This window comes from Trichogramma pretiosum, unplaced genomic scaffold (genome assembly GCF_000599845.2).
Source record: "Trichogramma pretiosum strain Unisexual culture from Peru unplaced genomic scaffold, Tpre_2.0 scaffold29, whole genome shotgun sequence".
Classification (NCBI taxonomy): Eukaryota; Metazoa; Arthropoda; class Insecta; order Hymenoptera; family Trichogrammatidae; genus Trichogramma; species Trichogramma pretiosum.
In genome coordinates this window covers 1516738-1656453 of record NW_019641669.1, presented here as the reverse complement: position 1 = coordinate 1656453, position 139716 = coordinate 1516738, and the positions used below count along the sequence as shown (strand labels likewise).

The following is a 139716-nucleotide window of genomic DNA, read 5'->3' as shown; positions in this document are numbered from 1 at the left end:
CGGGCTCTCAATTCCTAGAGCGTCGCCGTTTTGCTACACAGCAGCTCTGGCAAAAAAAACGAACAAAAGGATGAAAAAAAAACACAAGCAAAGACGACTGTTTGTCGCTCTATGCTCGCGAAAGTTTTTAATTTTAAAAGATCGCGCAAAAGGAAAATGCACCTGCGCATATGTATACTTTCCATATATGCATTTACGTTATAAAAAAGTACATATACGTATTAAGTGTACCCTATAACGCGAGTATAAATATATACGGTTGGCTACGGCTAACAAGCAGATGTCGAAACTTTTTTGCTCTCCGCAGTTGCACACGACAAAGAGAAAGATATATATATTTTTTATGTGCGCTGCTGCTGCACTATATTCGGGTTGAGAAAAAAGTACACGCTTGCAGCGGCTATTTTTCCCTACTGCACATATAGCACGTATGCATGTATATATAGGCAGTTCATTTTCGTCCTGTATGTGTGCGCGATTATTTTGCCCGAGAAAGAGCGCGGGGCAAAAAAAAAGAAGTAGCCGAGGAACAATTTTCCCAAGTCATGATTTATGATTGTTCGGCTTGAGTTATTCTCTTTCTCTCTCTCTCTCTCCCGCTTCTTTTTTTCATATGAGTATCGTGTAGGATATATCTATGCGCATTATAGCTATTTGTACATACGCAACTGCATTAGATACGCGTATTTTGTAAAAGATGCGAATATAACGAGGACTCATCGTGGAGGATTATGATAGCCTTGACATTCCGTTTATTACGAGCGCATCTCCGTTTCGCAAGGATATTCTCTCTCTCACTCTGCCAAGACTAAGTGCGGCACGAGCGTCAATTTTCGAGCGCTGTATACCATACACAACAGCTAGCTGCAACGAGATCGCAAGCGGCTTGCTACGTAGGACCGACGTGAAATATACGTACGTAGCGCCAAAAATGTCGTCACTTTGCGTATATTAAACATAATGTAACTGCAAGGGGACAACAACAACGAGCGAAGCTACAACACGAGTACTGCAGAGAGGCGCGCACGAGCGAGCCAAGTCGTAATAAAGAAAATCGACGTGCACAGGCGTCGCTGCAGCAGCAGCAGCAGCAGCAGCAGCAACAACACAACCGTTTAGACTAAACACCGTCATCCTCTTCGAAGTCCTCTTCGTATCTACACCGGTGCAGCGTGGAGTATAATATACTCGTCGTTGCTGATGTTTATTCATTGGGACGCTCTCTCTTTTATGTAAAAGGCAATTTTAAACTGGCAATCTTTCGTTCGCGCGCGCGCGATATACATATAGCAGCTCTCCATGTCTCGGGGAGAGTCGAGAGAGATCCCCGCGTGTGCGGCAGCTTATGCAGCAGAGCTATACGACTTTATATATAATATTATATACGTGTGTTGCAGTACAACCGACACGCCTGTATAAAGGGATTGGATAGAAGAACGGAGAAGAAGAAGAAGGCAAGTTTATAAGTGCAATAGAGCGGAGTGTGTGCTGCTGAATTCTTATGAGCGATTTGCGACAGCAGCAACACTGCACGTGTAGCGCGTGTGCGAGCTAGCTTTTTTCCTCTCTCTCTCTCTCTCTCTCTCTCTCTCTCTCTCTCTCTCTCTCGCACTCACTTACTTTCGAGTAGGTGTGCAAAGGTGGCTGTGCACAGGGCGCGTGTCTTATCGCGAAAGCTACTGCCTCGCACGAGTCGGGCGCGCGCGCGCTCAACGTTACACTTTGTATTACTAAAAGTTGTAGCAAGAGCCGCGCGAAGTGAAAAAAGAAGAGAGCGAATATTTATTATCCCTTCGTAGATTCGACTAATTCGACTTCGTGGCCTTTTTTTAGCCTTCTTTGACTCGTTTGTGCATTGAGTTTGCACTTGTGCGATAATACTATTGTATGTACGTGTTCATTGGGCCCGAACAAATCATTTCAATCAACGAGTATTTGTGGCGTAATCAACGAAGCGATTGACCAATATCAATATATATCGCACATATCAAAGAAATGGAATAGACAAAATAACTTACAAGGAGACCACATGAGATGCGGGTCACCAAATGTCGTTGAAAATTTTTTTCTGGTCTCCTGGTACCTGATAATGAAGCCCGCTATGCTTAGGTTAATCCAAGGAGCCTTAGGACCCACTATAAAAATCATTTTCTAATTTATTGAAAAATCTTTGTGGTTTTCTAACCCGCAATAGGACATCTTAAACAAAAATTGTAAAATGTACAAGTCTTAAAATTAGTCAAAGAAACCATTTGAATTTTTTCAGAATTTTTGAAACATGCTATCACTTATTTTTGAAGGTCTCTGAAATTCTTAAGAAAAAAGTAAAAATGCGTTAAATTTGGGCCTTTGAAAATAGGTGATGGCAGGTCTCGAAAATTCTGAAAAAATTCAAATGTATTCTTTGACTTATTCTAAGACTTGTACATTGTGCAATTTTCCGTTTAATATGTCCTATTACGAGTTGGAAAATCACAAAGATGTTTCAATAAACTAGAAAATGATTTTTAAAATGGGCCCTAAGGCCCATTGGATCAAACTAAGCATAGGGAGCTTTATTATAAGATACCAGGAGACCAGAAAAAATTTTTCAGTACATTTGGTGACCCGCATCTCATGTGGTCTCCTTGTTAGTTTAGCACTACACCGTAGTCAGCGGGAGGGGGGGAATTGTGACATCCTGGTGCCAGAAGTCACAAGAACGGACCTAACAAGTATCCAGACTAAATAAAGTGACTTATCATTATAGTCATATAAAAAGCTTCCCTACTATTAAGTCACATTATGTAAGAGCAGATAGACGAAGATATTATTTACCGAATCGGTTATGTTATGCTGCAATAAACAGAATGTTTAATGAAGAGTTGAACAACGACGAAATTCAAGAACTTGAAATTTCTCATCAGTTTTATCAAAAAGTGTTCAATAAAAATTTCAATTATGACTTTTATAAAACCCAAAAAAACAAGTAGGAAAATAGCGTACAATTATACAAATATTTATTATTTATTCAGAATTAATATTTTTTATATTATTAAAAAATTATAATATTTTAAATTTAGATGGGCGCTATGTGTTTAGTGTAAAAATTGGTTACCAGAACAGAAGGAGGCTAGGAAAAACGAGAGAGTTGAGCATTCAAAAAACAAGAAAGCTTGGAGAAATTTCTTTAAGGGGACCGACCCATGTTAAAAGCTTAAATTCAAAAAATAGCTATATAAATCGAAATAGTGGAAATTTCTTTTTTGGGATAGTAAAATATGTTCATTAGACACCAGATTGACCAAAAAAAACTTCTACCCAAGCTCTGAAATGCCAATTACGCCTATTTTTTCATAATATTAAATATTATAATACTCATCGTCGTAAGTGCTCATCCAGTAAAATAGTAGAAGAATTGAATCTACCACTTCTATATGACCTTTATCCTCTACTTCGATATGAGGTAAATCGTTTATAACTCGTCCTTCTGTAATGGCCAACTACCTTTCTTCTTCAGCAGTTTTTTTCATTAAATCTTTTGATGATTGATCCACATAAGGCAGAAACTTCTTTCTGAGTTCTCTGCATGATTTGTCTGACATACAAGGAATATTCAACCCGTTCAAAAATTGATTGGTTCCTTCACACCCGATTCCAACTGCAACTTTTAGAGTCACCATCCCCGATGTTCTTTGCGTATTTCACTTTGGTAATTTTTCTGAACGTTTAGACATTTTAATGAAACTCAATACTAAACTAAGAGGTACCACATCTTCGAGTATTAGTACTATTTTGAGAAACTTCAGATTCGATATTTTACGACTTATGATTGAAATATTGGCCGTGATAGCTCCATTATACCATAAAATTTTACAATTCCGTGCAGCCCTACGACTAGTATTTGCATTGCTAGTACAATGCAATGCGACTATTAATTTCATAACCTTTATTAATTAAAGGACAACTTGATATTTCTGTTTTATCATAATTGGTACAAGTCACAACCAATTTAAATTCCAAGCTTCTCTTGCTACACTTCAGATTTATAACTTTTTCACACTCGATAACGTAACCAAAAAACAATATTAGCGGAAACCTGTCAAAAATGGAAATTGACTTCGTAACAAAATTACTTTAATTGAATAAAAAAAGAGGTGTGCATCGGCCGGGAATCGAACCCGGATCGCCCGCGTGGCAGGCGAGCATTCTACCATTGAACCACCGATGCTTATATTGAAAAGGTCGAAACTAAAATATTTGCAATATATAACATATTTACCAGGTATACGATTGTACAGAGCGATCATTCCAATCATACATCAAATTCTAGCGCTTATCTGCTCTACTTGACCAAGTTTGAATTACAATTTAATTTGGGCTATCCAGCGGTAACACGTCTAACTATTTCACGTAAATCAATATATATGAACAAAATATTTTTATTTTTTTAGTAGTGGCCCAGTACTTATCCGAAACTATTCCAATATAATTGGCATGGTATTGACGCGGCATTAATTTATTTGAAATACTGGCGCAGTACTGGGTCACGACACTGGGTTAAACGATGCCGCCGCCACGCCCCTTGTCAATTTGGGTACTAGAGGAAAGGGAGGAATTTTGAAAAATAACATGTGTTTTCATTCAAATATGAAAAATAAATATTGTGCACCAGTTTAGTATGTCTAGCACTTTTAAGTGAAAGTTCATACCTTCATATGATTTCGACAATTTATAACGTATTGAAGAGTCATCTGACCTCTGAGAAAAAAGAAATAGAAATCCCGAGGACGTCCCCTTTCGCATTGCGCTGTCCTACGTGTATGGAAAGTTTCTGCTGTGGTGCTATATGCAATAATATTATTGTTAAAATATAATTGAGGTGATAGAAGCTGGACTAAAAACGAAAAAATACTGTATCGTTAGTGGATGTGATACTGTAAAAAAAGTCGTAATGGCAATATTAGTTTTCATAAGCACAGAAACAATGATTACGTATTAATCTGTTTTATTTAATATTAATCTGTTTTATTTATAAGTACGTGATAAATTCAAATAAATGAAAGCAGTAGAAAAATTGGGCCAGTTACGTATTATACAATACTAGACCGACTTTCAGCGCGCACTCTTTTCTTATCCCATTTTGCCATTTTTCAATATATAAAATGGAAAAATGAGATAAACGAAAATTATGTTATAAACTGTGAACATCAAAATTAATCTTAAGCCGTCAATATGTTAATACTCCACTTTCTCAACTTACTACAACACTCGTATTTGCGCGCCAGTAAACAATTGCAAGCTATTGAACAACCAATCACAGCGCTTATAAACTGCTCATGCTAAAAACCTCACCACTCGAATAGGATAGGATAGGATAGGATACATGAAATAATTATTAAAACAGTTGAAATGTCAGATTTTTTATACATTTTAAGAGTCACAGCTATCAATGATATTAACACCATGAATTTAAGGAAATTCCTTTGCATAAATTGATTTCAGGAAGTAATACTGTCGAAAAAAATTTTTTTGGCGAAAAACGTTTTTCATAATCTAATGTAATTCTCGTATATCCACCATAGTTAGAGGGTCGGCAGCGAGCAGGGGAGGACGAAGATTCGTAGCATTACATGCATTATGTGTGGACCACACATACACGGACTCTCGCACAGTATTCAGTGGCACGCGTTTTGTCGCTCAATTTCACGCGTGCTTGCTCGCCACCCATGCTGCAATGATAAAATATGGATCTCTGCCATACGTACGCATCGCACTGGCTTTTCTTGGACACGCGCTCATTTCATTTTAATTCGCGGTGTGCCTAGCTGCGTGCACAGGTGGAACAGCTGAATCGTGCGTTGCTAACCGATCTTCTGGCGAAGCATCAATTATTCACTCGGTCGCGTGCTCGCATTCGATCCTAATTGACGATTCGCGTTATATATAACGCTATATGTGTTATGAATATTACAGGCCTCGGCGGCACGTCGAGTGGGAAATTTTTCACGCAAGCTCGACTTTTCCTTTTTGCAAGCTCCGCTGGCGTATAATATAATATAGGGTTTAGCTACTGCCTCGCTCGCAGAGTCGCTGCAGCGCAGCACCAGCCAGGCAGAGCAGCGCTTGCGAGGCAACTAATTAACGGAGTCGAGCTCGTTAGACATCGCTTTAGCGCTCGCGCACACGCCGTAACTTTGCCTTCTTGTCGTCGTAGTTCTGCTATAGGGTGCATCTCTCTCTCTCGCTCTTGAAGCCCGGCGAATCGAATTATATGACCTGTGCGCGCTTGCGAAATTGCTTTCGTGAAACTATATACCCTCGCCCGCGCCCGCCCGCCCGTCCACCCGTGCGTTGCTCTCTCTCGAGCTTTAGTTTCGATCGATCTCTATTTCTCCGTGCACACCAAGAGGCTTGGTTACTACTAGCTGTGCTGCCCCTATTGCTTTGCGGGGTCATTTTTTTCGAAGGACATAATACACCAGTCGACAGACGCGACGTATTGGCAATAATCGTCGAGGCTTATATGCGGGAAAACACCAAGCCTCGATATCGAGTGCATCTAATATACGCGGTATATTTCGCGATGACGAGACCCCATACACTCGGACATACACCCCCGCGGCCAAGTTCGTAATTAGGTCGATGATATTGCTCGATGCAGACGCACTCGAGAGCGCCGTGTACGATTCGAGAAGTCAAAAAGTCGCGACGAAAGTAGACACGGCATAAAGACAGATCTCGATTATTAACTCTTTTGTTCTCGAGTTGACACTCGCGCGTGACAGCTCCAAGAGTTTGGACATTTTTCATATGCTAGCTCGAGGATAAAACGAACTGCGCGCCGCGTGCCGTAGCCAATTAGCCGAGGATATATCTACGCACTCGAGCGCGATATCGTCCATGGCATCTGCGTTATAATAGACGAGCGCAAAATGCTGCCGCCGTCTACCCCTCCGCCTCCTTCTATTACTACTACTACTACTACTCTCTACAACTATTCGCGCGCGCACATCGACTGACTACCACTCGCTCGCTCGCTCTTTTTTTCCTTGTGTTTCATTTATTCAAGCGAAGCTTTTGCCCGGGTTCCGCGCGCACTAGCACTGCCTCTGCTTGCTTGCTTGCGCTTGTGCTTCCTAGTGCACTGCATAGCACATACAGCAACTGCGCGCAGAAAGAGAGAGAGAGAGAGAGAGAGAAAGAGAGAGAAGCTCTTTCGCTTTATTTCGCTCGAGAGAAATAAACCACGTCTCTGCTGCTGCTAGCTGGATGGCTGGCTGGTTGCTGCTGCTGGCTGCGTAGAAAGCCACTAAAGTAGACTAGTTTTCCCGGTCGAGTGGAGTCAAAGTAGCCGCGGAAAAGAAGGTAAAAGTTTTTCTTTTTTTTTTTTACTTTTTTTTTTATTCGCCGAATAGCCTTTGGCTCTCTGCGCTCGTTCGTGCGGCGGTCTTTTGCGCGCGATATGCGCGCAACGCCAGACGCCTAACTACCTTGCCTCCATCTACTGCCGCTACAGCTGCTGTTGCTGCCACTGATGTTGCTGCTGCTTACTTTTTACTCTTGTCCGTTACAACCGGCGAGTTTTCACTGCGTTTTCAGCGTGCAGCTGCCTGGGGTGAGTCTACAAAAGTGCCGGGGATGTGGATGGAGGGAAAAAAAACTTGTTGCTGAATACGAGAATTAACTGTACAAAATATATAAATACTTTATTTTACAGCCACCACATTCTTATGTAAAAATATAAATTGCGATTTATAAATCGTACAAACGTAACATCGATATAAGGTAAAGACACAAGTCATATGTCATTCCCCAAACAAGAAGTAATTGTATAAACATTTAAAAAGTGAAAAAAAGTAAGCAAATGACATCCGCACTTAAATTGTTAAGGCTAATAAGAACAAGAAAAAAAATAGATGAGAAGTACAGCCTATGATGTATCAAATAAACAAAAAAGAACCAGCGTTGCTTCTTCGTTTTCGTTTAGAGATTGGCCGAGATGGCGGAAGCCGAGAGGTTCACGCCGTTGGCGCGCAGACCGTCGGCCAGACGACGGCCGAGCTCGACGTCGACGTTGGAGAAGTTGCGCACCGCCCGCTCGGCGATGAAGGTCGAGGCGTTCTTGATGTGGCCCACGAGGTTGCTGACGAGTCGGGCCTGCTGGTCGGCGGTGAGGACGTTGCGCCAGAACAGAGTGGCCTGACCGTAGTCATCCTCGTTGACGGGCTCGTGGCGGTCGACGTCGCCGCTCGCGTGATAAGTCGGCGACTTGACCTGGGGACACTCCACGGGGCCGCTGAAGCTGTTGGGGAAGTAGTTGGGCGCTCCGCCCTGATTGTTTATGCTCATGAAGCCGTCGCGCTGGTAGTTCACAGCCGGCATCATCTGCAAAGTTCGATCATCGACGTTGTTGGTCGTTAAATACACGCTCAGTCACACGTCACAAGCAGAGAGGAGAGGCGAATATAAGAGGTAAAAGCACTAAAGAGAGAGAGAGAGAAAGCCCCCTTTGATGCGATGCGAAAATGGGTCAAGCGACTTTTCTCTGGCGCGCGGGCGCGCTTAAAAGGGAGGCTGCTGCTGCCTGCCTGCCACCGTTACAGACCAGCAACGCCTCTGCGCCGCTACCGTTATAACGAAAGAAAAGATTCGAGCTAGGCCAAACGTCCCATTCTTATACGGGGGAGGGCTGCAATTTAACTTTCCGAGCGTGTAGCTGCTGCTGCCGCTGCTACTGCTTCTCTACGGCCACGTTAGTATCTCTCTAATTAGGTTACAAGTTCGACGCGCGGCTCCATTATCGTTGCAGCTATAACAATAATTACTTCGAAGGACTTTTCTGGCAGCGCAGGCAGCAGCAGCAGCAGGAGGAGAGAGAGAGAACTTTTCTTTTCCGGACTTTGCAAGCCTAGAGTCTGTGCCGCGCTCCTGCTGCTGCTGCCAGTCGATTAATCGCGAACGAGGGTATTACGAGCTACTACCACCACTACTACGAATGGGGCGCAGGGGTGATGTATTTAGCTATAAAATATAGTTTCGCGAATATATGTATACGCACGCAGGAGCAGCAACGGCAACATCAGCATGCATAACTGCTCTCGGTGGCGCGGCGCGCGCGTGCGAGCGAGCTGTCTGACTTTGGCGAGTGAATTAGCGAGCTTGAGTTTCATTGTGCAGCTGCTGCTGCCGCCGCCGTTGCTGTCGAGCATTTACATATTACACGTTACATATATATACGCGAGCATTCAAAAGGCCGTGGCAAAGCGCGCGCCCGTATATTATATTTGCCCACCTCAACCTGCTACTACTACTACTGCTACTATTACTACTACCATCGTTGACGTAACCGAAGCTTTACACAGAAAAGCGAATATTGCACTGCTGTAGGCCAATTTTTTTTTGATGTCGACTACCGAAAAATAAAAAAAAAGGGCGAAAAAAAAGTGACGCGCAAAAGAGAGAGAGAGAGAGAGCTTTTTGCCAGCTATCGATCCGTGACGAAAGAAGCCCGCGTGGCACAGCGCGTTCGCCAAAGGGATATTAATATTTCGCCCGGCTCGGACGGCCTCGTTTGTACGATTGCTACTATGCTGCTGCTGCTGCTGGCTGTGCAAAATATGTGCAGGGTCCTCTCGGCGAGCGCGGCAGGTACTCGTATCGAGGGAGAGAGAAAAGCACTCGATGGCAAAATGATATAGCGGCGGGGTGCAGTTTCGGAACCGCCCTCCCTACTCGCTGTACAGGCCTCTCTCTTCGATAAATGCGGCATTTGCCGAGCGATTAGGTGATGCTGCTGGTGCAACACTTACCTTGTAGGGGCAATTGACGGGTAACTGCAGATGGTTCGGTCCGAGGCGGTGCCTGTGCGTGTCACCGTACGAGAACAGTCGGCCCTGCAGCATCTTGTCGGGGCTGGGCTCGATGCCGGGTACCATGTGAGCCGGGTCGAAGGCCGCTTGCTCCACGTCGGTAAAATAATTTTCGGGATTCTTGTCGAGCACTATCTTGCCGACCGGTATCAGTGGGAACTCCTTGTGCGGCCACACCTGTATGACACAAAAACAAAGGACAAAAAAGTTAGAACAAAGTCTGCAAATTGTGTGTCTTTGTGCAGTGTGCAATTCAATGCGCGCTAACGAGCTATTGTTGTGTGCGTGCGCGTGCCATTGAGCGTTCGAAATTGCTCGCACCTTTGTCAGATCGAAGGGATTCCACTTGAATTCCTCGGCCTGCTTCTGAGTCATTACTTGGATGGAGAACGTGTAGGACGGATAGTTGCCGGACGAAATCGCGTTGTACAGGTCGCGAATGCTGTAGTCCGGATCGTTCGCCGAGATTTCGTTGGCCTTCTCCTGGAAGATGTTCTTGATTCCTTGGTCCGTCTGCGCAAAGTGAAAAATGTAAAAATTATGTAAGAGACAGACGCTCGTTAGTGGAAATTTAATCACAAAGGGTAATAAAACGATGACGAAGAAAAGAAAAGGAGGATAAACGTGGGAATATTATATACCTTGTAATGGAATTTACACCAGACCCACTCGTTCTGGTCGTTGACGAGCTTGAAGGTGTGCGAGCCGTAGCCGTTCATGTGGCGATAGCCGTCGGGTATGCCCCGGTCGCTGAACAAAATCATGACCTGGTGCGTGCTCTCGGGCCGCAGAGTGATAAAGTCCCAAAACATGTCGGCGTCCTTGAGATGGGTGGCGGGGTTGCGCTTCTGCGTGTGAATGAAGCTCGGGAACAGCATCGGGTCCTTGACGAAGAAGATGGGGGTGTTGTTGCCCACCAGGTCCCAGATGCCCTCCTCGGTGTAGAACTTGACGGCGAAGCCTCGGGGATCGCGCACCGTGTCGGCCGAGCCGCTCTCGCCACCCACCGTGGAGAAGCGCACCACGAGCGGCGTCTTCTTGCCGATCTTGCTGAAGATCTTGGCCTTGCAGTACTTGCTGATGTCGTGGGTCACCTCGAAGTAGCCGAAGGCACCCGCGCCCTTGGCGTGCACCACTCGCTCGGGGATGCGCTCCCGATCGAAGTGCGATATCTCATCGAGATAGACAAAGTCCTGCAGGAGGAGAGGGCCGCGCGGGCCCACCGTCTGCGCGGCCTTCTTGTTGGCGATCGGCGCGCCGTTTCCGGTCAGCAGAGTCGGCGCTCCATCCTGCGCAAGATATAACAAGGGTAAAGTTGTAATATAGCTGCATCAGGCAGTATATTTTCACGTAATACGCGTAAGTCAAACAAAGCTTGCGCGCGCGCGACGGCGTTACTAATTTTTACATAATCATCGAGAGGCGGCTTGGCGCGCGAGCGCGTGTATCTGTATAAACAGCGTAATAAAAACGTTCGGCCGACGTCGTTGTTGGTGGTAATTACACGCTCGGTAAGACACGTAAACGCGTGCATTTTTTTTCTCTTTTTTCTTTTATCATCGTTGCATATGATGTATGTACTAACGGTAGCAGCGCGCACGACAAAGCGGCTGCTCCGCATCAACAACAACAATAATTCGAATAAACAAAGTGCACGTTTTAAATATTTACATGAGTGTTTGCCTCTTCGCTGTACACACACATAAATATAAATTTATATGTGTATAGACTCCGCGTGACTGCGCCAATTTCTCACTCCGTTAATGAAGGCGGCGAAAAAAGTGCGTGTGTACGCAGCGCAAATATTCACACGGCGCATCATTGTTGTGTTACATTCTATCATATTGTTGTTGCTTTCAAGCCGCTCGCACGCGCGCGCTGTCCATCTCGATTTGAAGTTTATATTTTATTATCGATTTATCAAGATTCGAGTGTCAAGGTTGGCTGTTTTTTTTTCTTTGTATGCTCGATTATTAATAGCGATTGTTAAAAAGCTTTTTTAATTTACACGAGCAAACTCTTTTTCAAACATTTTGTGAAATTTCGGGTTGTAAATTTCGTTCTATTGAAAAATATCGTGCTGTCCGATAAAAATGATGTGTTTTTGATTTACGATCAACAAAAAAACTGAAAAAGACAAGCACTGCTTTGTCCGATATAAAAATGCCGTGTCGTTGATTTACAATTAACAAAAAAGAACCAACAAGTCACAACTAAATCGAATTACAATGGCATTTGAATTTCCATCCTCTAGTTAGCATAGTATAATTCAACAACGTTAAAACCAAAAAAGAAAAAGCGCACACGTAGATAAATCAAACGAGCAGCAACTTTCATAAAAAAAGAAAAAAAATTAACCCGCATGCTCTAGTACTAGCGAAGATTCGCTGCGAGCACTCTATATGCACAACACTGGCAAGAGATTATTCCACGCTGAGCGATAAATAATATCTCCGTGCGCACCTTGGTCGTGTCGTGCGCGGCGGTGGTATCACGGAAAAATAATGAAAAATATGCTAAATAACTCGCTCCCGCGCATATAATGCCACGATACGTGTCCATAAGACTCGTGGGCGTCGTTCTAGATTTTCAACTACTAAGTTACGGCGGCGGCGCGCAATCGTGTGCTGTTTGCTTATATTACGCTCCTCTGCTCGGCGCGGGATTTTCCTCGAGACTCAATTAAGCCTCTGCCGTGAAATACCTCGTTTGGCGCGCTCTTAAAGGTGGTACAACGCGCGTGATTATTTATTTACGCATTTTAATTCCCCGAGAGTGGATGAGCCCTGAAAAAAAAATCAGCAGCAACGCCGAAATGCGCGCTCCGTTTTATTTGACTTTTTACATGGATGTTTCTCGTTCAACGTATTGGACTTGAATACAAAAAACAGTTTCAAATACATTGTTTGCATTGACGAAAATGTCGAAGAAAACCGAATCTATCGATTTTAAATTGTTTCTTTTTGTAATATTGCGAATAATAGTCTTATCATAAAATAATTATTGTAAATATGATAATATTAATATAAATCGATCTTAGAATGATAGAAAATGGTGTAACATCTGTCTCTGATTCGATCTTAACGGCGAAGCAATAAAACCAAAAGATCTCCCCAAAAATATCGATCGATCGATTATTATCGGCGATACTCTAATTCGAGTACTTGCAAAATGTGATAATGTCGTCGCTGATCGTTATGCAACGCTATTAAATAATTGTTTGCTCGGGATCGCGCAACGATACACGCATAATATTGCTTGAACATAATATTGCTTATTGCTCAAAAAGTTACAATCTTACGAGATGTAATTATGCTCCTGATTCAGCGCGATGACTAGCAACAGTTAATTAAGATTTTTTTTCCACCGATTTTCGTGTGTACTCGTGCGCGCAGACACGTATGCACCAACGAAAATGATCGAAAACGATCGAAATCGAGGCAGAAATCCAATATCTCTTGTAATCCACGGAGGATATCTCCGTCGATGTCTATCTTTTGTCGATTAAGTGCAAAATGCAGTAAACAAATCTCTTTAAACGCTCTCGCGTGCCTTATCATCCGCTCTCTCTTTATTTATGCACGTATGCAAAGTCGTCGTTTTGTTAAAAAAGAAGAATCACGGGTATAATCGGTCATCTTTGTTCACACACACGCGCGCGTTTGCAATAAACGCAAAGAGAGAGGGAGAAAAAAAACAACGTCAACAAGCAACATTGTGCAGCTTCGAGAGATGATAGATACTACTATATTAGTGGCGTATTAGAACGCACACACACACACAAACACCGGCTCCGAACCATTATAAACAACGAGTTATTTAAGCTTTCGCGAACATTTTGATAAGATAATCTGCGAGCTGCATCAATGTAGCTGCTTGTTGACGATTAAAATAGAGCCGTAACTAACGGAGCGGCTCGCCATTTACGACTTCGAGCTGTCTCTCTCTCTCCTTTTTTTCATTCATTCCTTTTGCTGTTTTTTTGCACCGAACGAGAGGGAAAAAAAAGAGGATCTCGCTCTGCGGCTATATGTAAGTATGCGAGAGCTCGGGAGCGTGATAAATTAGCCGAGATAGCGAGAAAAGTGTGCGTTAAAGACGTATTTATGACGCGAAGATGCAACTTTAGCCTATTAGACAAGACGCGAAACGCGTGACGAGAGGCAGAGAGAAAAACTCTCACGATTGTTCGTGCTCGTGTTGCAGAGCGAGACCGCGATGCAGCGAAGACACACTTTTATAAGTATGCACAACTAGCCATGGCTCATTAATAGGCAGAAGAAGCGAAACTAACCTTGACTGATTTCTTGTAATCGTTGAGTTGATTCGATGCTGGATCTCGGGACATTTTGCAGGAATTGCAGTTGTTGGCTACTTGTTGCGTGTTACTATCACGGCAAACCGTAGACGACTTGCTATAGTACCTTCGCTGCGACGCGACTAATGACTGGATAGACGATGATGCGCTGCTGCAGCCGATGACAGAGCAACTGTTGTTGTTTTGGTGGTTGTAGTGCCGCTGGGGCTCGCTGCTGCTGCTCGCGATTATTACGATATCCCGATGGCCCGTATCGAGCCACTTGTGTCGATTGACGAACTGCTGATAGGATGGCGACGACCTTTTATTGGCGAGCCATTGCCGACTAATGGCGTAGTGGGGATCATTAGTTGTCGTAGCGCTGCCACCGCCGCTGCCGCTGCTTATGCTTATGCTACTCCTCGAGCCGCTAATGCCGTCGTTGTAGCGCGGGTCGAATTTGCAAAGATGATTTTGTCGTTTTTGCGATTGCACTGAAACCGTGGTAAATCCATGCCTCGCGCCGAAATTGATCCTTCTCGCGAGGATAGTCAACATTTTTTTTCAAAGCTTTTTACGCGGTCTCACGCTTTTCATCTTGCGCTTTTTTACGAAATCAAATGACATATGCTAATGATAATGTACAGAATTAGCTAGAATAACCTGGAATGACAATTATTTTGACATATATACGGAAAAAACAAAATGACAAAAATGAGGGGGAGGGGAGATTTAAATCTCTTTATAATGCACACTACAATACGATCATTTTAATTGAAAAGACAATGACTTGAAATATTTCAATGATTAAATTTCGCTTTTTTATATTTAAAATTACTAGATAGTTTTTTAATCGAATTAAATAATGAAAATCTTCGTTTGGTATATAATAACTGTATTTATGTTTGTTTCGTTAATTAGATTTCTATATTACAAATAATTTTTCTTTTCTGCAACTGGTATCTTTGGTAAGATTCATCCATCATACAGTCCCAATTTTAGAATACAAAGCAAGAAAGGCTTAAGCTATCGCTTGCTTTCTTTCTTTATATGAAAACAGCTTATAAAACAACAATTGAATTTGACGAGTATCAACACTTTTTATTTACAAAAACCAAAGCATTAGTTTTGAAAAAATTTCATACTCTTATGAAAGCTCATTGATTGATAATTAATGTTCAAACAAAGATTAAGTAATAAAAACAATAATTAAAAAGGAGTAAGACATTTCCAAATTAATCTTATCTAATCTTATATAAATAATTCTAAAACAATCAGTTGACTTAATGTGCATATTGAATGTTCTTTAATAGGACTTACACATACACACATTTTCTTAGTTGTAAATTAACGAATTACAGAAAATATTTTAGCAATTGCTCGAGTCTAGTCAACAATGAACAATGCATTAATTTACAATAGTAGTCATGTTAGTGTAAAATAAAGCGGTCCGAAAAATTAAGTTCTATTACTAGTACCATTTAAAAAACTTCAGTACTATTCAAAACTTCTATTTTTTTTAAACACGATTGATCATTTGATATAAATGGGCATATTTTAAAGAAGACGGTACAAAACGGCATTAATCACGATCGCAATTATGAATCAATTGCATCATGTCATTACATTTTCTAGAATAATTTATTTATCAAATTGGTAGGCAAAATAATGTGCCACCTCTTTATACTAGTAGTATTAAAAATCCTTCGCAGTGCACTAAGCCTTTTGTAATTTGGCAATTTGGTTGAATCAATGAATAAGAACTTTGAATACTTCGCGAGCGATTCATTGATAAAAAAAGACAAAGCTAGGCCAGGCACCTTAAGAAGGAACTCCTTGAATCATCAAACAAGACTAGGCATTTGTCACTGGCATTGGACATTGCACTTGCCACACAATCAAGTGACTTTGCTCACTTTGTTCATCGGTGCCAGCAGCTGCGGCGCCTGAATTTCTATCTATGCCGACGTCCACCTCTTCACCGTCACCTGGAAAACAATCAACGTTACTATTAATACATATGTTTAGTCAAATTTATTTCCATTGCGATAAATCTGTTTTGAAATTTGCAACAATTAGTACTAAAATTAACATTCAGTATGTATTGCTAAATACAAGAAAAATTTGTCTCGCAAACTTTGCAGATGCAACGTATTATCGTCTAAATACAATAGCTTTTTTGTTCCACTATCCAACCCCCAGAGAGCACAGAAAATGAAAATTTTTTAAAACAAAAATTTTCATTTTCTGACAAGTATTTCTGTACGGTTAAATGACGGAATCATGAGTGTTAAATATCAAATGTATAAGCACGTTTACACAGCAGATTGTTAATCACATTGACATGTGTGTCCCACTCCTTTGTACAGTGTTATATATTGTAAAAAAGGCAAATCAAGCTCAGTCAACACTTTTGTTGACTATCAAAATTTTTGTTAGTAGGCCTTTTAAGCAATTAAAAATTGTTGTTAATAAATGGATGCTTTTGTGAAATATAATTAAAGAGTGGATATATCCGGTACTCTCTGGGGGCATACCTGACTAATTGCCATACAATTAGATGCGTCGCCACGTCACTCTCATCCTCAGCTTCATCCGCTGAAAATTATAAGCATTCGGTCGAATTTTAAAATAAAGTCCGTCAAACGTTCGAGTATAAGTTAATCGTCATCTCACACGTAACATTATTGACATAATGCCCAGGGATCATTTCTTTAGAACGGCACACTTTTAACGAACAGAAATACCTTGCGCACAACTTACCGACTCGAAAATCGATGTAACCCTCTCCACCTGATAAAACGAGCATAGCTGGTTGGGAATTGTCTGAGGCGGCGCTCTGACCACCATGCCCTAAAATGATTGGTAAAAAAAGATTGAATATTAATTTCAATGATAATCGATGTAATGAGCTCAAAGAAAATCTTACCTGGCACAGCGACGAACATTTTCACAGCATCCCTGTGACCGTGAAAACTGAGTTGAGCGTGAGCCATGCTGCAGTAGGGAACAAAACTGCCTGGACTGACACTATGATCGGAGGCGAAAACTCGTACACCGACCCCAGGCGCGTCGTTTTTACTGCCCGTAGTGCCAGGCTGAACGCGGGTCACGGCCATTGAACCACCTGCACCTGTGCAATCATAATTTGCATGCATAAATAAAAGTGTGATAAATGTCACGTGCTGGCGCATATGATTGTACAGTAAACGATCTCTTACTCTCTGACAAAGGCACCGATATTATTACGCCGTTGCCCGTGCCGATCCATAATCGGTTCGACGATATCAGCAGCGCCGTTATGCGAACGAAGGAGAAACCGAGCTTGCCGGTGCCGAGCATTTTGCTCACGTAGGGCTCGATGTCGACGTCCTGAAGATGCTGATAAGTGTGGGCGTGATACAGCCTCAAGGTCGAATCCAGTCGGATACTGACCCAGACGCCCTCGCCGAGCCACGCCAACTGTCGAACTTGCGACTCGCGGCGTGGATGAGCGTCAACGGTGCACTGCAACAAACAGTCTAATTTGTTTCTAGGATTCTCTTAAGATTTTTAAGCGATTACAAGAAGACAATAATACACGTGCGATTGTCCTACATAATGTCAGGGCAGCAGCGGATCTTTACCTCGAGTTTCATTTTGATTGGATCGATGACGTGAATCTTGTTGCGGTATCCACACCAGACGGTTTTGCCGAGTACTACGGTCATACACCTTATCGAGTGCTGAGGACTGCCCAGAGTGATGATGTGGTACTGCGACAAATCCCATTGACCATCGACGCCCCTTCTGAAAATCGCCACCGTGCCGTCCGCCAGAGCTACCAAAACTCGTCCCTGAATGTGTCTGTAAAAAAAAATGTTCGAGTAGTAACGGGGTGACGGAGGAATTACCGATAGAAATTTTGGGAGAGTGAACTCACACAATGGCAAGGGCAGCATCGGGCAGTTTAACACTGTGCAGGCACACGGACCACTTGGCCACAGCCGAGTGTACAAATACAGTTCCGTCTTGAGCTCCCAACCACATGGTGGGCTGAACAGAGGACATTCTCTCGATCGGAGTCGCGACGACTTCCTCCTCCTCGTCATCCTCGGTTTCGTCGTCGTCGACCACGACGTCGTGCTCGTCTTCGCCGATCTTTTCGCTTTCTTTATTGGTGGTATCGGCCTCGGGTGAGTCTGGGATGGCCTCGCACTTTATAAAACGAACCGCACCGAGATTCGCCGTTTCCGCGTCTACCTCTACCGGCGTATCGGAAGTACTACTTGGCTGTTCCTCGGACTCAGGCTTGTCATCCTCTTTGGTCGAATCATCTTTGTCGGCAAGAGCCAATTCGGCCTGGACATCGACTTCTCCCACGTAATCGCTCTCCTTGGCTCCGGGCACGCTTGCGATACACAGCAGGTGACTCGGGCACACGTTGAAGACCTCCAGAATATCCGCCGGATTATTAGCATCGATCACCGTGACTTTGGACATTTTCTGAGTTGACGTGCAGATCCAGACGAGCGAGCTGAGTTGCTGCTCGAGGCACTCGGCCTCGAGTCGGCGCTGCTCGCTCTCTTGCAGCTCCTTGTCCAGATGCTCTACGGCGTCCTCGGGTTCGCCGGCGGCCGGTTGTAGCTTGCTCAGCTCTCCGGCCGGGGTCTCCTGAGCCTCGGCTGCGTAGAAGACACTGCCCCCGACCATGGAGCCGCCGTCGCGGGTCCGGCCGCCGCTCAGGTTTACCCCGGCACCGCACCAGATCTGCGATTTGTTAGCTTTCGTTAGGCTCGCCAGGTCGTCCCATTGGGTCTGATCGGCTTGTCTACTCGCCTTCATTCCCGGCTCGGTCTCTTGCAGGGGCCTGCAGTACACGGGCACGGGCACGGGCTGGCGCGTCGGCGCAGACGGCTTGCCCGGCAGACTCCAGCCGTAGGCTTGCAGCCGGCCGTCTTCTTTTCGCACGTGGGCGCGCACTTGCCGGTACTGCTCTCTTCGCTCGTTCGCTCTGCGAGCCATTTGTTTCTCGGACGCCCTGTAAGACAGATACATAAAGTCAATTGATTATTTTTGCCAACGATTTATTTGGTTCTACTGAGTTGTTATTTACACAAGTGGAAAGTAAATGAATTACAAAGCTGGTGGATTACGTAATGAAAAGCAATTAAATGAAACGTCGTTACCTGTTACTCAAATGACAATTTTAAGCTGAAAAACCAAAATGATCCAGAATAAGGTGTGCATGTGTGCATCGCAGGTAAAGAACAGAACGTGCGCAGAGTCATAGAAAAGAAAAGCAAGAACGTACCGAGACATACGGTAATAAACTTAAAACACGTTTATACAATTTTTCTACATTTTATTGTGCAGATAATAAAATTTTCATTCGATTTGAGACAATCATTATGTACATAATAACATTGTGATACTTTTTACTATTACGATATTTACAAGCATCATATTTAAAATGTAAATAAATATTTCAAACTCAAACAATAAAGATACTACGAAAAACAAGCGGAAGTTAAAATTTAAGTCTTTATCAAAGCTACGCATGAATAAAGTTGTACAAAATAAAAATAAACAATAGTTTGGTCTCGACTAGATAAAAATTTATACAAAAAAAAAAGTTATTAAAGACTAAATATTATTGTCGCTCACATAGTATCTCCTTGATCGAGAAAATCGTGTCGATTTTTCATTTGTCGTCGTCGCATTATGTCCATGTGCATTGCCGGTACAACTTGATTCGATGGTGCACTATAACGAACATGACCACCGCGTACGAGGGCCCCTCGGTCGGCCGGGCCAGTAAAAAGATTACTAAAACTATGAGAAAAAAAATTTAATGTATAACGTGAATCTAGGAAAGTACTAAAAGTTAAAATGATAATAATTACAATTTCCAAAATGTTTGTTTTCCTCCAGATATGCTCGCTGGGTCAGTTTTACTAGCCCTAATCATTTCAGTCCATCTAACAGCCTCTTGCAACTCCATGAATCTTTCTTTATACTGATTTCTCTCCATTAATACCCTTGCCATTTCTGCTCTAGTAAACCTCTTCCTTTGAGCTAGAGGCACCTCCTCTTCGTCATCGCTCTTGGTGACCTTTGCAGCTGTTTCAGCTTCTTCTTTAACTTTCTTTAACTCTTCTTCCAATACTACCACTCGTTGGCGAAGTCTTTCCTTAACAAGCGTTAAGTTTCGAACTTCTTCCCTCAGTACTTCTTGTTCTCTGTTATAACAAATTAAATAATATAAATTAGTACATTTAAATGCATTAAATGGCATGTTCTAGAAAACTTACCCAGTTAATTCGTCAACTTTGACAATTAAATCATCTTTAACGATGTTTAGGGCATTTCTGAAAATGATTAAAATTGAATGAGTTTTATACTTGAACTTGAATTTCAAAAAATAATTTTTTTTCCATTTTACTTACTTAGTAGCCAAGAGTTCGTTATTTTCTAGGATTAAATTTTCAACTTCTTTGCCCATGCCTATAAGAAAAAATGTGCACTCAGTAAATATATTAATTATCAATTTAAGAAATACGAAGACAAAAAGTATATGTGTTATTTAGAATAGTTAAAAGATTATAATAATTCAGAATGAAAATTCATAGCTTCTTACCATAAAAGTTGTCGTTAACTGCAAATTTGTTGCATGCATCATTAATGTAGGTAGGACGGTCACAGAAAACAGCAAAGAAAAATTACAATCCAATATTAATCATATGAACGTTATTGTGTACATTTATAAATGTTATTTAAATTCAAAAAGATATGTAGGGATAATCAATTATTTTGAAAATTAAAAATTAAAATTATAATTGTCATGGAAACACTTTCAAATAAGGGATGGCAAAATTTTCCAGTTGAAAATGTTTTGTTGCACGAACCTGATGAAGCATATTCTCCTGGATGAACCCAACTGCCTGTAATATAATAAAAATTAGTATCATTCCATCAAATTATTGTAATCAAAACCAAAAATACTGTACCTGTTATATCAGCTCCTTCATCCATTTCTCCCAAAGCATCTGCATCTTGAAAACTAATTTCTTGATAAAGAGTATTAGCACTTCTTCTTTCTTCTCTTTCTGTTCTACTTCTACCACCGGGTGTTGTGGCTTGCTTCTGAGGAGATGTTGGTGTAGTAACTACGGGTGCTTGTTCCGTCTCTGGACTGATATCTGATAATAAATGTATACAATTTTATTTAACGCTTTAAAAACGTTCAACTCGAAATAATAATTACTGTATAAAAGAACAAATATATAATTTAAGTAGAACTTACGCCTGATGATTTCTGTTTTATTTTCTGTTGGTGGCTGTTCAGTTACTGGACTTTTTTCGGGTATTTCTGGCAGAGCATCGCAACTGCTGTCCAACATTTCATTCTGTAAGCTATCTGCACTTGGTGGACTTTCTTCAGGAATATCTTCGTTCATACTCGCCTCAAGACTCTGAAATCCATAGCTTAAAGGACCAGAACTACGTGACATGTGAGACATTCCAAGAGATGGTAATCGATTAGAGACTCGACTCGCAACCGTTGGATTTTCTAATCTCTCCGTACTACCAACGAGCATTTTCGTCCTTTCCATGTAGTCTACGTGAGTCTTGAATAATTCGGTGTACCGATCGTGTAATCTTGAATACTCTCTTTTTAATTCCGATTCTTTCTCCTCGAGCCTCACCACTGTAAAATAAAAAAATCATTTTTTAATCTGCAATTTATAACATTGATTTGTGAGAATCCATGAGGAGCCAATTTCCAATATAAAAAAAAGCTTTTATCCTTCACCGATGGTGACAGCAAACAAGCAAATGTTGAAAAAATGAAGATTGAAATCAAAATTATCATGAGCTAGTAAAAAAAAGTGAAAAAAGTAAAAAATAAAATATGATTTTTAAAGTTCAAAATAAAGCTCAAAAGTAGTTTTGAAAATAAAATAAACTGAAAATAAACAACTCTACTGGAAGGGATTGGTCTCAGACTGGACATGACAGTTTCTATAGTACCATGGTCATGTGAGTTTTTGACTTTGAGTTCCATCATTCTCAATAAGGATTCCAGGGTCTCAATTTTTGAATTTTGTTCTTTTCTTTCATCTTCAGCAGCATCTTCTAATTCCAGTAATTTCTAAAAATAATAATAACAAATTATCATCACACACAATTCGATTAGTTTTAATTGATAAAAATTAAAATTGTACCTGATCAGATGTTTTTCGAAGTTGTTTCTCCCTTTCATACTGAGTGACAAGTTGTTCGTTATCTTCTCTCAGTAACTCCAATTCCACCTCATGCTCTTGATTTTCAGTATAAGCCATGTCTAAACATTCTAATACATTGACTAGTAGAGGCATTAATTCTTTAACTACATCCTCATCATACCGAGCTATCATTCTTTCGAATTCTTGATAAATCCCTCCAGCCAGTGTTTGAACTTTTTCAGACATGACAACATGACTGTCTTCATGTGTCCCATATACTGTTTCCTGACCCATCTTGATTTCTGCCATTTTGTGTTATCTGCAGAAAATAAAATTATCTTTGTTATAACAAGAACAATAAGTTAACAAAAATTTTTTCTTAGTACAGAGTAATCAAATAAAATAAACATTGTCACTCGAACTGGCATAGCGCCAGATTTGGAACACGACACTATTCTCAGATGGACTCATTCAAGTAGATAAAGTAACAAAAATGCAAATTCCAATCAGTTTCCCCAGAAATTCTTTGAATGTTTTGTTATTTATACATTTACCAATTTAGACTGATAATAATCGAATAACAAAAATGCATGAAGAGTCTCATTACAATTACATTTTGATATAAAATAGCAGAAATTATTCCTCGACTTTGAGATAAGTTTTGACCGCGTAAAAACCGCAAAATTGTTTTATAACATATCTCCTACGCATCGCATTAGCATAAAAAGATATCGTCGCGTAAGCAATGAGTAAATCGAGCGAGGTGAGCGAGAGCGTATGAGGCAAACGCTGTGGCGTGTTTCATCAAAGCGTAGTACGAGAGAATGTGTCATTGGGATTTCTCTACGCGTGTATACAACTCTCGAGCTAAACATTTGCAAGCATATATAACTGTAAATTCGAAAATATTAGCCACACTTACTCTTTTTTGAGTTTAGTCAGTTGTCGTCGAGCAACCAAGTCGCCCTTCCTCGTTCGTCGCAGCCAGGATTCCGCATATATGATTAAAAAAAGGCTGATGCATCTAGGACGAGCACTGACTTCTCCTATAGTCCTGCTTCATCTTCTTCGTAAACATTGCGCGTACATAATCACAAGTGGAGGCGTAGACGCAAGACAGCAGTTTTTCGAAGCAGCTGTGTCAGACTTGCTATTCGCGCACTATTATTACCAGACAGCAGAAGAGCAACAAACAATGACGGCCTCCCCCGCCGTCAAGACAATCAGTCTCGATCGTTTAGTTCAACAAATTCGTACACGGAAGTGCGCATGCATACACGATGCGACAGTTGTGGCAGCAACAGCAACAACTCGACGAGTCCTTATTCTGACGTTACCGTATCGTCCGATAAACACTGCAGCAGTGGCTCCTCGCATGTTTGCCTGCACAGCAGGCCAGCGGAGCAGCTTTCGAGAACTGGCAAGCAGCCTAGCAGCCGAATCTTGAGGCGATATCTCTTTTGCTCGTCGAGTTTTCTTCTTCTTTTTTTACTCCTCCAGCAGCAGCAGCAGCAGTAGTAGTAGCAGCAGCAGCAGTGCAGCAGACCCTATATTATATGTAGGTGCCAGTGCAGCAAAAGCGTCGCGATCTGTGCGCGAGATCGGGGAGTACACGGTACTCGAAAACGGCAGCTCGTAACGCGCTAGCACGATAACGCTTTTGCAACTGCTCCTTTCTACTAAACTACAGCACTGGTCTCTTTGTCACACCCACTGAGGCAAAACGTCGTCGTCATCAAGTCGAATGTATACACCACAACTACACACTTTTGAGTGCGTACGCAATAATACGCGGGCGATTTCTCGCTCCTTGTCTGATAATGGCACGCACTAAGCGCTCGATTTTACTCGTCAATTTAGATGCGAGAGTCGAGACTCTCCGCTGCTCGATAACAGCACGAAAACAATAAACTGCATGATATAAATTATCACTCGGCTGACAGTAATCGACCGACGCCACACACTCCGCGAGCGGTTTCATATCGGCACGTTCTATTTAGCCGACGAAGATATTCAAATGCACGTACCAACCTTAGATAAAGTGCCACTTGCTTCATTCGATATTGCGCGCGCGGCGCGGCTAACAGTTTTTTGTTTGAATTATGATTTTTTATTTCAAGTTATTGAACTGTACAATAACAAATGAATGTCAACTTGAGAACGGTGCAAGGCGATAAAATGCAGCACTTTAGGTTTTTATTATTTTATCGGTTGACGTTTGGATCTAATTTTATTCGTTGATGAATGAATTTAATAAACGTGATTCATATAGATAAAACGAGCAAATTTAATTGTATAATTCAACCTGTTAAGCAAAATCAAATTGATTTCACGAAGTGGTGGACATATGAAACATATGTTCTGACACTGAACGAGATAAGTAAGTCATGTATACAAGCTGATACACTATTCAATAATCCAATATCCAAGTATTCTATTTAAAAGCCCGAAGGCCGGTCGAAGACCTCTCTTCCTTTCTTTTATTCTCTTTCTCTCCGCGCATATTGTATTTGATCGCGCATCGATTCCAAAACAAGTCACATCTCACCACACACTCTAAAACCCCGTTTTCAAAACAAAACAAAGCCACTAATACGGCACGAGGCTCGTAAACGGTCAAGCATGTGTCGCACGAATCAATCGGCTTTGGCCATTTAAGCGAGAAAGACAAAGTTGAAAATCGAATTCGTTAATTACACTTTTAGAAAGGCTTGTGCGCTAATAATTAATGGGAAATTTGTCATTTTTATTCAAACGACCGGCGGAATTCATTGGTGATTTAGAGAGTGATTGCAAAAAAGTTATCGACAAAATGATGACAGCAGCCAACAAAAGGACGATGGATCAGTTCAACTATGATTGGTACGACAGGCATACGCACAATATGGCCATGCAGCACTTCAATTTCTATGTTCCCACGAGCTACGATCAAAAGCAGCATCTGCCGTTACATCGAACGCTCCACGAGGACCAGCACTTCTGCCCGTGCATCGAATGCACTGGTCCCTACACGTACATCAACGACTTGACTATTTACGATGACATACAGGTGGGTGTGCATGAGTCAAAAAAAAAAAAGATACATGAAAAATGTAGCGTATGACGTACTTCTCGCTCCGCCTATCTAGCTCCGCTATACCTCGAAATCCTCGTGCATATGGTTATGCGTTAAAACCTCACGTAAATCCGATACGAGCACGTACATACCTACTCGCTGCACTTACACAGATGCAGGCACATGGTCAGAGCATATATATTTTTTCTGACGCGCGTGTTAAAGAGAGAGAGAGACACAGGAGACGGGGGAACAGCGCGCAGGGGGAGGGAGAAAAGAGATGTGTGTATACATGCGCGCTGCTGTTTCTGAGTGTTCTCTCGCATCTCTCTCTCTCTCTGCCTCCTGCGTCTACCGCTTCCGCGTAAATGCAGTGTGTATAAGCCTGTAATATGCATCGGAGTGTAGCGAGGCAGTATAAACTCGGGCGATAGATAGTCAATAACGCTGTTGCTCTTTTGGCCATTGAACGATAAGAGAGGCAGCCTCGCTGGTCGCACAACCAGCCACCACGCAGACCAGACCGCACAGTGACGAATTTAATACACAATATACAAATATCATAAAGCTCCGAGATTAGGAAAAAGAACCAAATTACATATCCTAATCGCGTGTTTGTGTAACCATCATTATTTTAAGTGAGGAATATGTGTACAAGAAAGAATTTACGGAGTGATGCCGCGAGTGTGCTTCGAGTGTTGTTGGGCGCAGCGTGAGGCTATTATATCGCTCGCAGCACTGTTATCTTTTCGTAATTAATTTCTTTATAATAATACCGAGTCAGGTATCTAAGTGCCATTAGCTGTGTGTGCTTCTCATTGGGTAATATTTTAAACGATTATAATATATTGCCTTCTGCCTTAGTCGTTGTGTATAGGGAAAAAAGTGGCTTTTGACGAGTCGATCGTCGCATTCGATAGAGCCTTGTTGCATTTTACCTTGATTCATCGAATGACGCCTCCTGCTACCACCAGCAGAGAGTAAAGGTTGGCGTTTCCTTCCTTGCTCCTGCGAAGCGAAATATTTGGTTTGCAATGCCGTTGGCGACATTAACAGTTCCTTGGAATCAGGAAAAGGTAATGTGTATTGATTAAAAAAAATGTACGAACCCACGATGCATGCCTTGTAAACAGATTGATTTCCCCTGTAAATTTAATTAAAGGTAATTTTTTTTTAATTTTGTCTTTTTGATCATTTTTAAATCTGTTTGAGAGATTTTTCTTGTAATTAAAAAAACTCATAAAAAATTTTTTTCCAGTCCTCAGAGATTCTCCCTGCAGAGAATCAGGAAGAAAACATGAACGTACAAATTCCAATGGTGGAACCCAATTTCAACGGTTGTCCAGCGGAACCAATGGAAACTCAAGATGTAGTGTCCCATGAAATTGAAGTTCGAGATGTTACACGAGCAGGGCATGAGAAAGCCGAACCAAGACACTTTGAGCTACTTAAAGTTCTAGGCCAAGGCTCTTTTGGCAAGGTGTGGAATATTGATTTTTAATGGCTCCAATGACTCATGTACATGTAATGCTTATCAATACTCTATTATTCAACAGGTCTTTCTTGTCAGAAAAACTATTGGTAGAGACAAGGGTACTCTTTATGCCATGAAGGTTCTTAAAAAGGCTACCCTGAAAGGTATAATTTTATTATCAAACAGAAATTTCAACTAAATTTTTTATACTTATTAACCATTTTTGTTCAGTACGAGATAGAATGAGAACTAAGATGGAACGTAATATTCTAGTCGATATAGAGCATCCTTTCATTGTACGCTTGCATTATGCATTTCAAACGGAAGGAAAGCTTTACTTGATATTGGATTTTCTTAGAGGAGGTGATCTTTTTTCCAGGTTATCTCAACAGGTTTGTGAATAATTTTCTAATAACAACTAATACTAATTTAATTTATGATTATTGATGTTAAAAAAATATTGTCTTATTTTCAGTTAATGTTTACAGAAGAAGATGTAAAATTTTACTTGGCAGAATTAGCGTTAGCTTTAGATCATGTACACAAACTTGGTATTATTTACCGAGACTTAAAGCCTGAAAAGTATGTATAAAAATGCTTCTATTTTACACTTTAAAAAGAAAAGTATTGATTTTAATTTGAACTTTTAGCATACTTCTTGATACTGAAGGTCATGTTGTTCTTACTGATTTTGGATTGAGCAAACAACCTTTGGATGATTCACAAACATATTCCTTTTGTGGAACAGTTGAATATATGGCTCCTGAAATAGTTAACAGGAAAGGACATTCTTTTGCTGCTGATTGGTGGAGTTTTGGAGTTGTTCTGGTTTGTATTGATTCTTTCATTTTCTTTTACATTTTTTTATCTAAATAGTTTGCTACATTATTAAGATTAATATAATTGATTACAGTTTGAAATGTTGACGGGTGTTTTACCATTCCATGGAGCCAATCGCAAAGAAACCATGACTCAAATTTTAAAAGCCAAGTTGGGAATGCCTCAAAAAATATCTCCAGAAGCACAAGCTTTGTTGAGAGTTTTATTCAAAAGGAATCCTGTCAACAGATTAGGATCAAGTAGGTTCAAACTTTACAAAAATATGAACTCAATTAAATATAATCAATTTTATCAACATTTTATTTCAGAGGGAATTGAAGAAGTAAAAAATCATGTATTTTTTGCAACCATCGATTGGCAAAAATTATACAACAAAGAAATTAAACCCCCATTTAAACCTGCAGTAAGCGAAGACGATGATGCTTACTATTTTGATAAAGAGTTTACATGTAAAACGCCGAAAGGTAAATTGTAAATTTCATTTACTTTAACATTTGAATACAGTGGAGGTTTTATATCTCATTTCTATGATTTCTGTAGATTCACCGGGAGTGCCACCTAGCGCAACAGCTCATGAACTCTTCCGAGGTTTTAGCTTCGTTGCACCGTGCTTGCTCGAAGATTCCAATGGCGGCGAACACAAGCCAAGCGAAAACGTAGCCACGAGTTTTCCTACTCATATAAACTCTACCTGCATCACGGATGAATATGACTTTAATCAAGAAATCGGAAAAGGCAGTTACAGTACTGTTTATTTGGCTGTACATAAGCTGACAAAAGTAGAATATGCCATCAAAGTAAGTTGATCGATCGAAATGAAAAAAACTCGTTTGAAATGCTAAATATTTAATTTTCTCCATCGCTCCAAAGGTAATCGATCGAAAAAAGCGAGACCCGACCGAAGAAATTGAGATACTTTTACGTTATGGTCGACACCCTCACATCGTCACCTTAAAAGCCCTTCACGAGGATGAAAGACATGTTTACCTTGTATTGGAGCTTTTGAAGGGTGGCGAACTACTCGATCGCATGTTACAACGTCGTAACTTTACTGAGGCAGAAGCAGCAGAGGTCATGTTCACTATATCTAGTGTCGTACACTATCTCCACGAAAATGGGGTAATTACTTAAATAAAATATTATTATAACTTATAAAATTTTTCTTAATTGCATCTATGTTATCAGGTTGTTCATCGCGATATAAAACCATCAAATATTTTGTACGCAAAAACTGGATACAATCCGTCTACTTTGTGCATTTGTGACCTTGGATTCGCCAAACAACTCAGAGCTGAAAATGGATTACTTATGACACCTTGTTACACAGCTAATTTTGTTGCACCCGAAGTGTTGAAACGACAGGGTTACGATGCTGCTTGTGACATTTGGTCTTTAGGCATATTATTGTACATCATGTTGTCTGGGTAATTTTCTAAACTTGGCCTACATTTGTCGCCCAGATTTTTTTCTATTCTAATGTAATGTTTTTTCTCAGTCGAATACCATTTCCAAATACACCCGGTGACACAGCCAACGACATCTTAGATAGAATAGGCCGTGGCTACGTCGATGTCGAGAGTGGCGTATGGAGCATGATCACTCCCGAGGCTAAAGATTTGGTTAAACGTATGTTGCATATTGATCCAACTCGCAGACCCAATGCAGCCAGCATATTAAAACATCCGTGGATCGTCAACAGGCATCGATTGCCCCACAATCCATTGCCTGATATCGTCAAAGACCCACTGGTCGTAAAAGTATGAATCAGACAAAACATTTTTAATTATACACATAAAATGAGGAAGAATTTTATCGAGTATTATCACATTATTTTCAGAATGCCGTAGCAGCTACTTATCAAGCTATGTCAAATAGTCCAAGGGCACCGCATATAGGACCTGTCGTAATGTCTGAATTGGCGCGGCGCAGAAATCGAGCTAAGTTATCGGCTAATATTCACGTTTGAGAACAGCAAAACGTTATTCGAAAAAAAAAGTCTTTAAAATCACAACAATGATTTGTACTTTTGTTGCCGCTTTTTTTCGAGCCCATTTGAGATTCAACGGATAATCCTTGAATTTCTTTTTTAAAGATTTTTTATTTAATTGAATTATAGATTTTTACAAATAAGTTTAGGCCATGATTTATTAATTATGTGATATCGATTAATTTTATAACTGCGCTTTTTAATGCATATATAAATGCAGTGATATCTGAAACAATCTAAGATTTAAAAAAAATCTATTGGGTTTTCGAACGCATCCAGTCTTCTTCCATAAGCAGCATTTCTTGGATTATCGAAATCTAGAAATGGCTGTTGATCGGGTGTAGTTTTAATTAAATGCTAATCGTGCATTAAAAAAATATACAAAATTGCCTTTGCTATTTCACTCTCTTTAAAACAAATGTGCCCGAAACTGCGCAAAACTACCAGTATTTGATGATACAAGTATAAAAAATGATTGAAGCCTTATGACTGATTTAGTTAGCATCGTTTAAAAGTAAAAGACAATTGCCGAAAATCGTTGATTGAATGCCAACTGTATTTTTAATATCTAATTAACTTGTAATTAAGAGCTATTTTAAATATTTTTAAACTATTATTATCATGATCTACCATGAATGAAAATCAAATTATCTATATACTAACTCATCGTTTTAATTGTTATACCGATTATCCTTAAAAATAGTATTGTGCAATGACGTTTTTTTTATCGAGATTTTATGCTTTCTCGCAAAAGCAAATATTACACTTGTTACTAGGTAAATTATCCAAACACATTTTCAGAGTATAAAACACGTTATTTCTCAATGTTGAATATATTCTCATGCTTTAATAGAAAAAATAAAATTAGGTTACAAAATTGAACTGATTAAATTTCTGGTCTGAGAAACTGAGAAAAGTACTAACTTTTAAATGATAAATAGGAGTAACTATTATGAATTAAAGACTTGATTAAAAAGTCAATAACAGTGATATATATTATTGGCTGATATTTAAGTATAGCAATTATATTTAAGAAAGTCAACAATTCATAATCGATCTCTATTGTACAGATATAGCAAAAAACAAATTAATGTTTGCAGACAGATACTAAAATTGCCATATTTGTCTTTGACAGCACAAAGTCACAACAAAGACGATGTATATTTTTATACAGCGTGCCGAGAGGGATTTGCGAACGACAAATAAAGATTAAAACAAAATTCAAACAGTGAAGCGAAGCTAGGGAAATGGTGAATGAAAAAATATATTTCTTTTATAACAAAGCGAAATAATTTTATCTCCTTACTTGTAATACAAATAATATTATAGAGATAATATAAAAATTATTAAACAAAGAGAGATATTAAATTTGTCTGCGTATATAAATGCGATATATTTTAACGCTATGAATTATATAAACCGCAAAAAAATGTTATTATCAAAGACATAAGTAGAAAAAGTATATATGAATATATTTATTCAAAAAAATAAATAAATAAAATGTTTCTGTGTCGTTACTACTTGTTCGAGTACGCGTACGAGCAAATGAATTGTGTACATACAAAATGAATGAAAATATATTTCAATTTTGCATGCACACAATCCATTGCTACAATAACTGTAAATTCAAGAAAATAACGAGTAAAGTTGACAATGTTGTACGGTTTCACTGTAAAGATGCAGAGGGAAAAGTTATGATTATGTAACTTGTTACAAGCACACAAAATTGTGGACCTGTGTCGAAGGAAACTGAATGTGCAGTGTAATAAAGACGTGTATGAGAACACTATGTGCATGGAAGCTCTTTAAATCATTTCGACTCAAACACCTGTCCCCCGCGCGCAAAGTTTAAATATCCACTGTGCCGCTGTCAGTGGTGGAGCATCGTTGCGTAGCAGAAAACGTAAAGTCGGGTCTGAGCGCCATCTGGTACAATGCGCGCAGTTATTTCGCAATATATCGGCTAAACCAGAGAGACCAACTCTCATAGAGTCTCGGCAAGCTACATTATAATTCGCGAACTGCTAACTCGAAAATTCCGCGTACAAAGAGCGACGAGCCAAGCAGCAGCAGCAGCTCACCGGCCGACGCCGCGCGCAGCTCTCGCTCGCCTACTGAAGAGCTGTGAGAGCTCCGAATTAGTATACAACAACGAGAACGGAATCACAATGATCAGATCGTAATCGAAAGGTCGCGGCAGAGCAGCTGCACACACGGCACAAAGTCGCGTCTTTTACACACACACATACACACTCGGCTCAGTGGACTGAAAGAATCCGCGAGAGATTAGAGAGAGAGCACGTGTCGCGCGTTAAATTCGATTATAGGTTTGACACTATAGTTAAGACGTGGCGCACTGTCGGGCGCTGCTACTGGAACTTCCTCGTCCAGCAGTTGTGTCCGCAAAGTAGCAGCGGCAGGACGACAACTGGTAGCAGCAGGAACGCAGCCACAGCAGCTACGGACACCGAGAGCGACTTGTACTTGACTTGGCGTACCCAATTAGGTGAGTCTGTGGCTCGCATGTGCTTTTACATATCATAATCGAAACTGCGCGCTATCATTTATCGTCTTCGTCGTATTCGCCGTCGTCGTGCAATCTCGACCGACCGACTCCGAAATATACATGGCTCTGCCCTCTCTTTGTTTTTATTCGCCTCTTTCGCATGCTCTCCATTCATTCGGTGACTTATGTAGGCGCAGTGTACGCACTGTGTCTCTCGACTGCGAATATATATATAGATTATAATGTGTCACTTATCACCTAAGTGCGACAATGTATACAACGTAATACAGAGAAAGAGAGAGAGCGTGGACAGCAGCATGCAGTTATCGCGTATAGTTGTGCAACTGTGTGTGAGTCTGGCATGCATGCATGCGTACGGTGATGATGAAGTTGCATTGCACCCACTCGTGCACGCACACACGCACGAGAATTGAACATGCACAGAGTCGGACGCGTGATGATAACGAGCATAGTCAAGACGGAAACGCGATATATAGAGTGCATGCGCGAATTATCATGTATACGAAGGAGTTGTACGATTAGAATGATGTACTGCATCGGCGGAGCTTTTTAAGTACGTCATTATTGTGTATACTATACAACGATATATACGTGTGCTCGTTCACGAGATATATCGTGATATAAAATAGGCGAGAGAATCGATACACACGGTTCTACGTATCGGATGAACGTCTTCGACACGCGCGACGAGTCCTTGATTCGACTCGCACTGGTTACGTGCGTTGCTGCTGCTGCTTCGTTCGCCTTCTCTCCTCCTACATAGATTACGTTACACTAGTATACTCGAGAGGTACAATTCAATACACGGTTCAATTGACTTGAGAGCTTTTTTTTCCATACGGGCATATCCAATTGAATCCATTTAGCAAATGCTCCCGGTTATATCAGCTCTCTTTTGCGGCGCATAATACGACGACGACGATGATATATTATACTTGCTGTGTGCAGCCGCGTCGGACGAGTTGACTCGCGTGCGCAGCTTTTATATATCTATTCGGCGCGCCTTTCGGCCCTTGTTTTTCAAATATCTGCTTGTTTGTTTACTGCGAAAGTTTTCGGTCGTCGTTGTTGTTGTTAATGCAGAGCCTCAACCGGTCTAAATTTATAAATCGTGTGGATGTGCAAGCGCGCATATATATCATCGCGTGTTTACCGCGTTGACGAGCGACGACGAAGCTTTTTGCACAAGTCATTTCATGAAGCTCGTGTTCAATTATGTGCTTAGAAAAGGTGGAAGATTATTAACGTCTCGCAACTTTTGTCAACATATTTTTCATGCCTTTTTTGTTGTTTACTCTCTATTCATGACCGTTGCGAAAATTCACATCAAATTAGAATTGAACATTTTTTGATTTGTTCGTTAATAAATTCATTTTGCCTTGTCTAGGATTTTCAATCATGTTGCAAAAAGGCCCTCGTCCAATTGTCTTTTGTGGACCATCAGGCAGTGGTAAGAGCACATTGATCAAGTTGCTCTTTGATGAATATCCAGACAAATTTGGATTCTCTGTATCACATACCACTAGAAATCCAAGACCAGGTGAAGAAAATGGAAAACATTATTACTTCACTACCAAAGATGATATGCAGAAACAAATTGATTCTGGAGAGTTCATAGAAACTGCAGTATTTGGCAATAACATGTATGGCACAAGGTTGGTTCATTTTTCAACAAGATGAAAATGATCATTTTTCACAAATTTAATTTCAATTTGAAATTCTCTCATTTTAAAGCAAACAAGCAATTGAAGACGTTCAATGTACTGGAAAAATTTGTGTTCTGGATATAGAGATTGAAGGAGTAAAACAAATTAAAGCTAGCCCACTTCAACCTCTCTTCATTTTTATCAAACCACCATCAATTGAAGAGTTAGAGAACCGTTTGAAAAAAAGAGGTACAGAATCTCAAGAATCTCTTCAACGAAGGTTAGCAAGTGCTAAAACTGAAATTGAATTTGGTACGTCATAATATTTCATTTTTTTATTATCTTCCTGTTATTAAATAATTTACATAACTTATTTAAATTGCATTTTTAGGTGAAACTCCAGGCAATTTTGACTTGATAGTAGAAAACGATAATGTAGAGAAAGCTTATGAAAAACTTAGAAACTTTATAATGTCACAGACAAATCAGCAAAACCAGAACGGTATATCATAAATATTAAAAATTTGGTTCAATTCATATTTCCTGTGTCCATTGGCAAGGATCAATGGAGAAACTTGCCAAGTGCCAAAAGCTTCTATTAGAAATCGATCTCAGGAAAAATGTTTGCTTAAACAATCTTCATCAGTGTATTTGTAAGAAAAAAATTAACAAGTATTATATAATAATGTGAGAAAATGTGATGAGAGACTAATGTATTTATGCAATGCATCAAGCAAAGTTGATAGCAAAAAGGAACTAACTGTTGTTGTTAAACTGCATTTATTTGGTGTTATATTACAGTAAGCATTGATTTTTATTTTTTTTACAATTAATCTGATATTTTTTAAATATCATTCATTTATTACAATGTGTTTGATAAACTTATAGGGGCATTTGCTGCATTGCGAAATATATTGAAATGAAATTTTAATATTAAATAGTAGAAACATTTTATAGAGTAAAATTTACACTTACCTAGCAGCATTATTAAATAAATTTTTTTATGATTTTAAAATTTGATAAAAAGAAACTAATGTAGTATGATCTGACTTGAAAAAATTTTTGCTAATCTGGCTTGACGAATTTACAACTTCATTTTCAGATAAGATAAAATTTGTTATGTTTATTGTAAAATGTTAAAATATGGGCATAGTAAGATATGTAATATAAAATAGTTCAGTGAAAGCTAAATAGTTATCCATTTATTTGACTTGATTGTTATTTCAATTTAAACTGCAGTTAGATCGACTTCCATTGCGTTACAAAGATCAAAGTTTTGTAAGATCAATAGCTTGTCAAGACAGAATTAGTTTTCTTGACAAATGTTTTTATGTAAGCATGACTTTTTATTCGTTGTCAAGTTAACACTTTTTCGTCATTGCTTTATTACTTTTTACGCAATGAAAATTTAAATTTAGCAAATTAATACCAGTGATGCTCTAACATTTAAAATTTTTTGTTATCGTAGGATTAGAATACTCTAGAAACATCAGTTACGTAATAAAAAGTAGTATGTAATGAGAAAAAAAAACTGAGAGTACCCACCACTACGGCAATTGTGTTTCGTTAGTTTAAGAAGTGTCATATTGTTATAATTAATATCATGTTGATAAAAAAAATGAAACTGTTACTTGAATTGTAAATTAAAAATAGGTTTGGTAGATCACTTTTTGATCATATTACACTCGAGTTTTGTCGACATTATAAAGTCATGTTAAAAAAAAATGCTGATGATAATGCACAAGATGTGAAAAAAATAAAAAAATGAAAAAGCATGAAACTCTGCTGTGTGCTCTTGTGGAGTAGCGTTATTCACGATAATCATTTATGTAATGCACATACTTATAGAAGCTCGCTTGAACACGTCGTTGAAATTTATCATGTTAACGCGGTTTGTGTTTTTTTGGTTTTTTTTTATGACGAATAATCTATCGAAGTATTATAAAACTTAAAATCATGTAAAAGCATGCGCTACTCTTGAGTACAAAATGACCGAGGGCATCGCTCGCTGCGAACAGATTTTTTTATAGAATTTAGCTGCAATATAGAACAACATTGAAAATTTTCACGTACGCTCAAGTACGTGAATTAATAATATCAATTGTTTATGAAAAATAAAAACAAAAGTGAACTGCACATGAAGGAAAACATTCATTTACATGAACCCATATCAATTGGTCAGAAGAGAAGAAGAAAAAACTGCAAAAACTTTCAGATAAGATACGGCGGCTTTTTATAACGAAAGTGTAATGCCATTCGGAAATGAATCAAAGGGATATTTGATTCATTGAATACCAATTTAAAAAAACATTTTAATCTGAGAATGATTTGATATATTAATGTTCTTATCGTGATTTTTATAATTCCAGTAATTTTTCCACAGGAAATTTTACTTTCATCTTCATGACTATTTTTTTTTCTAATACAAGTCAATCTTAGTATTTCGGTACATTTAGAACAACCATAACATATTCTTTTTATTATTTTCAATTTTTCATATTTTTTTATAGCCCATTATATAATACTTATAATATTTTTTTTGTTTTGAATGAGTATTTTTAATATTAAACGTTTAAAAAAATTTTAAATTATTTATTGAAAAAAATATGATGTAAAACTTATAATTTGAAACTGGCTCTGTCGTCAGTGACCATTTGAAAACTCATGACAAAAGCGCCACCTGCCACGCACAAAATCCGCCGTAGCCAGGCTGCACGCACACGTGGGTACTTCGGATCTTTTGGCTATGAAACTGCCGTGTCGAACGTAGCGAAATCATGGTGTGTAATTCATTTTAATAATATAAGATCGAACATTAATTTGTTTAAACTTTATTTAACTTTTCTTTGAAGTCTCTAAGTTGATAACTTCTATGCGTGATAAAGCAAATTCGTTTGCTGCACTTTGTATACTTTACAATGAAGTTTTTTGTCGAGTGTGAACAGTGAGGTTAAGGCAAATTTAGCCACACGTGCAAAATTCAGTTTTACAATTTTAGAAGTTGTTTGTTTAAAAGATGTCGATCCATCTCAAAAAATATTAGCTACGATTTCGCGAAAAATAAGTCACTAATGTTCGAAATTAAAATTTAACCTGATGAAAAGTCAAGTTCTCTATTAGGTGATCAATATGACTAATAATACTAATCATGTCCTTCATTTTTTCAGTCTCTCATAGTGCCTCCTAAATACAACCACATCCTTCGTGTTGTCGGTACCAACATCGATGGTAACCGGAACATCATGTTCGCCATGACGGCGATCAAGGGTGTTGGTCGTCGTTATGCCAACATTGTTTTGAAGAAGGCTGATGTCGATCTCAAGAAAAGGGCCGGTGAATTGACCGATGATGAGGTAAAATATCTGAATATTTTTAATAAGATAAAGAGCAGCTGCATATGAGTTTGCTCAATTTTTCATTTACTCATAAATTCATTTTCTTTCAGGTTGAAAAAGTCATCACTATCATGGCAAACCCCCGCCAGTACAAGATCAAAGACTGGTTCTTGAACAGACAAAAAGACATTGTTGACGGAAAATACAGTCAAGTAAGCATCTTTGACACAATATGTCGATATTGCATTTGTTTACATAAACAAACAGTTAGCACAATAACACGGTTGGCTATTAAACTTAATTTATAGTCGACTGGTAGCTTGTGCCAAAGAAACTGCGTAATTCTTAATATTACATTTGATAACTGCTGAAGTTTAAAAATAATTGAATGCGCAACATAAAATTTAAAATTGATTGAATTGTCTATTCTTTAATATTTATGTATTAATGCTACTGTTGCAAGACTATGCAATCACATTTAAATCATTGTTAATAAAAAACTTTTTTTTTATAGCTGACATCCTCGAATTTAGATTCCAAACTCCGTGAGGATTTGGAGCGCATGAAGAAAATTCGTGCCCACAGAGGTCTTCGTCATTACTGGGGTCTCCGTGTGCGCGGTCAGCACACCAAGACCACTGGCAGACGTGGTCGCACCGTTGGTGTATCGAAGAAGAAGTAATTCATTACTAATATATCAAAGAAGAAAACGAGTTTTCTACTGTGGATTTGGTGTATCCAAATAGATGTAATTTATTAAGAAAATCCTTATCCAAGGTGGAAATAAATTATATTTTCAATTGGATTTCAGTCTATTTTATTTACTTGTTTTATACTTTATTGGCATCATATGAACATACCATTCTCTATCAAGCAAGCCATTAAATAATACCAGTTTACTTTTAATTGAATTATAGATTATTATTATAATATTTCCTTGATCCCTATCCCTATGATTATTTAAATAATCTTTGCATTATTTTTCAAGAAGTTGAGTAGGTTTTTAAGAACAAACTTTCACTTAAAAAGTTTGTGTAATTGAATTTTTTCAATTTCCCATAAAATTAAAGAAAAGTAAAATTCTTCTACTACCAAGAACTAATATCTTTCTTTTTATTTTTAAATAGGTATAGAATGATGAAATGTGTCTTGATGAAAAAATTATTTCGTAGCAATTACGTAAAATTGATTTTTAAAATATGTATATATAGGTCTTTTTAGTGAAATACGTAAAATAAGTATTTAATGACATCGAAAACGCTACCGTAAACATCTTTTCATAAAAAATGAAAACAAAAGCGAACTATATACAAAGTGAAACATTCATCTACATCAAGTCACAATAATTAAATAGAGGAGAGAAAGAAAAATTGTAAAAACTTTCAGATAAGATATAACAATTTTTACAACGTAAGATCATGTAATATTTATAATTAAGTATACATTGTGATGCCATTCGGAAATAAATCAGAGGAATACTTGCAAGTAGAGCTTATCCGCTCGCAATGAAAATACGTAATTAAGAATGCAGATAATTTGAAAAATTTTATTATAAAAATGCACTTCATTTTACAAAATCCAGTACTTATTCGTGTTTAAATTAATAACAAAATCTCCGGTGAACTCGTTGAATGTATAAATATAAAAAATAATTAAACATCGTTGTTTCGATGCGCTTAGTTCAATCGGCTCAAAGGCTTATGAGTGATTATGGTTGAGCAGGGATTTTAAAATAAATAATAAAACGATCTTGGCACGAATCAAAGCCGAAAACTTTTCATCGATGGCTAAATGCTCGTATACATTATAAGTAAGTATATGTGTGTGTGTGTGTGTGTTTGCACGACGATGGTGGGCCAAAAAAAAAAAGTAAAAAAGCCGAGTCCATTCGAGTCAAACTGTCGTTTGTGCCGCAATCGGAGTAGAAAGTAAAAAATCGCGCTGCGAAAAGAGTACGGGATAGAGCGAAAGAGGAAAGTGCATTTCGCAGTTGGTAAAACCGAGAGCCCGCTGCTGCACTATATAGTTGGAATTTATCGCGCGGACGAAAGTTTAGTTTTCGTGGCTCGCTCAAAGCTGTGGTTGCGCAGCGGAGCTTTACGATTCTTTGTTGAAAAGTTGTTTGCTCTTTTCCTCGTTAAGTTATTTTTTTTCTCGTTCGCTTTATTTCTTTATTTACGGACCCGGCTAATCTCGCGACGATATTATCATTTAAAATTGGCTCTTATATATTGCGTGCATTTTTTACTGCGCGGCTCGATCGATGAATTGAAAGTGAAAAAAATAAAGTGGCCGGCTTGGAGAGCGAAATCGATACGGCAATCGCAACGTTCTACTAGCCGTATATCTAGTAGACAGCTCAAGCCTTGCGGGCCAGGCGCCTCAGTAGCCAATTGGGCTGTCCGTGATGATGCCTGACGCGACGCTGGTGATCCTCTTTCGACTCATTGGGCCCAAGGTCGCTCACCGTTAACGAGGCAATTTGCAATGGATATTCGAATTCTTCGGCTCTGCTCTGTTGTTGTTGTTTTTGTTGGTGCTGTTGCTGTTGCTGCTGCTGCTGCTGCTGATCCAGCATTTGTTGTTTCCTCAATTGTGCGGCCTCAAAAATGGCATAGTCGACAATACGTTCCCGAGCAGCGAGGATATCTTCGGACTCCTTGTCCACCGTCGCGGCCTTTAATTGGAGTAATTGCTCTTCCTGGCGCAGCAGTTCCTCGGTCAACCGATGCAGCTGATCGATCTCTTCGAGGCTCGCGTCCGTTCTCTATCAATTTTCAGATTTGATTTAAAGCTCCAAGCGCATAATCGAGTTGGACATAAGGCGCAGTAATTTTTTCGACATTATAAGTTATTCCGCGGCTTATGACTTACCCATATTTTTGGCTTCTCCGTCGGATAGTAAGCGTCGTAAACGATCGGTATGTGAGGCTGCTGCGCTGCCAATCTGCGTTAGATGGGACGATAGAGGAGAAAAGAGGCACACGTGTTTCAGGCCACGATAAATAATAGACCCCAAAAAAAGAGAGCAGTGTAGAAGTCAGTGCTTTAGAAAATATTCATGTTTTTACTAAGCCAGCAGAGAGGCTACTATATCTCTCTCTTACCCTTTGGCCGTAGGCAGTGTCAGTGGCAGCTTAGCTTGGGAAGCGACCGCTGGAAGCTCTGCAAGTCATGCGCGCGTATACGTACGCCGTGTCAATTAATCAGAGGGTCATGATGTGCAAATAATTCGATCTGATCGCGATCAATGCCTACCTACATATACTATAATGCGCGACGTGCAAAAAATGTTGTCTTTCTTTACCTGTTACGATCAGTACGAGCAGAACCACCGCCACGCGTAGTAGCAGTGTAGAAGGCGACGCCGACCATGCCTCGAACCTGAGAAAGCTCGATTTGACGTTCATGACGATGTATCTGATGCACGAACGGAACACGACCAAGTCACAGCCGGCGACCTGCTGATGCAGATGAGACATGAAGATCAGTAAAACGAGTGCGATTGATGAATAATTTACCCCGGTTGCAGTCTCGTGACAGAGATTCTCCAAGAGGAACTAGAGACGATGCGAAACTTTTCGCCCAGTGACGTTCGTCTTCTTCTTCTTCTTTCGACTTTGCTGCTGGCCACACGAACACATACGTGGACCGCCGCACCGCCAGCGCCCCGCGCGCTCCCTGTTAACGTGCTATACAGCCACAAGCTCGCTGCGCGCCTCTCGATCGAGAGAGAGAGAGAGCCTATTTTCGGACTTACTCGCGTGCCAAAAATAAATCAAAACGGAGAACTGCACACGTACGTTCGACTCGTACGGCAGCAATTTGTGCTTTTATATATCCACGATATATACGAGTTTTATGTTTCGCGAATCGCTGGAGCAAGCGCGCGCGCGCAGCGGCAATTTTCCTTCTATTTTTTACGATCGGCTCTCGGGGCGCGCACAGCGGTGTACTTTTTCGGATTTTTTCGGATTTAACTACCCTCTCGCTTCGCTCGTCGATGTATATTTCGTTTATTAAAAATCAGCGCGTGAATGTATTTGGATTGCTGAGGCCCGCGGGCCCGAGCTATTTTCGCCAGGCGGTTCCGTTTGCGGTGCGGTCAAGTAGGGCTTACACACGCTACGAGCGAATTTATGTATCCACATCGAAATCCAATAAATGTTGTGTAATTATACAACACTATATCGCTCGATACAACAATTTATTAAAAAAAAAAAGGATTCAGCACACATACACACTTTTTCGTGCACAAATGTATTTTTTCTCTCTCGCTAGCATGCATATACCTATATATGTAGAGCGCACAGCGAGCCAATGACTCGTGAAGATGGTTCTCGCACGTTGACAAAAAAAAAATATGTTATTCTTCGCCCAGCTTCGAGCAAACATATTTTCAGCGTCACGCGCGCGTTCATAGGATTACCGAGGAAAAAAATCGAGGGTGCAGGCTCGAGGCCGGGTATTTTACTGCGATATTTTTCTCTTGCTCTCACTCTCTCTCTCTCCCAAATCGTTGACCCCGAACTGATCTATATGTACGTTTATGCGTGTGTACGGATGCGGTACGTACTGGCGGATAATATTGCTGCGATCGCAAAAGTGCAACGGAGTCAATTATTCAATTTATAACTCTATTAGTGCTTGCAAGTAATATTATTTAATTTGCATTATTTGAGAAAACATTGGTTGATTCGACCAGAACATTAACAATATAACTCATCAGCTTGGATTAATTATAAATCAACTGTGCGTGTCTAAATGATAAATAACGGTAATAAAGTAACATGATTATTGTATAATAAAAAATAAAAGGCGCCGCTTCTAGGTTTCAGTAAAATTATGTCTTTGAGAGGGCGCATCGGCAGGATCCGTCGACGCAGTACTTGCCCTTGTCACCGCCGGGGATGCTTCCGACGTGCTTGCAGGCGGCCTTACACTCGTCCTCGGTACATTCTGCAACACACAGAGACAAAAACGCACAGGAGTCACACATGCTACCTTGCGGTATACGGAAGGGGGTACAAAAAAATTTGGCAGCTTTCCACAGCTGCGTGGAAATTGTCGGGGATGGAAAAAAAATATACATATGTATATGCTTACTCGCTTGGGCGCCCGCGACGAAGAGCAGGGCAACGACGAGGAGCCAGAGGTAGCGCAAAATCTTCATGATGAATATCTGTAGGGAGTTGCGATCGTCGACACTGAGCACAAATCAATAACGCTCATCTATTGACACTCCGTCGCTTTTATATCGAAATGCGTCGTACGCGCCGATGAACTCTATCCGATTTGACTCGAGATGACCCCGGGGCATATTAACCCGAGACACTTGATTATCTATTTTAGCCTGATTAGAAGCTCGTTCTACGCCGTATATTATTATGACTTTGGAGGAAAGCCGAGGAAGAAATTCCATCGCCGAATTATATATATAGCTCTCAAGAATAGGAGTTCAAGGCTCGAACGATAACTGCATCGCTTGTTTTGCGTGTTTATCATACGCGATGCGGCGACGAAAAAGGGGAGAAAAAAATAAAGAAGAAGAAACGAAGTGCATAAGCTACGCGAGAGTACGTTCCAACTTACTCTTAACAAGTGGGTCAGCTCCGATACGAGTTGTTAACTTTATATTTTGCATCGCGCGCGCGCGACGTGTAAACAAGTTTACTATTCTATTTCTGTTTTCTTCTTTCCTTTTTTTTTTGTCAAAATACAAAGACGTTTACCTTTTCCTTACACTCACCCTCTCACTCTCTCTCTCTCTCTCTTCTCTTGATCCTTATCGAGTGCGAAAAGCACACGAGTACCCGCGCGCGAGCTTATATTTGAACAACAGCTGATAAAGAGTGAGAGAGAGAGAGAGAGAGAGAGAGAGAGAGAGAGAGAGAGAGAGAGAGAGAGAGAAAGAAACTGTGGATGTAGGTGTACCGTGTAGCAGTCGTCACCTTTACGAGCGCGTATAAACAAACAATTGCCCCCCCTTTTTTTGCAGCTCGTTTCCTAGTTCTGCAGTCGAGACACGTACTTCATTTTCTCTCTCGCGCGCGGTGCGGAGGTAGCGTCACTGATATACACGTACGTTTTCGCAAACACCATACACATACACAGTCCACAGGGTTGGCGCGCGAAATTAAGTGATATACTTCGGTGACGATATTGTTCGTCCACGCGGCTCGGGCTCTGTAATATGTAAGTCGTGCCGGGAGTCGATTGACGGCTACAGCCAAGCCAACCTATATTTACACGCCTCGGCTGTGCTTTAGCTGTTGTGCGTACATTATGCACGAGCGACGGTTGAGAAAGAGATTCGTTTCATCGACATTTTATTCTCGCTTTTTTTTCGTTTATTTTCGAAAAGGTCTTCGAGTCGATGGACTCGCAAATCTGCCTCTGTCCATCTCTAAATGTAAGACAATCGATCGAATTCGAATGAATAGAATTACGCGCCAGCCAAAATTTGCAGCAGCTTTGATGGATATTTAAGCAGGTTTATTATTAATATCAAAGCGATCCTCAAAATTGATGCGTTATATTACTTCACCAATGTATAGGAAACCATATTGATGAACAGCAGCTCAATCAAATTTAGCTAATTGTGTTGAGCTGTATGAGCCCAAAAATATAGTCCTCACAACTAAATGTTGTATCGTTGCTACAATATTATAAACGTTGAACTGTCGGAATGTTGCTAGATTCGTTTTAATAAATATTCTGGTTATGTTCACTTACAAACATGTGATATTGACGTGACGTGATTCAGTTCACATTTGTTGTCATAGAAAAATATTGAGCTGTATCGACTCAAAAAATTGCGTTGGCGGAATTACACATCGAATCGAGCTCGTATAACCCGAGATTGAGCTCTGCTAGCTCAACATGGTTTCCAGTATACCTGCCTGTGTCTAACTCTGACGCAAAATTACACTTAATCGCTCCTATTAATATCTCCGATATGATGCATCGTTACCAAAATCTATGTAATATGCCAATTGATGAATGATCGCGATTAGATCGCCAACAATAAACTAATTATTTTGCGTACCGCTTTGCATCAGAACGCAGCTTTTCTGTTGGAATGAAAATAATTTCGCGCAGAAAAGTTGATTTTTCATTGCAACGCACTTTTTCATTTAAAATTGCTATACCTGCGTGTACGTACTGAAACTTCTTGGCGCTCGACTACTTATCATTCGGAACGACCGTATCAAAGATTTAAAAAATTGTCGACTCGATTATTTCGAAAGTTCAGGCTAGAGAAGAGAAAAGTACGGAATTGTTGACTCTGCGTGTAGCTGCTTTGCTCTCGAGCTCGTACTTGTTGACGTACATAAATTATTCACCTTACATTGGCTTATTTAACTTAGCTTGATCATTTTGTTTTTACTCTTTGATTATATAGTCAATGATTTGCATTTGTTCGTTGCAAAATATTTTGCAACATTTTACGTAATGTGCTATGACATATTTTTAATTAGAAGTTGAGTTTTTTGGAAAAAAACTCTGTTTAAGGCTTGGAACAATTAACATCATATTCTGTGGATATACGATCCGTTGTAGAGTACATGGTTCTATCAGTTTAAACTCTTTTGCGTATCACTCGGGTTAATTAAAAAACTAATTTTTAAAATTTATCAGACGCTTCGAAGCGTCCTCTCTAAACTTTTAGTTAGTTTAGTCTTTGTTGTAGACGGAATAAAAATGAGAAATAGCGAGCTTAAAAATAACCTGCAACGTCAACTCGTTTGCATTCGAGAAGTATTAATACAAAAATGCAGAGTCAGATTTTTGACATTTTTTTCATAATGAACGTGTTTCATAAAGCAACGTCTCTTTTGTATAAGCATACAAGGCATCGAAAATTTAATTTGAAAATATGTGGCGCTTAATAACAATTCAGTTAGAGTAATCCTCGTCGAACAAAACGTTACACTAGTTAAAATGAGATGAAGCACCGACTCCAACGTTCGAACTTCATGTAGTCGAGTTGTAAGTGAATGGATCCCACCCGCGCCCTCGTACGTAGTCGTACGTGTGTGTGTATGTGTGTATAAGACTTAATTAATTTTGCATTGAAGTTATGGATGAAACGGGCACATAGAGCTTGTGTTTGGAAAAGCCTTAAAAGCAAAGCCACGCGCTATAATTCCGGCTTTAAGGAGGTTCGGGAGTCTCAGAGGGGGACGAAGCGGGACGCGAGGGGCTCCTATACTTCCAATGTTAAATTTTCAGCGCTGCCAACTTCGAAATAACACGAAATTGTAGGTTTTTTCAATGAGCTGGCACACAATTATAGCTATTATTAATAATTCAATCATTTTGATGAGTTTTTTTCGATTTTTTAGGCTTATAACAATACTCTATTTGTCATTAGAGTCGAATGAGCACATATTTTTGTTGTTCTAGCTCATTTGTTGGTTAGGGTACGCGCAAATGACCCACGAATTTTTACACATAACAATTTATTTCTCGATAACTATACGGTCGATGAACTTCTTTTTGCAGTCAAATTATTCCTTATTAAATTTCCTACATGTACGTATTTTTTTCTATTTAGTTTTTGTTTTTTTACATTATGTTTATGCTCATTGAAAGCGAAAATTCATGATTTCTCGTAAGAAACCATGTTAAAAGGTCAAAAAATTTTTTCATCATTTTAACAAAATTTTGCGGTGAAAAGTTGTATTTTAATATTAACATTCATATTATAAAGTTTCAAAGCAATTAAACGTGTTTTAAAAATTTGGCTGCATTTCGCTGAGACTCCCGAACCTCCTTAACCCCCTGCACCGCACACGCGCTACCGTGCGTTGTTTGAGTTTGAAATATCTCTTTTTCTCCATCCTTCCGGCAAAAGTATTTGCTTTCACCGTACGCGTAGCCTAGAAAAAGAAGTACTTTTGCCCACTTCTGCGTGTCCGACAGATGCAGTGGTTGCTGTGGCCAGCTCAGCATAGCAACGTAATATTTATCATTTTATCGCCCGTATTACTCAGCCTACAACTTGTCGAAGACACATCAATACTTAGAGGCGTTATATTAATTACGTGGTAAAAATTATGCAGAGTCCTGAAATATTATTCGCGCATGATGGTATGTCTAGGGACGAGAAAGAACGTTGTGTGTAACTTGTTACACACAAATCAAAATGAAAAAATGTTTTTTATATTAATGTTATTGATGCTCACCCCCCCCCCCCCCCNNNNCCCCCCCCCCCCCCCGTCCCCCGACGAGCATCACTCGCTTCGCTCGTAATGCTAATATCGGGGCGAGCATCAAAATTCGAAGTTTAATTACAAAGTCATATTTTAAATTTTAGTATGACTCGCTACGCTCACAATGCTAAAAGTGAAGAAAAATAATTCGCAGCACATGTAACTGATTTTATGTAAAAGTCAATAATAACCATAATCGCTTTGTTTTCTGCACAATCAGACGGCAAATCAAGACCTCGATGCGAAAGAAAAAACAAATGCAAGTCCGTATGTGCATTGAAATCTTGAATTTATTTTTTCATTTTGAATTTATTTGAATAATTTTATGAAAACTTTTGTTGATATGATTATCACGTGCATGCGGAAGTTTCATTTCTCCCCCTTATAAGAAAATCTACTATTTAGCCCGCGATTGAAAAGGACACTATACGCCGCGTGTCTGTTGTACTTTGGGTTATGCTCTCTTGAATGAATATATATTTCCATCCCTTTGTTCTCTTTTCTAAATTTTGAGGAATAATAAATTCATATGCCACCCATTGAAAGGTTTGTGAAATTTCGAAATTCGCACAATCGAAATTTCATTACGTGAACATTCAGTACGTGTGTATAATAATATGTGGCTCAGCACGATGAAGTTGTATCACTGAAAAACTTTGTGGATAGCAGCTACGCTAACCGAGTAAATTCTATTTTAGATTACATACAAAGATTCTATATTCGTTGAAATGTAACATCTATCCGACTTTTAATATGCTGCCTTGAACATGTCACCTCCAAGTAAACTCTTACTTGAGCTTCTCGATAGTATAATCTATTCGAACAGTCGGCTAAATTTTCTGATAAAAATTATTATAAATAATGGCCAAATGAACAAAAATTACCATTTATAAATATTTTAAAGTGCAACAACATAAATTAGATGGTTTTATGCAATTTTTCGTTACAATTATGTAAATTAAATTCTCCCTACTAGATGGCTAGTACACTTATCGGTAAATCTGTAAGTGCCAAAGTGAAAACAATTGTATAAGTCAGAGCATTGTTTCTCGAATTGTACTTTGTAAAGGCTTCATTTGATCAATTAATAAGCATAATCGTAGATTGCCATTTGAATTAGAGTCGTTTTTGGCTATCAGAACTTCAGATATTAATAATAAGTTTGGCCTAATTATTCAAATTTTTCAAGTTTTAACATGATTACTCTGCCCGTATCAAGAAAATTACATCCAATCGGCATTATTATTCCTCTATTGTAGAACGAAATTGTGTAAATAACGTGTGCATCAATATTAAATATTGCATACATTAAACTATCACTTATAACAGATTATTTGCTTTTCCCCGCTATCCATTATAAATGATAATCGTATAAAAATTTAATCTTAAAATATAAATTAAAAACAAAATTTTAAATATTTTTAAATTATTTTATTATTTAATTATTTGTAGTTTTTATTCTTATAGGCGAATTGTACTATTCATGAAATTCGTGTATTCGCGGTTTTGGATTCGTGTTCTACCCTCTGTACATGCGGATTTCAAACTCGTTTATTCACAGTCTTTCATTCGCTTTAAAATGTGAATCCATGCAACGTGACTCTATTTAAAAAAATTCTCTCGAAATAAAAAAAATAAGTAAAAAATTCAAAATAATTGTTGAAAAATTGCAACTTTTAAACTCATCGATGGGAAAACGTACGTAGCTGCACTGGCCTACGTCGTTTCGGCACGTATTCACTTTTATTTGTTACGCATTAACCGCAAATAGCTCGAGGTCTACCAGTACTTCACAGATATAAAAATGCATTCTTTATGTACTTTGTGCTCGAGAACAATTCGCCCCTAATGCATCGACCATGCATTGAATTTGCAACGCAGTAATCAAGAAATGTGTTTACTACTCAAGCTAATATCGAGCAGCGGTTAATCAAAATGTTGCGCTCGTTCGCAGTAGAATAGAGCAGCAGTTTGCCAAAAAAGAGTTTCAAAGTGGCCAATGCTACTTATGCGATACGAGCGCACGTTCGAATACAAAAGCTCCGCTTTGCAGAGGCCGTATTATTCGAGTACACATGTATAGGCGCTCACGTATCATGCGCACTGTGCACAGGAAACTTCCCCATGACTTTTGATGAGTTTCGGAACCGATGGATTTAATTAACTCGCGTATGGGCGGAGGATATCGCTTGTAATACTCGGAGACGCGCTCGGTAGGATTAAAAACGATCGACGCGCGCCTCGTAGTATCATTAGTTTCTATATATAGCTATAGGCTTATCGCGAAATTTCAGATATCTCGTTGGCAATTACGTACGGCGCGTCGCGCGACTTACACCGTAGGTACAGTACATACGTGTAAAAGACAATCTTGTACATCTCCAGAGCTGGAAGGGAGAAGCGTGGATAATCATGCGCAGACTGATAAGACGCGATAAGCTCGGGGGGAGGGTACCGAGTACGTAACGTAACGCGATGTACATACAGTAAGGAGGGTATTATGCGTTTGTTTATATGCCCCGTGCAGCTGGTGCACGGGTCGTTAGCTACAACTGCACACACATACGTATGCCGTACGTATACGTCAAGGGACGATTGTGTGACCTTTCGGGGTATTATAGTACTACTCCCTGCTCGAACTCTAATCGTTCGTAACGAGACGACTGATGAGCTCCTCGAGGGCTGCTTTACAATACACTAATATTTTAAGCTGCTTGCAATTCAGTTTTCACTCGACAGATCGACATCTCGCGCGCGTTATGTTTCCTCCCAGACGGGTTGCCGCCCTATAGCTTTGCTTGCCTGCACTGTAAATCCTTTGCCGCTCGCGCGGCAACACGAACGTATTATACTCACGCCTCTGCGCACGTACACACACATCGCGCGTCTTCGTTTCCACGTGGCCTACCTACCTACTACAGCGTGAGCTTTTACTCTTACATAGTAATTTTACTTTCAAAACGCATCCAGCTTACATACGTGCTCTACATTCGGAACTTTCGCACTCGCTCCGTACATGCATTTTTCGCCTTTCGCAGTATCTTTTCTAGCCTGTTTTTATTTTTATTTTTTCCTTTCTACGTCTCGTTTTTACTTTAATGTTGTCTCCTTGTAAGATTCATGTTGTTGTTATTGTTGTTACACGTTTGACGCTGTATAATGCAAGTTACGGAACTAACACGACTCGGCGTCGAGTTTCAAGATGCGCAATATGAAATACCGTATTAGTTCGCAGCGGCGTTATGTAAGCCCTTCAATTCGCTCCGGCGTAAGAAACAATTTCGAGCTCGACTTGCAGTGTGCGGTAAATATATACAGCTAGTATAATGCAGAGCGCAAAGCTCCTCCAGCCGTCCGACGCTCACTGCACGTGGCAGCAGCAACTTACTCGGACACGGAATAGGAATAAATGTCAAAGAAAAGCAGAGTATAAGGGACGACCGTCAAACAGAGGGAGAGAGAGGCTACAAACACAATGGAGCTAGCTGCTGCTACATCGCTGCATGCCTTACATATAATATACAACTAGAGAAAAGATAGGCAGAAGGAGGGAGGGAGGCGAGGAAGGAAAGAAAAGTATAAGCGGTATCAAACTGCAACAGAAGCGCGACGCGAAGCTTACATACCAACTTTCTCTGTGTGTATATACGCGGCGGATCCTTTTAACAATCCGCTCATCTAAATGCTGCTTTATGGCCCCGAGCTCGAAAAAAGACGCGGCTCTACGTCGAGCGCGCGGAAAAGGAGACGCGCGCAGTAGCAGCACCGGCCAGAGTTATAAAAGTAATTGAAAAAATTGACTCCCCCGCCCCTGCGTGTCTCCGCGAGTTCGTTATACGCCTGTGTATATGAAGAACCGCGAGTCGAGCTTTCTTGCGCCCCGCTTCAGTTTCCTGCTGGAGCTCGCGCCAGATCTATTAATATCGATTAGCCATCTACTTTCTTAGACAGTTTTGCCTCCTTAATCTTTTGCGCGCTGCTTCGTGATGGATGATTTCGAGCGAGCGAGAGAGAAGCGAGACGCTCCCACGTCCTGTGTCGCGTCGAGCTTTGGCGTCGATATTTTTTGAAGCAACTTCTTCCTTCGTCGCGAAGAAACTTGGCTGCAGAGGATTATCGCTCATTATCGTAGGATGTATGCAACTTTTATGTACAGCAGACTTTGTGTATGTATTAGCGATTGCCACGCGCGTTATCTGCACCTGTGTTCGAGCCTCTGCGCTCATTTTTCCCCCTCGTACAGCTAAAACATATTACATTTTGATCGACTTGTTATTGTTGAGTGCCATGTATAGTAATTGGAGCAATTAACTGACAATCTCGAATACATGTCCACTCGCGACTAAAATCTCATCTTTATTTATCGTCACATTCGCGACGTGTACGTAAATTCGAAAATAAAACAAAATATACTCCTTTTTGTTAATGTATATGTTTACGCTTGTGCTATTGTTATTCCGCTCCAGGTAAAAGTAAAACAATATTTACCGGATAGCTTTATAACGATATAACTGAAAATAGCGATGTTCATTTCTGCCCCGGCCGAAAAACATGTCCATAAAATATTTCGAAGCACGTGCGAAACGAGTTGTCTGTCCATTGTATTTTCGTTTTTGTTACGCAGCAGCATAGTAAAGTCAATGGCAGTGGCAGCTATCATGGAAAATTGCCCATTCGCTTCGTTGCGCGGGGAAAAGATTTTTTTTCGTGAGCCGAGCTTTCGTCGAATCAATCCATTCAGCAAAATTTGAAAAACTGCAGCGCGGCAGTAAGAACGCGCGAGCATTGAAACTAAATAGCTCAATAAAACGCGACTACTGAGCGACCACCACCACCACCACACTCGCATTCACGCACACAGACACGACGATGGTTATCGTTTGAAAGTCAGCGAGGATCGTCTTAATATTTGGTATCTCTCTCGCTGTCTTTTTAGCTCCCTCTCTTGCTCTTTTGAGCTCATGTTCCTGGGGAAAATTGTCAAGAAAGCTCGGGCAATATAAGCTCGTCGCTAGGCGCGCGGGCACAGAGTAAAAAGCTCGGCGAATGAAATTGAAATAAAAACGACGCAGCTCGCGACGAGACGTCGACGAGGTAAGGGGGTGTAGGAGGGGTCCCCGAGAGAATATTTGCATGTTATGAAAGGTGGACACAGTAGCCCGGGCAGAGATATGTCGGGTCCTCTCATCCGCTCTCGAGCGTGCGTTATATCCGTAAAAAAATTTCCTTGTATAGAGATTGCATATAGTGGTGCTTGCTGCTGCTGGCTCGAGAATAGTTCGCTGTGGTCCAGCTGCAAAAAATGCGACGTCCAGATGAGGAGGAAAAGAAAAAAGCTCCACCGCACGAGAGATATAACGCATATCTAGAATTGGGGAATTTTGTGGGCCAATTCCGTATACACACATACACACACATTATGAGCTCGGCAGAGATCTTCCCAGCCGCGTATACGTATTCCGGTTGATAAACGCGACTGTAAAGTCTTATCGCTTTTGCCGCGGCGCTTATGGGGCCGTACAGTATACATAAATGATAATATCTCGTTAGCGGTGAGTGATTCATTCCGGGGGGGCAGTTGTAGAGTGCAGCTCGAAGGATATAGCCTCCCACCCACACACACACACACGTATATAGCCAGCCGCATGTGCGCACATTTAATATGAAGTGCCTTGCGGCTATATATTCGTCTGATACCCGGAGTTATTAAATTTTGCGAAAGAAGAAGAAAAGAAGCGGTAGCGAAGCACGGCCATTCTAGAAATTCTTTTATATATAAACGTCGCAAGCTCCGCGTGCTGCTATATAGTCGCGTGGAAAACTATTAATATACGAGTAACCGACCAGCAGGCACTACTGGTCAAGCTGGAGCTAGGCATTTTTCTGATTTATAGCGTACGGATTCAACACTTGTCATATATACACATGCGTCCTTCCCGTCACACTAGCGGCTGCCGCTGCAGACTTGACGCACGTAATCGCCTGGATATCTCTTTTCTGTGGTTCGATAAATCAAGGTGTTGTATAGAGATGCGCGTCGTAGTGATGCACGAGGTGTCGACCTACCACGGCAGCCGTATTCGTTGTCATCGAATTGTCCTCGGTCCACATCTTCTATATAGTATAAAGGATTACATTATTAGTCACGTTTGAGCAGGTTTCAGGATCGTTTTTTTATTTCGTTGGTCTTTCTCTCTTTCTCTATTGAGCTTGCAAGCATGAGCCTGTATAGCCACAGCAGCTTATGGCAACAGCGTCAGCAGAAAGAGTAACAAAGGAAGCTTGGAGAGATCGGGGAGTGCAAAAAATAAATAATTCTCTTCACGGGAGAACGAAAAGCTATTAAAGCAACAAAAAATAAGGAGAAACAATTCGTAAAAGGATTTTCTCGTTGTTGTTCGTCGTTGTCGTCGTCGTCGTCGTCGACGCTTGTACGTCACGGTCTCGTGTGCACAACAGGTACACACTCACGTGCAGATCGAACGACTGCGAGGGGGTGCGTTAAACACACGACAACGGTCCAAGTGTAAGAAAGTAAGAGAGAGAGAGAGAGAAAAAGGGAGAGTGAAAAAATACTGCATATACATCATGCAAGAAAAGAAGAAGATGAGTTCATTGTCATTTCGGAAGGGGCGACGAGGAGGCCGATCGAACTTGACCCCTCGGGTTAATAAGCTGTATAATACATCGGCGTATACCGCTGTATAAGACGCGTGATACACATATTATAGCCCCGGTGTATTTTATTTTTTTATCTCCTTAACGCCTATAGGTGTTGTGTGTGACGTGCGCGCGTCAGACGTGATATACGTACCGAAAATGAACCCTCCGCCCGATACGGCTCGTACATATAGCCCGTGTTGTGTCTATACAACGCTTGAGTCTCGAGAGTTAATTTCACGTGTGGGCGCATTATAACTGCGGAATGCTCTCGGTGAATCGATTTCGCATTATCGGAAAAATACGTCTCGAGATAATGTCTTATATTCGCTTTCACTCGTGCGAAGCAACAGCGAGCCGCAAGGTGCCAACGAACTTACGTGCACACACACACACACACACACACACACACACACACACACACACACACACACGGTTGAACGCTTGTATATACCCTCGTCCCGAAGGGAGGAAAAATGATTCGAGATCGAGCAATGGCAGCAACGGTAGGACTAAAAAGCTCGACTACGGAGATCGGTGGCGCGGCCGAGCCATGCGCAGCAGTCGCACACGCGGCTCCCACTTTCTCGCTATATCCTCGCAGCATTGCAACTCTCTCGCGTATATAGAGGAGTCCTCCCTCGAGTTACGCTGCGCGTGCCAGTCGATCCTCCTCCGAGCGAGCGCGTATGTATACTCACTCGCACTCCGCTGCCGCCGTATACCGAGCCTATATCACGACTCGTTATTGCTTCGCTCGCGTCAGTATCGCTTTGGCGCCCCGACCGAGTGTCAGAGCTTACGCGCTCAAATTTTTTGCAGCTTGCAAGTTCACCCGGCGCCGATCAGTGTGCTTCTTTTCTCGTCTTCGCTCTCTGGGTCTCTCGCGTTCACGGTGTGCAGTGAGCACGAGCAAATTTTTCAACGTCGAAATTTGTGTGTCATCGATCGATCATCCATTGCAGCAGTCGATCGTCCGGCAATTCAATTACGGATTCGATACGCTTAGATCGACAGTGAGCGTCATGTGGTAAGTACTGTGCACACTTTGGTACTTTTTTGCGGTGAATCTCTATTGCCAGCACGCGCGCTGCACGTATGTAGAAATGCGCGACGAGCTGAAAGTAAAGCTAGAATTTGGATTTATTTGATATGCAATATCCTCTCCGGCCCGACAGTGCACGCAATTAACTCGTGGGGAAAAAAATAATTCCAACCACCTGCCCACCGATTATAGTTTTTTTTTTTCGTTTTCATCGATTTGCTTTTCAATGTGAGCGCGAGCCCGGGCATCCGATTCACTGAGCTTTGCTGTCTGTCTCTGTTTCCTTTTAAAAAAATAACGCTGAAAAATGTGAGGAAAAAGCTCGATTGTCACTCGTACTCATTGAGCCGCAATGAACGTTTACATTCCTACAGCTTCAACTGCGGCAGCAGCAGACACGCAGTACAACTATTTCTAATCAAAAGAATCCGTTGGTTTCAATTTACTGCAATTTTTTCCATCGCAATTTTGTTATAAAAAATACAAATCAACGTTGAACAACGTCAAAGAATCTCGCTAGAGCAATTGCACGTGCACACAGAGCTGAAAAGTCATTATTTATTTTTCTCTATCGTGTATATACATTGTAACAGTCGCGATTAAGGAAAACTCATTTCTTCGAAGCGTCGATTTGTCGAGAGTTGAAAACACTTCGCGCGCTAAACGTTCCCGCTTAGTAATACAAGATGAGAAAAATTGCCGACAGCTCGTCTCTCCCTCGTTAACATTCCAATCCTTTTGCTGACGCGAGCTTGACTTTATCCCTTCTCATATAAACTCATAGATAGATATATATATGGGTCAAAATAATACTTTTTTACAAAACCATGCGCACGTATGTCACCGATCTTGACGCGCTTTTGGTATGTTATAGTACATGGTAAAAAGGTCCCAAAAAAAAATTTTTAGACCCCCTCCCCCCTCCTACCCCCCACTTCCGGTATAAACGTCCATTTTCGATCTATATTTTTTCTGAGGACATGAAGCAAGTAAAAAATCTGAAAAAATTCATAAAAATACTTTTCCACAATCCAAACAACCTTGAATTTTTTCAGATTTTTTGAGTGCTTCAGGCCTTCAGATAAAATCATTGAAAATTTCAAAAATCGAGATACGGCGGTATGAGCCGATGTAGTACTCGGAAATTTTTTCAGTTATTTTTCGCATTAAAAAACATAACCTCAATTTTTTTCAGATTTTTTCAGATTACCTAACGCACCTTTTGAAGCCAAAAACCGATTTTTTTGACGAAAATAATTTTTTTAGGACAGTACGGAGCCTCGAAAAATCTGAAAAAAATTTTTTCTTGTTTTTTTCATCAAAATACGTAATCTCAAATTTTTTCAGATTTTTTAATTGAAGGCGATAGCTTCTAGGGCCGAAAAATGCTATTTTTAACAAAAAATGGTTCCTAGAACCCGATGGTTCCGGTGAAAAAATTTGAAAATATTTTTTTTGAATTCCTTGTCAAATTTTAATAAATTTTGACCGTTTCAAAAGTTCGATTGAAGCTTCCTAGCTCATTTTAGAGCAGGACAAAGATTAGTGCAAAATATCTGAAGACGTTTCTGAAGACATTAAGGAATGATAAAACTCGTTTGATGCTCTAAAATGAGCTAGGAAGCTTCAATCGAACTTTTGAAACGGTCAAAATTTATTAAAATTTGACAAGGAATTCAAAAAAAATATTTTCAAATTTTTTCACCGGAACCATCGGGTTCTAGGAACCATTTTTTGTTAAAAATAGCATTTTTCGGCCCTAGAAGCTATCGCCTTCAATTAAAAAATCTGAAAAAATTTGAGATTACGTATTTTGATGAAAAAAACAAGAAAAAATTTTTTTCAGATTTTTCGAGGCTCCGTACTGTCCTAAAAAAATTATTTTCGTCAAAAAAATCGGTTTTTGGCTTCAAAAGGTGCGTTAGGTAATCTGAAAAAATCTGAAAAAAATTGAGGTTATGTTTTTTAATGCGAAAAATAACTGAAAAAATTTCCGAGTACTACATCGGCTCATACCGCCGTATCTCGATTTTTGAAATTTTCAATAATTTTTTCTGAAGGCCTGAAGCACTCAAAAAATCTGAAAAAATTCAAGGTTGTTTGGATTGTGGAAAAGTATTTTTATGAATTTTTTCAGATTTTTTACTTGCTTCATGTCCTCAGAAAAAATATAGATCGAAAATGGACGTTTATACCGGAAGTGGGGGGTAGGAGGGGGGAGGGGGTCTAAAAATTTTTTTTTGTGACCTTTTTACCATGTACTATAACATACCAAAAGCGCGTCAAGATCGGTGACATACGTGCGCATGGTTTTGTAAAAAAGTATTATTTTGACCCATATATATACGATTATAAGCTCCGGCGCGAGAGCAAGTTTCCGTTCTTACTTTTCTTTTGCATAGTATACGTGCGTGGAAATCTAAAATTTCGCCGGAAACCAGCGTCGTGGTTCGAAGACCAAAAAAAAGAAGAAAAAAATAATACATCTTCAGAAGTTTCTGGCCCGAAAACGTGTCAACGATCCGTGCCGCGCGCCCACGATAAATCATCGTGTAAAAAAGCTCAAGCGCACGCGGGAGGTTTTTCGCAATAATAGTCCAATTCAATTTGCCAACAAAATAGGGAAATTGCGCGAGAAAAAGAGAAAGACAAAAAAAAGGAAAGGATACCTGTCGATAGTATATACGCAAAATGACTCATCGTAAAATCATGTTTAGAAAAAAAAGTAAAGATCGTCTCGACGCGTCGAGTCACCCCCCCCCCCCNCCCCCCCCCCCCCCCCCCCGGCCCCTTCCTCCGCTAACTGACTAAAGTATAAGGTCTGACAGACATAGACGAGCGGAATAATAAAAGCTTTGGACTCGAGGCTCGGTTCATATACATATAGTATATATACGTAATGGTGCGCGGGATTTAATCGAAAAGACGCGAAATTTAATCAAAGTTTTATGACGCGCAACATGTTGATTATGTGGTCGGATCACCCCTGGTTTATAGATTCACTGGAACTGAGCGAGAGAGAGAAATAATAGAGAGTAGGAGGAGAAAAAGTTGCCTCACTCTCCGGGAGAGAGGCTATCGGGCACGAAACCTATACGTGCGCAAATAGCTCGAGAGAGAAAGCCATATTTGTGAGTTTACCTTCGCATCAAAATATTTACTCTGGCCTATATGCCGCGAAATTTGATAATGTATCGAGAGCCGCGAGGTAGAGCCGTACGCGGCGTGGACGTCTATGTTTGAATAACTGCCCGAGATATAATTAAAGGAAGTTTGATATACTTTAAACGCGAGCCCAAAACCAAACCCTCGTGTGGTAATTTTAATAATACCAAGAGTGATTTATACGTATTACCAAGGCGAATCCGTTGCGTACGCCACCGAGTATTATTTGCCTTTTCAATTTTCGCCCAAAGCTCGAGTCGACGCAGCGCGAGCGCGTGTGTGTATCGCATTATATGGGCCGTATCACTTCAACCGTGGTATAATCGAAATACGAAATTAAATTCAATAAAATGAAAATGAAGTAACTGAGTACACTTACCAAATGTATTAAAAGATACAAAATTTGAGTTGGTCTAAATCAGCTCCTCGTAGATCTGAATCGAGGCTTATCTCAAAACTTAAATTATAAAGACTTATGAATGCGTCAATTATAGATTGTACGGAATACCCGGGCACGATCAAACTTGGACCTCAGAGCTTACTATATACGGACGTGCGCATCAAGAGGAGTTATTCTAAATATGCCAGATCTAATATGTTTACGATCATTAATCGGATTGTTTGAGGCTTGGATTGTGGACTATCATTCCTCATTTCTCGGAGCCACAATCTATCACAATTCGTCAAGGAAAAACTGAAGCCAAGTTTAAAATGAAAAATTTTAAACGTGTTCTGTAGGATTTCCAGTGAGTATTTTCTAAAAGCTACGTGAACAAAATACATTACAGACATTGATTTAGTTTTTTTTTCGAAAAATGTTTACTGGAAATTCTGGAAAGTGTATTTGAAAACTTTTATTTTAACAGAAGTATATCCTTATTTTTAATGACGCAAGACTTCGAAGCGATCTTCCGAAGCGCTCCTATTCTAAGCACGTTCAGAACTTTGTTTCATCATCATCATCATATGTTGCACTCTTGATTACTGTCTTCACCATTCAGTATGCATAATTTTTGATTTTATTCTCTTGCTTCACATCGTTCGCCTCTTATTGGAATTAAGAAGTATCTGAATTTGTTACATCTATTTCTATTGTTATTAAAAATTATCTGAATTCATTTATAATTTTATTCCCTTTGTTTGTTGGTTATTGTTTTTTATTACATCGTACTAGTCTACAATGAACACTTTTTTTTTACACCCAAAAACCTTAGCTACAATTTGAGTGTGAAATAAAGGATGTACTTACGTGGAGTTGCACACGTTGGCTGGTCGGTTGCACGCGTAGGTCGTATTAAGGCGATTGCCCTATAACTTCCATTTATAAACTATGAGTCTAATTTAAAGTCTCTAAAAAATAAGATGTGAAAGAATCTGTGATACAACAGCTCCTGAAATATAAATAAGAACTTTTGTACACATTATTTAACTTTTAAAAGGAAAACTATGAAACAAAAATATTTTTATTAATAATGAAAAATCTTTAGCGTGCAAACTGTTTTTAATCAAATTTTTTACACGAGTTAAAATAATACCGATGTAGTAAAACAAATATAGTTACAAGATAAGCGTACCGATATCGATTTTTCCGTCACAGCTCTATGAATTTTTGACGATGAAGCCTGGAACAAACTTGATTACAAATTTTGAGTTTTATGTTTCTCTCTATTGTAGGAAACTCCTCAAGTTCTCAGAACTTTTTGAAGTATTTTATTTCTCAAAATTTGAACAATATTCAAAAAAGCTAACTAAATATTCAATAGCATCCAGTTTAACTCGAAACTAAGCTATCCATTTTTGAAATAATGGGGGAAAAACCACGAATTTAGAAAAAAAACTCCAAACTTCTGAAAAAAAGTTTTCAAAAGTACCAAATATATATTAATAAAATGATATGACATTTAAATAACGAGTTATTTATAACAGCAGCAAAAAAATTATTTTGCGACAACCACAGAGAATCGGCCATATGTAATGCACACAATACTCGACGACTTTGATCGATGTAACGGAATAATTACGCGCTTACGAGCTCGAGTTATGTGTGTATGTGCGTCACACGTGGGCGAGGATATTATACGCTCCTATTATATGCTTTATAGCCCTTCGTGTAAAAAACTTCACTCAAACACACATCGACACACACACGTTGGCACGAGTGAATCGAAAAGCGCGCGAGCGGCAATTATTATTACGATGCGAAAATAAAGATTTCCAAGCTGCTGCTGCTGCTACTGCTGCTGCTGCTGCTACTGCTGCTGCTGCTGCTGCTGCTATCGTCTATAGGATTGCAGGCGTCGAACGAGTTTTATAATAGGTATATAGTATATATATGCATAACTACGCACTTGGGTGCGTGACTCTGATCCCCGATAAACCTTCTGTTCTCTTTCATATACACACAATACAAATCGGGAAATTCGAGCAATATCGTATTTGGCGTTTACGAGTACACATCTTCTTGAAACTGTTGCAGTCCTCTCTCTCTCTCTTTCTCGCTCCGAACTTTATATACTGCGTCGTGTACGTATTATGTATCCTCGATGCCATACAAACGAAATGCATCGTCGGATGCGATGCAATTTTTTTTCCGCGAATCCTATCTATACGCATCACCCGTTCATGCGTACCTTCTCGACTTCTCGAGCTTTAAAAAAAAGGGGCGAAGGCTGCAGAACGAAATATTCAAACTGAAATTTGCCGGAGTCATGTCAGGTTAGAAGGTTGGCGAAAATTACTCAAATAATTGGTAAAAGATTATCTTCTTGAGCCTTAGTACTTTACTCGTAATTTTCATTATGCGGAGGCTAAACTTTGGAATTTCCGGAAGTCAACCTCTGAAATTATAATTTTCTCCTTTGAAGCTCGAAATAAAAAGAGTTTCTTGATGAATTTTAAGAATTAAATTTTTTAAAAAGCTGCAACGAGGAATTCACTATTTGAATGCGTTGTTAACAAATAAGAATGCAAAAAAAAGAAATTTTAATAATCGGAAAATTTCGTTTTATTGTCCCGCGCATACACAACTAACAATTTGAAACGGCTATCACCCGCCCCACGCGCGTTTTTATTTTGTTTTGTTTTCTCTCTCTCTCTCTCTCTCTCTCTCTCTCTCTCTCTCTCTCTCTCGTCTTTTCATCCCTGAGTAGTAGCACAACATATATAGTATACGTAGCAAATACTTGCAGCACACAGCAGCGTGCCAATACTTGGCTGCAATAAAGAGAAAGAGGGAAAGAGAGAGAGACAGAGGAAGAGAGATAGAGCTAGAAAAGCTCACAAAGATTCTATATAATTAAGACGAAAGCATTGTGTACATGTATCAAATGCGCATGTATAAGAAAATAGAAGTTCGCGTCAAAGTGCTCCCCCAATCGCTTGAGTTATTTTTCACTCTTCCTAAAGCTCCATACTGTTGATGTATTGCCAATTGTTGTTGGATGTGTACTCGATTTGCTTCCTTTCTTTTCATTTATCTTTTTTTTTTAACCCGTTGAACTTTGTCACAATGAGAAATCACTGATTTCGCTTCACAGCTACAAGAATTTCTTTTCTCCGAGCTGATTTCTTCTTCTTCTCGAATAAGATTTAAATTAAAAGGACATGGATTCGAATGTTTCATTTAATTGAAAAACAAATGGTTGATAAAAAGACTTTTTGTAAAATTATTTACGAATTCTTGAACTCTCCTAAGTTTCGATGTCGTTATATTTATACGCAGGTGAAACGTAAAAAATTATTTCCTTTTCCTCTACATCGCACAAAATATCTGTGGTGGAAAGGCATAACGACTCAAGTCCATTTTTCGTGTTTTCGAGAAAAACGCGTTTTAAGTTGATTGTGCCAGCCTAACTAGACGCGGACGAGTTGAGGTCTGAACCTATGATGTTTTAAGCTACTATGAAGTAGCTTTTGACCTATGTACTTTTGAAATTGAAAGGCGCATCATAGCGATGATACGGAGCAAAAAATATGGACTTAAGTCGTTTTGCCTTTCCAAGCTTTGCACTTAAGTCCACTTTTGGCAGTCACACTTTTTTCAATATCGATTATTTCGCGCAGTTTGTTCGCACAACCTCATTTAATGATTTTACATTGATAAGATAGCTCATTTAACATTATACTGCCGTCAGATCTCAAATCTTGCAACGAAAAAAGGCCAAACTGAAAATCGCGAAAATGACCCCTCGCGTATTAAATGTACCAATTATATAGTGAAATTCACAACATTCGAAGAATGTGAGAGCTATTTATATGTTTGAATATCATTTTCTTTCATTTTCAAATCAAAGTAGACTCTCTATAAGATTTTGGAGCTTACAAAGGTGGACTTAAGTCGTTTTGCCTTTCCCCAGTTTTCACGAAATGGACTTAAGTCGTTATATGCACGATGCTGAAACTAACGATAGAAGCTATATTCGTCTATTCTGACCTTTGTACCTTAAAGTAGACACTAAATATAGGTGTTTTTCATCATAATATCGATTTCCAAAAAAATGGACTTAAGTCGTTATGTATATTCAAAAATTTTTCCCCGCGTAGATCATAAATATTTATATATGGTCAATTATAAAAAAAAATGTATATTTTCATGTCCCGGCTTATGTAGGCCGCTGGCAGTGGAATTAGACCTTCTAAGTTATCGGTTTTCATGTATTTTGTTTAAAACTTACTTTTTTATATTAAATTAACATTCCATTCAAGAAGTTGCATATGCTTAGCAAGGGGAAACTTTCATCGAATTTTTTGTTTATTTTAAAGAAAATATCATAGGTACAATAGCTTGGGTAAAATTAACATACTTTCCCTAACAACGATAAAATTATTTCTTTGGACACAGTATAATACAACCATAGACTTTTTTTCACTTTTGAATGATGCTTTGAATACATTAACAAACAAGTTGAAATGTAAGTTACACGCAGAAATCAGGAATACCGCAATTTCAAAAGGTCTGTAGCAATTGCAACTTGACTGAGTAAGCTGGGTCACTGAGATACGCATATTTTTGATTAATTGCCCACATATTAATGGTCGAATGATTATTGTATTGAGACAAAGCACATATCTCCAGGGCAGAAAAGCTGGACCGTTTCTGAGACTTTTTTCCTTTCTACAACCATTTATATACTATTTATATATGCGGTATGTCCCTGCACCAAACATCATACAGACGAGAAATCCCAATGATATCCAAATACTTCAATGTTAATTTAATGATAGCATTACAGAGAACGGGTATTCGCTCACACACGGCAGATGTGAGGTCAATGTGGGTATTTTCGCTCATGTCTCTATATTCGCTCAATAATTTAATATTAAAGATCTAATTTAACACAAAAATTTTTTTTTTAATTGATCGTATTGAGCTGAGCATGTTTGACATAAATTTATTATTTAAATACTGGTATTAAGTTTTGATTTCATGTAAAAATTGAATTCAAAGTTGAGCAAAAATAGGGGCTTAGCTGAGCGAAAATACCCACATTGACCTTATAACGAATGTTTTGCTCCATCTCTCTTCCCGAGCTCGCGCGCACGAGATGAGATACATCGCCTGCAAGGCAGTTATTTACCGTAATGCATGTAACGCGCTATAAGTCGCGGATCTCCAACAGATATGCAACGTATGTACGCGCTCTCATAATATATGCTTATAGCTGCGGAGCTTTTACGTGCGTTTTAATGAGTTTGTGATCTTGCGCATATATCTGGCAAAGTAAAATTCCTATTTGAAAAATTAGATTTTACCTTGCCTCGAGTTATCTCCTGCTTAGCATCGTCTTAATTATTCGTGCACTAAACTAATTCCTTGTACAGATTGGCTGATGAACTGGCGATGCTGCAACGAAACACGATCATACATTTCGAGCTCAAAGCAACGAAAGTAACAACCACAAGGTGGTGGACGGGGACGCAGCAGCAACATGGCTACATCGTCCTGGCAGCAGGTACTGCTGCGTAACAATTCGGAGCTTCTGCGCCGGCTGAACATCACCGAGGACGACATCGAGTACGTGAACAGCTTCGGCGACGACTGGTCGACTTCGTCGGCGGCGGTCTCGTGCAACTGCGGCTCCTGTCCCTGCGACGGCTTCATCCGCCGTCTGGCCTCGAGCTATCGCGGCTACCACGGTTACGTGGCCCTGGTCGTCTGCGGCTTCGGCACCCTGGCGAATCTCGTGAATCTCGCCGTGCTCACCAGGCGCGAACTACGCCTCGCCCCGGTCAATCGCATCCTCACGGGTCTGGCGGGCTGCGACGTGCTGGTCATGCTCGAGTACATCCCTTTCGCCGTCTACGAGTACATCATACTGCCGGAGCATCGACTCTTCCCCTATGGCTGGGCCGTCTTCGTCCTCTTTCACATGCACTTCAGCCAGCTGCTGCATACCATCAGCATCGCTCTCACCCTCACCTTGGCCGTTTGGAGATACATCGTTGTCAGGTATTTCACGCCGTCGATTCTCTTTCTGACACTTTTATCTACTACTATCTACTATCACGACGACAAAGATTTCCGCCCTGTCGCACAAGCCTAGCTAGCTTCCTGCGGAGAAAATGCACCGAATACTTCGTAGTCTTTGACGCGCGAATTCCTTTGATGTTTTCATCGAAGGATATAAGTACAAGATCTAGCGATGCTCAATATAAGATCGCTCGTGCTCGCAAAGACTAGCTTTGAGCGAACGACTTCGAGGTTCGAGGAATGCACGTGATATTTTGTTTGTTGTAAAGTCAGTGCTATTGCAGTGCGAATTTTTTTACCTTATAAATTGGAAAAATGTATGCACTTGTCATGCGAGTATGGTTATTGTTTCTTATCGTTTTTCGGAAATTTGACGTATGAATAAAATAATTTTTTTGAAAGATCCCGTTGCATAAAACAAATTGATATTTTTTCCAATGGGATTGAATGAAGATTAAATAAAATTGTTTATGCAAAACTTTTGAAAAAAAAAAAAATTGAAGCAGTTAAAATTTCAAAAAAAAGTAGGTGAGAAATTTTCCGATAACTGCCCTGGCATCTTAACATTAAAATTGCATCGCACTATCGCCTACCATAAATTTTGAAATCAATTATGTATTCTATACCCGCGCGCATCTTTGGAATGGCCATGTTAACAGGTTTCCGCAGTGCAGTCGACGCTGGTGTACACCGAGTCGTTGTCGAGTGGCCCTGCTGAGCAATTTCGTCGCGTCTGTTTTGGCCTGCGCGCCAAGCTACTTCGTTTTCGGTGTGAGTATTCTCATCAGCTCTCTCACAAACACTTATGCATACATAATTTTTCCTTTAAAAGCTCGCTTGCTCGTGTAAAAATTGAATTTTGATTTCTGATCACTTTGTTTGTCAAAGAGCGCATAAAATACTTTTTCAAAAACGAGAATTTATCGAGGTAGAGCCCTAGGTTTGACTTTTTTTGTACGTGGTCGCGTGGAGCAAAGAATTTTCTGTGGAAAAAAACAATTTTTTTTTATAAAAATTCTACGTATTCTATTAATCGAAAAACTGAATCGAAGTATTGGAAAATTTACTTTGTACTGGAAAAGAATGGCTTTCCGTGTACATATAAAAATTCTGATAATCACAACGGCAAATTTAGTTATCCGAAGTGCAATTCAAATTCAAAACCCGCTACGGTCACTAAATAAACTAAGAACTATATAAAGTTCACATAAAGCAATTCCCGAAAAATATTCACTCTCAACGTATGAAAATAATTCGTCACAAACTGTCGCAGACTACGCGCTAATTGTCGTAAGGCTCGCCGGCAAATTGTAATGACAGCAACACGAGCTCTGTCCACGCGCACACACTTGTACTTTTCAATTAAATAATATCACTCGTGAGTCGAGTTATGCTAGCACCTCAACCACCACCGAAAACTACTGGGCACCGCTGCACTTAGCATCGAGTTTCATAAGTGCTTGGAGCGCCACCGAACAACTTTCATGAAGTGATGGATGCACATGTGTGTGCGTACATATTATTATTGCAGATTAGGGAACAAAGACTCAACGAGGGTAATGGGCAAGAAGTGCTGTACCACGTGGACGCAAGCAGGATACCGCAGGGCCAGAGCTCGAGCGTCGACGGCCGAGGGCTGCTCTACAAGTTGAATTTTTGGCTTCTCGGGGTACTGGTAAAGCTGCTGCCTTGCCTCGTGCTCACCATCATCAGTATCATATTGATTCAGGCTCTGTACAAGTGAGTTATTTTATTACTTTTTATTATAACTGGATCACTTTTATTCTTTTAATTATAACTGGATCACATTGAAAATACATTTCGTTTAAATTATGATGATACATTAATAGAGCTTCAGTCCATGTTCTATTTATTTTTTTTTTATCAAACGAAACTCAATTAAAAGCCAATTAAAGTTGAACAAAAAATTTCACATTAATTTCGAGCTTTCTTAATCCTAATATGATTTTCATTGAATCTCGGTAATAATTCATCGAGTTCGAGCAATAGAGCAAAATTTTTCTGCAAAATTAAAATCATCGCAAAACATTCAATAAATTACACATAATATATTTTCATTAAATCAAGAAACGTACACACGGTGCGGACCCAATTCAGAAACGGAAAAAAGTAAGGGAAGAAAAACCAACTGCACACTTCATTGTCAACTTGATTAGGTGTGCGCCGAGAGTACACGAAATGAGAAAAGACTACCCGATTACGAGTCCTGCAGCAGAAATGTCGGCATGCCCGCGCGCTACTCGCAAAATGCGACGCATTTCCCTTGGACTCTCGTGTACCTAATTACATGAGATGTTTGCGGAATAGTTCCAAATGTACTTGTTCGCCGCAGAAAAGCAAGTTTACCCTGGAGCGCGCGTTTCATAAACTATACAATAGTTATAATTAGAATACTCGATGTATGAGTTCTCAACGGCGCCGCGAGCCAAAAATCCTTCCCACTTCGTTACGCTCGCTTATGCTTCTAGTATATTTGACTTTGAGATTGAATTGAGATTGAATTACAGAAAGATATACAAGTTGCAAAAATTATTATCGCCGAAAGCGTTAAACTTTTGTCCCTGTGTTATATCAAGTAGAGCCAAGGCCCGTCGCAGGCTCCTCTGTCCGGTATCGACGGCGGCTCTGCAACAGACGACGGGCGGCGGCCAAGCAGCAGCGGATTACCAGCAGCAACTGCAGCCCCAGCACTCGCCGGTGTTGGCCTCGTCGTCCAGCGGCAGTCGCTCGGAGCGCCGAGCCGATCGCACCACGCGCATGCTGCTGGCCGTCCTCCTGCTGTTCCTCATCACGGAGATCCCGCAGGGCGTGCTGGGTCTGCTGTCGGGCCTCATGGGCGACTGCTTCTTTCGCAGCTGCTACCACAGCATGGGCGAGTTCATGGACATACTCGCGCTGTTCAACGGCGCCGTCAACTTCATCCTGTACTGCCTGATGTCGAGGCAGTTTCGCCAAGCGTTCGGCCAGCTGTTCAGGTCGAGCCGGATCGTGGCCAAATGGCAGCCCGCCTGCACCCATCAAACCGAGCTGCAGAGCACCTACGTCTGATGTAGCGCCATAAAGTCGCGCCACGACGACCATCATCGTGAACCAGCAGCAGCGGCAATTCATTCAAAGTGTTACATCATATAAAGTGTGGACGAGCCTTATTGACAATTTGTATAAAATATATTTTCTATGAGTGCAACACGAAAAAAAAACTATAAACAAACACACGCCGTTTCTAATGTATATTTGTTGGAATTAAGCAAATCCAGTTACTGCGCGAGTGTATAAGTGTGTTTTATATAATGACTGTACTTTATGTGTATATAAGTAAGTTATTTAAACGAGCTCTACCCCCGTATTACATACGTGCGCACACAGTTCGCGTGTATTAAGCGCGTATACGTCGGCGATCCTGAATCATCCCCCACCCCTTTCTCTCTCTTCTCTGCTCTCACTATATCCAAAGCCAGTCCTATACTAATTACCCGTGCAACAAACTTCCTTATCCAACTTCCATCTCGTCGAAAAAAAATTCTTCCTTACCGTTTATTTAACTTTTCACCGGAAATTCGTTTGCGCGCATCTCTCGCGCTCGAGTTGTTTCAGCGTTTTATAACTGTCCTTTGCCTTTATAACTGCGTGTACGCTGGCTTCTCGTGTTTACGTTTGAAGACAAAAAATTCAACGGAAATAATGGTGGCTCGCGTGTTTATAAGCGCACACGGTATTTTAGGTCAAGGATCAAAAAAAGAAAGAAATCAACAACAAAAAAGATCGCTATGTAAATAGATATTTGTAATTAACATACGTTTTAATAATAAACATTGCATGTAATAAGCGTAAATATCTGTGTTTATCATTTTTTGCCGTCGATCATACAACACACAAAACGTTCATAATCATGAATAATATGTATAATAACAACTGCAAATGTATAATTCATCGGAGACACCCTGCGCATTGCAATTCGAATGTAGTTCTTTAATCGTGGAAACTCACGCGCGCGCGAGTTACGCGCTCAGCTATATTTTAAATCCTCTCGCAATAGCGATTTGACCAGCAGCGGAGAAAATTCAAAGTACGCATCATGACAGGGATGAATGAAAAAAAAAAGATGAACCAAAGGTATTTCGATTTCCCTAACTCGCACTCGTGTCCCCTGCTGCCGCCGCCACCGCTGCTGCTACTGCTGCTTTGATAGCTTTAATTAAACCACTCTGTGATTAACCCTTTAACGCCCGAAGTGACCATTTTTGGACAACATTTATAGCGATTAATTACACAGATTAAAAATTGTTTAAAAAACTTTTCAGACATGATTTCTCACGTAAAATTTAACGTACTTTTCGAATCCGGGGTTAGAATTAAAAAAAAATTATTCAATTAAAAGTTATAAACAATTTTGTAAAAAAAAACATGAAATTTCGAGAAAAAAATCTCGCGTAACTCAAATTTCAACACGGAAAAAAGGTTCGCTCGTGCATCTCACGCATATAAATTTGGTCAATGTCTTGTATACTTTATTGTAAAATAGTTATAATGACGAAATTCAAAATGGCGATTATAAATTCGGCTCTCGAAGACCTGTATGTCATAAAATGATTTCGCTAATTTTTAACTCGATAACCATAAACTTTACGAGAAAAAATTATAGAACAAAAAAGGTTTAGAAATGATCAAAAAACATGCCTGAATTTTTTCAGAATTTTCGGAGCGATTTTTGGATTTCTGGATAACACCATTTTTTCGATGGATTGGATTATGGGGCCTATTGGGATATTGGGATTTTATAAAAAAATCATTAAAATACTAAAAATCGAGTTGAATTTTTCTTACGAGTGTAGAAGGCGCGGGTAACAACGCACACCAGTCAGTGACATTTTTTTTCGAAAATACAGTTTCTTAAGATTGTTTCGTGATGATTTGGATAAAAAAGCTCGATGGGCCTATCGGGAATCAGAATTTGAAAATTAAAAATAGGATGCGATAAAACTCCGTAAAATGCATCTTTTTTTTGTACGAATTCAAGTTTGGATCCCACTGGAATGTGTTCTCAAGAAAAGAAAAAGTTGAAAACTTGACATAAACAATGCCAGGAATGGTAATTTTTAAGTTTTCACGCGAATATTGTGAAGTTGACACAAATATTAAAATATTACGAGATTTACTTATATGCCAAATTATTTAATCGAGAGCGCAGAGGCGATCAGCACAAAAATCATCAATAATAATAACAAAAATAAACCGATGCACGTTAAATCAAGTATCAACTTAAAAATCCGTGCGTAAAGAAAGATATAGCATGATTAAGCCGGGTAAAGTTTCTTTGCGTGCCAAGTAGGCATCAGTCACCATCTCTCCCTCTGAGTGCACGCGTGTAAACTTGATTAATCATTTAACGGGGGCCGGAGCCGCAAGTAGTACATAAACAACGTAGCAGCTTATATAGCCGGAGCTTTAAAAGATTGGCGCAGCTGTGCTCTCGAGATACGCACGGAACAGCGGAGCTGTATACTAGCTGCGGCAGCAGCTAAGGCCGCGAGTTTTCATTAGCAGTCGTTTGTCGAGTATTGCACCAAATTAACGTTTTATCACTCGCTTTTACTCTCTCTCTCTCTCTCTCTCTCGCGCATTCTACTACTCAACTTCCTTCGCCTCCTCAAACCTCGTCTTCGGATAAAGTTCTGCTGATCTCGTCGGCAAAGGGCGAAGGAGGCGCTGGCGGAGCAAGAAGCATCGGCGACAGCCTCGACATCGTCGTTGTCCTTGCCGCTGTTGGCTGAAGGCTCGGAGAAATGTCACCTCCACCGATACTGCCGCCACCACCACCAATGCCAGTCGGACTGCTGCCGCCGCTCACGCTGATGCGGCTGGATGATGGATCGCTAATTCGCAATTTAGACGCGAGATGTTTGGCCATTTTCGTTATCTGTGTTGCGGGATGTTGCCACATACACATGCACACAAACAGAGAAACAAAATTTATTAGTCCCTTTTATCTTTTCCATCGTTATGTATTTTGTATAAATGTGAGACTCGTTAACACGGAGCCCGCGCGCGATTTATAATGATTCATCGCGAGTGACGCACATCGCGCGCGTCGCTGATGTATCGAAAGCTCTCGTGATCGATGATTGCGTGTCATACGGCAGGTAGTAGCAGCGACGAACAAAAAATTAAGGCATGCAATCCGCCCGAGAAAAAAGCACAAACGAGTATAAAGCTCGCGCAAGAAAATTATGCTCTCGGGGCGGAAATTGTGAGCGCGTGTTGTGCTGCGCGGTATATACGTCGTGCGTGGCTGGGCGAAGTGGATTTTTACTACTGTGTACAAGCTCGCCTGCGGGGCTCACCAAGCGCTGTGGTGGTATACATATAATATTACTATAAAGCTCGGCGAGCTCTCGTGCGTCGTGCTTCTCTATGCTTTCTTATATATAATGTATGCGCGTCGACGAAATGCTCGATGAATCTTGACTTTAATTCGACCGACATAATCGATAGTCGAAAGAGTAAAACAAAATATAAACAACGAAATCTTCGATAAGATTGAACTATACGAATTCGCGGAGAGAGCGACTGTTTTACGCGTTTATTTTTTCCACGTTCGCGAATTTGCTTATCGAAATATTACGACCAAACGATCGTACTATATATGCAAAGAGAAAATTGACAAAGTTTCGCGTTTATTGAGAATGCAAGTATAAAACTTCGGTTGTAGATCAAAGCGAAACGAAACTATGTTTTATATACAGCGCTGCAGAGTGCTATAGCTCCATCATTGTCTCTATCGCGAGTGCTTTCTTTTTAACAATAGATGCGCGGAATTCATCCGAAATGAAATAATAGAGAAAAACTAAATTGACATTTCATTCGCTACTGCTGATATTATAAAAATAAATAAAGCCGTGATCGCGAGTGAAAAAAGAAAAATATAGGAGAGAGAGAGAGAGAGAGAGAAACCTGAGGATCGACGTCGATGAGTGCCGTGACGTCGTTCAAAATAATCAGAAACTCCTTGGCGCGCTCGTGTCTTTTCAGCGCGTCCATTATGACCGCGTAGTTGAGGAGCACTTGCGGGTCTTGCGGCGCCAGTGCGTGAGCTTTTTCCAGCGCCTTCTCGGCTCCCTCGAGATCGTCCAGCCGCTTCAGCGCCACTGTCGAGCACACAATAATATAATGCGCGCCGTGTAAAGCCACTTCGTGTACAAAAAAAGACAAGAGAGAAATATGGACACGATTTACATATTATTTTCTTACATCTAATTAATATAAGAGCCATTGCGATTATAGATCGAATTGAACCCTCTTAAAGCCAACTTCATGTAAGTACAAAAAATATTTTAGTGTCATCTATATACGCCCTCTGTAGTTAATAATATTTTGATTGATTATTATTTTCAAAATGTTTTCATATATTAAATTAAATACTCATAAGAGTTCCATGCGCGCGTAGCGCGCACATAGATGTCTAGTCTGTATTAAAAGCGCGTATCGCGCGAGTGAAAAATTCATCAAATTACTCGGTTGTACATCTTTTTTTTTCGTTACAAAAAATCAAAATTCTCGTGTCCCGGAAAAGGAATTCAAATTATAAAATGTTTTGTCATTTGATGTATAATCCCGCCGGACATTTATTAATTTCACTATAAGGTAACGTTCGCTGAAATATTCAAATGAAAATCTCGATCAATTATTTCATAAAAGGAAAATACAGAGCCGCTTGGCGCGTGTAGACATAATGGAAAGTAGGAAAATAGAGTTGCCGCTATGCTGCTGTTTTATATAATAAAGCTCCCTCTCCCTATACATATGTATACTTACATCCGAGAAGCATATACGGCATGGCATTGTCAGGACCGGCGGAAACTGCGGCGCACAAGTAAATGGCAGCCGAGGCCGCTTGTCCCGTGGCCAAGTAGACAATGCCCAAGTTGCAGGCCGCCGGCAGGGCCAACGGGTTCAAGTAGTGCGCTTTTTTCAGACAAGTAATGGCCTGCACACACACGTACGTATCATGTGAATGGGTCGAGTGAGTGAAAAAAAAAAAAACAATATCAGCAGCGGCACGACGACGACGACGACAACGACTATGGCGGGAACGACGGCAAAAATAATGCTTCAACGCTCTCGTATAAATTATCTTATCGCTATATATATAACTGCAAGAGTCGTTAGATCGAGTCGTACATCTTACGTCTTGTATATGTATCCCCTGCACCACTACCCGCTGCTGCTGCTGCTTATAAGGGAGTTACAAAGTTGAAAGTTTGCCTCGGCGCGGGTGAAATATCGTCGGTTGCCACTAGCGACAACGTCGTCGACGTTGTCTTCGTCACGCTCTCTCTCTCTCTCTCTCTTTCTCTCGCGAGCGAGCGAGCTTTATATAAATTTGCAGGATGTGTGACGTTCATTAATAAGGTATCTTTAGCCGCTCTCTATCCCATCGATTTATTAACCCAAGGATGAATCGGTATTCAAACAACAACAAACTATTATGCGCGCTCGATGTGGGTATCCGTGTATATCTTGCACGAACTACTTTTAAACTCGTATCCACCTGCGCTCGTTTGGGTGTAATCGAAGATAATTGCTTTAAATTTATACACATCCCTTTTTTCTACGTAAAAAATAAATAGCAGCCCCGAGAACGCATTCGATTCGAGCTCTCGCCCCGAATCACACAGCTCGGCTTGTCTCTTTAAATCGTACCCACAGCACATACTCACATATGCATAGAATAGACGGAAAAAAAGCTTTCCTTTCGAGATTTGCATCGCAGCGGAACTTTCCCAGTTGGCGTTAGTCGGCTTTACCGTGCAAAAGTCATTTAGGGGGTGCTGAGAGAAAATGCAACGTGACTCGGAGGATTACCATGAGCTGAGCTCAAGAGCACACTTTATCAATTTTATCAAGCTGTGAATCGAGTGTCGCATTAGACTACTGCGTTTTAGAATCAACAGACTTGGGGAGCTTAAATAAACAGAAAATATAAAAGAGAATACGGTGAAAGGCATGATGATGAATTTGCGATATTTATAGTGGAATGCATTCAAAATAATCCAATAAAATATTACTAATTATTATTTGTAGAGGATGAGTGCTCCGCATATTTATTATTATTATTATTATTTATTATTTACTATTATTTATTATCAGTAGTAATTAAACATTCATGTTTTCGTTGGCTTTAGCGTATTCAATATCTATCTGAAAATCAAAGGGTAATTAAAAAAAGTTAATTATCAATAATCAATATCTTCTGGAATGTGAAAGTTTTAGTTGATAATACCAAAGCATAAAATGGACCCTATCTGAATTAAAAATGCTTATGAAGGCAATTATTTGTCGGTAATAAAACTTTTTTTTCAATCTTCTGATATATCTGCGATATTTCGATATTGTAAACAAAGTTGATATTAAACCGAGTTCTCGACATCGAGGCGGAGCAAGTGAATAAAAAAAAAAGACAAAAAAAAGGAGGAGAGGTCTCATCCACGCGCTGACTTTAATTCGGAGCTTTAGATTCCATCTCGTGTCTCTATCTTGTTAATTTTTAAACATCATACGATCTTTTTTTGGAAAGAGGGTGGGCAACGAATATACAGGGAGAGAGCACTACTAGGCAAAGCTCTAATCCCGGGGCTTGTTTCGCGCGTGTCCAGCTGCGAGCACGGGGCCATCGATCTTGTCCCGATTTTTTTTTCATTTTATACACACGTACGACTAGTAGTCGCTCGCCCTGCAGTCTGGATTTGTATTTATCTCGAGCGAGAGAATTGCGATGCTTAATGACCCCTTTGTACACGTAGGGTATGTAGCTCGTTACTTTACAGATCAATGAATTTTGCGAGAACGACAATTTTTTTTTACCCTACAATTTATTTTTAATATTTTTTTGTACGCACATTCATACGCGCGTAAATTCATCGCTGTAATAGGCCTACACACGTAGGTAGTAGGAAGCATGTGCAGAGTGGCATAAAGCTCGCGCGCGCACATGAAGTGCTAATTATATCGAGAAAAGAAGAAAAAATACCATTTGTCCATCCCAAGTCGGGGGAGGATTGATCCCGGGAGACGAGGAGCCGAGAAAAAACAGAGCTTCAGGGGGAGAATCGTGTTGTAAGATGAGTTTTCTTCGTTGCCGAAGAAGACGCATTGATTCTACACACAGGCCATGGTGTAGTGTTGCAGTTGTAGTGGCAGCCGGTGGCCTCTCTCTTTCTAGACTCATCTTTCGGTCATTACTCCATAAAGCTTTACCACTGCGTGATACGAATTTTTATGAAGCCCCTCGCGCGCCCGATCCTGTATATAATTCGTGACGCAGCCGCTTACTACGGCCAAAGGAGGAGGAAGATCTCGCTTGAAGCTGGGCGCGAAACTTTACTCGCGCACAAAGTGGCATTTTGCCATAAAGAAAGAAGCGTTTAATATGTAATAAAAATAATAGCTCTACGACCGTCCACCATCAGGACGCGATGGTCGTCGTCGTCGTCGTCACGCGGAGGTCGCTGACTTACCGAGACGTATTTTTGTTTTCCATAGAGACACATGCCGATGTTGTTCCACAGAGCCCAAGATTCCATCAGCGAGTTCGAGGCAATTTTGTACTTGGAAAAAGCCACGTCGAATTCGCCCTGAGTCTGCACAAAATAAAGTATAAAGAAGCGATCGGGCGAACTTACGTATGGCAGAATTACGTGTATATCACTGTTATGTGTAGGTATATGAGCAGTTCTATAAAAAATCTTTACAATTTGAGAACAAGAAAAATACGAAAATAATGAAAATTTCGATAGGTTTTTTTTTCTGTAAATTGTTTGTGTTCCTTAAAAAACACATTTTTTCTTTAATATCACTTCTTAACATACCTGAAACACTTTTAAGTATATGCTATTAATATGTAAATTCAATTACTTTTTACTCAACAACCATCAAAAAGTATTAAAAGTCATTTTAAGGGCGCGTGCAAATTTTTTCAGAGTATTTCAGACTCCTTAAAATGTTTAAAAAAAATTATTAACAATTTGCACGCATTCTCTGAATGGCTTTTAACACTTTAAATTCTACAAAACTTCTATAAAATTTTCGCACTAATACATTTGTTTAGCGGATTGGAGAATCACTTTTTATTTTCTCATTTTTCCATTAAACATGCACTATTTATAGAAAAATATTTACTATTTATTAGATCCGAGATACATAATTTCAGTTCTTCATTCATATTGGGCGCCGTTTAAAAATTTTACTCGAAAAATAATTATATGATATTCGGATTCCTCGTCGAATTTCACAAGAATGCGTTTAATTGAGATTATTTGTATCAAACGCGTGTTAATTTCCGGGGGGTACGCCACCATAATGGTGTAGATATTACTATATCTATATATATAAAGTTCGACGCCCAATAGTTATAATGACTTGGTTTTTCTTCGTTTGCATTAATAATTTTTAAATTTCATAAGATGTTTCATAAATATTAGATAAATTAAATTCAATGTAAAGACTGGCGAAAACATTCAAATCCGAACTTATCCTATTGTTTACGTTGTGCATCGCATCATGACCTCTCCATCTAATGCGTTGTCCGGCAAGTTTTCCACAGTGCTCTGATACGCTGTAATACATCACCGAGCGATGTACCACGGAGCTGATCGCACAGAAGTTTCACAGATATAGACAGTTGTACATAATATAGCAAGCACAGCTCTGCGCACTTTGCTAGTTTTTCCATGTACAGGTTAGCTTGATATGTACAATCGTCACAGAAAGGTGGATTGTTACCATAATTCCAAGTGTGAAAAATGGAATCTTTTAGTGACATACTTAATCGGATTGTCAGGTAATTTTCATTGGAAGTGAATGAATCTATAAAAACATTTTAACAAAATACTTTATATTTGCGAACTATTTCAGAGTGAAAGAGGAAGCTATCGATGTATCGCATGTAGAGAATGATAATGAATTGATTGCCGAGAAACATGATCAATCATTTCTGCAAGAAAATTCAGTAAGTGTTGACAATTATAAGTGCCGACCGCTGTAAACTAATTTTTCAATATTGTGAACAATTTTGCACTGACACTTGAAAAGTTTAAAGTGTATTTCGATGTAAAATTTCACGGGGAATCGATTGGTGCAATTAGTTTTTCTGTATCTTGCTTCATTCGCAAGATATCAGCGAAAAACTCTTTCACCCTCGATTTTCACCCTGACGCTGATGTTCTAGGTAAAAAAATAACATCGGCAATGAAATCAGCGCACCCAAAAACATAAAGTAGACTAGGTTTCATCTCTCCCCAAAAAAATGTAATTCCATGTAAGTTTTCACTGGACTAAACGAACATAATCTCAAAATGCACATTAGTACCTTGATCAATGATGTAACTTACCTATGCGATATTTGCAGCAAGAGATTTAAGAAAAAAAGTTACCTCAAACTCCACATGGATGTGATGCACAATGGTATTAAATATGCATGCGATATTTGCGGAAAAAAGTATAGAGATAAATATTATGTTAAGAAACACATAAATGTGATACATAATGGTGTCGCACATACATGTGATATATGCGGAAAGTCAATTTCTCAAAAATGTAATCTCAAAACTCACATCAATACGGTGCACAGTGGTACCAAACAAACATGTAATATATGTGGCAAGAATTTTTCGCGAAAACATAATCTGAAAGTCCACATCGACTCGGTGCACAATGCTGTCCAACATACATGTGATACATGCGGAAAAAAATTCTCAGATAAGAATTACCTTAAAAAGCACATCGATGCATTGCATAAAGGTTTTGCGTTCACATGTGATACATGCGGAAAAATATTCATTTGGAACACTCATCTCAAACGCCACATTGATGCAGCCCATAAGGGTATCACATGTGCATGCGATATTTGCGAAAAGTCACTCACACAGAAGAATGGGCTCATGATTCACATTAATAAAAAACATAGTAGTGGTACTAAAACTACATAAATACGGAATAACACGCGCATTGTCATAGATGTATACAATTTTATTCACTTGTTGAGTAGATTAATTTGAAAATATTTATTTATAATGATATCATGAGATCCTTCGATGTTATTTCATTATGTATCATTATTATTCAAGTGTTGTAAAAGTTAATACATTTTTTGAGGGAAATAAAATACATTTTCAAGTTGATGTCAATTTTTCAATGCCAATCACTTTTCACTCACCCTAATTAAGCTTTTGTTTCGCATCTTTTTTATGTCTATAAAAATGAAATCATCTCAAAACTGTTTATGTTTTGTAGTTTTTTTACATCCTACCGTTACCAAGAATGCAGTTATTTTTTCATAGCTATATTTTTAGTATTGTTAATTAATTACTAAAAATGATACCATGTATATATAATTTTTTTAAACTCTAGTCGATTTTTCTTTAGACATTTAATGTCCTTCAGCCAAAAGAGAGGCAAAGAACAGTTTTAAATGACTTCAATTATGTCAAACATATAAAAATAGATATATTTATGGAAAAATGCAATTTTTTGCCCTCTAGACCAAAAAAATAGTTGTAGAAAATGCGTATTAAAATTTTCATCTTTCTCGCATTTTCCGTGTTTCCGGGATCTCAATGAACATTTATCGACGTCCATCATATGCTTCAAGCGACTAAAATTTCAATTACAAGTCTCAATTCATCAATTACATTTTACAAGTCTCAAATTTTAAGAATTGTTTATAGAATTGCTCATATATGTACGTTATGTATACGTGCGAGTCGAAGCTTCGGGCGCGGCGGGATTGGATTAACTACATGATACATGCGCTTGACGGCTACTGTACTACTATAATGCGAATTGCTCTTTTTTTGCGATCTTTTAATCGCTTCTACATTACACCTCTAATTCGCGCAAAATAAAAGAAGGGCCAGTAAACGCCACGGCGCACGTATACAACGTATCGAATGTCGGAGAAAATTAACCGGTTACTATATACTATCGGGTGGGATGCAATTCATACGCCTCGATTGAAACATTTGCTCGTGATAATTGTTCGTGGCAGATGTCGCAACTGAATAATTACGATTATTAAAACGATTAATCGATCGAGCGAGCTGAGCTTCGCTGTCGCGCGCGCCTGTACACTCGCAAACTTATATAATATATGCTAATTCGGGACGAGTGCTATGAACGAGCGAAAACTCGTTGTCGGACAGTTGATACGTGCAAGTGAAACGAAAAAAAGTTCTCCGCATTATATTAAATCTTTGAACGACTCGGTGATGAATATAATTTCGCGGGCAATTACGATTGACGCGCGTGCTACCTCGCTCGGTTAACCAATTATTAGCATTCGATTTGTAGACTACGCGCAGACGTGCAGTCGTTTTTCCCGATCGCCTTGAAGTATTTTTTGAAAGAGAGCTCGAGCGATGCCGTCGTTTATATTGCACAAAAAAGTCGCGTCAAAATTAAAAATTTAGTTTCGTTGTCTTTCAAGTTTCAGAAATGCGTAATGAGCTAAAAGTAGATGTGTTAGTAAACTACAGACACTGAAATAAAAAAGTTATAATCATTGCGAATAGCGAACGGCGAAACATTTTCATCTCGATATTAGAACCATACAATGTGCAGATACGAATTAATCAAAATAAAAATAAAAGTTTTCACCGGCCATTCCATTACTCTCTTTTAATAAAATAAATGTATTCATAAAAGTAAGAGAGCGAGAGTGGGTGGGAACCGTCACAATCCGCTTGAAATTTTGCACACGACATTGAACACGACGTGAAAATGATGCACGCGCGCGCGACAACATTAACCAATGTGCATGAGAGCGCGACAAAAAAAATTGCAAAAATATTCTGGAAAAACGTCAAATCAATCAAAAGGATATCCCTCCGCCCGCATCGGGTCATAAATCATATAATATACCTGCATAATATAAGCCATGGAAAAAGTCGCTCTGTCGCACCTGGGCTCCTCGGCCAGTACCTTGCCGAACTGCTGGAAGGCCTTTCTCGAGTCGCCGAGGCTCAGATAGAGCAGTCCGAGATCCGCGGCCACCTCGTTGTTGTCGGGCTCGATGGTCAAAGCCTCTTGATAGACCTGGATGGCGTCGACCACGTGACCCAGCCGGACCTGCAGCTCGGCCAGCGCCACGTACGGCACGTCGTTCCGCGTAATCTTGCAAGCTCGCAAGAATTGAGCTTTCGCCTCGTCCGTTTTATTTATTCGCAGATAGCATTCGCCTTTTGTTGTGTATGCAAAATAATAAAAAAGAAGAGAAGTGAATGATATTTCTGCTTATTAATGCAAGTGGATCGCGAGCTTTTTGCAAAGCAAATGGCATGGAAATGGCTGCAATCGCAGCAGCGGCAGTGAGTTTTCTTAAACATGCCGGAGCACGAATTTCTCGGCTATTTTTCCACCCCATCTGCGCTCCGTTTTGAGAGTAAGATTTTGAATTTAATGCAAATGTTCGGGGAGCGAGGCTGTTATATCGGATCAAAAACTTACTTTTGTTGCGAAAGCACGACTGCCAGCGCGAATCAAATAGTAGTAATGCCTATGATAATAGCAGACGCGTGCTATATACCCACCCATGTAGTAAGGCACTTCCCAATCGTCCATCGGGTCCATGATTTTTTCCACCAGCTCGAGCGCCTCCAGAGCTTTTCTCTGATCGCCCATGAGAAAACTATACGCATAATAAAATCCCACCGAGTCATTACCATATTATGAAAAATCTGTTATTATAGAAGAGCTCTGGAATATAATCGATGCCTCTCACAATGTCTTGGCGATCTGCGTGTAATTCTCGACGTTGTCGGGCTCCAGCCTGGCGCAGTGCACGAAGCAGCCCAGGGCCTCCTGGAGCCTACCCTCGCGACGCATGATGAGGCCCCTCATGTGATAGGCGTACTCGCACCTGCCGCCCCACTGCTCGATCTCCTTGTCGATGAGCTGCTTGCACAGCTTGAACTCGTGGCGCACGTAGCGACGGTAGAGCATCCAATTGTAGCTGCCCATCGGCTCGCCGTTGAACTCCAGCTTGGCATCGTCTTCGTCGTCGTCGTTGTTGCCGTTGCTGCTGTTACTCGTGGCTGTCGCATTGCCGTTGTTGTTGTTGCTGTTGCCACTCGTTGTGCCTCCGCCTCCAGCGCCTATTTATACGGCCGACGAGAGAAAACGAAGGTTATAAGTGTGAAAAATGTGTGTCACTAAGTCGCCGAGCGAGCGGCACGTGCCATTATCAAGATCGAATGAAAGTTATTATAATAATGTGTAGCGGTGGAGGGGCGCGAGATGTAATTTCGAGAGACGATCTTTTTCCAGTGTCTTCCGTCTTACCAGCGATACGAGGAGAAACAGCGGCGGCGGCTACGGCAGCAGCGACAGTCGCCGAGGAGCCATCGCCGTTACGAAAACGACTCACGTCCGCTGCTGCTGCTGCTGCTGCTGTTGCTCTGCTCGGCCCGGCTAAACTGCCATTGTTCACGATCGGTGCTCTGTTGATATTGTTGCTGTTGTTACTGTTGTTCATCCTAACGTTCGATTGTTTAACTTGCTCTCGCTCTCTGTAGCCGCGTTTGTTTACGAGTTTTTCAAGGATGTGTGCGAGGAGTGGCGTGACTATTTTACGACTGCAACAGCAGCGGTAGCGCACGGGGCTTTGTTGTCATAACAAAAAAGACGAGGCGCGCTACGTAGCCGCCGGCGCCCACTGCTAAAAGCACCTGTGCACTTGCGTCGAACAGGTAAGTCCATCGACACCCTTTGCAAATACGATCGTGCGTGTTCGAAACGACCTTTTTTTACCGTTTCTTGGGTACGAAAATAAAGAATTTCGAAACAGATTATACGTAGTACATTTTCGAAATTTCTAATGTGGTTCTGGACGATTCAACGAGAAGAAGTCTCGTACATTCTAACAAAAACTAAATATAGAAAATATATAAAAATAGAGTCTTTATTGTTGCTCCAATTGTTCGCTCGTGAGTAATTGAGTAATACATGTCTTAATTTTGCTGTGGGTTCCCTCATTGATTTTTTGACTTCTGGATCGTACGCTTGATGGTAGATAAGCAAACATAAATAAACCCACGTCGCAGATGGCTCGAAGATCGTGAACATCCGAAATAGTACCTACCACTCAGTACCGCGTGCGTGCTTGATTATAACCGCCCACGCAGGCCAACGACGTTCTACATCTGGCAATGCTCCGATACTTTATTATTTGATATATTTAGGAGTATCTATACGTGCGAGCATTTAAAATTTCTAAGGATTCATTTTAAAAGTTCAACGAATTAAACACAAAGGTTAATTGTTCAATACCGCACATGTTAAAAATTGAATACACGCGTGTACGATTATCTCACCTCTCGAGAGTTTATTATACGTATAACAATGAACGCGGCAAAAACATTGCTTCTTCCTTATGCGTTGTTTTGTCACCTACGTGTCTACATGAAATGAAGCTTATGAGAAACGAACACATCGCGTGTGCGTACGTGCGCGCGCGCGCCGCAGATCTCAAAGTAGAGTCACGTGGGTCGCACTTCTGTAGCAATGACATATATAGGTATATATACAAAAGTGGATCAGATGACCCAGAGAGAGTACAGTGCTTATGTGGTTGATATACACAGCAGCAGCAGAACAGCAGAACTCGCGCTCAGCTTGTAAGTGCATCCGAAACGTGTATCAGTACATCGCGAGCTCTTTAAGTACAGCTGAACTGAACACATTTACGTTAAGAATTACTTATCTAGTACTCGTATAGGGGTAAGCATAATGGTACGTTAACGACATGTTTTGGGCTTGCTTACATGCAGCCGCCGGTTGATAACTGAGCTGGAGCTACATAAGGCGAGACAACACATTGTTGACAGTGTAAAATTTCGTACACTTGACTAGGTATATAAAGTAGTAAATCATGTGTATACAATCATTCAAGTTTATTGTTTTTATGTTTATTGCCTGCAATTATATTGATGAGACTCTGCTCCATCGATAACAGGCTAATTCCAGTTTTATATGGTAATTTATCGTGTATTATTATATGTGAGCGTGTGTGTTTATGCAAACGTCGTCATAATAATATCGACAAGCTTTTGGATGAATATGTATTAAAAATAAGAGTCTTTCATTGATAAACATTCTGCGTCACGTTTAATTCTGTCAAATAATCGTAGCTAATTAAGCCAAATACCCTTTGTTGGGCAGTTTTCTTAATTTTAAAGTAAACACTGTCGTCTGCAATATTGACTTTTCTTATGTCGAATTTCTCACGTCGATGAATCATGCGGTTTTTCTTGCATCCGTTTGCAATGTCACGTTGTTTTTATTGCATTTTTGTAAAAAAACGTTCAATTAACCAAGTTTCTAATTTATTTTCTTTTAGATTGTCAAGCTATTGGAATATGTTATCTATCAGATGATTCATGAAAAATGGAGAAACCAAAGATCAGAAGACACTCAGTGTTAGAAGAACTGGATGAGGAGGATCCAACTGGTGCCATGAGGAGAACAGAAAGATTGTTTACTGGCCTGATAGTTTTAGGAATTGTTAATATTTTATGGAATGCTAGTATTCGAGTTACCAAGGTACATGATAATAAAATGCTTAACACTATTTCACTATGAGACTAAGTCATTAAATACTTTTTTTTTTCAGCATGTTCAGCCGTACGTTCTGGTTGATAGGCCATTTTTTGTCCTCTTTTTTAGAGCAGCCTTGTTAAGTTTGTATTGTCTTGGCTGGTGTATGTGGTCACCATGGAGGAGACGTATTTATGAAGAAATAATACTAGTACTTATCATTTTAATACATAATTTTATCAATTTTATAAAATTAGTAATAAATATATTTTCCGTAGGTTTTTAGGTATGGTAAAAAAAATGAAAATACATTCTATGTCAATGGTCTTCCTCGTATGAGTACCCCTTCATTTGTACCAATCAAATATGATGAAACCTCTGATGCAGAAGTTGTATTGAAGGAAAATACAATTAAGTTTAAGAATACAGTAGAAGTTCGCCAAATGTCTGATGAGGATGCAGCTGAAGCTCAGTGGTCTAGATTCAGCTACGATTTAACACTTGGTTTGGAACTCTTAGAAAAAGAAAAAAAGAAAAAACAGCCCATTTCAGAACATATTAAAATGGCTATTAGTTGTGCACTTTTTGTAAGTACATTATAAATTTTATAAAGATAAGGTCACTTTTATATGAAAAATGTTTTATTCAGTGGTCAATAGCACAATGCATGAGTTATCAAGGCACACAATTACTACCAACATCGTCTTTAGCTGTTTCTTCAGCATCATGCAGTGCCACAATTTTTATTTTATTAGGAATGTTCAATTGCTGTAGAGGACAACGTTTAAATATGACAGAGATGTTTGCAGTAATAGTTAGCAGTATAAGCCTTGTAGCTACCCTTGTAAGTTTATTGCATTAAAATTTACTGGAATTCTTAATTATGAAAACATTTTTTACTTTAGAAAATAGCTGAGCCTCCAGAAATTTTCAAAAACTTAAAAACATTTCCATCTGGCTTAAATCTGTGTTTCTTAAGTGGATTATTTTATGGAATTTTTATAGTTACTGTAAAAACAAAAACTTCTAGAAAAGAATTTGATATACCAATGTTGTATTCAATTATGGGGCTGTTTCTTTTTTTAATTGGATTACCAGGCCTTTATATGCTTGACCGAACAGGCATAGAATTGTTTGAGTGGCCTAATAATTATCAGTGGATATATTTAATAGTAAATGAAATCATTAGAACAGTATTCTGTGAAGTTTTCTGGCTATGGTAAGATCTTTAAACACCCTGCTTTAATGGATAAGGTTGAAAATTCAATGGATTCATATAATTTTTTCAGGGCGACAAGCATGGCAACACCAATTATAGCATTGCTGTCCATACCTTTATGTTTATCAGCAAGTTTTGTACTAGATATGCATAGTGTCATGGATCAAAAAAATGGGATACTTCGATGGATAATCTCATTTTTCCCAACTTTTTTTTCTGTGATATTTTTAATATTTGTAGTAATTTTTGACAATTGTGATCCTATGTATGAAATGGTGAAGTCAATTGCACAATCTTGTTCAAGGAAAAAAGTATTGATAAAGTAAGTAGCAAATTTCAAGCCTAAAAAATTCAAGAGACTATATTAAACACTTTATTTTCATTAATCAGGGTGTTGGATTCGGAAAAAGATCAAACTGAACAGCTTATTTGCACACAACCTCGGACACATGAAGCTTAACGTGACAATAATTTTAGAGCTTTGAGGAATTTGAACAATTATTTTATAACTAAGAATTAAAGAGCATCTGTGAATCCATTCCTTAAGATTGTTTAGAAAATACCCAGTTTTTTTTTCAAGATCATTCTTGAATGTGGTTGGGGGTTTTTTTTAATGAAAATGAAGATTCTAATAATTGTGAAGTCGCTCTGCATGACATAATGGTAAAGTAGATTCAAAAAACATTTTTCAATATTTCATATAACTACTTTTATGAATTAATTTTATTGACTAAAAAAATTATTCGACTAGTTCAGTTTTTTTCTACGTCGATGTTTAATAAGAGAAATGTCTTTTGACAATCAAAGTTTATTAACTGAATAATGCTACTGTTACAAGTCATTTATACTTGAGAAAAATGTTATTGAAATTAATTATAAGTTTTGCAATAATATCATATTGATTAGATATTTAACAGTTGATAAGAATTTCTAAAAAAGATTTATTTAAATTTGACTGAAGTTGATAAACATTTTTTTGAAAACTTCTAATTTAATATTTATGATTTAAAAATAATCTATTTCTGTCACATAAATGGGTTTTTTTTAAATCATAATTTGCAATGTATTTGCTTAATGACAAAAAGATAGAATCTTTCAATTTTTTGAAATTTGAAGGTAGTGCCAAACCAGGTTAAAACTGAAAGTTTTCAAACACATTTTTGGAATTCTGCGGAATATTTCTATAGAATACTCCACAGTGCTCCAAAAAAATTGAGACAAAAACCGTAAAAAAAAAAAATTCCTTACAAATCTAGGAAAACGGATTCGAAAATGTTTACTTTTATCTTGGCTTCGGTATTTCCTTGAATTAATTATAAAGATTTTAACTTTTATAATGTTAATAAGTTTGAGGTCTCTCAATAATTACATATCATGGTTTTTATGAATTATAATTGAGTGATAATTATTTATGTATATTGATGCAAAGTGCTGTTCTATTCCCGTTGCAATATTGAAAAGGTGCGTAGGACCAAAACAGATTTATACATTCAAAGCAGTTGAAGTAGTAGTAATACTTTCTTAGCCTAGTCACTAGATTCTCCATTTTTATTTCACTGTATAAATATGATCTGTATATTCGTGAGAAATTCATTGTATTCCATGGCTGTTTTACAGTTAAAATAGAAGCGCACATGTACCTAAGTTTTTTGCAGTTGTGAAGAGATTTTATTTCTACTAAGTTTTCTTAATTGTTTGTCAATTTTATACACGTAATTAATTGCGAGTTTGTTAGAGATAAAATTAAGCTATATCAGAAAATGTGATATCGTACGTTTCTGAATTGTTATACAGATTTTTATCGCCTATTGTTTATTCATAAATAATAAACGTTATAATTAGCTTGCAGTTCCTACCGATTTATGAACATAATGGTGCGCAACCTCCAGACCAAGTCTGACATATTAATTGTACCTATACGTATAGCGTTGAGTTGTATGATAATTGTAAGAAGTAAGTTTGTAAATAATTAGTATACTAATATAAGAACTTTATAAAATATAAAATATTTGTATGAATCGTCTGTAAAAACAAGAAATTTTATTAAAGTATGTGACCATTGTTTAAAAAAAAAGCTCGATTGTATTTATTTTTATATCGAGACAATTTTTTTGTCGTCCCCCGACAAATGAACGTGTCTCGCGCGGTAGGTTATCGAGGCCTTTTTTATAAACATATAACCTCAAGGCAACAACGAGTTTTTATTTATCATCACATCAAGAAATGCCCGATGTAACCGTGGCACGTGCTGCAAAAATCGCTCAGAACAGCAGCATCGACGGCGACGAGGTGTCAACGATGATGTAATGGTCGCAGCATTCGCAATTTCCAATCCAACATGAGGGGTAAAGCGATACCATTCCGACAATTATTTAGCCATCGTTATTTACAAAAGTTAATTGAGGAATGCAACAGCTGATAATGTGTGAAATATTATACTTTGTATCACAGACGAGCAAGACTACCCACGTCCTGGACTGGACAAGCGCGTCAGTTCGTTACGGTAAATGATTAAAATACAAACACATGAAAATAAACACGCGCTGCATAATCCATTGTGCTGTGCAGTGCCTTTTTTTCTCTCATTTCTTTTTTATGCAACCGTGCACATAATTGTAAGTAATTTGTTATCGGATATAATACAATGTTTGATGTATCTTTGCGTTACGAAGTATGCCAGCTGACACGACGTGGCCGAAAATCCCGTCGCGAAAGCCGCACGACCCGTTGATGAACAAGCCAAAGCCACCCTTCGTCGTCTCGCTTGGCAATAAACCGGCTAAAAATGTCGTCCAACTGCCGCATTCGCAGTGAGTCATATCGTTTGATTTTTTAACTCGATCACCTTTAAATTATGATCGGAAACGAACGACCGCGGCACAATGCGCACTATATTTCAGATTTATGAAAGCTGCACCTCAGGCTGCCAACAGAGATGCGAACCGTCGTTTTTTTCATGCTATCGGCGAGGATGCCTCGTCAGCCACTCAGCAACAGGTCAAAATGTAGGTTTTTTTTTCATCCACTTTGGAGCGGAATATCGTAAAAATTACACGAAAATCGCACGCTCACGCGCCTATTTTAGAGAGACGAGCGAGCAGCAATCAAGCGCCAAGACGTCCAAGTTGGAAGTCAACGGATCGGCGAATCAGAGCAATTCATACGAAAAGAGTCCATTCAGGACTATACGCGCCAGTCCGGAGTCGTCCGTGAATGCGTCGTTATCGTCATCATCGGCAGCGGCACAGGCAACGCGAATCAACGACAACGATGACGACGAAGATTCGCAGCAAAACAATTTGAAGAAAAATTGCTCTCGGGTATAGTGTTACAATGTATTCTCAGTAGTAGTAATTGACTACTTGCCATTTTCTTCTTCTTTTCTTTTTCTTCTTTTTTTTTCTCGCAAAAATTCTCGAGAAATTAATTCCAGGAGCTCGACTACGGCAACAACAACGATAACGCGAGACTCGTGAAAGGTACTCATCGATCTTACTATACGAAAAGTATAAAAAATTGAAATTTCGCGACTCGTTTTATTTTCTACCCACGCAACAGATGAGAAACAATCGAACCGATTTCGTTGCTGTCCACCTAGTAAGCAGCAGCAGCAGCAACAGCAGCAGTCGAGAAACGCGAGCACGGACTCGGACGCTTACTCGTCGGGCGTCACGTCGGAAACGACCTCGACGAAGAGCAAGCCCAAGACCTATCGGGTACGGCCGCGGAGCGTCATGCATCATCGCGCGAGCGAGCCACTGGCACCGCACGGCCGGAAATGTTGCTACGGTTCGGGTGCAGGCCAAGACAGCGAGGATCCCTGCTGCTGTAAGGATCATCTGCCTCTGCTATATCTAGATATTCGGCGTAAAACTGACAATGAGTCTACGGGTATCGTTCAGGCACCCGCTGCGAGTATTTGTGGCCGCAGATGTACGGCAGCAAGTGCGCGCCTCACTCGGAGCCCCAGATCGGGGCCACGAGATCGGCAGCCGGAACTTTCTCCGCTCCGCTGAAAAATCATCGATCGCGACGAAGCAGCTGCTTCATCGGCAACAGCGGCAACGGAGGTGCTGGTAGCGCGGCTAACAAAGATCTGCATCGAGCCACCTCGAACTTGGACCCTCGATCGCGCACCCCCGCCACGGCTGCCGCCGCCTCGGCCTACAAAAGGGACATCAAAACCAGCGCCGGCAGCCTCGATCATCATCGTCACAATCAGCATAATTATCATCGCGATCGTCGTCGCGGCCGTCGGGACGGCAAACGTCGATCGCCGCGAACGGAGACTCGGGCCGATCGAGACACGGAGATCGAGGACGAGGGCGCGGCCACGACGAGCACCGGCGACGAGATGAAGAAGCGCAACCAGCGGACGATCGACGAGCTGCTCAGCTCGCCGGAAACTCTCAAGTTGCTGCTGGCCAGGCAGTTACCCGCGGAGCATCAGTTGGCACTGGAGGCGCGCATCATGCAAATGTCCACGATGAGCCGACGCATCGATGCCCCGTCGTCGTCGTCGTTGCTCAACAAGTCGTAAGCGAGCTCGCGACAGGAGGGAGACAATCGGATGTAATAAACTGCAATTTTCGATATATAGCCCCCCCGACGCTGCTGCCGCTGCTTTGCTGGGATGACGTGAATGTTCATGAATGCGACTCGCTATTAGAGAGCATTTGTGTGTGTGTGCGTATGAGTCTGTGTGTATTATTTACGCGTATGCGAGTAATGTCAACTGCAACGTCGACGGCGACGACAACAACAACAACAGGGGGGGCTCGCAGATTATTATAACTGATTCGTTGCGCAATTTTCGTGATTTATATGTCAAGCTCATCGAACTTTTTTTTCTTCTCTTTTTTCGCACGTACTTTGCGCGTATTCGCACGCAGTTCGGCGGATCAACAGCAGCGCGGCACGAAGAAATTAAAATCGGAAACTGCGAAGGGTGAAAACGTAGCAGCAGCGACTACAGCAGCTACAAAAGATAATAATGCCAAGCTCGAAACGATTGAGAAACAGCAAGTCGTGGAAGACAAGCGCGTATTCAAATTAAAAACTCCGAGTAAGCGATCGATGTTGCGATTTATATATCTCTCTCCCCGTCTAATATATTTATAGAATTTTCGGAAGCGAATCCTTGGCTCTTTGTTCTATCTATATTTTCATCTGTGTACGATACAGTCATTCTCGGCTGCCTGATTTACGCCTTCGTGCTGTCGCTGCCCACCATCTACGATTACTTCTTTTACGAGGAGGAAGAGGAGGAGGACGAGGACTCGTACGAGGATCTGAGCTACGTCGAGATCGCCATCGACTACGTGGTCATCTCCGTGCAGCAGGTGATCGGTGGAATCTGGCAGGCCTTCGACAACTTATTCTTTTCAACGGTACAACAGCTTTTCTGACTCCTTTTTGTTTTATTAATTTTTTTCTTATAATGCTTTTGATGTCTCAACGATGCCGATACATTATTACAGAGCAAGTGCAAAAAGTGCAGCCGTGGGAGTACGATTTTCTAAGCAGAGAGAAGAAGAATATGGAAACGCTCGTTTCAACTTTTCGAAGGATGGATATCTGTTAAACTACGGTGTACACTTCGTCGCTTTTGTTTTATTTTTTTTTAATTTTTTTTTAAATAAGTTTTAGTCTATAAGTTATGTGTGCGTTCTCTTTCTCTCTCTTCTCTCCGATGGAAAATAAAAGAAAATGCAGCGAAAAAAAAGAATCCACATATTTTCCAGCGAATCCGCGATGGTAATCCGATAATTTGTTTACCGAGATAAGATACGTCGATGTGCGTGATATGTGTGTGTGTGTGTGTGTGCGTATGTACGCGAAAGCGCAGATCCAGCTTTAATGAAAAATCGCCGAGTTGAGTCTAAAAATAATAAATATATTCCAAGTCACTAGCGAAGCTTTTCGCCAACTATATTTTTAATGCAGTACTGAGCTGCTCCTCGGGGCTATATAGGTATACATGTGCGTGTTTGTGTGTAACATTGTGCAAATAAAAGAGTCCATGAGGCATATGTGTATATATACGTTGCTCGAGAAACCACATGGATGATATTTCGCATATTTTTTTGCGTGTTACTCTAGAGCGGCAGTAGCATTGAGTGAAAAAAAAGAAAAAAAAATGAGAAAAAAATGAGAAAAAAACAACATTTATTATAGGCCTCTGCTCGACACTTCTCATCTTACTGCTCTTTTGCTTGCTGCTGCTATGGTATGCACGCGCTGTATTAATACATGCTATACTTGATATTTAAGTGCACACGACGATATCCGACGCGCGGTATTAGCACACTCGGTAATGTGAAATATCTTCTCTTCGCTGTGGCACACATAGTTCTCTCTTTCTCTCTCTCTCTTTTCTTAGTGCAATTCACTTATCTCGCGAATAGCCGAGCAACGTGCGTATATATATAAGTACTACTTTTATCCGTATCTCTTGTGCTTCCTTCGCCGTCACCGCGCGAATCGCGAGTTCTGGCACCATGACGTCTGTATATTACGAGAGTTGATGTTTATGTGCATTTTTATTTCACACACTCAAGCACAGTATAAGCAGATCGTCAGGGTGCATAAAGCATAAAAATCGAGCGCGAGCGAATATCGAATCGGGATCGACGTACTCTCTGGAATCGCGTCGAGATCTCGTACAATTAAAAATATGATGATATACATTTATACATTGTATCGATCACTCGCTGCGTCTACACGTGACCGAAGCGTGTGCAGTGCACGCAACAAAGATCGGTAACGAATTTCCTTGATCTAATTCCTCCTCGCCGAATGTCCCGGCGATAATATATAGCGAACGTCGAGATCGAAAAGCAGCACCAAAGGAATAATCGAAGCGAGCGAGCTGTGCGAATATTACGCGCGATCGCGGATTATTGCCCTTGACTGCGGTAGTAGTGCATGTATACGTAACAGACGCTGGTATAACGTGCTCGTTAACCGATCTGTTATATCGTAGGCGTGATTATGGTAAGTAGCTCGATCGAGGCAGTCGAACGACGATGGACAAAAATAGATTCCGTTGCTGCTGTATCATGCTCGTTTCATATTATATGTTTGTCTAAATACATAAAATGCCGCATCGAACTCACACGTATATATACTTGGAGAGGCGCAGAGCTCACGCACGTGTGCAGCACTCGATATAAAATAACCAGAGAGACTCATGATGGTTTGTTGTGTGAAGAGATGAATATACTAATATACTCGAGTCTTACATACGTGTACATGGATCTGTTTCGTTGAGTGATCGACGCACGCCACGAATACGCTACTCGATACGCGCTCTAATGAGTTATTGTTTTTAATATGCCTCTCGCGTTAATCGCCTATGTACACATGTCTATTAATGTTTGTAAACAGTCCGTTTAACTGCCTGTGCGAGTGTGTGCTTTTAAACTTGCTTCTGACACTCTGGCTCGAAATCGTATATATAATACATACGATATCCTTACGAGTGCGATATCGAGCCGCGAAAAATTCGATAAACTTGAACAGCCTCCCGATCGTTGTTTTTATGAATTATATACACACGATGCGTGACGGATGTTACGAAAGATCCCTTGTATTGCAATATCTGAATAGCAATTGCGGCGATGCCTGCATAAGTACGGCAACAATTAAGAGCCGATCTCTCTGTTTCTCGTCTTTCTTTCTCTGCCGCGCGCACATCGCGAGGCTTATTGCGTCTATCGAACTTTTGATAAGGATTTTTCAGACTCGGGGCAAGGCGAACGCGTATGTATACGCAATACCATACATCGTTGCACCGCCTAAGTACTGTACGATGTATCGCGGCGATTCGTGTCACACGTTAATCGCTTTTGCCTACTGTATACTCACACACGAAACGATATGCTCGAATGCATTTGCATATTATAATGGACTATATAGCTGTTCATCGACCCTCCACAAACGGCTCGTTATTATTGCGAATCTAAGATTTTTATCGCTCAATCTTGTTGAGCTTCGCGAACGAGCGACGACTCTAGATATGAAAATAAAATGTCAACGGGGGGTCCAATTGCAGCTACGCAGATTACGATTACGATATTTGAGTATGTATAACGTATGTGTAATGTGTCTCGTGCATCGCTCGCCGTGGAGCTCCGTTTGTTTGTGCGACGACGTTTTATCATCTTGGCTTCTTTCTCTCTCTCTCTCTCTCTCTCTCGTGTGGCACACACACGCTCGTAATAATATCTTAATTCTATCGAGGCGTGAGTGTTATTTGTATGCGCGCGGCGCTCCGGACTCTGTCTCTCTCTCTCTTTCTCGCACTCGAGAGCCTCCTATACAGGGGACTTAGGAGTTGGGAGCTGCGGACACGCACTCGACGAGGCTACAAAGAGAGCTCGCGAGCACCGCCGACGCTCATTTCCCTTCTCGCTCCGATCCCGGCTTGGCTTACACAGTACAGCTCTCTCCTCCCGCAGCGCAGCCCAGTTCTCCAAGGAGAAAAATAAAATACTCAATTCTCGATTTTCGATTGTATCGAGATTTTTAGTGCTAGAGAAGCACCTGTCGTCGGCTGAGGATATTACTAGCGAGTCGTGCGTGCCCCCCCGTACAACGTCTAGTCGCTAGCCAACTACCGAGAGAAGCAGCAGCAGCCACGTGTTGAACTTGCTCGACTCGAGTGCCTGTGCCAAAAAAGTAAGTCTATGATATTTAGCTTTCACTAATATTAGTCACGCGATGTCGTCGATATGTCGCCGCCTTACCGGTAAAAGCAAACACACATCCACATTACGAACGGTTAATTTATCTTGCACAAAGCAGCTCTCTTTCTCCGTTCCGAACATCTGTGATATTTTGAATCGAAATCACACGCACGAGTGAAAAATATAAAATACTCAAAATCACGCTACAATGATTTCCAGAAAAAAAAATAGAAAGCTCCTAAAAATGATCAAATTCAAAAATTAAGAGACGACCAAATTAATTTTAAATCTGCCGCTCCAATTCTAGTTCGTTGTAACACGCATCAGCTGGACAGCGGTCTGTGTCCTCTGGCAGTGCACGTGTCGTCGCCAGCTTCTGAATTCTTCTCACATCGCTGCTGACCAGCAACACGACAGGACGTCTCTCACCCATCATCTGCGGAGCAAGTGTTGTAACATAGACCTATCCCTTACAAGAAAAAAAATCAAATAAAATGGCAAACGGAGTCAACGGAGTACTGCCAGCTACCAAGAACCACAACGATGAGTTCCACAACGGCGAGAACGAAGATGGCCTGACGGCCATGCAGCTCTTTTCCACGGGCGAAGGACTCACCTACAATGACTTCATCATACTGCCTGGCTTCATCGATTTCACCGCCGACGAGGTCGACCTACATTCGCCACTGACGAAGAAGATCACCCTCAAGGCGCCGCTCGTCTCCTCGCCCATGGACACCGTCACCGAGTCCGATATGGCCATCGCCATGGCTCTCTGCGGTGGTATTGGCATCATCCATCACAACTGCACCTCCGAGTACCAGGCCAACGAAGTACACAAGGTACGTGTTTCTCTTTTTCTTTTCTTTTTCTGTACCTTTATTTATTTTACCCTTGCACAGCGTAACGCATTAACGCTTTGAATGGGAGATACGCGGGCAGAAAATACGTCTTTATGCGCTTGATAAATGACGTTCCACATTCAAACTGTTCTTATTATGCTTGACCGATAGCTTGTGCAACTTAGCAATTATTCAAGATTTATATTTGCCTGTATCTTTGTCGGATCACAAATCCACTACAAAGCTATCATATCAATTTACAAAGATAATCGATGCAACCTTTTAATTTCTTGTAAACTTCTTGAAGCTTTGTCTTTTTGGAGTGTGTATTAAATTATATAAAAGCATTGCTCAATTCAATGAGATTAGCTATTATGAGTGTCGGTTTGACCTGCATTTCTTGACTTCCATGCCTAATGCTATTAAATGAGTCCATACAATATTGATTTTCATAAGGAATCATTTCTTACATGAATACTCTTACTTATGAAATATTTTAAATTTTTCATAAATTTTTGCAGGTGAAAAAATACAAACATGGTTTTATTCTCAACCCAGTGGTACTTTCTCCAAATCACACAGTCGCAGATGTGATGAATGTTAAGGCTACTCATGGTTTTTGTGGAATACCAATTACAGCTAATGGCAAACTTGGCGGCAAACTTCTAGGTATGGTAACATCAAGAGACATTGACTTTTTGGATGAAACTGCAACCCAACAAAATGTCAAATTAGAGAATGTCATGACACCATTCAAAAATTTAATTACTGCTCCATCTGGAGTTACTTTGCCAGAAGCTAATGCTCTTTTGGAAAAATCCAAAAAAGGAAAGTTGCCAATTATCAATGACAAAGATGAATTGATAGCATTAATGGCAAGAACTGATTTGAAGAAAAATCGCAGCTATCCAAATGCCAGTAAAGATGAAAACAAGCAATTGCTTGTCGGAGCTGCAATTGGAACCCGACCTGCAGACAGGCTCAGACTCCAACACTTAGTAAACGCTGGTGTAGATGTTGTAGTTTTAGATTCATCTCAAGGAAATTCAATTTACCAAATAGATATGATTAAGTTCATTAAGTCAACTTACCCAGATTTACAAGTCATTGCTGGTAATGTAGTAACTGTTAATCAAGCAAAAAATCTTATTGCTGCTGGAGCTGATGGTTTGAGAGTAGGAATGGGCTCAGGATCTATTTGCATTACTCAAGAAGTTATGGCAGTAGGTAGGCCACAAGGAACAGCTGTTTATAAAGTTTCAGCTTATGCCAAAAAGCATGGAGTTCCAATTATTGCTGATGGTGGTATTCAGTCTATTGGGCATATTACCAAAGCTTTAAGTATAGGTGCAAGTGCAGTAATGATGGGATCTTTGCTTGCTGGAACTTCAGAAGCTCCGGGTGAGTACTTCTTCAGTGATGGAGTGAGGCTAAAAAAATACAGGGGTATGGGCTCTATTGAAGCTATGGACAGAAAAGATGCCAATGGTTCAGCCATGGACCGCTACTTCCACAATGAAATGGATAAACTCAAAGTTGCCCAAGGAGTCAGTGGATCTATTGTAGATAAAGGTACAGTTCTGAAATTCTTGCCATATCTCCAGTGTGGAATCAAGCATGGCTGCCAAGACATTGGAGCAAGATCCCTTGCTGCTCTTAGAGATATGATGTACAATGGTGAATTAAGATTCGAAAAGAGAACAAATTCTGCTCAACAAGAAGGCAATGTTCATGGGCTGTTCTCTTATGAAAAAAGACTTTTCTAAGATAACGCTACGTCTATTGTAAAAACTCATTAGCTGTTTATATAATGCATCAGTACTTGTATTTTATGAAATGCCAATGACCTCGGCCCGAAAAAAACTCAGCAGTAACTAGTTATGCAAAAATAATCTGCGTCCGAAATATTTGTAACATGCACTAATTACATCTGAGTTTATCCGATGCATAATAATGGACTTTGTACCTGGTGCATAGTTTCATAACTGTAGTTTTTTTACGTTTGACTAATTATATTTTGTGAAACGAGAATGAAATGTAACTTGAGTTAAGACAGGTTTTTTATTTTTTCAATTTTCGGTGTAGTAACGGAATTTTGTGTAAATGTGTACTTATGTTTTTATGGCCCTATGACGTCTTCTGTATCAAAAAAGTCTAATTTGAGTTTTTAAATTTATAATTGTTATATAATAAAAAATTATTAAAAATGTTTGTGTAACATTGTTCAAGATTTGAAATAATTAAATACTCTGTACATAAATACACATTTTATTATTAATATGTACAAAATGAAAACTCTTTTGAGTAAAATATATATAACTTATGGGATCAGTATGAAATCATTCAATATTTTGTATCTTTTTAGATTACTTCGACCAATTATAATCAACATATATTACAATTCCTAATATGTGTTATTTTATATGCATTTTTATGTACGCATTTGAAGGCAAAACTTTCGTTTGATGTAAGGAATCTCGAAATCTGTAAAAAAATTGTAGCTGTGTTATTTAATAAAAAATGTAAGCAATTATATTCACTTGGTTAAATTTCACAAAGCCTTTCATTGTTACATGATCATTGGATAGAGTGTTATGCAGAAAATGATTGACAAAATTATTTAATTTCATATTATTTTTATAAAATATCCTTAAGAAAATACAAGTAATCTCAAAATATGAGAAAAGACATATGTATATACAAAATATTTTTCTTAAGCATTAGAAATTCGAGATAAAGATATATTTGAAAAAATATCTATTTACATGTATGAAATCAAAAAAAAGAAGTGATAATTTTGATTTAAACTGTTGTAGAAGATATTTCCATGGTATCCTTAGATATTTCTTTAAAATAACAACAATACAAAAACAAACGAAAACTTGTTTTTTTTAAACAATCATTGTAGCACGCGTATCACTTGATTCAATTAAAATATTAAGACACATTTAGATCAAATCAAACCAATGTGTTAAATTGAATATTACTAAAAATATCTAATAGTGATAAAATATTGTATTCTCCATGTGTAAACAATTCATTTTATCAATTGTAAAATTTGCATTCATTCATGCATGCCACAATGTACAAACAAACAATATCTTTTTCAAAAACTAGGAAAGCTCAGCGCTACTATGCGTAGCATATCTCCTTGTCCATGCACGAGCTATTTGTTCAAACCTAGTTCTATCATTCATATACATTTCTCCTAATTCTGGTTCCATGCACACCTGAAATATTAAATTCAAATTAATATTTGTAAAAGTTATCTCTCAGAATACTTTTTCCAATCTTACCTGACAATAAGGATCTGTAAGCAAACTTTGGACACTAATTAAGACCTTTGATATTGTCAATGCTAATGACCAATTATGGTGTATAGAATCAATACCAACATCTCCATGTCTTGATACATTTGGATGGAGAATTTTGGTTAAAAATCGTACAACTGGTGGTCTCATTGGGTAACTAAAAGAAAAAGGTATTTTAATTTTTATACATGAAATTTTATAATCCTTTTTATTATTTAAAAATTTTTTTTCACTATTGCTATCTTTACCTAAATGGAACTTGCAGATATAAATAAAACAACCCTCCTTCATAAGGACTACCAGCTGGTCCAGTAATAGTAGCTTGCCAATGACAACAATTCTGATCTAGAGGAGTTGCTTGTATACCCTCTGGAGGGTCGTTCCTTAAACCTCTCAGTTCAATACGCAATCTGTTGCCTCGCCAAGAGTTTTCTTCACCTCTGAAAGGTCTTAAACAATATAAAGATATTTGTGACAAACAAGTTTTACATGGAGCTGATGCTGCAAGCCTATCATAGACTTTGTACCAGTTAGTAATACTTTCATTGGATGGTTTGAATAATGGCCAACGTTTTTTCACAAATTTTTCCCACAAATCAGGTGGCATGTGATTTGATAACAAATTGAACCACCTTCTGCAAACATTGGCTACACACCACAAACTTATATCATCCAGATAACGGAAAATAGCTAAAAGAACTTCTGGTGGTAGCCTATTCACTAAGCCTTGCTCATTTAGTCCTTTATAATGCTCATGATCTTTATAATTCGTCAACATATCCAGTCTATTTGATAAATTCCAAAGACGAGATGGCTCTCCCTTTTCTGCAAATACCTGACAGTTTCTAGCAGGTTGGTATAATCCATGATTTTCTTGATCTGGTTCATCGTTAGGCAAAGATTCATCTTCAGGACTTTGAAAGTCATCTTCCAGAACATCGAGTTGCTGATTATTTTCAAAATCTTGCCTTATCTGAAGAAGATTCAAGTTCATATCTTGATGATTATCTTGTTCAAGGTTGTCATCGATGTGATCCAAGTGATTTGCAGCATCATCATTATTGACAGGTAAAGCATTTTGGCGATCATCCAATCTTTCTCCAACACGATTATTAAAGTGTTGAAGAAAGTAATGAGCGCCTAAATTCTGTACAGGAGAATTTGATGGACTCGAGACTAGTGGAGTAGATTCTTGAGAAGAATTTCGTGAATAATCTGTGCGACTTGTTCTCTGATCATTGTTGAAATAAAGATCCACAGGTTCGTCATTGCCTGAATCTTCGTCATCGGTTTTCTACAAATGAACGAAATGATAGGTTTCATGCTTGCAATTGAAAATATAACAATTAGTATTTACACAAAGTCAGTTGCATTACCTCACTGAAAATCGGCACGTTGAGTAATCCAATGTCATCGGGAAACAGGAAAGCATGGCAAGTCGCGCAAACTGGCTCGTCGAAGCATGGCCCGTAGAAACCATTACAGACGTAACACGCACTGGTCTGTCGGCATAAAAAAAGGCTCGTTATAGTGATATTGGATACATAAGGGATTATCGAGACGCAGATTCTGTGCGAAGGAGTTTGGAGCACACTCGACGTACTCACCGAGAATTCAAACTCCGGACAGAGCAGGAACTGGGGATTGACGAGGGCGACTGCACCCTCGAGCTGCTCGTCGTCGTCGTCGTCCTCGAGGTCGGACACGAGGTTCGACTCGTCCGGGCGTTCGATCACTTGATCGTTGTTACCATTGTCAAGATAATTGGCACGGCAGACGTTGTCTTCGGCCATGGCCATGTTGACACAGGATATATATAATAATCGCGCGAGCGATATGCAGTGTTAGCAAGTACTTCTGTATATCTATAATCGCGAGTTGCTCTCTCTGGTCGTGTGCTATGTGCGCCTCTCGACGTCGTTGTCGTCGTCGTCGTCGTTCGTTGCCGCCGCGATGTCGTCGCTCACATTGCTATAATAATATGATCTCACGACTCCTCATGCACGCACGACACTATAACAACGAAAGCTGCACACGAATATATGTGTGCCTTTAGCAGTTTTACCGAACGACTCGTATTAATGTACACACGCTCAATTGCACACAACGGGCGCAGAGACTACATACTTGTGCGCGAATATCATGTGTAACTTGCAAGTCAATATGTGTGAGTGTATGCCTCCTATATGCGTTGAGACATTTTGAGAGCTCTACTACTCGCGAATGTGTGTATCGTAACTCGTAAGTAAGTACGCATACGTATTCCCGTGGTCACTGGTCTGTGTGCAGTAGTCAGTGCAAAACACGGCTCGCATATATACATGTATAGAACACCACTCTATACACACTGACACAAAGTTGTTATTGTTATAGGCGGCCTGGCGCGCGCTGCGCTGGGTGTCGGGTGCTACAGTCACTCGCGGCGATGATGATAATATTATATGTTTGCAGTGGTACAGTCAATGCGGCCGGACGACTGCGCTACGCTGCCTGCACCTAACAATTGAACTGCACGAGTACTGTGCAGACTGCAGATACCGTACTTATCGCTGCGAGCTACTACCATCGTCGTATTACACACGCGTTTTTCGCCTTACCCACCGCCAGGCATCTCGGAGTTCGGAGTCGCGCGAATCTATATGCGCGTGTATCACTGATCACTGCAGCTCGGTTGGCAATTGTGACGACGCTTGCGGCGCGAAGCGGAACGAATTCGCGCAGAGCCCCACATTATACGTTGATGTGCGTGTGCAGGAATTTTGGGACTGATGTAACTAGGCGAGTTCAGTGACTTTTGTTGGGCGCCAGCGGTGACGCAAATTTTTCTAGCTTCCGGTTGCATAGGGTTTTACTATGAAGTATACTCATATAGTGATATTGAATTTATCTAGGCTCTTCTATAAAATGTGGGCTTGTGTCAGTCGAATCACGATACGCTCTGTTTTGTGAAAAGTATAATTGCATTGAATTTGACACTTTAATTTTCAGGTTTCCCTTAGAGATGTACAGTTGACCAAACTCAAATCAATTGTTTGAGTTCCAAGTTCCAAGTTCGTTTTTTGAACTGTTGGGAGTTTTCTCAAATTTGTTCATTCCTCGTTAGTTTCAATGCGAATCGTTTGAATATATATATTTATTTTTTTGAAACAATAATGCATCGAAACAAAAATGAAGTGAGTCACGAGAAAGGAAACAATTTTAGGAAAAACTGATAATTTCCAGATTATGTAATTACTAGGAAATGCAAAAATAGACAATATTTTATACGAAAAGTTTACGAGAAAAGCTCAAGCTAATATCTGTATCTCCGTTTAATACAATGTGAAATCAACATTTTTGAATTTTCAGGAAAGCTAATGGAAAGGGGTGAAATTATTTGAAAATATTTTTTATTCATGTCTTTTTGATTTTAAGATGTTTTTTATGCAAGGCTCTTAATGTATCATAATTTCATTTTTATAGAAATCATAACAAAAATATAATCATAGTTGTAACGATCTCCACATGTATCGATCGCAAAAAGTGTAACCCAAATAATTTCATTTCTTGATCGGTACACCTGCTGATGAACGTGCGTATTTGCTTCAGACTTTCATTTATTGAAAATATGCATTAATTGAATTTCATAATTGTCTGTCATATTTTTTAAATCGATGTATAAAATCGTTTACTCTCAATTGCTCCGAATAACAAGTACACAGAGAGCAGGAATGAAAAAGCTGCACGTTCTAAGAAAAAAACTACTTGCAACCGAATTTTATTACGGTGCCTGCTAGCCGTGTGCAATATAAAATAACTCTGATATGCGTTGCGTTGCGTGCGTGCGTATAATAAAAAAAACGAGCCCCCGAACAAACAAACAAACCGAAAAAAAAACTGCTCGGGCATTCTCAGAACGGCGAGGATCGTTATAAAAATCTTTTTGCGCGCGAGAGTGGAGCGCGGCGCGCTTTAGCATGTACCCATATAACGATCGGCAGCGATGTTCTTGTTAATTTTTCGGAGCAACGGTTATCATTAACCCTCGCTTTCTCTCTCTCTCTCTTTTAAATTTTTACATCTCTTAAGCTCGATGCGTGCATACACGCATATTATAAAAAACGAGTGAGAGCCCAGCCGAGCGAGCTCGTTGAGAAAAATCGTTACGGGGTGCGTTACGCGGGATTCTTTTGTACACGCGTGGATGAGCTATACTGGATATGCTGCTACTAGTCGTCGCCTCCGTATTATTAGCATATGAAACTTTGAGTTTCGTTTATGTGTCTTTGCTACTGATCTGCCACTAGTCTCTCTGACTGGTAGCGAATTTTTTGCTCCATTTTCTCGTGCCGTATAGTTATGAATCGTCACCGAGTTTTTCATGCTGCTCTCTCCTTCCCTCCCAGCTCTTATACAGATATACAACGTCAAGGAAACTATGCAGACAAGAAGAAGCAGCAGAAGCACGAGTATAGGTATATACATAACGTTGTGTTATATATATCGAGCGGAGGATAGGTTTGGACCGTCGCGCGCGCGGGCATCTGTATAGTAAGTGTACGGGACGGAAAAAGCTAGCAAAAAATTGCAAGCGGAGCCAGCCGCAGCAGCAGCTCGATCCCACGGCACACACAGAGAGCTAAGTACAGTCCGTGTCGTAAGAAGCAAAAGCGCAAGACGCGCGCAAACTGCAGCAACAGCAGCAGTGGCAGCGGCGGCGGCGGCGGAGAGAGAGACATCGTCGCAAAAAAGAGTCTCGCTTGCGGGCTAGTATATAGTTAAGTACGGCTGGTGGGGACCCCAGAAAAGCGCGGCCGAGGCGGCGGGGGGATCAATGCCTATGCTACTGCTGCTGCATATAGCTCTCTCATCGGTGGCACAAGAAGTCCAAGCTATAAGTATATAAGGGTGGGCCTGCTGCTGCTGCTGCTGGCGAGAGGGGCAGGCGTTTTTTCGGGGCTGCTGTTCTGTTGCAGGGTGGAGCGAGAGGGCTGCTAGTGAGCGCGACAAGCGGCAGCAGCCCGGGTAGGGAAGGGGGACTCGAACACGTTATAGTAGTTGCCTCTCCGTTTTCTTGCGCTTGATACTCTCGTGCTGCTGGCGTTGCCGCCACCGTCGTCGTCGCTCGGTTCGCGATCGAGAGGCTCAGGAGCCGCAGCGTAGAACGCGCTCGACGCGCCAGCTGACAACTGTGTATTGTTATACACACACGACGACGACGTTACTCCGAGGAGAGTAAACCCGAGACACGACGTTGCCTTTTAAAACACTTGTTTCGCGGTTGGAAAGCTGGTGAAAATTGTGCGCGAGTGATAAGAAAGAGAGAGAAGAGAGAGGAAATTCGCTGGTATAGTTCGGCCAAATAGTGAGCCGCGGTTGGCGCGCGGATGCCGGGCGGCGCGACATGCAGGACGAGACAGCACCGGCGGCCTGCTGCTCGCCCCTCGGATCTCAGCAGCAGCAGCAGCAGCAGCAGTCGGTACAGGTAGTGGCCAGCAGCAGCTCCGCTTCGACCGGCATCGTCGCCGACGTCTTCAGCCAAGCCGGAGCTGGTGGGCTTCAGCTGAGATCGTCGCAATCTACCGGCAGCAGCAGCAATTCGCACAACAGTCAGGCTCCGCCGTTGAGGATACTCGGCAGGAACATCAACGGCACCGGTGAGTCTCGTCGCGTCCCGTGGCTTAATCGTGACTCTCCCTCCGCATCTCCTGTGCTTTTTTCCCTCGAGCAACCTCGAGAAGCGACGACGACGACGATCGATCGATATTCGCGTCAACGCGCTTATACTACTACTACTCGGGACTCGGGGGCGCCGACGATTTTTTTGCCCATGCTCTCCTCCTCGCGCGCGCACGAGACAGAGAGAAAGAGAGAGAGCACAGCGCATAGCGTAACCATAAAGCAGCAGTAGCAGTGACTGCTGTGTGCACGACGAGGCAGGCAGCAAAAAACGTCGGGACGCGTCTCGCTCGCTCGCTCGCTCGTTCCTCTGTATATACTCGCGGCGGAGACGTTGCAAAAACTCTGCCGCCGCCGCCACCGTCGAGGCAGGCAGGCAGGCAGCTCGACGCTTTTTCCCATCGCACGCGCGCGCGCTACTTTCCAGCCAAAGACCGGAACGCAAAAACGAATCTCCCGCCCGCTGCCCTACTCCCTCTCTCTCTCTCTCTCTCTCTCTTTCTGTCTCGCACTATTTTCTCGTTGCAGACACTGCATGGATATAGATATATAATAATACGCATACGCGCACGTTTATGTACTCACGATACAGAGGCGCTATCGAGTGATTTTTTTTCTCGCAAAAATACGACACTTTTCCGCGTACAGCATACGCACACGATCGCTCCGAATTTTTAGTCGAGCGGGATCGTTGCCTCGGACGCGCGCTTGCGTGCGTACCGATTTTTCAGCGCATCGTATGTTTCTTCCAGCTATGCTCTTTATGACATCCGTTTTCCAAGACTCGCGATCGCTGAGCTTTCGTTTCCACTTTTGTAATGCTGCTGATCGCCCAACGTAACTTGTATAATATACGGATTATTGGGAGCCTGTTTCTGGGCAATTGAGCTCTCAAGTTAGCAGTTCACAAAGCAAGATGCATGCTGGATTTTGCTTTGACTTATATACAATTATTTTGGCTTTGCCACTTGCAGATTTACAGATAAAGATATTCGCCATCTAGTGGTGGAAGCTTAAAGTGGTTCAAACGTGGTAGCATTTTTTTGAAAAATAGTCATTTTCCAATCGTTTAAAATGCGCTTAATATTTTTAACAGTTGCAATAGAAAAATCGCTATGATACTGTACTATAAAACATTTGGAATTGGCGTTTTTAGTCATTATGTTGACCATTTCTACGCGAGTTACCTCGCTTCATAAAAAGATTTCTGATTTAAAAGGACTTATATGGTTGATTCTCCCGAAGTCTGCTTTTTCGGTTATAGAAAATGAAAAAATGGTGAAAATTTTTTTGTCACATTGAACGGCGCGAACTAGTTCACCCTTTTTTAAACCATAAAATATGAATAATCATTGAATCTGGGGCTTTGAGATTTCGTTTTACGAAAACTATGTTCGATTTTATGCTTAAAATTGACTGTTTTCGGTTCCGGAGGTGACACACACGGAGGTGACAAATCGCTGCTTTGATAAACTATGTAAGAAAAATAAGAAACGCACAAAATTTTCCGCACAACCCGAAATTTGGTCATGAAAAACGAGTCTTTTGACGGGGCGAGCGGTTAAAAAGAATGATCATAGCTCGAGATATTCATGTCCACGGAGGTGACCGTTTTTTTGACACACGTGAATTTTTCAATAGAATAATTATCGCAGCATCGATAAAATGTAAAATTTGAACCCGCAACCTACACCAATCGAAAGCTGGGCTATAATACTTGACATTTACGTATCTAGCGACATCAAAAATGAGTTAGCGACCCAAAGCAGGCGGTATGTTTGAAATTATTCAGAAGCATGATTAAAATCCGAGACATTTTTCAATTGTGTGGGAAATTTTTTAAAAACATTTTTCGAAGCCCTATAATAGACTTAAACTTTACTCTGGATGTATAGAAGCTGGTCTAGTAGTTATTATAGGGCCAGGTGCTTATGAAAATGCATGGTACATGCAAACAGAGTTGATTTCGTGATCTAGACATGCCACGGAGGTGACATTTGGCATATATATCTTCACGGCAAATTTAACTGGCACTAAAATATTGAAATATTTATGTCCTATTATGAAGAATACAACAATATTGAATGAACGACCGAGCCAGATTTGGCTTATCTTCACTAGTTTAAGAATATGGCATAAAGACATGCAAAAAGCAGGCTTCGCGAGAATCAACCATATATACTCCATGTACTGCGGCAACTATTTCATACAGTATCCATCGAAACTTATTGATTATTAGTTATCATCGAAAAACACTTTTTTGAGCTTCACTAAATTTTAAATTAATAACATACCGAGCGAGGGATATCGATAGTTTTAAATTAATGAGTGAATTTTAGATTGATTTTCATAAAAAAATGTTTCATCAGTCAAGTCCTGCTAATATGTGTAACAGAAAAAAATGATGCAAACGAAAGAAACTTTTCTGTCAATTTTCGAGATTTCGAAAATCGCCACACTGCACTTGTAAGAACGAAATACATGCATCACCCACACCTTGCGTCACTATTGAAATTTCATCGTCCGTATCCGCGACGGAACGCGAACACGAGCACATATACAAACATGCAATCGCAAAAACTCTCAATTCTCGTTATAGAAATCGATTATTTTTTGCGCCTCGGACGCCCGTACCTGAAGTATAATATAGTACATACGACCTGCGTCTCGGGAATTATGGTATACAAACGCCGCGCTACATACAGAAACAGTCGCGCTTCTGCAATTTTATATAATATTTGCGCGCGTACATAGTTGCATTGACGTGGTATAATATTTACAAATAATTCGCGTATGCATACACGCATGCGTGTATAAGTATTCGCACGCGGAAACGCACAAGAATCGTAGCTGAGAGCTTTGATTTCAGTCGAAAAAAAAAAACAAATGAGTAAAATAAAGTAAAAAAATAAAAGTAAAGCGAAACGGTGAATAAGAACGAGTGAGAGCTAGCAAGAGAGAGCAACCCTCATAGTGTGCCCGCAGTTTCGCGGCGAGTGTAAATGCACCACATATAATGTGCAGTGAGAGCGCATGGCGAGTTTCGTTGAATACGGACGGAAGTAGTTTTAGCAGCAGCAGCATTGCAAAACAATGGGAGACATTTTCAAATATTTGAATACGTCTGTAGCAATGCTCTGCACGTGTAAATATCATGTTATACACTAGCTACACATTTATAAGCGATTTGTTTTGACTGTGGACGCCAAAAGTTCACATTTTATGTATGTATGCGCGCGTGTGCAGCTGTGGACGCAGCGCATGATGCAGAGGGCAAATGTGTTGCAGTGTACGCGACGCAGCAACGGCAACCCATAGGCTCGACTAGCAGTAGTAACAAGTATATTATAAATGTGGGCATACAGAAAAGGATTCGCTTGGCTGAGCTTGTACCGCCGCGTTTTTTTTTTCTTCTTCTCAATGTACGACTTGTTCTTTCTCTCACTCTCTCTCTTCTCGCAAATAATAATGCAATCCAAACAAGATCGCCTATGGAGAGTTATATTATGAGTGTGCTGCACCGTCGATATGCCTATTGCATGATTGTCTCGATACTCAACTGATTTTCTCCGAGTTTTTATTGTAATCAGAAAAACTTGGCAGCCGAAGAAACCCTTTTTTGCGCGTCTGTCCCACTGCTCATGAATGCGCGTGTTGCTAGATTATATTTTGTAGAGTTATACAAAAACTGCAATGAAAAAAATTTATCTTAAACGTCAAGAAAACTGCGTTTTATGCTAACGCGTAAATTGAAAATTCATGTCAAACCTAAAAAAATTTCTCGTTGAGTGCCTTTTTTCATGCAAATTGAAGAAGAAACTAAAATATCATATGCTGCGAAAAAAACCGCCTGGAGAGACATTTTTTATTAGAGAAGTGCATTTTTAGATTTTACGTTTCATAAAACGTTTTTCCATTTCATGGTACTGATGTAATTACTGAGTGAACTCTCGATACCCAGGATTCTGACTTGTTCACAGAATTTCATAAGGCGTCTCTTTCTTTGAGGATTACTAAATCTTCTCTCTTTTGTAGGTCTGAGGGCTTATTTTGAAAAGTATTTCATAGTTATTTTCATTTTTTAATTATTTAAGTTCATATTCATATTCATATTCATCAAGATTCCATTTTATAAAATACAAAAACATTTACGGAACGTTTAAAATAGTAAATTGTATTACTTAGTCATAGAAGAGCAATCTCACACTCATCGTAAAGGTATTTCAACTATTATACGATGAAAACTTTACGATTGATACATATCGCGCACGTGTATAGGAACTGTTGACTATATAAGCAGCATAATGCACAGATAATCACCCCACTTGTCTGTCTGTCATCGACTTTGCAGCTCGCAGCGCGTAACAAGTACATTCTTGACTCGTATACTTACTGCACACGCGCGCTCAGTCCTGAATTACAAGTCAATTGCTCCCGATCGATGGGGCCAATTCAATCGAACACTCGGTATAATATACCTATAATAAGTGTTTGTGTGTGTACGAATCGGCACACTGTTGCATTGTGTACAGACGCGCGCATCTTTGGGCCCGCGAAGAATGAAGCGCACCCGTGTATACGCACAAAGAAAGAGAGAAATGAAGAGGGTGCCCGCACATCCGACACTGTGCCGCGTATATAGGCCCTTTAATTTATGCGCGCAGGTATCATTTCCCCTGTACGTATATACTGCGGTATAGGTAAAAAATCAAGAAGTATTTATTCATCTACATCGGATTTTCCATTCATACAAAGTCAGTCGTATGACGACTGCAGCGTGCCAAGATTTTGGGCCTAAGAAAGAAAGAGTATAATGTATACACGTGTATGCTGAAACACCACAAGGCATACCGCTGCCTCCTACAAAAGGTCGAAGAAGCAAAAGAGAGTGTATATCTTTTAATGCATCGAGAAAAGAGATCGTGCCCCCGCGCGCGCGTGTCTCTTCTTTTGCTCTTCATCTTCGGGGGCTCTCGGGGGTTTATATTTAATTTTATTCCAAAACGATGATATCTCTCACCTTCTCTGATCTTTTGATGCAGAGCATCTGTCCGTCGAGTCAGCGCACAGTAGAGATAGGTCGGATTTTTATACTCGTACGATACACTCACGCGGTGCTCGCTCAAATTTTTAAATTGGGTCGGAGGTTTCGTACGTGCCATGCGTCGAGCTCGCGTTTCTTCTCTCTCTCTCTCCCTCGTCAAAAAAAACCACAGTAAGCGGCTGTTTAATTATCGAAAAGTACATAACTGCAGTTCAAAAGATTTCGGCTTCGATGATCGCTTACATCTCACACATAAATCGGCAAAATCATTACCGATTTCACAGAAAAAGCTGCACATTTCGTATTTCGTATATATCTAAGTATATAAGTAATGTACGCGACAATTAATCATCGCGATTGCGGGTATCTGCTTTTTTTGTTTTCGAGACAGAGAGAGAGAGAGAGAGAGAGAAAAGGAGATCGATATACGCGCCGCGAAAAAGAAAGAGCTGGTTAGCGTTCCCACGAGAGACAGACAGAGAGAGAGAGAGAGAGCCAGACACACAAGTACGAGAAAAAGACATGGTGAATATACAAATTTTTTCTCGGCTCTCTTTTCTCTTTCGCTCGGGCACTCACTCGGGCTATTTTTTGCGGATCTTGCACCTCCGCGGAAGTAAAAAACCGAGCAAGAGTGTGTGTGTCTGTCTGTGTGCGTGTATTAAACCGAGTGTAGTGTTTATAGCTGTGTGCGGTATGCATATAACGCCGGAGAGGCAGATGATCGCCCCTCGTACTTATACACGCACATATATAGTATATAGTCGCAAGCAGGTATATATGTATATATAGCGGAGCATCTTATACAAGCGAGCGAGTGAGTAAGAGAGAGAGCAGCATAGAGTTTTTGCGGCATCCAGGGACAAGCAGTGCGCGCGCTACTAGCTGCCGAGGATATTTTTTGTTCCGATTTTTTCGTCGTTCCGGAGAAATCTTCAGGTTGGAACAATCGTCTCTCTCTCTCGTTCGCTTCTGCGCTTTTTTTCCTACGTCTCTTTTTTTTTGTCGTCGCTGCTGCTCTCGTTCTTCTTACGCTCGCGTACACACTGCGTATACACATTATCGCACGCGAGAGTACACGGCGCAGGTGAATATATGTATATTAGCGAGCTACATGTATATATACGAGCACATATAGCATGGGAAAGTGTTATTAGCGATGATGAGATTTGTGCCACCTCACGTTGCTGCTGCTGCTGCTTGTCTTGCTAGGCTACTGTCGATTCGACATATTTAAATAGCATTCGCATCCTTTTTACGAGTTAATAGCGCAGAAAATCCAAAGTAGATCTCTTTCCGTGTGTAATGTGCATAATAATGAGCGCGGAGCGTAATTTGCAAAAAGATTTCGAAGGCTTATTAATGCACGATATTCGCTCGAGGAGGGCAATGAAGGCAGCTTATACAAATGAAAATGTTTAAACATGTTTTCCAAGATTTCCACTGAATATTTTTCGACATAAAAAACTACGTAGGTAGCGTTATTTGCTTGTTCTGTAAACATCCTTCAACTTCGGTAACTGCTTATAGGAGCTTTACTAATGAGTGTGTTTACTTTTGACGATGAGTAATTGTGATAACTTAATTAAAAAGCAACGAGCCTAGAGTGCATAATTGCATTTTTATGCATCGGTAGCTCCGCTTTGCACCCTCGTGCGCGCGCCCTCATATACTGACGTCTTATTAGAAATCATAATTGATATATGCTCAAAGCTGAAGTTGATCAGATGATAACGACAAGTACTTTTTAATTTATTAATGTTTGATTCGATCATCTGATTGATAAAAAGAAAATAAAGACATGTCTAATTTATAAGGGACTTAATTAATCGTTTAACACTATATCATTGCAACAGTCTGCATTATAATATACGCAAGTCTCGGGCAAAGAACAACGAGCCACAAGTTACGTATATTTCGGAAGTCGGATTACGGGCAAAAATTAGCTATGTATAGCAGCGAGTTTCATGTGAGAAAAAGTTTATATAAACGAGCGACAACAACGGGGTTGAGGATGGAGTAGAGCAAAAAGTGCCCAAAAAACCTTTCCTCAGCTCGTACGTGTATGCAGCCTCGCGGGGTCGTCGAAGCAAAGAGTGTATCTTGTCGGGTCCCGCGCGCTGCTACGGTAGAGTCTCTTATTTGCATGGGTTGCTGCCTCGTATATACACTGCGACGCTGTACCTACCTCGATAGATCCCATCATTGTCTCATGCTCATTTAGATATAGTTTTTGCTGCGTTTATCACACCTTCCTCCGGGGAGAGACGACGACGGCACTTGTATATACACAGAAGTGGTACTGCTATGCTGCTGGGAAGATTCTGATAATTTCCTACTTCGGGGCAATGCTCACAATGGATCTGCTCTCTGTGTATGTAAACGCGTATGTGTGTTAGTAGGCAGTATCTTGAGGACACGTTTATGTGCGCGTTTGTGTGCGCAGGATAATTTGCATACGCGCCCGGCCGCGACGAAGGGTGCCTCTCTCTGCGTTTTACTCTCTGTACGCAGGAACAAAGGGTGACCAGCGCTATATGGGCTTATATACAGGAAACGCATACCTGCCTGCACATACCTATATACAGCACAGAGACGCACGCGCGCATCACCCTACCGGATTAGATGGGCGAGTAAGAAAGTTAGCAAAAAATAACCGAGAGCTCCCTTCTTCCCTGCTGTGGATCGAGCTGCTCATAGCGCATGTACCTACACACATACATATACGCATGTAGTAGTAGTATAGCCTCGCACAACAACCCCGCGAAGGCATTTTGCGTTTTTTGCTGTGTCCTGCTCTCCTCGTTGTTCTTTCCTTCGGGATTCCGCTGCATATATACGTACACACACGCACAAATCTACATAGTTTCGTCGGGCTGGCGATGCGATAAAAAATGTTTAACCGTGAGATAGCGTTTAATTCGAGGATAACTCGCTTCTTCGTCTTCTTTCGCTCGCTTCAGAACCGTGACCCTAAGTGACTCGCTGCATAGCACGCAGTCTAATTCGTGCCTATTTTATATTTCGCGAAATACCGTGAGACATTTGGCATTTTTCTTAATTGTATGCAAAACGTGCCCATACCGACGAATCGAGCCAAGGGAACGATCGTAATTCAGCATTTGACGCGAGTAAACTCATGCGCTGCCATAGCAGGATCCAAAAGTTACATAATATAATATGCGGTCTTATGAAAAAAAACCTTCAATTCTGTCGAGATTTGATGTAACATTAAAAATTTAAATTTAAATTGCTGACACTGAATTCCGTGTATACAATACTGTAACATGAAATCTTCATTGAAAAATAATTTATGAGATGGTTAATTGCTCAACAATATAACATGATCATTTTAATCGAAATTAAAGCCAGCTTCTACCGGTAGATGGCAAATGCTATTATCTATAAATCTGCAAGTGACAAAGTCAAAATAATTGTATAAAAGTACGGTTTTGTATCTTTTTATAATTAGATTTATTGCGGTTAATTTTTTGTGCAAAAAGAATGTATTAATTCTGATTGGTCTTTTGGCGTTAATAATTTATCGAAAAATAGATGAATATCAATTATAATTAAAGTCAGACTTTACCGCTTGATGACATGTACCTTTATCTGTAAATCTGCAAAGAAAAGTGAAAATAATATAGTGAAAATAGTATAAGAGTACGGTTTTGTAATAATTATTATATGTATAAGCAATTAATTGCTTGTTCATATAATGTGTTCGATGGTAAAAAATGTCTTCCACTTTTACATCAATTTTAATGTAACTGTTTTTAACAGTGTACAAAATATAGTAGCGGTGTCCGCCTTGAATCAAGCACAGATGACCTTTCTCCCCGTAACCGCGTGTGCGCGAAAAAAACGTATTCCCTTAACGACGCGATTAGAAAAAGGATGAAGAATCGGTCTACTTTTGAAGCGATAAGCGGCGGGAGAAGAGAAAAAAAATTGACTGATAGCATTTTTTCCCCTACGATTAGCCGCGCAGCGAAGAACGACTAATTTGTTACTACAAGTCGTAAAATTTTACGAGACTCTCTAGCTTTTTTTGCGCCTCGCGTATTTATACATCCTAAGAATCGTCATGGGAAAAAAGACGAGCACTCGCAGAAAATATATACCTATGATATATACTAGGCGAGCGATGTAAATTGTTGCTTGCATAAAAAAAATTCAAAGCGAAATAAAATTTGAAAAAATGCGTGCAGGAACGTTTGCGAGAGCTATAGAATGCAAAGATACTTTTATCCCGAGAAAATTAATTTGAAAAAAAAAAATGATCTGCTATACTATTGATGATCGAAAAATCATAATTGATCACAAGTGTAATTTAGTTCGATAAAATTGATCATGAGTCGCTTGAATTTTCTTACGCAAGAAAATAGGTCATTTATTTTTAAGAGCAACGAGGATAAACATTATCGAGTTAGCGAAAAACGCTAGGCAAAAAATTTACTATTGCAAAAAGTGGCACTTTAGCAACAAAGAAATATTGAAATGAATTTTTTCCTCCTCGAGGTAAAAACGTTGGATCAAGCGTGTCGAGTAGTAACGCTCTCGAGTCTGCTCTTTTTTTGCAATTGTTGTTGCTGTTGCCACGATTGCACGAAACAAAAAAAAACTCTTATAACGTCCATCGACCGGGTGCGCTTACGTAGGAACTCGGATTTTTTTCCTCTCTCGCTCCTCTCTCGTTGATTTCTCTTTTGATACCAGAAAGAACCATAACTCACGCGATGGAAAAAAAGCTCGGCTAAATTTTTTCCCTCCAGATACAACTTTAACGGATATTCGCGCGCGCGCGAGAGAGAGAGAGATTGACTTGGTCGAGGAAAAAAAATCCTCGCAGTCCGTCGAATATAGTTTCCTGGGAAAATGTTTCGAGCGCGACATCGGACCCGTAACGAATCTGCTCGCAATGATATCTGTATCTCTTGCAGCTCGGAATTTTTTTTGCGTCGTTGTCTCGCTAGAGATGAACGATCAGTATAGTGGCAAGAGACAATACAGCAGAGAGGGATGACATTCGGAATGGCGAAGAAATGATAATAAAAAAAAGAAAGACGCATACTCACATCTAAGTTGAGGCAAAGCTGTACTCTCATGCGTTCCACCAAGACGATGGTACGTACATAACAGCCGCGATGGTACGTTAAATTTGAATAACGAACATCGGATAGGATCGCGCAAAAAAAGGCCTGTGCCCACGAAAGAGAGAGAGAGAGAGCGAGTGCGAGCGCGCGTGTGGCACACACAATAAGAAAATGATTCAATTGTTTCGTTTCTGCTGTGTATATAGAGGCTAAACGGCCAGTGCCTTACCGGTGTGCAATCAAAGGGTTACACGTCGCTCGTATTCATGCACACGATGGCGTAACAGATCGTCGGTACGGGACGAGCAAGGGGTTGGTCGTTTTTCTGGCGCAGCCATTTTTTGGGACTCACAGCTTCGAGGATTCACAGAGTGGCGCAAGGGTGGGAAGCGAGGGTAAGAAAATAGAGCGTGGGGTCCCTTTTTCAGGGGAGAGATGCAGCGTCGATCAGGGGGCTGGCGAAATATCGGGCCCACCCAACCACGTACTCATATAGCTACTCTGTGTGCCACGCAGACGAGAAAGAGAGAGAGAAGTGCAGACATGCGAAGCTCCGGTGCACCACCGGGACAAAGAATGCCAAGCACTCGGCACTCGGTAACGGCGGCGGCGTCGGTCAAAATAACGAAAAAAAAAAACCAACCAAAGTAAAAATAAAAAACGCGTCCGCGACACGCGCGCGCGCGCGTACGGGGGGAGGCAAAAAGTACATACGAACGGCGACTACGACGAGAGCTTGGCGCTCGACCGATGAGAGAGAGAGAGAGAGGAGAGAGAGACCGACCACTTGGTTGCGTCCATCTGCGCGCCGGGCAAAACACTCGTAAAAACTCGACTCGGTCTCTCCCGGCTAACCCTTCCCCTGATTACAATATCGGCAAAAACTGAGAAATACTCTAACCGCCCCTACGCCGTTGTCGTCGTCGTCGTCGTCGTCGTCTCTCGCGTCCTAAAAAACCTAGACTCCTTTTTGTGTCGGTACTGCTGCTGTTATCCTAAGTATACCCACACGTATGCATACCCGTCAAGTATCAAGCGGACAATAAGAAATACGCGCGGCGAAGGCAGAGGAGGAGGATCGCCCTTATAGCTCCGAACCGTCGAGGAAACTTCTTGTACTATAATATCTCGACTGTATAGTATGCGTGTGTATGCGCACCACCCCCTCACATATATACACATACACACACACACACACACACACAACTGCTGGCAGATCTATAGCCGCAATGCCATTATCTTTCTATATAATACCCTCACCCGCACTACTCGAAGTACGTATAAACTTGTGCAAGTTAAATATCGTCGTCAGCTCGACGGTAAGAAAAAAAAAGCGGTGGACTCGAGGCGAATGAGTATAAAGGATTACCGCACTTGCTCCCATGACGTATAACATAAGCTCATCAGGAATTGAAATTTATCGTAGCCGGCGCTCTTCGTGATCGGTTAATGAGCTACCACTGCTGTTGATGATTTTCGAAGCCTCATTGTCCTCTTTCAACTTTATAACAGCAATTAACGCGTCCGCACATCTCTCTTAACTGCGTACAAATGTGTATTATATTATTATTATAGAGACGAGTGAGAATACGTTTACGCGCCGATCACACGTGTACGAAAAGATCGGCGAGAGAAAATCGGTCACGTCCGCCACGAGAGAAGAAGGAGGAGGAGGAGGAGGGGGAGGAGTCGTCGTCGGGGCAATTAGAAAAAATTAACGCTGACCGCAAGCGATAGCCGCCGTTGCTGCTGCAGCCCGAATATGGCTCGCTGCGGGACTTTTTTTCTCCCTTTAGCACAATATATAAATGCCAAGATTTATACCATCGTTGTGTCGTGTGTCTTATATACACAGCCGCGCACTGATATTTTGCTGCTGAACTTCTTGGAACACGGATCGTTGCTTCGGCTCAATTTTTTTTTCTAATAAAGCGTTGCGTCCGCGCGCAATCTCTAATGGCTCTCTCTCTCTTTTCTGTCTCTTACTTACTTGTTTACTATATGTTTGCACTCGAGCCTAATTGAGTGGAATAGGAAGTAGTGCGCATAGATATGTACGTGTGCGTAGGTGTGGTGTGCACGGACATAGGTCCCACATATATAACTCTTTTTCTCGTCGCGAATCTTATATATATTACAAGGCGCGCATTTAAAACTGCCTCCGCAGGCAGTAAGTACAATATATAAGTACGCATGTGGAGAGAGAGCGAGAGAGACTCGTGGCCGGCGCAGTCCGTCCGTCTGTTTGGTGCCCCGGAAAAAGGGGAGCACTCGCGAGCAGTACACTGGCATATTACATACACACACAAGCTGCCTTTGGTGGTAGCAGCAAGAAAAGAAGCAGAGAGAATAAGAAAGGCTATACGATGTGTAATAAGAGAGAAAGACCGACGGTCAGTTTTTTCGAATCCGCGCGCAAAGTGATCCTGGCCGTAGTTTTTTTTTCGGCAGCTCATACTACTCTACTCCTTCTGCATCGCAACTGTCGGTTATGCGTCGGTATATATAACTATATATATAATCTGAAGTAAAACATACTCATTGGGAAGAGAGAGAAAAGACATACACACACAGAAGCACACATGTAGCCGGTAGCAGCATACAGTAGCAGCCTATTAATTTATACGCTCTCTCTCACTCACTCGGGTTCTTTGGCGTCTTCGTCGTCGTCGTCGTTGTCGTTGTGTTCGACGCGCCTCTTCTCTCTCTCTCTCTCTCTCTCTCTCTTTCTCTCGTAAGCTGCACTGCACTGCTACGTGTGTGCACGCGCGCGCGCTACTTTTTTTCTCAACATAAATACACAACGCGCAAGATGTGATATCCCTCCTCTCTCGCGCGCGACTTTTATACGTACGCATCATATGCATTTTTCGTCTTTTTTCTTATCCTCCGTCCTTCTCTCTCTTTCGTCCGACGAGGAGTTTCTGCGAAATTTGCAACAACTAATCGGCTGTCCGCCAGAGCTCTCACTGCTGCCAGGCAGCCAGTGCACTTTTTCTCGCGCCCGCGTAATTCCGCGCTCCTCAGCATCCAAAGACAACGATGACGAGCGAGCGAGCGATGCGCTTTCGCGCTAAATGCCCGCGCGCGCCCGCAAAGTTTCACATATTATGAACCGCGCGCGCGTGTATGCTCGTAATAAAAAACAAAACAATCTGCTCGCGACCATCGTCGTCGTGCCCATTTTTTGCCACTTCCCTATATCTCGCGCTTTTTATCACCTCACGATGATTTCTCATAAACGTTCTTCTCTCCCGTGTGTTACGCAGTCGTCCAGACGTCGATGCCGCAGAACGAAGCGGAGCTGCAGCTCTACCGGGTGATGCAGCGGGCCTCGCTGCTCAGCTACTACGACACGCTGCTGGAGATGGGCGGCGACGACGTACAGCAGCTCTGCGACGCCGGCGAGGAGGAGTTCCTCGAGATAATGGCCCTCGTCGGCATGGCCAGTAAGCCGCTTCACGTGCGTCGATTGCAGAAAGCCCTCCAGGAGTGGCTCACCAATCCTGGTACGTTGATCTGCTGTTGACTTGCTGATGACTACTTTCAATAACTTTTGGAATGAAACAATAATGTCGTTTCGCGCAGCTATGTTTCAGACGCCAGTAGTGCCGACCAACTCGACGACGAGCAGCAGCGCCGTTGGCGTCTTGCCCGGTAGTCAAGTGGCCAAAGTCCAACAACAGCAGCAACAGCAGCAACAGTCGATCGCGAGTCTGCCCTGCATCGGCAGTTACAGTCCCAACACGCGCCAACAGCTCCAGGCCATCGCCAGCTCCCTACCCCTCGTCCAGCCTGCCAAGCAACAACAACAGCAGCAACAGCAGTCGGGCGTGGTGGCCAACGCGTCGCCGCTGCTGCAGCCTGTGATGCAGCCCGCGGTCGCGGCGACGTCCACCGGCAGCCTCGCCTATCCCTCCGTGGCCAGCGCCTGCTTTCCTCTGCAGCAGCACCGCAAGAGCCTCAGCCCGTCCCCTCAACAGCAGCAGCCGGCTTACGCGCCCGTCGCAGCGATGCTCTCGCAGCAGCAGGACACCCCGGTGTCGAGCGACGGAGCCGCCCTGCTCCCTTTGGCTCGGAGCCCGGGCCTCGTGCAGCTCGGCAGCTACGAGAGCAACTCCTGCGGCAGCCAGGCCACGACGCCGAGCCCGAGTCCGGCCAGTCCTACGCCACCCGGAGGTCTGACCTCCGCGGCTAGCGGTGGGGCGCCGATCCTGCTCGAGTCGCAGGTGCACAGACTCGCCGAGGCGGCCGAGCGACTGGCTCAGAACATCAGGCCTCTCAATCCCAAACCTCCCAGTGGAATCAAGAAGAAGATGTGCAAGAATCTCGAGGTGAGTAATTCAATGACCTAACGATATCCGTTAAAGAAATTTGTCGACATTTTTCACATTTCGTATGCGTTTCAGATGGTCATGGCGATGCCCGAGACGGATCCACGTCGTATGGAGGAGATTCGCAAGTACGCGGCGATCTACGGTCGCTTCGACTGCAAGCGCAAGCCCGAGAAGCCCCTGACTCTGCACGAGGTCTCGGTGAACGAGGCCGCGGCGCAGATCTGCCGCTTCGTTCCTGCTCTGCTGACGCGCCGGGACGAGCTTTTTCCGTTGGCCCGTAGAGTCGTTCGCGACGCCGGCCACTTTTTCTCCAAGGCCTTGCTTCACTCCTCGTGAGTATCCTCCCTCCGTAGATTGATATACTTATTATTTAAAAAATCATTGCGACATTATTGATTTCGTAGGTCCAATACGTCGCCTCGATCATACTCGACGAGGGATAACGGCGAGGCCGATCTGTCCGGTGGCGACGACTCGATGGAGGCCGCCGTCAAACGACGCAAATTCGTCGTCGACGACGAGCCCACCGACAAAGATCACGCGTCCGACCAACATCAGCAGCAGCAGCAGCAACAACAGCAGCATCAGGTTAGCGCGCCAAGTAAATCGAATAAATGACCCTTTGATAACACCTGATACGACGACCCTCTCGATGTCTTGCACATTATTATTCGTCGAGATTGGCTAACAACAGCTGCTACTACTTGTGTAGTTGCTCGCACTCGTATAACTATATCACAATTTTGTTTCATTTTATTTGATTTTTTTCTTAATTTACTTAGCATTATAATTAACGCTATACCTCACTAGTAAACGAAAATTACTAACCAATGCAACGGCCATGGCTAACTCTGTGCGTCTTCCCCCCCGTACCTGGATATGCGTCTAAGACGACGATTTTTTTTATAAGGTCAAGTATTCCGTGTTAAGCTTTGCGAATTAATATTTAATTTTTTTTTAATTTTTCAAAAATTTTTTTATTTTGTCTGAGCTTGTTTTCGTAGATTTTTGTGCATGTGATTTTTGTAGAGTAGATGAATTACCACCCCAAAAATAAATGTATGTAAATTTCTGATTTAACGCGCGTGTGTGTGTGTGTGAGTGCGCGTATTGTATAGAAATGTAGAAAACCGGTAGTATATTGTGTTACACGTAACGTGATTGTTTGTAAGCCGGTTTTTTTTTCTGGCGTCGAAGCAGTCACGCTGTATTATATATATCAGCTGTACCGTTTGTAGCAGATACGTACCTGTTCTAGGGCGATCACAACAACGCGTTCGGCATAAGGTGCTCGAGTTTCGCACGCGATCACGGCATGTCCATCGACTCCGACAGCAATTCAGCGGCGGCAGCGCCCAATATGATGAGGAATCACAGGCACAGAAAGCGTCACCGGCGACGTCAACGGCCACCTGCTGCTCCCACGGCCTATCATCTAGCTCACCACAAGTCGATCTCGAGGTAACCGCCAGCCGATCCTCTTTTCAAATTTATTCGCACTAGCAACGCGTTTAAATAACGAACTTCACCGTCTTTCAGTTCAGTCTGGCAAGCTTGCGCTGACAATACGAACAGTCTCGTACTCGAAGGCGTGGTCGAGGGCTTCGACGACTCGGACGGCTGCTACTCGTCGTTCGACGACATGGACGACGACGACGACGATGGCTGGGACGACTGCAACGGCGACGATTGCGACGACCATTTCCCGGTGGTCGATTCGGATGACGATGTCGCCGATAACTCACGCCTCGACTCGGTCGTCGCTGCCCCTTCGATACACGTAAGTTAAAGCGAAGCTTTTTTGCTGCATAGTGTGAACTATGTAATTGTGCCCATTTTTAGTTGTAAATCTGCAAGTGGAAAAGTAAAAATATTCCTATAAGTTAACAAGAATAAGTCACAATATAGTTATACTTATTTCGACTACTTGAACGCAAATTCTGATGTACCGATTTTCCTGATATGATAGTGTAGGGTTTTTCTATCTTATCCACATGTGAGACAAACAATTTCTTCTGAGCTGTCCGTTTAATTGATATCCTATACTTATCTTCATTGAGACCAAACATTTTAACCGGATGCGTGAGCCATTCTTTTTACAGAAGGTTCGCTGGTTGAGTGCGTAAAACGTCTTTAATGGCTGTTTCTGTTTCCACGCTGAAAAAATATAAAACATTAATAGTGAGTAAATGAGTGAGTGATTGAGCAACTATTCCTGAGTTGTATAATAAAATTGGCTGCCAGTCACACTCTGGAATCATTCAGTAATATTATATTTTTTTACCTTCAAATGTATCCTTGTCTTTATCACTTTAAAAGCATTAGTTCGGTTGAGCAGACAGTACGGCTAGTACAGTCTTTACGTGAGATAGGCGAGGCAAGAATTGCTGTAATGGAGCTCGATGCGCTGTTACAGTTTATTTATAAAATGCATTTTCGTAGGATTCGCAGCATCGGATTCAAATGGAACAGGATGATGTGGGTTGCATGGTCGATAAAGAAAACGACTTTAATCTCAAGGTAATGTAACTTTTGATACATCTACATTCTGCATCAACTTATTCTGTTGTAGTTAACTGTGTTTCTTCCGTTTTGCAGGTCATCGCATCCTGCGGTGACAATATCATCGCCGTAGCCAATCCTGCCCTTATGAATCACAATCAGTCACCGACCATTAAGAAAGAACATCCGATCAAAGAGGAAATATGCTTACGCGACAGGCGAGACTGACTGTCGTTCATAATAATACTAGTAATAAATGAAGAAATAAATTGCAATTCTTTTCAAGATTTTGAATACATATTTTACATAGTTTTTGTAATTCGACTGTACCTCGCTGTGTATAATTCCATTACTTCTGCTGCAAAATATTATAATAATTTTAATTCACCATTGTATGTAAATAAATATAGATACATAGATTAAGTCGATTAAATTTTATAGTTATCTTCAATTTTTTTTAACTTATCCATACCTCTTTATCAATGTTTGCTCAGGTTAAGTAGTATTTATTTGGTAATATAATGGTGAAGTCTAGACTAAGCGCTTGGTGCACGGTAAATAAGTTAAAAATTTAATCTGGTATCGCAATTAATTGTTTTATATCATAAAAAAGGTGGAAAATGATCAAAATCTAAAAAATATAGGTCGGAAATTCATTTAAACTCGTATCATATCTTCAAATTGCACTTTTTTTAATTTCTCCAAAGAAAATTGATGGAAAATTGACATTTTTTAAATATTTTAATCTGAATTTTTTTAAATTTCTTCAAATGGTAGCTTTTTCTGTATACAAATTTCAAATCAATCGAACTACTGGTTTTTAAAGCACAATTTGTTTTTGCTGAAAAAGCTATCTAACATTTTATGATACAGTGTCTTACATCCAACAGGTTTAACGTGACAAACTCGTTGTAATTAAAAAACTAAGTATGAATAAAAATTTACTGAAAATTAAAGAGTTCTGAATAAATCAGCGAGCAATAAAACGATGATAGATCTTCTCGCATATCAGAATGATCAATGATAATGAAATACCACTGCTCAATACGATATAAGGAAATTTCACGGTTTTTATTGTTGCCACCTCAAAATTGTTGGTGTCCTCGTCGGATCTTCCTATTAGGATCCATTTCTTTTTAACGGCACTCAGTATTCCGACAAGATGAAACTTCTGCAATCTGAATTGAAAAAAATTACAGTTGATATTACAATTTTTTTTTGAATGAAAAATACATAACTGAAAATTAATGACACTCGTGTAGGGGCTATTTTTTTGAAGAACGAAACCCATATTGATTAATCGTCCTTTATCGATCGCTACTAGTTTACATTCCTTGGGTGGTAAAAAGCCCCTCATGCTTATCATCGCCTCGCTCATGTAGAATACCAATGAACTATCAACGGCACATATCTCCAACACGAGAGAGATAATAATTATGGGATTAAAATCTCTTCATTATTTAAAGAAAAAACAGTTTACATTACTCTTTCATATAGTTTATCCATTGATGGTTCCGTAACAGTATTTTTTCGCATTATCTCACTTGTTTTATTCTTAGTGCTCTTTGAAAGGAAGTCATTCGCTTGGGTATACATTATACTTTATTTTTTAAAAATTAATGTCGAATATTCTTACTGATAAGTTTTCCATGTAAGGACTATTACTCAGTGTTAACAATTTGATAGTATTGTGTTCAGCTGTGAAGATCTCATCGAGCGATGGTATCGCAGGTTTGTAGACAGCTCTGAGGCTCGTAAGTTTAGCTACGATAATTGCATTTGATAATAGATAGAATGTTAAGAGAAAAAAGTGAATTATTCGTGCTGATATTCTCACGGGATCATCTAAGAAAATTATGGATGTGGCATTGATAAATCATTAAAGATTTTTAATAAAATTGCGAATAAAATACGTACGTGTCACATTTCCATTAAAAATTATGGCCATAGAATCATAAAAATGATCCATAAATATTTGAGCGGTGCTGTTTGAAAATCTCACCTTATCCGTAAGCATTATCATTGACAAGATAATAGAAGAAACGACCATAATACCGTAAATAGAGAATGTTGTTGAGGTTGTCATGGCCTGCGAAATTTTTTTTTTATACAGAACCTTATAAGGATCGATCGTACGTCGAATTACTTACCGAATACTTCATAAAATCTCGGACATTGTCATTACTGGATTTCATGAAATACGACAATCTCGTCTCGATCAGAGGCATCGAGAAATCAAAAAGTTTGAGCCTTTCGGTGGTCATCGCGAAAAAGCCCATGCCAAGATCCGTCTTTTTCAACGCTAGATTGCGGAGAATCCCGTCGACCGTATTGGTCTTCTCGTCTAACATGCCTATGAAAGATGCGGGAGGCTGCCAAGCGATGGTGAGATTGATGCGCTTGGCAATTTCCGTCACCAGCTCGTGGGCCATTCCTATTACTTTGCCGTCTTGGCCGATAAGTTCCTGAATCATTATAGATCGAACGTGACAGTTGATGAAATCGATAATGATATCTTACACTCTCCTACCTTGTGAAAGCTAACTCGTATGGTCAATCCGCCGAGGTCCTGTCGACGCTCGTTGAACAGCACGTCCGTCATGTACTCGTTTCTCTGGTGCTCCTCGTTTTTGTGCCATCTGACCAAATCGTAGATTTCGGTTTTGTTCGGATACACGGAGTACCACTCACGAATTATCTCCGAGTCGTGACACTTGACCAGAACCATAGAGTCAAAGACCAGATTCAATGGATTTCCCTCTGGATTGTGACACACGCGCGCTTCACTTTCGAAAATCATGATCACACGGAAGGCTTTGCTGTTCAAGCTCCGAGTCAAGTTGGCGTAGTAACGAAAGTCACTTTTCGACACGATCACTATGAAGAGCAGTGGATAGTTGATTTTATTTCGGTAGTACTTGTAATCCATCGGCATTTGATTCATTTTCACGACAGACGAGTAGATTGAATTATTCGATAGCCATTTAATGTTGTCTATACTACGTTTCGTCATGTATAAATCTGCCATGGAAAAATGAACGGAAAATATTTTAAAACACGTTTTTATAAACGTGCTATAATTGAGAAATACACTACCGTTAGCATCACTCCCAATTGTCAAAACATATTTTGTAAAGTAAATATTGGAGAAGTCGAGAAAGTGCTGCAACATAGCCTTATGATAATGATCGAATTTCATAGTTTCAACTGATGCGGAAATTAGAAGAATGAATCGAAAAATCCACATGATCAGGTGGCTTGTGTATCCTCGCAAAGTACGACAGATCTTGTGTAACGGCAAGAATAGAAAATCCATGCAGTAGTTAAATGGAAATTGATTTTGCACAGATGCACAGGCAGGTTATTTCGCTAGAGAAAAGCTTTTAGCTCGTTACGAGCATGCGAATCGTAATAACAATGGTCAAGAACGCTATCAGTCTCTATCCGTCGCTATGAGTATAAGTTTTTGGTTTGCGATTGTATCGTTGAAAGTGAAACGATGGGTCGACAATTTTTGCAATCTTGATCATGTATACTCGGCGTTTCATTTTACAGAAAAGATAGCAGAACCTGCATTTCATGAATTCAAATGAGTGGGAAACTGTCACGTTTTTTTAGAAGTAAACTTATAGCTTACTTATAAGAATAAGGTTGATCGAAAATCCGATATTTCACTATAAAATTTTTAAGCACTTACTGCGTAAGCATGAAGGTATAAATATTTTAGTTTCAGTTTTTTTATTTCTGTCGAATCCAGCCTCAGAAAAGTGAAACCGCATATAACGGCATCGTATTTTACTTTTGACTCCAATGAAACATTGACTCGAAACGAAATAAGATATAGCAATAACAACGGTCAAAATGACTACTGCGACTAAAAAATTAATGTACGCGAAGCGCGTAAAAAGTTAAGAACACTAGTCTATTTATAAAAAATTTATGTGTTAAATGACGTAAAAAGATTTGAAGCGATACAATCCCCACACATGATGTAAGTCGCGAAACCAAACTGATAAAGTTCGGGGTGAGCGATCAAGTGCGATAAAAAGTGACAAGTACTATAAAATTGACACCAACTCAAGGTTTTCAACGTCTTATTAATTTTTAATTAAAAATGTGCATCATTTTCCTCTAAAAATGTATTGATTTTTTGAGAACTTAAATATTCTTTTTACATAAAGAAAATACATTAAAAATAACATTGGAGAAACTTAAGGTGTCCCTTACTTTTCAAATTTGATTTTTTTACAAAGGATACCTTAAATCTTTAATGTATCGTGAAAAAGTTAATTCAAATCTCAAACCTATGATGTTATTATGATATTATGCTCTGTACCTGATGTTTGATAAACCACCAATCTCTCTATCTCTCTCTGTCTTTCATTACATGTGCATAGCCGACTAGGTGACGGCTCGATACATTACAGAGTCGTGAACTAGAGCTAAGTACTGCACTAGCCGATTCGAGACTTTTTTCAAACTGTAAGTTAGGCTTATGCCTATATTATTATTTTATTTTATTCCTAAGTGATACTTTTTGTTTTGATACATTTTCTCATAAATTTTCTTTAGCTTTTAATAAATTAATTTCTCTTTTTTTCTAACTACGACCATCTCTCTTCCAAGGCAGATTTTTGCTCTACTTCCCCCCGAAATCCAGTACGACCTTACTGCACATTTGAATAAAAGATTTATTGTAAAGTCTGTTTATAAATGTAGAAACTGAAATTATTGATTAAGTTTTATGCTCTAGAAAAAAAAACTTTAAAAATAAAATATATCATTACTTAATAATTTTTTAAGTTGTCAGTCAATAAAAATAAAAAAAGGTTAACGAATAAAAAGTTGACTGTATGGAAACTTCTGCAAGAATGGCTAAAGTAGAAATTCTCAGTAACGAAGAAATAGATAGAATGTACTTAGGAACAAATAAAATTTACTATGAATTTTGTTTTTTGTGGCCATTTCAAAATCGAAAAATCCAAATGGTTGGAAGAACATTTATACTTCTTAACATGTTTTATGTAGTATACTAACGGTAAGAAGAACTCAATCAGACTGACATTAATTTGTCAATGGATCATAAATATTATTACTTTATAGTTGTCAACTGTAATTAATAAAACTTTTAAAAAACCGATTAATTGGGCTACTGCAGTTCAAAATATATTTGAATGTAGCTTCGAACTAACTGTTTCTAGTATTTTTTCAATATTTCTTGCAATGGAATCAGAGGTATTTTAATATATTTCAAAAACTACATAATATAAAGTAACAACAAACTTATATTTTCATTTGTCAGATTTACAAATTTAACACTGACACAGTGGATTTTTGGAATAGCGTAACTATAACCGAAGAAAAGCAAATTTTAATTAACAGTTGCTTGAAATGTCGAAAAATAACCGTAATTTTGAGAAGTATGTCTGTTGTATATCGAGAACTAACAAATAAAAATAAAATCAAAAGATATATTATCAAACCATTTGATTTTCCTATCCAGGGTTCATCATGTTTTCATACATGGGATTCGCTATTATTCCTGTAATAATGGCCCCAATAGCAAATCGAATAAATCCTGCTTTAAACTGGACCCAACAGTTATGTACAACTAGTGAATTACCAAGGCGAGATGAATATTTCCAATTCTGGTTCATTTACACTATTTTACTCATGGCAATGTTTGGAATAATTGTATGCGCAATACTGTCAGCTGTGTGTGTTTTCATAACTATTAATATTTGTAGATTTTATTTGATTGGGTAAATCGGTTTTAGTTTTGGAATATGTTGATATTTTTTGGATTTTACGTTCATATTTAAATTAAAAAACTTTTAGCCATCGAATGGAGAAACTATACAAATTGATTTCCAGTAATTCTTTTTCATTTGGTGGATTTTCAGATCGCTATATTTATAATGAAGTTAAAGATATTGTTAAACTACACAATGAAGCGATTGAGTGAGGCATTTCTAAAATATGAACTTTTACAATTGAATCGTTTTATTTATAAATATTGCAGGTACTTTGAATCTGTGCAAAATTTTGCTGGAAAAGTTTTAATTATCATAATGAGTTACATTTTGTGTGGTATGAGTTTTACCGGGACTATGGTGAGATCGATCGATAAACCGAATGAGCATGACTTCGTTAATGATAAATTGAATAATTTTCAGGTATTGTATGCTTGGAAGAATAATCAAGTCTTTTTATTAGTGGAAATGAGTTTAGCATTTACGTGCATAATTTTACTTTCGTTTGTAATAAGTCATTTTGGCAGGTACTGAACGATATAAGCAGTAATATTTACGACATCAGGTACAAATATACTATTACCAATAATTATATTTATTAAAAAAAATCCAAGTTTTTTTCATGAAATTTAAATTCAAGTTACTTTAGTGGGTGGTATCATTTTCCGTTGAAAACAAGACCATTTATACAATTAAACATGATGAGAGCATTAAAACCTTGTGAATTAACATCAGGACCTTCACCCCTTTTAAATATGAATTATGAAAATTTCACCGCTGTAAGTATGCAATTATTAGTTAACAATTTAAAGATTGATATAACAGCAAATTCTTTCGAATCCAGCTTGTCAATACTGCGGTTTCTTACATGACAGTAATGGCTTCATTAATTTAGTTGTTCAAAAACAATCATTTAGAATTTTTCAAAAATAATTATCAAACTGAACAACGATTTCGCGGTTATACATGATTTTTCGCGGATTTCCTCTATGGATTTCATCGGACTTTTGTTGGATTCTGGTTAATCAATTATACGTCATTTTATTTCGCATTGAAAACAAAAATCAAATTTCGTTTAAAACGAAGTAGAATTTGATATTAAAAATATTGCTTTTTACTGAAAAAACACCGTTATTTCACTGTAAAAAATCAGAATAACAATCGAACTTTATCAAGACAAAAAACATTAGTAAACACATTTGATGGGAATAATCAAATTTTTTACTATCAAGTGGATTGAATTTTTGCATCAAACAATTTATTAGATTTATTGATACTTACATAACATGATTTTTTTTTAATCCTTCGACAACAAACAGGCAAATTGATGCGAGATTTTGTACAGCTTTCAACATTGAATGAAATTGATAAAATTTTTTCTTTTTTCTTTTTAAATAAATCATTCTAATGTAGTAATTTTTTACCTATCAAACGAAATAAGTATTTCCAGCAGACAAGTATCACAAGTTTACAAAGATGTTATAAGTATTGTATCGTCTTAATTATGTTTTACACAGCTACGACCACTGAAACTCTTTTGAAACTCTGTTTGTTCAGAACAATCATTTTAAACTCTCTTTCAATAAAGAGTTTAAAAATCTCTTTATTTCATTCTAAATTTACAATAATAATGATGATGAATGTAAATTGTAGAAAATTATATAAATTCAGATTTTTATAAGATACGAAAATATACAGCGGCCGCATTTTATTCGGCCAGAAAGGTCACTTGAAACAACGTACTAATTAAATGCTCGATTTGTAAAAATATCGTCACAAATAAAATATTATGTGTCTTTTTTAATGTAAGTTAGTTTTGCTTGAGTATAAAACAAAAATAATGTTATTGTTAATACATTATTTTAGTTTTCGTAACACGTTATACATAAACCTCTATATTTTTTTATTTACAAGACATCTTGGTGCATTTTTACTAACACGTTGCATTATCACTTTAAATTGTGGTCGATATATTGCTTAAATTTAAGACGTGAAATCAAGGCAAGATTAACAGCCAACAAATAATTTGATTTTTACAATATAGAATTACAATTCATTTGCTCCATTAGAAAATTAACGACACCCTCGCGTTAATGTGCATAAACAAAATATGCATTCTTAATAATATAAAAAAATATTTGCAAAATTTGAATAATCTCTCTTGTTTATCATGATAAGTTTGTCAATTAAACTATTACATACTCATTCTCAATGTGGAATGTACAATTCTATTATCGATCAGTTTTATACCTCGTTCGAAATATTTTGTATAAAAACATGACATCGAAGTTTATTTCTGTAAAAAATTGAGTAATTAAAAATCGTCAATCATGCGAGCTGCCTATTCCAATATAACTGTTATAAGAAATAATATGCAAAATAATAAATAAATGTATAATTGAATATTGACTAATTTCAAAGATTACTTTTGGTAATTTTTTAATTTCAATTATTAGATAAATAAATTTAAAGTTAAATGCAAAGCAATTTATCATGACGACTGATCAGTTCTATCTTATTTAAACTTAAAGAATAAATTATGCAACGCATGGAATAGTGAAGCTCACACTTCATATTTGCGTTAGTGACGAAGAAAAACTTATATACATATATTACAATTTTCAAATACATTTATAAATGCGGATTATCCCCAAAACGATTAGATAACCGTAGAATTAAAGCTTAACAATTTTACTATTGATATCCCGGTTTAAAGAGACAATTCGATGGATTTCAGTAAGCTTCTTTTTATAATGTCAAAACCACTTTTTCAAGTAATAGAAATAACGTGATTTGTACAATTCTTAATTAACAACGTTATTTCTTAAAGGCACTTTTTAGTTTATCGACTTCTTGTATAATAATCTTTTTATAAAATATTAAGTGCAGTCCACTTGTATAATACTACTAGATCGCACAATTTGAATAACAGTTAATTAATCGTCTATTGCTAAAATTATTTCTGATCTTGACTTTTGCTTTGTCAAGTAACTTCATGATACATTCATTTGATAAATAACTTTTGTCACTTTTCTCAAATAAAGAACGATCAATTCCTTCACTCTTACATATTCTGAATTAGAATAATAAAAAACTCTAGAATTTTAATTTCGGGCGGCCAAAGTTGGTATTTTAAACTCTTGAATAAGAGGGACAAGAATACTAGGACTTTGAGCTTGCATTAAAAACGGATCTTCCAGTAATTGTGCAGCGGTAGCTCGATGCGCTGGATCGCGAACCAACATTTTCTCCAAGAATTTTAGCAACCTTGGACTTACCTGCAATACATTTTAATATAATACACTTTTAAAAATAATTGTTTTGAATATTATTCCAAATTAAATTTGACATTTATTACCTTATTTGCATTTTTCAATTTTGGTGGGGGCATATCTCTAATCCGACGCATAGCTTGTAACGGGGGTTCATTGAAAAATGGTGGTTCACCATCGACCATTTCGATTATCATTATACCTAACGACCAAATATCAACTTCGGGGCCATACGGTAATCTACAGACAAATTTACAAGATTTGAATAAATATTTCCATCAATTAATACTATCATTTTATTGAAATTGTTAAAACAGTTTACCTTGAAATAACTTCAGGACTCATCCAGTAAGGTGTGCCAACTAGAGATTTTCTTTTTGGCAATTCTTGAGAAACTTGAGCACAGAACCCAAAGTCGGATAATTTTACTCGACCATCCGACGTCAAAAGTATAGAATCAGATTTAATATCTCGATGGATGACACCTTGTGAATGTAGGTACTGTAAAGGTTTAAGGCACTGCAGGCAAACTGTTGCAATTTGACTCTCATCCATTCTTGAATTTGTCACTATGTCCGTCAGAGCGCCGCCTTCGAGATACTCCATGACAACCCAAAGTTCGTCGTTGACCAGAAAACTATCATACATTTCAACAATGTTCGGATGATGATAATCTCGCATGATAACTACTTCATTAAAAAGCAGCTCGCGTCGCTGCTGTTTACGTAGATCCATCTTTTTGACAGCAACTTGACGATTAGTTGTCTTGTCAGTAGCTATGCAGACAGTTCCTGTACTGCCTTCCCCGATTTTCTCAAAGTTTTCAAGGTTTTCTCTTGGGTCACCAGTGCTCACCTAAAATAAAATAATTGAATTAATAATCAAATTTTTAAACAAAATACTTTAATCAAAAGCGTGCTTTTTTTTAAATGGCTTGCTTTACATACCACCATCTGTAGGGCAGCTCTAAATTGCTCATGAGATAGTCGTTGATCTGAATTTTGTTTAGCAGCATTGTTAGCAGCAGCTGCACCACCATGAACTAAATTACCAGAAGACATTGCACCTTTCATATTCTGATTTTGGTCTGTTGAAGAGCTAACAGTAGGCATTGCTCCAGGCATTGTCACTTGAGCAGCAGCCTTTGAAAGATTATGCATTGATTGTGAACTCTCAATTAGCTTGTTCTGGAATTGTGAATGATAATTTGGATTTTCTTGGACTCCATAATTTTGAGCGTGTTTGGTAACATTGTGTGAGCTCAATTGACTCAATGGACGTTGTGAAGCAATTGAACCAACAGGTGAAATTTTAGGTGGATGCATCATCATATTTTGTGGCACAGGTACGTGATTAATTTGAGGTGGTTTCATATTACCATTGTACTGATTAGGAAGTACTGGAGGCACTGAAGGGTTCATTCTTTGGAAATCATAGTCTTGCACTTGTGGAATGTTTGTACCTGATGGGCTTTGCACATTTGGTATAGGACTTAAATTCTGAAAGTTCATTGACAAATTCTGTACATTAGGTCCCATGTGAGGTAAATTTGGTGAAGACTGCATATTGGGATTTAAATTTTGTAAATTTGGAATCATATTATGGCCTAAACTGGGTAATACTGGACCGGAACTAGTAGAATTTGGTCTCATTTTGTCATTATACCCATGAACTTTGTTGTTATTGGGATACATTTGCATTGTCATGGGATTCATGGACATTTCTTGACCTTCTGGAACGGATGGTGGTAAATTGGCATTATTTCTGTAGTCTTTTCTAAATCTAGGAGGACTCGAAGATCTGAGTGAATTAGACCTTGCAACACTACTTATTTTTGGCAAATGATTCTCTTGACGTTCTCCCATAGCTGACTTGATCAATCTAACATCATTGTGACCTCGTACAATGGTTTTAAGATCTAAAATTTCAACAGGGGTAATTTCACTAGGATCCACCAGAGGTAATGGCCTATTGGTGGACTTTAGGATTTGATTATTTCCAACAATGGAAGCCCATTGCAAAGGTAGTCCTACAAATTTTCCCTCTCGTTTATCAAATCCTGTGTGCACTCTATGTTCAAAATTTGTTGGTGTTGATATTTGTGGCTTCTTTTTCTTTTTGGCAAACATTTTGATGATTTTATTTTCACACCACTGTCAATATGAGCTGATCTGAAATTTGAATAAAAGTAATGGTAAGTTTCATAATTTTCATCATGAAATTATTTTTTTAAATAAGTTGTAGCAAGTGCAAGTTACATTTGTGCTTTAAATTAAAAATTTTAAGAATTTAGTCATGCTTAATGGTATAGCAATGTTAATGGGACATTAATCAAATGACAATTTTTTTCAACATTTTAATGTTTCGAACCAAATTTCAAGTCAAATTTATATATAATTTTTGACAGCAATAAATATTTTGCGAGGTATGAGAAGTTGGAAATTAAAAAAAAAACATCAACATTAAAATTTTCGATCGCTCGATACCATGCGAAAAAACAATAGTTTTAACGCAATCAAATTTTTGAGTAGACCAATCTTTAGGTATTACTTTATTGAGCTTTTAAAGAGTTTGTTTTGAGTCGATAGCAGACGACTTGTCTAGCTAGTAGTAGCTCGTGACATGTGTACGCGAAAATCAAAACTACCAAATTTACTTCCATTCATTACATTATTGAAATACGCCTATTATTCCATAAAAAATGCTCTAAGATTAATTTAAAAAACGGAAAAGTAAAAAAAATTGTTTTTTTTTTTTATTACAACTGATCTGTCATTTAGAAATTAGCATTTTATCGAAATTTTAAAGCGTGTACTATAATTCAAAAACTATTCGTATTAGTCGAAATTTTCAAGCAAACATTTCTATATGTAGGGACCCTTTTTTAAAAGAACCCTGTCAATAAAAATCTCTTTTTTTCATACATAAATGCGCAAAATGTTCACCTCGACTATTGAGCGCGAGAATGAAAATAAACAGATTGACAACGAAGCGTGATAGGTATGTATCAGTATCAGTATTTAAAAGCAAGTACCGCACGGTATGTGGCACGCGTGCAGTTAAAGCAATTGCAATCACTTCGGTGTGTGTATGTATGTGTATGTGTGTGTATAGTATATGTGCATATATACAAGCGAAGTATATGTAAGTACATTTATATCGGTGAAACGACTGCAAAGTGCATTGAACACGGCGCACATTCCAGCGCATCTGTTTAGACTAGGAATGCATCGGAATTGCAGATGTGTGAGAGAGAAAGAGAGAGAGAGAGAGAGAGAGCGAACAAGTTGAAGTGGACAGTAGCAGGCAGCAACGGCAGCAGCAGCAGCCGCCGCACGAGACGTATAGCAGAAAAGGAAAGTGAGAGCGAGCGATGCATCGTGTTTGACGGGTAGGCTATTTACCTGCTGCAGTAATACAATTATAAACTCGAGGCGAAGCAAGTCGACGAACTGTTGAAACTCCGAAGAGAGCAGCGACTCCGCTTTCAATATGTTGTATGCGGAGTCGGTCGAAAGGGTCGATAGCAGCGGCGGCGGAGTAATTATCACAAATGTTTACGCGCGCAGAGATTCGTCAATCCACGAAGTTGGTACTCGAGCGTGACGACGACGACGAGGTGCAGATGAGCAAGGTGGAGGTAGACGAGGAGGAGGAGTAGAAGGTCCCAAAAAGCGTAGCAACGGCCAGTCGTCCACTAGCCGACATGTTGCCGCGCCTTTCCAGTCTATTTAGCGCGGACGCTGCACTTTCGGGGCTTTGCGGCTGCTGCTAAGCGTATAACTGCGCTGACAATGTTTCTGTTGCTGCTTCTGGCATCGCATGGACGCACTGACCACTGCTCTTAAACGCGCACAGATATATCACTGGATATGATATTTTTATATTCACTTGCGCGCGCACCAGATTCTTTCTTTTTTGTACGTCGTAAACGTGCGCAGCATGATTATATTACACACACTCGTATTATACACGGAGTCGCGGCTGCAGACACAAACAACAGCCGCGCGAGAAGTGACAAGAGAAAGAGAGAGACGACTGCCGCGCGGTCAGGTATTCGAATGCACTTGCTGCGCTGCATTCAATGAGCCTGTATAGGTGTGTATACGTGCCTGTGAGCAGCTATATAGTAAAGGTACTGGTAAGGACAGAAGTAGCCAGGCAGCAGCAACAGCGGCCTACCTGAGGCGCCTTTAACTATATAACCCACGACTAACAGGGGGGTCAACTTTCACTGACTATTTAAAAAAAAATATGTGTATACACAGAGAAACTCGAATGTGTGTATACGCGCGCGTGCGTATTTTTGTATAGTATGGCAATGTGTGTACACAAAAGCGCAGCGCTCGCGAGCCAACGGAAGCGGCGGGCGCGGCGGCGATTCACTACTCACTCACGCACACAACATCGAGTAGACGAGCCGTATACGCACGACTATTCTGCATTTTTCCGAGCGAATATATGTATCTATGCGTACAACAGTTAGGAGGAGAGCGGCTCCGCGACTATATGTGTAAAACTATATACACATACATACATATAAGTGTACTGTATAATTCATGTGAGCTGCTGGCTGCATTCACGCGTCCGCGAATACTATTTAGTATATTTTGCTTGTATATATAGTAAGTGCCGCGACGAAATGGGAAATGCCTGCACGCACGCTCACACATACGTATACGTACAGCATACACAGATTGGAGTCGCACTGACAGTGTAGTGTGCTCCTCTCTCTCGTTCCACTTTGTTGCCGCGCGCTACTCTATGTACCGAGAGTGTACACATACGAAGCAGCAGCAGCAGCAAGTTGGCATGCACACGCATACGCATATATCGGAGCACCCCTCGTCGTCGCGGTACTACCTATAATACAGTGCACGGCAAAGGTGAACAGCACATTATAATGCCGCAGAGAGAGAACGAGAGGGAGAGAGAGAGAGAGAGAGAGAAACTTGTGGCAGGTTGGCGATATAATCGCGATGCGACTGCGAAGCGCGCTACCTGTCGGTTCTTGACGCCAAGCTGCTTCGGCATTTTTCGGTAATTCCCGCGGGCAGGTATATATATTGTATGTATACAGGTATACGATTTGGGATGCAATTACTGAGTGAGTCGCGCTCGTGCACAAGTGCAGCGCGGCAGCGACATCCGTGTTAACATACACACTTATGTATTATAACGATAGCGAAGAGTATATTATAACGTAGGGATCGAAACTTTCGATTTTTCAACAAAAGTGTCCGGTGCCGCACCGATTTTTATAATGCCATACAATGCAAATATATACTGCGTACAAGTAAAGTTACACACGTGCTTATAATAAACACGTCCAACACTTGATCACTGATAATTTGATAATTAACGTATCGTTTTGACGCCTTCTGAATACAATACATCTGTCTTCGATGTCTCTCTCAGACACTCGTGTGTTATAGAGCTTCGCTTAATCGCGCAAGAAGGCGTAGAGAACGAATCGATCGATGTAACTGCGGATAAGATACGATTTCGGAATCTCCGTTGTAACTTTCATCGAGTATACGCGGAAACCTCCGATTGATGTATTGAATTATTTTCAACGGTGTACATGTGAGCGGTTATCGCTCGTCGATTGCATTATTGCTGCTGTATGTACTGTGAACGGTACTGCACGATGTACGCGAAAAACTTTCTATTTAATCTATAATCAATTGCAGTTCTCACGCCGAGTCACTGGTTTTTCTCATGCGCCTTTACGCGAGCCAAGTTTCCAATATTATTGGATGCAACGCACGATTACTTGGTATTTAATATAACTTATTTATTATAACTTTTTTCTTATAATTTTCCGATGACTTGGAATATCGTGAAATATTTTTATTTAAAATATTCTACAGTGATATAATTCGTATTTGATTTAGACGATTCCTAAAAACCCAATAAATTTACGAATTTGGTGACGTAATTAAATTTTAGAGCCTATCACATAGCTGCCTCTATGAAGAAGCAACATTTATTTTGATGAAAATTGAGATGGAATTGCTTTTGAACTGTTACCGAAATTATTATTTGCACTGCGACTTTAATTGAAATAATATAGCTATGCAAACCTTTCGAGTGAGGCACTTGCGACAAATTTTCAGGATGAGTTTATTATCATAAGGGATTAATTATAAAAAAAAAGGTGTTATCCATACTATACGCTTGATATATGTCTCTACGAACGAATTATTGGATACGAAAAATAAATACGTAAAAACAAAAACTTTTATTACTTCATTTCACATTATTAGTTTAAACATTTTTAACACTAAAAGTGATATCATCAGCGTGATTGTATTTTATTAATACATCATGAGTCTTTGTATTTTAAAAATCTTTTTTTTAATGTTACGTTAATTATAAATAAAATATCTTTTTAAATGCTAAGAAGACATAACGAACGAAATCGTTCCTTTTGTTTTCTTTAAGTCCATATCAGCTTTTTTTTACATTTTAAACTGTGACTAACAATACTCTTCATAAAATATATTATATATGGGTCAGATTCAGAATTTTTCAAATAAACCTGCGGGCGAGGTTCACGGATTTTCCTGAAATTTTGGTATGTTATAGTACATGATAAAAAAGTGCCAAAACCAAAATTTTGGACCCCCTCCCCCCTCCTACCCCCCTCCTCCCCTATAGACGTCCATTTTCTATCTATATTTTTTCTGAAGGCCTGAAGCTATTAAAAAATCTGAAAAAATTCATGAAGGTACTTTTCAACAATCCAAACAATCTTGAATTTTTTCAGATTTTTCGAGTGCTTCAGGCCTTCAGAAAAAATCATTGAAAATTTAAATTATTTTATTTTCGGTGAAATGGTTCGATGTACCAGACCGGAGTATTTTTTTCTGAATTCTGACGTCAAAAAACGATTCCTTGAATTTTTTCAGAATTTTTCATTCATGTCCATTCAGCCTAGAGCTGAAAAACCGCTTTTTTTCACGAAAATAATTTTTTTAAGGCGCTACGGAGCCTCAAAAAATCTGGAAAAATTTTTTTCTCATTTTGTTCATCAAAATACATAATCTCAAATTTTTTCAGATTTTTTAATTGAAGGCGATAGCGTCTGGAGCCGAAAAACGTTATTTTTAACAAAAAAGGTTCCTGGAACCCGATGGTTCCGGTAAAAAAATTTGAAAAAATTTTTTTTGAATTCCTTGTCAAATTTTAATAAATTTTGACCGTCGCAAAATTTCGATTGGAGCTTCCTAGCTCATTCTAGAGCATAACAAAGATTAATGCGAAATTCTGAAGACATCTGAAAAAAATTTAAATATGATGAATGTCTTCAGAATTTCGCATTAATCTTTGTTATGCTCTAGAATGAGCTAGGAAGCTCCAATCGAAATTTTGCGACGGTCAAAATTTATTAAAATTTGACAAGGAATTCAAAAAAAATTTTTTCAAATTTTTTTACCGGAACCATCGGGTTCCAGGAACCTTTTTTGTTAAAAATAACGTTTTTCGGCTCCAGACGCTATCGCCTTCAATTAAAAAATCTGAAAAAATTTGAGATTATGTATTTTGATGAACAAAATGAGAAAAAAATTTTTCCAGATTTTTTGAGGCTCCGTAGCGCCTTAAAAAAATTATTTTCGTGAAAAAAAGCGGTTTTTCAGCTCTAGGCTGAATGGACATGAATGAAAAATTCTGAAAAAATTCAAGGAATCGTTTTTTGACGTCAGAATTCAGAAAAAAATACTCCGGTCTGGTACATCGAACCATTTCACCGAAAATAAAATAATTTAAATTTTCAATGATTTTTTCTGAAGGCCTGAAGCACTCGAAAAATCTGAAAAAATTCAAGATTGTTTGGATTGTTGAAAAGTACCTTCATGAATTTTTTCAGATTTTTTAATAGCTTCAGGCCTTCAGAAAAAATATAGATAGAAAATGGACGTCTATAGGGGAGGAGGGGGGTAGGAGGGGGGAGGGGGTCCAAAATTTTGGTTTTGGCACTTTTTTATCATGTACTATAACATACCAAAATTTCAGGAAAATCCGTGAACCTCGCCCGCAGGTTTATTTGAAAAATTCTGAATCTGACCCATATATATGACTGATTTTGTATTTTTCAAGTGTTAATGGTGGATATGTGTTCAGATCGCAGACTATATTAGGTTTGTAAGACTGTGGTACGAAACGCCAGCTCTTGTACAATAAAAACACATTTTTTTTTGTCTTTCACATTCGTGTTGTACATGTCTGTATTATAAATAAATCTTAATTATTTTTTTCTTGTTTTCTCGTCAAAATTTATATTATGTCCAGATATAATTATTTCAACACTTGATGAGCAATATTCTCTGAAACATCTTAGTTGACGTTTTTTAATAGCTATTGTTGAATTTTGAGAAAGATCTGTTGGATCTTGCATGCACATTGGAGAATCAAATCGGAAAAGTGATACAGCCTCTTTTTTTCTCTTACTTAGGATAGCTGTAAGCTCTGCAGGTAATTCTCCAGTAGCAAACTTTTCTTTCTCTAATATAAAACCCAAATACGGACAAATAACGTACTTCTGATAATCAAATTGTGCATAAAAGGTAAAAAGTCCAATAAGATGTTCAACGAAACTAAATTGATTAGACTTTACACAAAAATTTTTGCGGTATCCACATTCCCAACCTGAAGAAATTAGTTAGTCAGTTGGTTATCAAGTTATCAATATATCGACCGCCCCTATGAAGACAATCACTCACGCGAATGCGGTCAAAAAAATCTCTCTTAGAAATCGGTGGCGAAAAAAAACTTTCTTTCAAAGAAGCGGTCAAGAAAATGACCCTAAAAAATCTGCGATCAAGAAAATCTCTTCAAAAAAAAAAAAAANCGTCATAAAAAAAAAAAAAAAAAAAACTAAAAAAAAATTTTAAAAATTAAAAAAAAAATAATAAATAAATTTTTGGAGAGATTTTCTTGACCTCATCTTCGAAAGAGAGTTTCTTTTCTCCGCAAGTTTTCAGAAGAGATTTTTTTGATCGCGCTTCACTGGAACGGTGATACTCTTTGTAGGGACGGTCGATATTCATTTTAAAAAATCACATGAACATATAATATATTACCATCAATAATCATTGAACGACATTTTATTAACTCATATACACTTGGAAATACACCTTTGAATTGCAAGTAAAAAATGACTAGCTATGATACCATAAAAGTTGAAATACCTCCTGTACCTGATAATTGTGAAAAAGTCACCCATTTTTTTAAATATAAAATAAGCTCCCTACAAATTTCATAAGCATCATTGTAGTGTCTGTGAATAATAAGATATGGGCTGAAAGTTATATTTTACATTGTATAAACAATATGAATTGCTTACCTAATAAGTTGAGATTTTCTACAAGCCAGACCGTTTAAAAAAGAAATATCACATTGATAATCAGTAGGATAATGCCGCAGTTTGATAATAGGAACCCTTGCATCATACAATACTTTTTCTATATACCATATATCTTTATGATTTTCAAAACATCCTTTCACTGATGATAAGTATTTTTTACTTGATTCAACATCAAAATTTTTGTAATACATATCACCACAATCTAAAAAAATATCTAAATCACTATTGGAGAGAGCGGTATGAGCACTTCTTGAGCCAAATTTATATGCAGTAGCAGTAGGATAAACACTTTCAACTACTTTTTCAACAGCTTTTAATAAACTTCTTTCTTTACGGCTTTCTAAAATAATAGAATCTGATTCAATTAATATTTTTTGTTTTTTATCTTCTATTTCATTTAATAGATCTAATAAGGGAGGCATCATTTCAGAAATCTTGTAGTCACCATTTCTTATGTAGAGTTTATGAAAAATATCTTCACAATGATCATAATATTTACTGACATCTCCATAAATGCATGTTGTACATGCAAAACATATATGAAACTCTAGTATGTCACCTTTTTCAATGCATTTTTCTACTTTCTTATAATGTTTTATATCTTTTAAATGTTCAACAAATTCAATTTCCATTTGAAACGTCACTTCACACACTTGACAATTAAAAAATTGAGTGTAATACCATGTATTTTTCAAGAGAGTCATGATTTTCTTAAGAGTATCACAAGTATTATTCTTTAAATCTTGGCATTTTAGCATATGATTCTGAGTTAGAGAATGTTCAAAAACCTTATACACTGCAATATCATTTTTGCAAGCATAGCAGTGAAAAAATTCATTAGTAGTTTTTAAAATATAAGGTACACCAATTAATGTTAAATTATTATCAGATATGTTGGATGAATTTTGTGGTTTCATCAGGCTACTATTTTGTTTTTGCATATTTTTAATGTGTTCTTTACCAAAAATATGTTCCATTATAACATATAATTCATTGGAAAATTGATTATTGCAGAGCAAACAGAACTGATTATCATCAATTTTAATTATGAAATTAATGTTCAAGTTTATATGAGCTAGTTTCCTGCTACTTACATTGTATATATATTTTTTACCCTGTTTAATGCAAAAGTCTATATAGTGTGTACCATTTTTTAAAATATTCTGATCAAATTTTGAAACGTTATCTGTCTGTATATTAGATGACTTTGATTCTCTTTTGAATGCAGGATAAAATTGATTTATATTTCCTTTTTTTAATTGGAGTTCATTCAAATTGTTTATAAAATCAAGCTCATGGTCTTCAGATTCTTTGCTTCTTGATGATGGTTCAAATACCTTTAATTTTTCACTTTCCTCTTCACTAGTTTTCATCTCTTTATTCATTAATTTTTCTTCACAATGGGTTTTATATGATTTTATTTCAAAAATTGGTAACTGCTCATTTAAAATTTCACAATGATTATGTTTTTCATTTATATGCGTAATAACGGATTCTATATCATCAATTTTTATTTGACATAATGAGCACTCTATAAAAATTGTGTCATTTAATTCGATCATTTTCAGGTAATTTTCATTGACAATTTTATCAAAATTTTCCATTTTTGTTTTATGTTGAATTGAGAGGTAATGAAAAAGCAAAGCAGTAATTTCAGAACCAAATGAACTATCACACAAGTAACAGGTATAAGAGATGATACTTATACTTTTTTTGATCAAATGATCACTGCACTGCATCTTATTTATAGATTTTAATCTATGATTTTTTGACAAATAATGGTCAACAATACTTAACTCATTTGGAAGAGGCTTTTCACATTTGTTACAATATTATGAATTGAAATATTTGAAAAGATCATAAATCATACTACTCTTTTTAGATTTAGATTTGTTATTTTCTCTTGGTTTACGATTTTCACTATTTAAGAAATTATTTCTTTTAACGTGTTGTGCAGACTTTATATGCTCTTCCAACTCTTCATAAGCAATGATAATATTGCAAAGAGAACACAATATTTGACTTTTTACAACTTTGATAACATCAACTGTAGTTGGATATTTAAGTATTTGGGGAAAGTGTTCCATAATATGCTCTAGAGCCACCATGGGAGTGAGGCAAAAAACGTTACATTTTCTGCAATATAAATCATTTGTAAAAACATACGTTTGAGAATTGAAAGAAGATTCATTGTGATACATTTTTTGTAGGTGATCTGGATCATTCACATGATCTGAAAC

General features: G+C 39.5%; 15 protein-coding genes and 1 non-coding gene across 37 annotated transcripts; 9 read left to right on the top strand and 7 right to left on the bottom strand.

Moving 5' to 3' along the window:
• Positions 1–4139: 4139 nt before the first annotated feature.
• On the bottom strand, positions 4140–4210 carry Trnag-gcc. The gene has a single exon. It is a non-coding gene; the product is annotated as a tRNA-Gly (tRNA).
• Positions 4211–7662: 3452 nt separating this feature from the next.
• LOC106660168 (catalase-like) lies at positions 7663–14842 on the bottom strand. The gene is made up of 5 exons (XM_014383035.2): positions 14146–14842; positions 10493–11140; positions 10173–10364; positions 9792–10028; positions 7663–8367 (listed from the first exon to the last, which is right to left on the bottom strand). Exons 1-5 carry the CDS (start codon positions 14704–14706, stop codon positions 7966–7968), a joined length of 2040 nt encoding a protein of 679 aa, XP_014238521.1. The 5' UTR covers positions 14707–14842; the 3' UTR covers positions 7663–7965.
• Positions 14843–15035: 193 nt separating this feature from the next.
• On the bottom strand, positions 15036–24257 carry LOC106660167 (JNK-interacting protein 3). Of its 6 annotated transcripts, none has more exons than XM_023460428.1 (18): positions 23278–24257; positions 22356–22674; positions 22162–22282; positions 21434–21838; positions 21138–21329; positions 21036–21071; positions 20768–20785; positions 20577–20634; positions 20442–20498; positions 20034–20369; positions 19795–19962; positions 18967–19168; positions 18071–18897; positions 17775–17994; positions 17370–17655; positions 17078–17281; positions 16912–17001; positions 15036–16136 (listed from the first exon to the last, which is right to left on the bottom strand). In XM_023460428.1, the coding sequence occupies exons 2-18, from the start codon at positions 22662–22664 to the stop codon at positions 16003–16005; spliced, it is 3663 nt and encodes a 1220-aa protein (XP_023316196.1). In that variant the 5' UTR covers positions 22665–22674; positions 23278–24257; the 3' UTR covers positions 15036–16002. The 6 variants fall into 6 exon arrangements, with proteins under 6 accessions (XP_023316196.1, XP_014238515.1, XP_023316197.1 ...); XM_014383033.2 differs by adding an exon at positions 16686–16746 and having other exon boundaries at positions 16050–16136; positions 18071–19168; XM_014383029.2 differs by having other exon boundaries at positions 18071–19168.
• Positions 24258–24975: 718 nt separating this feature from the next.
• LOC106660158 (ribosomal protein S6 kinase 2 beta-like) lies at positions 24976–29864 on the top strand. Of its 3 annotated transcripts, XM_014383018.2 has the most exons (13): positions 24981–25404; positions 26669–26890; positions 26967–27048; positions 27116–27276; positions 27360–27466; positions 27535–27712; positions 27798–27963; positions 28033–28188; positions 28265–28521; positions 28595–28843; positions 28910–29148; positions 29220–29481; positions 29562–29864. In XM_014383018.2, exons 1-13 carry the CDS (start codon positions 25084–25086, stop codon positions 29688–29690), a joined length of 2529 nt encoding a protein of 842 aa, XP_014238504.1. In that variant the 5' UTR covers positions 24981–25083; the 3' UTR covers positions 29691–29864. The 3 variants fall into 3 exon arrangements, with proteins under 3 accessions (XP_023316194.1, XP_014238504.1, XP_023316195.1); XM_023460426.1 differs by having other exon boundaries at positions 24976–25404; positions 27798–28188; XM_023460427.1 differs by lacking the exon at positions 24981–25404 and adding an exon at positions 26100–26486 and having other exon boundaries at positions 27798–28188.
• Positions 29865–31883: 2019 nt separating this feature from the next.
• Positions 31884–35874, top strand: LOC106660159 (guanylate kinase). 3 transcript variants are annotated; one of them, XM_014383021.2, is made up of 4 exons: positions 31884–32217; positions 33626–33893; positions 33973–34196; positions 34276–35874. In XM_014383021.2, exons 2-4 carry the CDS (start codon positions 33637–33639, stop codon positions 34395–34397), a joined length of 603 nt encoding a protein of 200 aa, XP_014238507.1. In that variant the 5' UTR covers positions 31884–32217; positions 33626–33636; the 3' UTR covers positions 34398–35874. The 3 variants fall into 3 exon arrangements, with proteins under 3 accessions (XP_014238507.1, XP_014238506.1, XP_014238505.1); XM_014383020.2 differs by lacking the exon at positions 31884–32217 and adding an exon at positions 32952–33028; XM_014383019.2 differs by lacking the exon at positions 31884–32217 and adding an exon at positions 33245–33468.
• Positions 35875–36447: 573 nt separating this feature from the next.
• On the top strand, positions 36448–38024 carry LOC106660161 (40S ribosomal protein S18-like). Its single transcript, XM_014383022.2, has 4 exons — positions 36448–36664; positions 37052–37237; positions 37330–37431; positions 37734–38024. The coding sequence occupies exons 1-4, from the start codon at positions 36662–36664 to the stop codon at positions 37899–37901; spliced, it is 459 nt and encodes a 152-aa protein (XP_014238508.1). The 5' UTR covers positions 36448–36661; the 3' UTR covers positions 37902–38024.
• Positions 38025–38738: 714 nt separating this feature from the next.
• On the bottom strand, positions 38739–42466 carry LOC106660086 (putative uncharacterized protein DDB_G0271606). 3 transcript variants are annotated; one of them, XM_014382925.2, is made up of 6 exons: positions 42326–42466; positions 40741–42178; positions 40527–40683; positions 40327–40384; positions 40094–40166; positions 38739–39986 (listed from the first exon to the last, which is right to left on the bottom strand). In XM_014382925.2, the coding sequence occupies exons 3-6, from the start codon at positions 40627–40629 to the stop codon at positions 39579–39581; spliced, it is 642 nt and encodes a 213-aa protein (XP_014238411.1). In that variant the 5' UTR covers positions 40630–40683; positions 40741–42178; positions 42326–42466; the 3' UTR covers positions 38739–39578. The 3 variants fall into 3 exon arrangements, with proteins under 3 accessions (XP_014238411.1, XP_014238410.1, XP_014238409.1); XM_014382924.2 differs by having other exon boundaries at positions 40527–40680; XM_014382923.2 differs by having other exon boundaries at positions 40527–42178.
• An 11397-nt stretch (positions 42467–53863) lies between these two features.
• Positions 53864–68058, top strand: LOC106660066 (sex peptide receptor). The gene is made up of 5 exons (XM_014382897.1): positions 53864–54127; positions 63128–63755; positions 64436–64547; positions 65308–65516; positions 66377–68058. Exons 2-5 carry the CDS (start codon positions 63235–63237, stop codon positions 66843–66845), a joined length of 1311 nt encoding a protein of 436 aa, XP_014238383.1. The 5' UTR covers positions 53864–54127; positions 63128–63234; the 3' UTR covers positions 66846–68058.
• A 1343-nt stretch (positions 68059–69401) lies between these two features.
• LOC106660028 (Bardet-Biedl syndrome 4 protein homolog) lies at positions 69402–80339 on the bottom strand. Its single transcript, XM_014382839.2, has 8 exons — positions 80130–80339; positions 79570–79942; positions 79379–79476; positions 78711–79027; positions 74312–74434; positions 71610–71781; positions 70749–70942; positions 69402–69714 (listed from the first exon to the last, which is right to left on the bottom strand). The coding sequence occupies exons 1-8, from the start codon at positions 80320–80322 to the stop codon at positions 69445–69447; spliced, it is 1740 nt and encodes a 579-aa protein (XP_014238325.1). The 5' UTR covers positions 80323–80339; the 3' UTR covers positions 69402–69444.
• A 110-nt stretch (positions 80340–80449) lies between these two features.
• Positions 80450–85618, top strand: LOC106660052 (solute carrier family 35 member F5). Of its 6 annotated transcripts, none has more exons than XM_014382876.2 (8): positions 80450–80536; positions 82186–82388; positions 82459–82593; positions 82661–82969; positions 83032–83226; positions 83288–83601; positions 83672–83923; positions 83992–84082. In XM_014382876.2, exons 2-8 carry the CDS (start codon positions 82233–82235, stop codon positions 84059–84061), a joined length of 1431 nt encoding a protein of 476 aa, XP_014238362.1. In that variant the 5' UTR covers positions 80450–80536; positions 82186–82232; the 3' UTR covers positions 84062–84082. The 6 variants fall into 6 exon arrangements, with proteins under 6 accessions (XP_014238362.1, XP_014238363.1, XP_014238358.1 ...); XM_014382877.2 differs by lacking the exon at positions 80450–80536 and adding an exon at positions 81366–81463 and having other exon boundaries at positions 83992–85618; XM_014382872.2 differs by lacking the exon at positions 80450–80536 and adding an exon at positions 81470–81566.
• Positions 85619–88266: 2648 nt separating this feature from the next.
• Positions 88267–89747, top strand: LOC111693996. Its single transcript, XM_023460413.1, has 3 exons — positions 88267–88666; positions 88786–88991; positions 89082–89747. The coding sequence occupies exons 1-3, from the start codon at positions 88426–88428 to the stop codon at positions 89121–89123; spliced, it is 489 nt and encodes a 162-aa protein (XP_023316181.1). The 5' UTR covers positions 88267–88425; the 3' UTR covers positions 89124–89747.
• Positions 89748–91949: 2202 nt separating this feature from the next.
• LOC106660087 (inosine-5'-monophosphate dehydrogenase-like) lies at positions 91950–95358 on the top strand. The gene is made up of 3 exons (XM_014382926.2): positions 91950–92283; positions 92599–93133; positions 93655–95358. Exons 2-3 carry the CDS (start codon positions 92786–92788, stop codon positions 94897–94899), a joined length of 1593 nt encoding a protein of 530 aa, XP_014238412.1. The 5' UTR covers positions 91950–92283; positions 92599–92785; the 3' UTR covers positions 94900–95358.
• A 394-nt stretch (positions 95359–95752) lies between these two features.
• Positions 95753–99056, bottom strand: LOC106660075. The gene is made up of 5 exons (XM_014382908.2): positions 98052–99056; positions 97821–97946; positions 96693–97738; positions 96430–96601; positions 95753–96363 (listed from the first exon to the last, which is right to left on the bottom strand). The coding sequence occupies exons 1-5, from the start codon at positions 98241–98243 to the stop codon at positions 96247–96249; spliced, it is 1653 nt and encodes a 550-aa protein (XP_014238394.1). The 5' UTR covers positions 98244–99056; the 3' UTR covers positions 95753–96246.
• A 2771-nt stretch (positions 99057–101827) lies between these two features.
• LOC106660029 (NGFI-A-binding protein homolog) lies at positions 101828–119309 on the top strand. Its single transcript, XM_014382840.1, has 12 exons — positions 101828–102080; positions 115512–115751; positions 115831–115945; positions 116007–116044; positions 116147–116162; positions 116204–116576; positions 116652–116911; positions 116984–117167; positions 117838–118040; positions 118119–118359; positions 119022–119099; positions 119178–119309. Exons 1-12 carry the CDS (start codon positions 101828–101830, stop codon positions 119307–119309), a joined length of 2133 nt encoding a protein of 710 aa, XP_014238326.1.
• Positions 119310–124255: 4946 nt separating this feature from the next.
• On the top strand, positions 124256–124958 carry LOC111693994. Its single transcript, XM_023460387.1, has 4 exons — positions 124256–124316; positions 124384–124501; positions 124585–124775; positions 124920–124958. The coding sequence occupies exons 1-4, from the start codon at positions 124305–124307 to the stop codon at positions 124956–124958; spliced, it is 360 nt and encodes a 119-aa protein (XP_023316155.1). The 5' UTR covers positions 124256–124304.
• A 1112-nt stretch (positions 124959–126070) lies between these two features.
• LOC106660059 (serine/threonine-protein kinase PAK mbt-like) lies at positions 126071–132906 on the bottom strand. 6 transcript variants are annotated; one of them, XM_023460412.1, is made up of 5 exons: positions 132792–132906; positions 129054–130277; positions 128429–128961; positions 128193–128346; positions 126071–128112 (listed from the first exon to the last, which is right to left on the bottom strand). In XM_023460412.1, exons 2-5 carry the CDS (start codon positions 130233–130235, stop codon positions 127939–127941), a joined length of 2043 nt encoding a protein of 680 aa, XP_023316180.1. In that variant the 5' UTR covers positions 130236–130277; positions 132792–132906; the 3' UTR covers positions 126071–127938. The 6 variants fall into 6 exon arrangements, with proteins under 6 accessions (XP_023316180.1, XP_014238371.2, XP_023316179.1 ...); XM_014382885.2 differs by lacking the exon at positions 132792–132906 and adding an exon at positions 131511–132756; XM_023460411.1 differs by lacking the exon at positions 132792–132906 and adding an exon at positions 130657–130697.
• Positions 132907–139716: the final 6810 nt, after the last annotated feature.

Bases quoted from the DNA above. Each gene is read 5' to 3' on its own strand.
- LOC106660168 (XM_014383035.2), bottom strand. From the start codon at position 14,706: ATGTTGACTATCCTCGCGAGAAGGATCAATTTCGGCGCGAGGCATGGA. The intron at 10,365-10,492 runs GTATATAATATT...CACTTTGCGCAG, and splicing joins GGTGTAAATTCCATTACAAG to ACGGACCAAGGAATCAAGAA. The intron at 10,029-10,172 runs GTGCGAGCAATT...TGTGTCATACAG, and splicing joins ATCCCTTCGATCTGACAAAG to GTGTGGCCGCACAAGGAGTT.
- LOC106660167 (XM_014383029.2), bottom strand. From the start codon at position 22,664: ATGGCAGAAATCAAGATGGGTCAGGAAACAGTATATGGGACACATGAA. The intron at 17,656-17,774 runs GTAAAGATCCGC...TGTTTGTTGCAG, and splicing joins CAATCAAAATGAAACTCGAG to TGCACCGTTGACGCTCATCC. The intron at 16,137-16,911 runs GTAAGTTGTGCG...ATTGTTTTCCAG, and splicing joins TTACATCGATTTTCGAGTCG to GTGACGGTGAAGAGGTGGAC.
- LOC106660158 (XM_023460426.1), top strand. From the start codon at position 25,084: ATGGGAAATTTGTCATTTTTATTCAAACGACCGGCGGAATTCATTGGT. The intron at 25,405-26,668 runs GTGGGTGTGCAT...ATTTTTTTCCAG, and splicing joins CTATTTACGATGACATACAG to TCCTCAGAGATTCTCCCTGC. The intron at 26,891-26,966 runs GTGTGGAATATT...ATTATTCAACAG, and splicing joins GCCAAGGCTCTTTTGGCAAG to GTCTTTCTTGTCAGAAAAAC.
- LOC106660159 (XM_014383019.2), top strand. From the start codon at position 33,435: ATGAAGCTCGTGTTCAATTATGTGCTTAGAAAAG. The intron at 33,894-33,972 runs GTTGGTTCATTT...CTCATTTTAAAG, and splicing joins AATAACATGTATGGCACAAG to CAAACAAGCAATTGAAGACG. The intron at 34,197-34,275 runs GTACGTCATAAT...TTGCATTTTTAG, and splicing joins TAAAACTGAAATTGAATTTG to GTGAAACTCCAGGCAATTTT.
- LOC106660161 (XM_014383022.2), top strand. The intron at 37,238-37,329 runs GTAAAATATCTG...ATTTTCTTTCAG, and splicing joins GTGAATTGACCGATGATGAG to GTTGAAAAAGTCATCACTAT. The intron at 37,432-37,733 runs GTAAGCATCTTT...TTTTTTTTATAG, and splicing joins TTGACGGAAAATACAGTCAA to CTGACATCCTCGAATTTAGA.
- LOC106660086 (XM_014382923.2), bottom strand. From the start codon at position 40,701: ATGTCTCATCTGCATCAGCAGGTCGCCGGCTGTGACTTGGTCGTGTTC. The intron at 40,167-40,326 runs GTAAGAGAGAGA...CATCTAACGCAG, and splicing joins ACACTGCCTACGGCCAAAGG to ATTGGCAGCGCAGCAGCCTC. The intron at 39,987-40,093 runs GTAAGTCATAAG...GAAAATTGATAG, and splicing joins CGGAGAAGCCAAAAATATGG to AGAACGGACGCGAGCCTCGA.
- LOC106660066 (XM_014382897.1), top strand. From the start codon at position 63,235: ATGGCTACATCGTCCTGGCAGCAGGTACTGCTGCGTAACAATTCGGAG. The intron at 64,548-65,307 runs GTGAGTATTCTC...TTATTATTGCAG, and splicing joins CAAGCTACTTCGTTTTCGGT to ATTAGGGAACAAAGACTCAA. The intron at 65,517-66,376 runs GTGAGTTATTTT...TATATCAAGTAG, and splicing joins TTGATTCAGGCTCTGTACAA to AGCCAAGGCCCGTCGCAGGC.
- LOC106660028 (XM_014382839.2), bottom strand. From the start codon at position 80,322: ATGAACAACAGTAACAACAGCAACAATATCAACAGAGCACCGATCGTG. The intron at 79,943-80,129 runs GTAAGACGGAAG...CCGTATAAATAG, and splicing joins TGTTTCTCCTCGTATCGCTG to GCGCTGGAGGCGGAGGCACA. The intron at 79,477-79,569 runs GTGAGAGGCATC...TTATGCGTATAG, and splicing joins ACGCAGATCGCCAAGACATT to TTTTCTCATGGGCGATCAGA.
- LOC106660052 (XM_014382877.2), top strand. From the start codon at position 82,233: ATGGAGAAACCAAAGATCAGAAGACACTCAGTGTTAGAAGAACTGGAT. The intron at 83,602-83,671 runs GTAAGATCTTTA...TAATTTTTTCAG, and splicing joins TGTGAAGTTTTCTGGCTATG to GGCGACAAGCATGGCAACAC. The intron at 83,924-83,991 runs GTAAGTAGCAAA...TTCATTAATCAG, and splicing joins AGGAAAAAAGTATTGATAAA to GGTGTTGGATTCGGAAAAAG.
- LOC111693996 (XM_023460413.1), top strand. From the start codon at position 88,426: ATGTCAAGCTCATCGAACTTTTTTTTCTTCTCTTTTTTCGCACGTACT. The intron at 88,667-88,785 runs GTAAGCGATCGA...TGTACGATACAG, and splicing joins ATTCAAATTAAAAACTCCGA to TCATTCTCGGCTGCCTGATT. The intron at 88,992-89,081 runs GTACAACAGCTT...ACATTATTACAG, and splicing joins ACAACTTATTCTTTTCAACG to AGCAAGTGCAAAAAGTGCAG.
- LOC106660087 (XM_014382926.2), top strand. From the start codon at position 92,786: ATGGCAAACGGAGTCAACGGAGTACTGCCAGCTACCAAGAACCACAAC. The intron at 93,134-93,654 runs GTACGTGTTTCT...AAATTTTTGCAG, and splicing joins AGGCCAACGAAGTACACAAG to GTGAAAAAATACAAACATGG.
- LOC106660075 (XM_014382908.2), bottom strand. From the start codon at position 98,243: ATGGCCATGGCCGAAGACAACGTCTGCCGTGCCAATTATCTTGACAAT. The intron at 97,947-98,051 runs GTGAGTACGTCG...TTATGCCGACAG, and splicing joins GTCCGGAGTTTGAATTCTCG to ACCAGTGCGTGTTACGTCTG. The intron at 96,364-96,429 runs GTAAGATTGGAA...TTAATATTTCAG, and splicing joins TTACAGATCCTTATTGTCAG to GTGTGCATGGAACCAGAATT.
- LOC106660029 (XM_014382840.1), top strand. From the start codon at position 101,828: ATGCAGGACGAGACAGCACCGGCGGCCTGCTGCTCGCCCCTCGGATCT. The intron at 115,946-116,006 runs GTCGATCGCGAG...CAACAGCTCCAG, and splicing joins CAGCAGCAACAGCAGCAACA to GCCATCGCCAGCTCCCTACC. The intron at 116,912-116,983 runs GTGAGTATCCTC...TTGATTTCGTAG, and splicing joins AAGGCCTTGCTTCACTCCTC to GTCCAATACGTCGCCTCGAT.
- LOC111693994 (XM_023460387.1), top strand. The intron at 124,502-124,584 runs GTATGTCTGTTG...TTTCCTATCCAG, and splicing joins AATAACCGTAATTTTGAGAA to GGTTCATCATGTTTTCATAC. The intron at 124,776-124,919 runs GTATGCGCAATA...AAAAACTTTTAG, and splicing joins TGGCAATGTTTGGAATAATT to CCATCGAATGGAGAAACTAT.
- LOC106660059 (XM_023460412.1), bottom strand. From the start codon at position 130,235: ATGTTTGCCAAAAAGAAAAAGAAGCCACAAATATCAACACCAACAAAT. The intron at 128,347-128,428 runs GTAAACTGTTTT...ATTTGTCTGTAG, and splicing joins AGTCCTGAAGTTATTTCAAG to ATTACCGTATGGCCCCGAAG. The intron at 128,113-128,192 runs GTAATAAATGTC...AATGTATTGCAG, and splicing joins AATTGAAAAATGCAAATAAG to GTAAGTCCAAGGTTGCTAAA.